The sequence below is a fragment of the Acomys russatus genome, chromosome 10 (genome assembly GCF_903995435.1).
Source record: "Acomys russatus chromosome 10, mAcoRus1.1, whole genome shotgun sequence".
NCBI classification, from domain to species: domain Eukaryota; kingdom Metazoa; phylum Chordata; class Mammalia; order Rodentia; family Muridae; genus Acomys; species Acomys russatus.
The window spans coordinates 69,946,793-70,090,971 of NC_067146.1; the positions used below are offsets into that span (position 1 = coordinate 69,946,793).

The window sequence follows — 144,179 nt, forward strand, 5'->3', positions numbered from 1 at the left end:
AAGGAATTGGGGGAGGGTGAGTGTCCTTGGAAGGATGGAAGAGAAAAGGGACAGGAGAGGGTGGCCAGGTAGCCCAGCCAAGTCATTTGGGTCATATTCCTTCTATTGGGAGAAGCCTGACTAGGCTGGAGTGGAAACATCATGGGCTGAAAGATGATGAACTTGGACTGGGCTGAGTGGTAGACACACAAAGATGGGTGGGGATGGGCTGATCCCTGTATGTCACATTTTTGAGGAGGCATTTGCTACTCAGCTTGTGGCTTGGATGATGTAGGGGCTGGTGAACATCAGGGGCAATTGGAATGGAGCTGGGTACTTCCACTAAATAATTGTACAGAAGGTGGTACCACTTGCTGGATGGGGGTGGAATTGAGAACTGTACCATAGCTAGACCATGCCTGAGATGCCCAGTACAAAGCCAGGTGGGATGTCAAAGAGACCGTTTCTAGCGGAAGATGCAGCTCCGGTGGATGAAGGATGGGAAAGTTTGTGAGTCGGTCATGGAAAAGAGGGGGATCACAGAAGAAGGTGCCAGAGCAGAAAGGTTGGCCTGGGAGGGAGGCTCCACAGTGTCATGGCAAGGGTGGAGAGGGAGTGAGAAGTGACCGCTGCACCTCGACTTTTCAATTATATGTGCACAGGCGTACCTGTGAGTACGCATGTCCCACAAACTCATACGTGTATACACACAGCCTGCCAGTGGACGTCGTTACAGAATCCAGTGCTTCTGGGCCTTGAAGCCCTTTTTAAAATTACATTTTACACATCAGTAGATTTCTAATTCAGGAACCGCTTTCTTGGGGTTATTTATATCCTGGGGTAACAGAAGGATTTGTCAGGAAATGCTATGAATGTTATTTATCTGGCTGCTCAGCTTTATTGACTGCTACATTTCACATCCTTCAGTTCTTTTTGGCAAAGGAGTAAATAACACTGCTATTAACCTCTAACATTGGTGTAAAAATAGGCAGTTATTAAGGGGTAAATATTACTTTGATGATTATTGCCCCAGTCTGCTTTCTCTGGGAGAGGTAATAAATAAGGCCTCTCGTGGGGTCCACAAAGTCCCCAGTTTTGTTGAGGGAGCTGGCAGTTCCCTGTAGTCATGGCTGTAATTTGGAGCCATGTGGAGCTGATAGAAAATGTTCTGTAAGCTGCCACTCATTTCTGGAGGAAATCAAGGCAGTGCAAATGCCTCATCCACGCCTGTGTGTGAGGACCCGGCTGTGGGAGCTTCCTAACAAGTGGGGGTGGGGAGTGAGGATCCAGGCTGCTGAACTGGGAGCTGAGCTGGGAGCAGATACATAGAAGTGATGGGGGGGGGGCAATTATTGTGGTCAAAATACCTGACAGAAAACCAACTTAAGAGAAGAAAGGGTTTGCTTTAGTTTATGGCCTCAGATGACAGCAGGCACTGTAAGACACATTTGAGGTGATGGAAGTGAGTGGCAGAGGCTTGCTCACGTGACAGGAAGCCGAGCACAGAATCAGAGGTAAGTGAGACCTCCATACTCTCCCATGGAGACCTACAACCAGGCCGTACCTCCTAAAACCTCCAGGATCTCCAAAATGGTACTGTAAGCCAGGGAACGGTGCCTAAAACATGAGCCTGAATGAGGCCATTTCAGATTTGAAGCGTAACAGTGTGCATGCCAGCTTGCTGGACTGTCCTGAATGATAAACCAAGAGCACTTCAGGTAGTCCCAACTCTCTTTGTGGAAGGCTCCTGAGCATATGTGCTCACATTCATAATAAACAGAGGTGGTTGATATCTTTTTAAGGTACCTGTAGTCAAGGGAGGATGCCACTAATGCGGCTAAGCCAGCCAGATAACTCCAACAGTTCTGGAGGTGTTGCTGGCGACCCGTGAGCCTCTGCCCAGGGATGACGTAATGGCTCTTCAGCCAGTGACCCTGATCCTATAGGGAACAGCAACAGCAGATGCTCTCAGGATGTCCCCCGCTGGATCTCAGCAAAAGCCAGGACTGCTGTCACATTGGGAGTTGCTTTGGGTACTCCCCAGACACACCACTCGTGTTCATAAATAAAAATAGAATCTTTTTTTTTTTTTTTTTTAAAAAGAACAGTTAAATTCAGACCTACTGGTTTTAAACAGTTGCGGGATGAAGGGATTCACACTGTCCGAAGTTTAACTCAATTGCTGCATGTGAAAACATCATGGGAAGCCATTAGTTAATGGAACGTTTATCAACACGAGGCTCCAGAACTAATTTAGCTTGCGTATTTGGGAGGTGTTTGCCATACGTTCACAGTGTGAGTGAGGTGACTCCCAGGACGGCACGCCTTTGCTTTTCTGTGACCAAGCTTCACTACCTAATTGGGTTCAAAGTTCATTGTGCCTACAGATTAAACCTCAGAGGATATGGACAACGCAGTGTCTCCATCCCACTTAGAAAACAGAAGATGTTTATTCAAGAGCGCTGTGCTTACGGAAGAGTAGAACCCCCCCCCCCCAAAGAGTGAGATACATAGGTGCAATCTCTGGGAAATCCTGACACCATTTAAACGTTTCCAGAACTTACTGTTTTATTATCAGTAAAGCTGATAGATCTTGGGCAGAAGAAGTTCTTGAAGGACATGAAAGTCATTTCCTGGTAGTGCCTCCGACAGCAGCATTTTGGCAAAGCAAAGACAGCTGCGTGTTTAACAGCAGCAGGGGGCCGTGGACACATGCCACACTTATGGATACACACATATGATGGGAAGGGGTGAATGGAGAGAAGATAAATTGAGCCTGGAAGATCAGGAAAGGGAGAGAGAGAGAGAGAGAGAGAGAGAGAGAGAGAGAGAGAGAGAGAGAGAGAGAGAGAGAGAGAGAGTTGTGGGGTAGGGGCATTTCTACATGTAGGTCCTGCTGCTGAAAACCCTGTCTCCACCCCATTGCTTCCTCATTACACAAGAGCCACTGGGAGCTCACCAAGAAGAATCTCAATCTTTGAATTCACACACAGCCAGGGATCCCAACCATCCATGTCTTGGAGGGTCAAAGGTCACTGGCAGTGTTCCCCACTGCCGTGGAAGCCATGACTCTGGCCCTCCACAGAGCTCTTCCTCCTGCCTCCATGCACTCCTTTTTTCCCTCCCTCAGACTGTGTCTGTTCTTATGGCTGTGTTTCCTGCTTGAAAATGAGTCAAGGTTCAGACATGACGGTCCCTCCGGTGAGGTGATCCCCTCGATGCCTTTTTGCTATGGCCTGTAGGGCCCTCCTGAGAGAGAGCTCACTGGGAAGATACTACAGAACTTCTCTGAGGGCGGACATCTTTTACCTAGAGTCATGCCCTAGCTGGACCTCCCACTGGGATCTCTGTGGGACCTGTAGCTGGGCAATTGGCTGGGTCTCAGTATAAACAGAAAAAGCTAGGCCAAAGATGAGCAGTACGTGGCCATGCAGTAACTAGAATGTTTTGTGAGTGCATGTGAGATGCCCTTAGAACCACCAAGACCACCGGACCCAGTCCTTTTTAGACGTGATACAACTTATGGCGATCTCTTTTCATGGGAGATGAGGTGGGGTGGGGGACTGAGAACTTGTCTAGAACTTCCCCAGGTGCCATTTCCTGTGACGTATGGATGGCCATATCAGTACCATCCAGAGCCTGTTAGAAATTCGGTCTCTGGGCCGAGAGGGATGGCTCAGCAGTTAAGAGAATCTACTGTTTTTCCAGATGATCTGTGTTCGGTTCCTATCACCCACATCAAGTGGTTCACAACCATTTGTAACTTCAACTTTAGGGGGGGTTGACACCTCCTCCTGGCCTCAGAGCGCAGCTGTGTCCATGTATGCATACCCCCCCACGGAGACAGATATATTCACATGTTTAAAACAAATAAAAACAAAATCTTTAAAAAAAAAAAAAAAAAGAAAGAAATGCAGAGTCTTGGGACCCACCTCTTGCATCAGAGGCTGCACTGAAGAAGACCCTCAGGGGAGGCCATGCGCACTGAAATTTGCAAAGTGTTGTTCCACGCCGTCAATATTCAACCTCAGTCTCACATCGGGATAACCTAGGGAGCTTCAACAATTCTAGTGCCTGAGTTAGTGCTGGGGGTTCCGGTGGGGCAGCCTGGGTGCTAGGTTTTGCTTTTTGTTTTCTTTAATTTCCCATTTGATTGTAATGGGAAGCCAGGCAAAAGAAAGATCTTAGGGTGAATACATGCAAATGGCCTTTTGCCAAGCACCTGCAGTGGGTACCTCTTGGCCGTTGGACACACGCTCCACTGCCTACTTGTTTATCTGTTTTCAGCATGTTGGATACATTTAAATGACAGGTTTGCACTTATGATCATAATGCCAGGTGTATCCTGGCTTATGCAGAAGAAATATTTCTGAAAAATAATCTACGGTGACACACATAGCTTGGTTGAATCATGTTTTCACATGGAGAAAAAGTCTATATTTTCTCTGTTCGTTTGTATTTTAATACTTCATTGGCATAAGACACACTTTAAGACTCTTTTTTGGTAGAGCACCTGCTTGCTCCTTACACTTCAGGGTATGAAACCTGTGGCCTTGCAAGTCCTAATTTGCAATAGAACCCCAGCTCTGCTTTCAATTTTTATTTGGAGAGAGACTCTAGCCCAGTTGCCTGTGGTAGCCTCAAACTTGCAGCCATTCTGCCTCAGTCTCCCCAGCAGGTGGGGTTAGAGGTATGTAGCACCACAGTCAGTCAAAGCACTGTAGCAACCCTGCCTAATTGTCTTTTGTGTACTGAATGTGTACGTTCATGTTAGTACGTGTGCACATTGAGTGCACGTGCACCCATGTACAGATGTATGGGCCAGAGTTCTACGAGTGTCTTCCTCTATAGTTTTCCACTTTATTTTTTGTTATATTTTGTTGTAGAAAGACAATTATCCCTTCTATATTAATCAATATAGTAAATTATTAAGGCAGTAGCTTTCGTTAACCAGCTAGTTCTCCAGTGGCTGACACAGAGAGACTATGATTTATTTTTAAGCTGTAAGCACTATGCTGGGCAGATTCTGAGCTACACTAATTCTAGTACCTTTAAAACCTACATAAAAGCCAATCATTTGCCAATCTGATGACTCCCGGGACGGCTTCTGTTCCATCAGTCTGTTCCTACAGCCATGTGCTCAGCACCATCTTCTTTCTGTTCCTCTCCACCTCTTCCTCTCCTCCTGCTCTCTGTTGCTTTCTCCTCTCCTCTCTCTCAAACCCAAGCCTGGGCACCTAAAACTCCACCTACCTCTCTTCTACCCAGTCATAGGCTTCAGCATCTTTTTCTTTCAATAACTTATTCAGATTACATCCCCACTGTTTTCCCCTCACTTGTATCTTCCTGTTCGCCCCTCCCTGTTTTGCCCTGTTTCCCTCCCCTAGACCTCTGACAGAAGGGGACCTCCTCCCCCCACCATATGCTCAGAGCCTACCAGTTCTCATCTGGATGGTTTGACTTCAGCATTTTTATTTAGCCAATCAGGGATAACTGGGGAACATCCCTTATCATCACATGGTTACAGGAGATAGCTCAACATTCCCATGGCAGGGTGGGAACCAGACCTCAAGGCAGTGAAATCAGCACTTAAAAACACAGTTGGACCTTCCTCCAACATTTACTTCTTCTCTGTGTGTGCGCATGTCAGCACGGCATATACGTGTGGGGCTGGAGGGAGGAGGGGCAGAAATCAAACTCAGGTGGTCTGGCTTGGTAGCAATTGCCTTTACCCACTAGGCCAGCACCATACTGGTCCTCCACCTTATTTTTTGAGACAGGATCTGGCACTTAACCTGGAGCTCACTAATTGACTGGGCTGCATAGCCAATGAGCTTAGAGGATGTGCCTCGCCTCCCCGACCCCACCCCAACACTGGGCCTATAGATATATCTAGCTTTTAACATCTCTACTGGAGACTAGCACTCATTTCTCATACTTGTGTGGTCAAACATCTTACCCACTGAGCCATCTTCTAATAGCCCCTCCTCCAAATTTTTCAGAGATAAATATTCATATATTAGGCCTGTTTGGAATAGTTATTCAGCACTTCACATGGGTCATACTAAAAACTTTGTCGTTGGTTGGGCATAGTGGCACACTCCTTTAATCCTAGCACTTGGGAGGCAGAGGCAGGTAGATCGCTCTGAGTTCGAGGCCAGCCTGGTCTTTAAAGCACTCCCAAGACAGCCAAGGCAACACAGAGAGACCCTGTCTGGATACACTAGACAGGATTTATGGCCATAAAAGTCTATGTGACCGAGATTTCCTCTGGCTTACTAAGCAGAACTGGGTCAGCACTCAGTAGCCACTTTAGGGCAGTGCTGGGATTGTGGTCAAAACTTTACACAAATCCAACATCAAGGTAAAGTTAGTACTTCCAATGCCACCAACAAAATTAGTTTCTGAGAGGAAGGAAAGAAGGAAGGGATTAGAAAAGTGAAGGCAGGAAGAAAGAAGACAGGAAGGATGGAGCGAGGAAGGAATTTTCTCTGACTCATAACCTCCATTTTTGCCCAGTGAAGCCAAGTGCTGAATTAGAAGGAAAAAAAAAAAAGTATAAAATAGTCTGAGGATGAAAACGGCATGGAAGGATGAGAAGAAGACTAGCTTTTTCTTCTTTCTAAATAGCTGATATAAAGTAAAATATCCACAAATGATGCTGTTTCCCACAAAGAATCTGCTTTTATTGGTCTGTGGAAAGGAGGGAGGAGGACAGGGTCATCCCAACCTTCTGGCTTGGCTGATGGAATTTCAGAACCAAGGGAAAGACGACTTTCCGCTGGGGAAATGCAAGCTGGGTTTGTGTTTTCCTTTAGCTTCACATTCTATCACTGGCCTTTCTCAACGGCAACTTTAAAAATGCACTTGATGTGGCTTTTTTTTTTTCCTTTCAAAGACTGTGCACATTTTCATACCTCAAACTTAGCTTTGACTCTGGATGAAGAAGGGACCTTGATGCCAAACAAGGCTCAGCTCTTCATCTGCAGAGGGGCTGCAGGGGTGGTCTCTTCAGGAAAGCAGAAGGTTGACCTGAGAATGAGCTGGAAGAAAAATCTAGAGGGCTTTCTAAGTGGCTACATTTATGCCTGATGACACACTCAACAGGATGGAATGTGGGGCCACAGGATGCCCTGGTACTTTCTTGGGAGCCAGGGACCAACAGGACCCACCGGTACTTCCTGGGGAGCCAGTTTCGCTCAGATTTGGGAGGGAACTGAAGCGAACCTCTCCTACCATGCTTACACCTTTCTCCAATCCGCTCTGAAACATGTCAGTCTCATCAACGTACAGATCTCGTGCCATCGTGCTCCTACTTAGGCCTGTGTGTTTTGTGGACCAGTCCTACACACACGGTCCCTTCCCTCCTCTAACTCTGGCCTCATCCTTGAAGAGCCTCCTTACCTGCGCTCCTGCCTCATTGGCCAGATCGCTGTTTCTCTCTCTCTCTCTCCCTCCTCCTCCCTCCCCTTAAGCTTTACTCCGTATCTACAGAGGTATTCAGTCCCCTGGTACTGGAATCACAGGCTGTGAACAACTCACTGTGGACACTGAAAACCAAACTCGGTCACTGTGCGCGAAGCCCTCTCTCCGGACTTCTGATCTGTTTTGTAGACACTCTTTTCTCCCTTGTCTCTGCCCCTCCTCCTAATGCTCCTTCAGTGAAGAATGTTGCAGTGTATGTTTGTGTATGATATATTTCATAAAATAAGCATGTGTTCGAGGTTCGATCCTTACTAGTGGATCTAACCATTGAGGTGTGACTACAACCCAAGGGTGCTAAAGTCATCGGTGCGTTCTGTGACATGTACTGAGTGGAATAGGAGGGAATTGGCCTCACTGGAGAAAGTGGGTCACAGGTCCAAGCCTGGTATTTGAAGGGTTTATTTTTCCCTGGCCTCTTCCTGCCCCCCCCCCCACCCCGCTTCCTGGCTGCTATGAGGTGACTGGCCTCTTCCATCGATATTCTCCAATGCCCCCTCGTCCCTCCTCCCATCATGTCATAAGTAACAGGACCAACAAGCACGAGCTGAAATATCTGAAATTGTGAATCAAAAAACCATCTCTTCTCCTTTAAGCTGCTTCATGTATTTTCCACAGTAGTGAGAAATCTGACCACGTAGACGTCTCTGTTCTATGAACACACACAGTCTTAAACGTCTTTGACCGGATGCTTACGATGCTTTAAGTGCACGGCTGAATTCCTCCCAGTGGCTTGTTTTATGTATATTTTTCTCACCAGACTGTAAGCTTCCTACTGATCCCAAGTCTCTTGTTCAACAACATAAACATAAACCTAGCACACGATGTAGCAGGTTCTCAGCAAATGTGGGTCTGCGGTTATTACGTGAGTGAGTGAACACAATGGCATTTAATCCAGTGCCACCCGTCAATGGAATTCCACCCATGTGAGCAGTGGTTCCTCTCCCGCAGACCTCAAAGGGCCCGACTTCATGTGCAGATGTAAAAGAAAAGAAATGACAACAACAAAGCCTTTCCCACCATCAACAACAAAACAGCGCAGTGAGGATTCACTGGACCGTCGGTGCAGGTTTCGGAGGCTACACATGGCTTTAGAAAGAACTGCGGACAGATAACAGCTTCGGGAAGAAACTTCTGAAGGGAAGGGTATACGAAAAACCAAGTGTGGAATATACAAGGGGCACAGCATGCCCGGTTCTGTGTTGAAGCTGAGCCTCCAAGTCACCCCTGGACAGGTAGAGGGCCCAATGTCTGACCAGCGGCGGAGAGACCCATGGGAGCCTTGTCCTGTGGCACAGTAAACCCATCCAGGTCAGCTTAGACAGAGCCCAAAGCCATGTTCAGACAACAGCTGCAGGAAAGGCCGGTCCCTGCTCGTGTGAGGGAAGGAGGGAGGGAATAGTGCAGGTACTTAACCTGCAAAGAAGGGACCGAGGACCAGAAATGAAACTAATTTATTTGGCTAAAAGGCCAAGCATGGCATAAATGTTAAGAGGCCATTTGCTTTTCCATCTCGCCAAAATGTGAGCCACTAAATTTGCAACGTGGACGCTTTATTGTAGTCTGAAAATTCTGAATTCCATAGGCTGCTCTCCTCCTGTTCCAAAAAAGCTATTCTAAGAGCTCACAGTAGAGTATTTTATAACTCTTTCATCCCTCCTGAACATCTGTGAACTGGAAAGAATATAGTGTATTACAGAAACAATCCATTTTAAGAAAAACAATTAAAATGAGAACTGCTTCCATTTCTCTGGCATAAAAAACTCTAACTCTCTCCCTTTGCAATTTTATTACCACCCTGACACGCCAAAGTCGCAGCTTCGCTTACACACGATGTTAATTTCACTCATGTTCTACTTAATCTTCAAAACATTGCAGAATAACAGTTTTCTTCGGTAATTTATCATTTACTCTGTTAAGGCAATGTGTTTAGAGGCTGTTTTTTTTTTTTAAGCTTGCATTTATCTCAATCCCGAAAATGTGCTCTGAATGCTATTAAAATATATCATTTATACACTTTCACATTTAACTGTATTAACTATACCTTAACTAGACATTTATTAAGAGCAGCATATTTATTCCCCATTCAGGACTGTTTAAATCTGTGGAGTCAGCGCTATGGAAATGAGCAGTTTTTGCCAGCCTTACACTATGTAATAGGTTCAACTGCGCAGAAACCCCAGTGTTCCATTGTAGTGGGGCACACACTTGCACAGCTTCTGTAAGGGGTTCTCAAACTGGTTCTTGGTGCAGGACTTGGGCTCCCTCAGGTTACCAATGACCTGTTCTGAGCTCTAAATAAGTGTGTGACATATCTCACCTACTCACTCATTCATTTATCAAACATGCTCTGTGCACAGAGATAAAAACATGAGCATGTCTGACCCCTGTAGCCTTCCTTTGGCATTAATGATGAAAGTGTAAATTCCCCTTGTTAATTTCTTTTTCTTAAACTTTATTATTTTTAAAACTTGAAAATAAATAAAAGCATCCCATTTCATTTTTATTATATAAAAATATAACACACACACACACAACTTAGAAAGTCAAGACTTACTGAGCTTATAATGGAAACCTGCACACTGCCCCATTTTGTACCCTTAGCCCTGCTTTCCAAAGGCTACCCCACCATCAACTTTTAGCCACTGTTTTCGTCTTTATTTCCGTAATTGGAAACAACGTTTATGAGCCCCACCCCCACCCCAAACCCACACTAAATAGGGATTGGAGCTAGAGGCTCAGACACTGTGTATTAGTTCAACTACAAATCATCTGATAGGACTATAGGATCTCCTTTCAGCATCTTCAAATGCATCAAAATGTGTTCACACTGCTATTGCTGCTTCATGACGTCAGTCAGTGCTGGACTCGGGTCTGGACCGGTTGCTCCCTAAATCTGTTAGCTATCTGCTGGCTGAGACTTCCTCTCTTCTTACTTGGAAAAAAAAAATTTTTTTACCACTCTGCTTCCTCAGTCCTGGGCCCCTTTCTCTTTTAATTTTTCCTCTGTTCTGCTGGAGGGTCTGTCAGATATCCCACATATCACATATTTGTTATAACTCATAATGAAAATAATTTTATGGTTGGAGGTCATCACAACATGCAAAACTATATTAAAAGGCCACAGCATTAGTAAGGCTGAGAACCATGGTGCTACACGGTGTCCTCTGACAGCTTCTCAGAAACTGTTTCTGAAGGGAACATAGATAAACACATAGGTTCTATTGACAATATTTAGTTTGAGGTACAATAATTTTTTTTATAAGGGATTTAGTCCTGTAAATAAATATGACTAGTTATTCTTCTGTTTCTACAACTAATATAGAGAGAACACCTACAACATGCCGGCTTCACTCGTTGTCCCAAGATTCAACACTGGACAGAATGACAGGACTTCCTATGCGTATCTCTCGAAGTTGGGGAAGACGCACAATAAATAGCAACTAACATATAAGTCGGGTCAGGCATGGGTAAGGTTGTGAGCAAGGTGTCCCCTTTTAATAATAGGCAGCCAGAGAAGGGATACTGAGTCTCTTCCTCGTGAAGCTTTCTCAACAGCATCATCATCAACGAAACACAAGCATCTTCGGCCAGAGGTCTCTCTAAAGACATCAGCATTCCTTTGCTCTTTGTTCGGAGTCTGTGAGGTTAGCTCCCTGTCGCACAGTTCCTCTCCAGGTTTCCATAACCCAGGGTTCCCAGTCACTCCTCGTCATCCCCGAGGTACTTAGCATACTCGTGGGTTCATCGACTGACTTACTTACTGTGTTGTGGGTTTTTGTTTCCCTCCAACATCCAGCTGCTCAAACCAGCAGACATACAAACAAACGGACATGATTTTGAACAAACTTTAGGAAGCTTGCTAATTACCTTAAGTTGAGTATTTTAGAAATATCTTTCTTCTTCTTTTTTAATTCTATTACTAATTTCATTTCATTGTACTTTTAATCACAATGCGACTGACATTTTAAATTTAAATGTTTAGGGTTAGTGCTTTGAACAGATTTTCAGTTGTATTTCCCACTGGCTGTGCTTTTTAATCTTTATTTCTTCTACTAATTATAACAAATTTTAGGCTGCAGACCTTGTTCACACATGGGACCCTCACTGTGGATTTGGGTTTGAAATCCTATTTACTTATTTTCTTCTTCCCTTTAAAAAATGTTAATTTTCTTTTCTTTTTTTTTTTAAGCTAAGGACTTACAACATTGCCCAGGCTCAGGCCATACTAATGATCTACTAATGATCTTCTTACCTCACCTTTCTTTCTTCTCTCTCTCTCTCTCTCTCTCTCTCTCTCTCTCTCTCTCTCTCTCTCTCTCTCTCTCTCTGGTTGGTTTTGGTTTTTGGTTTTCAAGACAGGGTTTCTCTGTGTAGCCTTGGTTATCCTAGACTTGCTTTGTAGATCAGATTGGCTTTGAACTCCCAGAAATTGGCCTGCCTCTGCCTCCCTGAGTGCTGGGACTACAGGCGTGTCCCATTGCGCCCAGCCCCTATTTCTTTCATGAGCAAAAGGCACGTTCTTTGGTTTGCTTGCTCAGTTTTCATCCTGTGCAACAGTTTTTGATACACCGCCACCTTGTCCAGTTCTAAAAGCTGAATTTCTTTGTGGGGAAGGAGGTGGGTGGGGAAACTTGCAGTGCTAATAGCACCTACTTATGGCTAGACTCGAATGAGGCGGGGAAGAAACGGCAGTAACAAGGAAATTTGGCCAGAGACTGACTAAGCTGTGGCGCCCTTACTGAAATGATGCTATGCTAAAGGGCTCGTGAAGACACAACGACTGACATAAAGCTCAAATTAAACTGAGGTAACCCAGTCAGTAAACAACGTGGAGCAACCAGCAGGGGCAGAGGAAGAAAACACCTACATGGAGCAAGGGAGAAAGAGGAGCTTCAGCCGCTAGTACTATGGCTCCCGAACAGGGAAGTGAACCGGTCTTCTCAGATGAGCCACTATTACTGGTCCAGCTGAAATCATTTTAGAAAGAGACTTAGAGGCAGGCGGTGGTGGTGCACGCCTTTAATCCCAGCATTCCGGAAACAGAGGCAGGCGGATCTCTGTGAGTTTGAGGCCAGCCTAGTCTACAGTTCCAAGACATCCAGGACTACACAAGAGAAACCCTGTCTCAAGCCCCTCCCCACAAAATGTTGTAAAAGCACCTAAATATTTATGTTTCTTTTCAAATAGATTTATTAAATATTATTTATGCATTTGGGTGTGTGACTGTTATGTGTGTGATTGTGTGTGTGTGTTTCTGTGTGTGTGTGTGCGCGCGCGCGTGCGCACCATAGTGCAAGAACAATTTTCTTTCTTTCTTTCTTTCTTTCTTTCTTTCTTTCTTTCTTTCTTTCTTTTGTTTTTCTTGAGACAGGGTTTCTCTGTGTAGCCTTGGCTGTCTTGGACTTGGTTTGTAGACCAGACTGGCCTCAAACTCACAGAGCTCTGCCTGCCTCTGCCTCCCCCCCCCCCCCCCCCCCGAGTACTGGGATTAAAGGTGTAAACCACCACACCCAGCAAGAGCAGTTTTTTAAAGTCACCTCATTCCAATTTGTGGACAGGTCCTGGAGATTGAACTAAAATCATCCGGTTTGTATGGCAAGTGCCTTTACCTGCTGAGCCATCTCATGAGCCCTCAATGTTTGTTTCTTATTGTATCACTCTATCTTTTCTCATTTTTTTTAGAAAGAGAAGCTTATAAATATGAGTTTAAAAGGTAAACTGAAGACCCGTGGACCAGGAGTCTATGTTTGTACAGCAAGGAAAAATCCCAAAGTCTATTACCCTGGCCAAGAATAATCCTGTCATCTTTTCTAGTTACTTACAGCTCTCACACTGCATGCACGTGCACGTGCGCGTGCACACACACACACACACACACACACACACACACACACACACACACACACACACACACAGAGCTCCAGAGTCCAGGTACCTCTTATGAGAGCTGCTCAACCACAAAGTTGACCAGCACTTCATAAAACGTGAAGTTTCCTCTTTGCTTATTGATGATTCTATTTTTTTCCCCCAAATCTGGTAACTGGACATCCATGTTTCTAAAAACCTAGTGAGTTATTTTTTAATACAAAGTTTTGAGAGCTGGCACAACTGACCCATCATCTCTCTAACCATACACTGTTTGTCCCAGACTTCCAGGCCAGTCTTTGACCTCTAATAACGTGTCACGGCCGTACTTGCATATAATACCACTGAAGTCTCTCACCATCTAACTTTCTAGCCGTCCAACACTACAGTACTGTCGAGCCATGCCTACAGGAAGTAAGGCTTGTCTGTATTAAGTAGCTTTCTCAGGTCATGGAGAAGTCCAGGTTCAAAGCAAGACTCTCCCTCACATCAGCAACCCTCTCACTGCCCCCATATATTTAAAGTAGAGACAATTCAGTCAGACTGAAAAAAATAATCAGGGCCAAGTAGCTGGCTGTGGGGTCAGGAGCAAGATTTACCGGCCCATGGTAGAGACCCATCCTTGAAACTTGTGTGATTGTGATCTGCACGAGGTTTTCTTGGCTGTCTCTCTGAACATATATATCACTATGTAATCCATACGGTGCTGTTTTAACGGACAGAGCTCTTACCTGTAATAATTCTCTTTGAACTCCTATGCTCTAAGAAATGCCAATAAACTCAGCTGAAGTAATTTCTCACCCACAGCACATGGGTTTGTACCAGAGAACCTTAGATCTTCTGAACAATTGAAGAGCACCCTGCAGAGTCCACACAGCGCAGTCATTACATGCAAAATGGACGCTGGAAAAAGAAAACATTTGACCCTTCTATTGATTGAACTTTCCTTCAAAGCGCTCTTCAGGGAGAAACGGAGCCGGTTGCCAGGAAACAGATTTCTTTCTGGAATCAATTCTTTGCCATCCTAAGTGACTGGGAGTTTGTCACTTATTAGAATCATGGTTCTCAACTCACAGTGACAGGTATTCGCCTTCGCAGGCTTCTTCCTCAATTAAGGTCCAGAAATTCAGAATACATCTATAATGTGTTGTGGGCACATGAAGTGATAATTCTTTTACATTGTAATGTATTAATAAAGCTATCAAAGCATCACACCCTTAAAAAAAAAAGGTATTGAGTGATAACAAGTAGATTCCCTGGAAAGTGTCCTTCGTATTGCTTCTCCAGGTGACCTTCTTTCGGTGCTAGAATGCAGGTCTGTTGTGGTGTGTGTTGAGGGGATCTGGGGTCTTAAAACAAGCCTAGGTGAAGGGAGGCAGGCTTGACCCCCTGGCTCTGTGATGGGGGGGGGGGGACGGGCAATGTGTTTGTCCTTTCACATCTTCACTTGCAAAATAAGCAACATAGGGGAGGCGATTGCAGAGGTCTTTGGAACACTTGCTCTTACTACGCAGTTGTGTCAGCTCTTTCTGGCTGTTCGAAGTCTGCAATAGTCTAGCAAGGGAACTGGGCACAAGCAAATAGGCCCATAAAGAAACAGCAGCTTCACACATGAAGTATAGTGAAGAGAGCCAAACTACGGTGGCGATGACCATTCACCACAGGGCGGTGGTGTGCTATGTGAAGAGGGCGAAAGGAGGATGTGAGGGGCTGACAGGGCATACGCGAACAGCAGAAAACTATGGGCCCAAGAAGTTCTGTTCGCTTAAATCTTTTTTTTTTCAGTGAGGTGCCAAACTATATTGTTTAAAATTGACAAGTCAAGAACTTTATACTTTACTAAAACTACTGGGCATGGTGGTACACACCTCTAATCCCAACATTTGGGAGGCAGAGGCAGGTGGATCTCTGTGAATTGGAGGTCAGCCTTGTCTACAAGGGGAGCCTAGGACAGCCAGGGCTACACAGAGAAACCCTGTCTCAAAAAACCAAACCCCAACCAATTAACCAAAACAAACCAAAAAACAAACCAAAACAACAACAACAAACAAATAAAAAACCCACCAAAAACCAAAACAAAATAAAACAAAACCAAAAACCAGAATCCAACCTTAGGAACTAGGGGTAAGTGTATTCCCTCAGCACAGTCTGTGAAGAAAGAAAGCTACATAGCACAAGATAAAAAAGAAGAAAAACCAAATGTGTAGCACAAAATGAGATAATACAACAAAGATAAAAAATAGTTCTTTAATAAATGCAAATGATAAAACTCTTATTTCACAGAAAAATACATTCATTGGGTAAAAATAATCATAAATGCAAAGCTGTGTGATGGTGGCTCATGTCCTTAAGGGAGGCAGATCTCTGAGTTCAAGGCCAGCCTGGTCTTCAGAGCCTGGTCTTCAGCCAAGGCTACACAAAAAAATCCTGTCTGAAAAAACCAAAACAAACAAACAAACAAACAAACCAAAAACAAAACAAAAAAGTGATGAAATAAGAAAATAAGCTTTTACAACTTGCATGGCAAGGAAAAAAAAAAAAAAAAAAAAGATGGTTCTGGCCTGAAAAAAAAAACAAAAAAACCTTATAGAACTATAGGGGAAAGATCAATCACCAGTAGAGAAATAGTTTTTTGGTTTGGTTTTGGTTTTTTGAGACAGGGTTTTTATATATAGTCTTGGCTGTCCTGGACTCACTTTGTAGACGAGGCTGGCCTTGAACTCACAGAGATCCACCTGTCTCTGCTTCCCTGAGTGCTGAGATTACAGGCGTGCACCATCATGTCAGGCTGAGAAATTGTTTTAAAGAATATTAAAAAAAAAAAAAACTGGGGCTCCTGAAACTCCCTCTGCTTTGTAGATGGTCTCTCTGTGTGTCTTGTTCTTTCTCTCCCTTCCTCCCTCCCTCTCCCTCCCTTCCCCCCCACACCCCCCTCTGTGTTTCCTCATTCCTAATTAAAACCTTCCTTCAGGACCTAAACTTCAGAGAAATGCAAACGGTATTATAAATATAAAACAGTGTTGAATGACACCCAAGACAGAGGATGAAATATAGATCCAAATCTGTGATGTCTTTTAGTTATTTGGCAAAACTTCCAAAGGTTGGCCACACACTGGAGGCTGACACATAGGGAAACACTGCACTCTGGGGTTTTGGGTTAAGACAACGGCTCACACCATAGCCCACGATGGCCTCAAACTCATGATCTCATTTTAGCCGCCACCCAGGCTAGGATCACAGGCGTGGGCTACCACACCCCACTCAACACTGGCATTCATGGACATCGTTGCAGGGATGAACATTGTTTCAACTTCTATAATGCAATTTGCCAAAAGTAGGAATATTCAAAATTTTGACCCAGCAATTCCAACTGAAAAAAAAAATCTTAAGAAAATTGCCAACATAGTCAAGACGCTCCCAACACTGTCCAGATGTGCAGAATTCTGCAGGCAGGAGGCTCCAGAGGGTCAGCTCAGTAATCTATGGGGTGTCCTTATAAATGATGCGCCAGCAAAAAAAAATTCTTTTAAGTGTGTGCATGTACACACACACACGTAGTATATGTACTGTACTAATATGCTTGGAGAATTTCCAGAAATATGTGGACATAATTGTTGGGGGTTAATAATAGGAAAGTAGCCCTGGACCTTTTCATGGAAAAGAGACTTGGTTTTTGGTTTGATTTGGCTTAATTGTGTGCTCTGTGTATAGGTGTGTGTCTGTGTATGTGTGTACCTATGTGCTCTATGTGTGTGTGTACCTATGTGCTCTATGTGTGTGTGTATCTATGTGCTCTATGTGTGTGTGTGTGTGTCTGTATATGTGTGTGTCTATGTGCTCTATGTGTGTGTGTCTATGTGCTCTGTGTGTGTGTGTCTGTGTATGTGTGTGTCTATGTGCTCTATGTGTGTGTGTCTATGTGCTCTGTGTGTGTGTGTCTGTGTATGTGTGTGTCTATGTGCTCTATGTGTGTGTGTCTATGTGCTCTGTGTGTGTGTGTGTCTGTATATGTATGTGTCTGTGTGCTCTATGTGTGTGTCTATGTGCTCTATGTGTGTGTGTGTATATGTGTGTGTCTATGTGCTCTATGTGTGTGTGTGTGTGCTCTATGTGTGTGTCTATGTGCTCTATGTGTGTGTGTGTATATGTGTGTGTCTATGTGCTCTATGTGTGTGTATGTGTGTCTGTGTATGTGTGTGTCTATGTGCTCTATGTGTGTGTGTGTCTGTATATGTATGTGTCTGTGTGCTCTATGTGTGTGTCTATGTGCTCTATGTGTGTGTGTGTATATGTGTGTGTCTATGTGCTCTATGTGTGTGTCTATGTGCTCTATGTGTGTGTGTGTATATGTGTGTGTCTATGTGCTCTATGTGTGTGTGTGTGTGCTCTATGTGTGTGTCTATGTGCTCTATGTGTGTGTGTGTGTGTATATGTGTGTGTCTATGTGCTCTATGTGTGTGTATGTGTGTCTGTGTATGTGTGTGTCTATGTGCTCTATGTGTGTGTGTGTCTGTATATGTATGTGTCTGTGTGCTCTATGTGTGTGTCTATGTGCTCTATGTGTGTGTGTGTATATGTGTGTGTCTATGTGCTCTATGTGTGTGTCTATGTGCTCTATGTGTGTGTGTGTATATGTGTGTGTCTATGTGCTCTATGTGTGTGTGTGTGTGCTCTATGTGTGTGTCTATGTGCTCTATGTGTGTGTCTATGTGCTCTATGTGTGTGTGTGTGTGTATATGTGTGTGTCTGTGTGCTCTATGTGTGTGTCTATGTGCTCTATGTGTGTGTGTATATGTGTGTGTCTATGTGCTCTATGTGTGTGTCTGTGTGCTCTATGTGTGTGTCTATGTGCTCTATGTGTGTGTTCCACTATGTTAGTTTCTAGTATTATTTCCAGGTTATACTCAGGTTTTTACAACTCATTTTCTATTTGTTGTGCGGTGCTGACGGTAGCATCCACATTCTAGGCAAGTGTCCTACCACTGACCTACATCCCAGTTCCTTAATTGTCTTTCCTTCCTTCCTCCCTCCCTCCCTCTCTTCCTCCCTCTCTCCCTCACTCTTCCTCCTCCTCCTCTAGCTGGTCCTGGTCTCACATTGATCCTCCTGCTTCAGCCTCTGGAGTGCTGGGATTACAGGGATGCGGTACCATGCCCAACTTTAAATGTTATTTTTCAAGTGTTGAAATAAAGAGGAGGGAAAAAAAAATCAAGAGTGATTTTTCTCTAAAAGATAAAATGTCTGAAGATCTGTCCTTCCCAGACAGTGGCTAGACATTCTCAGTTTCCACACAAGAGATCTTTTCAAAATGAAATGATATTTAACAGAAGGCGTTCATGCCAACAGGAAATCTTGTTAAGTCTGTAAGTAAGTGCCCAATAGCTACAAGTTCTTCAGAGCCACTACACCCTTGACCCTGTGAAGGGCTTTTCCCTATGATTTCCTTGTGTTCTGCTGTTGAACAGCTAGGGAAAAGAGGAGACCTATAGGACCTCACAGTTAACAGCCACATGAACGCTGGCTATGATAGCACATGCCTGTAACCTCAGCACTTAGACACTTTCAATCTGACGGAAGAAAGATCAATAGTTCAAGGCTAGCCTCAGCTACGTAGCAAGTTTGAGACCAACCTCAGCTACATGTGACCCTGATCGAAAAAAGAAAAGAATAGAAAAATAGGTTAACTTAAACAGGCACATAAACAAAATCGTGAGCTCTTGAAAGTTGATAACTCTCTCATATGGCGCGCTACCTGTGGGGTAAAAAAGGCCTCCCTCCATGACTCAGGACACTTAATAGTTCTGGGGAAGTTATTGAGAGTAAACAAGCTAGGACAGAGCAGGCAATGACCTATCAGAGTCTGCGGCACTGCTGTTTTCACTGCTGCAAAGCATCCTTCATCACTCATCTCGAGGTCAGTGTTGCTCAAAGTGTGGTCCCTAGGCCAGAAGCATCGGCATCACCTGGAAATTCATTAGCGATGCAAAGAGACTAGGCTCTGACAATGGGATCTAAGAGGTCACTCAGTGTTTAAGAGCACTCTCTGTTCTTGCCGGACTCTGGTTCCCAGGACCTACTTGATGGCTCATAATCATCTACAGGTTCAGGGGATCTGACCTCCAAAGGTACCAGATGTCCATGTCATAAACATATGTAAGTGCAGGCAAAATACTCACATGAATAAAATAAAATAAATCCACAAAGAAAAATAGAAAGAAAGGAAGGCAGGAAGGAAGAGAGGAAGAAGAAAAAAAAGGCCGACCAACCAGGCTGTGCTGTAGCATGGTGCGTGGACTAGGAATCTGTGTTTTCACAAGCTTCCACAGGAATTCCAAGAGGCTCAAAGTTTGAGGACCTTTGCTTTAGATTTCTAGAAGATGGCCACCAACAGGAGTAAACATTGGCTGGTCTATGCATCTGTCCTCTAAGGGAACCCAAGATGGCGTGACCTAACATCTCTGGACATGCTTTGCCTCTGGGCAGACAGCTTCAGTTCTGCCTGCTAATGTTAACACCTGCTTCCTCTCAGAGGCAATATTTGGTTACTTTTCTGAGCGTTCACTACCCCAGATTTACTCCCCAGTGTCCCACACGGTACTCTATCTGGATATTGGAAGTATTCCTGCCACACCAAACACATGCCAGCGAGTTGAAGGCATGAAAGCTCACAGTTGAAGACTAGAACTTTATGGGTCAAAACCCTCTTGTTAGGGTTTGAAACAAAATCCTGACGAGCAAGGCCCCTGACAGTTTGCAAATGCCTCTCTCCATCTGTAGCAGGCCAAAAAGGACAGAAGAGGGACCCTAACCCCGAGAGAGGCTGACCCACCACCCCGAGATGGAACTCCGAGAGAGGCTGACCCACCACCCCGAGATGGAACTCCGAGAGAGGCTGACCCACCACCCCGAGATGGAACCCTGACAGAGGCTGACCCACCAACCTGAGACTTCCTATTCTGGTCTTCAGCCCTTAGTGTTTAGAGCAACTTGACTATGGTGTTCTAGTGTTTGCCACCAAAACACCCTTCTGATCGAAGGAGAATAACTATCCTATCACTGGTGTATGTGGAGAAACTGAGGCATTTAGTGGCTTTGTAATAGTTGACAGAAGGCCGAGTGTATGTTCACCCAAGGCCTCTGGGAGCAAGTCACTGAAATTGTTTCCTGGATGTAGGCAGTGAGGGGCAGAGGTGAAAGGCAGCACCGAAGGAATTGGAGTTGCCCCCAAGCAAACTTGACTTTTATCACGATTCTAAGGTTGGCTGATTGAGAAGACTGGCAACAACACTAGAAAAAAGAAACAATGAGGAAGGGAGTTGATAATTATCCTAGAAAAATAAGAGTGACAATATGAAAACTACAGTGTGGTTTCTCAGCATCAGGACAAAATCTTGATACTCTGTGAAAGATTTTGGGTCCCTCACTTGTCTCTTTAAAAGTGTTTCTACTTAGCTAGGCATGGTGGCACACACCTTTAATCCCACCACTCGGGAGGCAGAAGCAGGCAGATCTCTGTGAGTTCGAGGCCAGCCTGATCTACTTAAGGGTACTCTCTCAGCCAAGATCTCTCCAAGCTAAATACTGTCCAGCCTTCTCACCTAAGTGACTTAAGATGGCCAAAGCAGAGCCCTTCCGGGGGCTAGTAAAACTCTTCAGAGCAGAGACCACATCTGATGGCTGACAATGTGCTGCTCAGAATCCACTGGGGGTCGTTGTTCCGGTTAGAGACAGGGGACCCCCCTCCTCACAACGGCTTCACCTTGGGTGGCATTAGCAAGGTCACAGGAAGAGCTCCACTCTGCTTGGTGAGAAACAAGCTCATTTTGAGACTGTGGAGCACCCCCCCCCACCATCACACACACACACACACACACACACACACACACACACACACACACACACACACACTCCATCACATGTAGCCAAGTTGCAAATCAGGTCTCTTGGTGGATAGCAAATCAAGTTTCAAGGTTATAGGCAGTGGAGAACTGAGCGGGAAATGGGAACTAATTTATTAACGTCACACTTAAAACAAAAACAACTAAAAGCTCAGGTGGCAGACCCAGCACAGTCTAAACCATATCCCCCACTGAGAGTGGCAGATTCTCAGGGTGCTGTGAGAATTAAATGCCATTTTCAGCAGTTTTGAGATGTGGGGTCAGATGTACCATAACTGTTCTCGGTGGCAAACTTCAATGCATTTTTTTCTTCTACTGTAAGAGACAGAAATATTCAGTTTCCAGTGTGAAGACTTCAGCCATTTGTGTGTGTGCATGGGGTGCGCTGACTCTGGCAATTTGTGTGTGGTGGGGGGTGAGGGTGTGGGGTGTAGGGGGCCACTGGCTATGGTTCTCCAGTGTGCACCTTTTAATTTTTCAATTTAGTATCTTTTAAATCAGGCGCCCATGTCTGGCTAACCAGGAAATTTGGTATTTGGGGTAGTTAGTTGTATATGGGAAGAGACACAAGAACAAGAAATCACACTGTGGGCTGGAGAGATGGCTCAGTGATTAAAGGCTCACACTTCTCTTGCAGAGGACCCAAGTGTGGCTCCCAGCACTCACATAAGGTGGCTCCCAGCCACCTATAACTCCAGTTCCATGGGGACCTGACACCTCTGACCTTCTTAGACACCTGGGCTAACATTCGCATGCCCACATGCCAGGCACGTACACATCATTCTAAAAAAAAAAAAATCTTAATAGAAAAAGAAAGAAAGAGATCACGTTGTGTGGTTGCAGAGATCGCATAGGAAGGCAACAAACACAATCTCAGGTCCTCCTGTGTGAAAGTTCTGTGCTAGCTGGCAGCCATCCCGCTTCCCCAGAGGTGAGCGAGCTCAGGCTCAGGCTAAGGGGTTGCTAAAGAATCGCGCAGCATGTTTCTGATTTGGGTGGCTCAATGGTTACAGGGCCATAACAAAGAGGGGTGTGTGGAGAAGCCCTTCTCTTCATCTCTGCCTTCCCCCACTTTGGCCACCATTAAAAACAGTTGGCCACACGGGGCTGATATGAACTTAGAAGGGACCAGCTACACAGTCCTGATTCTGTGCCACGTGCAAGGATGCTGGACAGCTCATTGCCCGTGTGCGGAGACAAGGGCACTTGTCCTCCAGCTCACTACTGGCTGGCCTGTGCCTTGCTGGTCCTCAGGGGCATCGGGACTGCTTCCCATCGTGGGACAGGTAGTTTGCCTTCCTCCTCCTCTTCCTCTTCCTCCTCCTCCTCCTTTTTGACTTTGTTTTTCAAGACAGGGTTTCCCTGTGTAGCCTTGGCTGTCCTGGACTTGCTCTGTAGACCAGGCTGGCCTTGAACTCACAGCAATCCACCTGCCTCTGCCTCCCGAGTGCTGGGATTAAAGGCATGCACCACCACTGCCAGGGCCTTTTTGACTTTTTGCGACAGGGTTTCTCTGTGTAGCCCTGGCTGCTCTGGAACTCACTCTGTAGTAGACCAGGCTGGCCTTGAACTCACAGAGATCCATCTGCCTCTGCCTCCCAAGTTCTGGGATTAAAGGCATTCACTGACCACACCCAGTTTCACCATGCTTCTTTAAAGGGTGTACCCTATCTCCCCATCTAAACACCCAGAGACACCTCACAGCTTGGTGTTAAACGATTCTGCACAATCCTCGGTCTGATCTTTGCCTTCACAAGTCTGTGACATTTTGTAACCTACACCAGCTCAAGGGCTCCTCCCGCGGCTGCAACTACAGCTCAGAGAGCACAGACAACAGCCGCCTGAGCTTTCAAGAAATGGAAAAACCGGGCATGGTGGCGCACGCCTTTAATCCCAGCACTCGGGAGGCAGAGGCAGGTGGATCACTGTGAGTTCGAGGCCAGCCTGGTCTACAAAGTGAGTCCAGGATGGCCAAGGCTACACAGAGAAAGCCTGTCTCAAAAAACCAAAAAAAAAAGAAAAAAAGAAAAAAAAGAAAAAAAAAAAAGAAATGGAAAAACTACTTCCCTTTCCCAGCTCAAGCAGAGGACTCTTCCCACCAGAACCCCCCAGCACCTTGTGCAGAGGTGTAAAGCAGCAGTTCCTCAGCAATCCTGTCAGAGCGAGTGGAGCTATCACACAGGGATGACTGTAGCAGATTCCACCCAGGCTCTTGGAGAATCAGTTCTGTAATCTGAAGATACCCGTGGTGGCAGTGATGCACGCAAACTCCCATTTGGGCTGAGTGACTGATTCTAAAATCCAAAGCAAAAGATGTTAGAACGTCTATTTTCTTCATCTGAATCTTTCTCACTGCTTTGCTACTCATTAGGGAAGCCTTTCCTCACCTTAGGCCTGTGGTTAGTACAGGCTGGTTTACAAACTGACTGTCCACCATTTGGGATGTCTAATGGATAACTGTGTACACAGAGAGCTCTGCAAAAATATGCTTTCTTCGCTGTTCAGAATTTATTATTATTTTTAGAGTCTTTGCTATATAGGCTGGACTGGCTCTGAACACAGCATCCTCCTGCCTCAGCCTCCTGATCACTAGGGTTACAGTCATAAGCTATTACATCCAGATGAGGGGAAAAGCCAATCGTTTTCCACTAACAGGGCCATGCCTGCTGGGTGGTACTTCACAACAGGGTGGAAGGGGATGTGGAGCTCACCCTGATGTTTCTTCTTCTACTCCCAGGCACTTTCACAGGCTCAAGCAGGCCTTGCCTGTGTACTCCTCCCTCCCTCCTCTTGGCAAATTGGGGTTGAAAGAGGTCAAAACAGCCCTGGGTATTTTCCTATCCCTATTCTCTGGCGTCCCTAGTCAGCCAGAGCCCCTGAAGGCTCTCATTAGGACTCAAAGTAGCTAAACAGACACAAGAGAAAAATGCTACCAAGACCAGGAACCTCTTTGTATGGGCACAGTTTGGGGGGGGGGGTCCCACAAACTCATTTACAATGCATCTGTTCTTCGTGTTTGGACAGAGTCGCCAGAGGCTTAATCAGAATGAAAAGTCTCCATGCCATCGTCAACTGCTCAGCCTCTGGTACTGGCTTTCGTGGGAAGTTAAGATGCCTTCCTATTCCATAAAAGTCACCTTGAAGACAGAAAAGCCTGTCACACAATTCAGTTGCAGCTCTTCCGGAGGGACGCCATACAGCGCTACAGGTAGCTGGCACCTGGAAACCTCTTGCTCCGCTCCAAGAGGATGAGCGGGAAAGCACGTTCTGAGGGTGTGGGGGGCGACACACATGCACAGTCCCCTCTGGCAGGTAATCAACTTAATGAGAGCCTAGAGTTGGGGTTGTCAGGGTGGCAGGTCTGTCCATCTGCATAAACCAAGTGTGGCCAGAGAGGCCAGCCAGGCTGCGGTTTTTATGAGCTGCACGAAACAAAAGACATCCCAAACCATTGCCGTATTCCTTGTCTAGGCCAGAGCCACAGTAACTTCATAATAAGGAACCCAAGGCAGAGAGGTTTCCAACCGCCTGTGGAATGTGCTGCCCCAGCCCTCTCAATTTAAAGGAGGCCTCCAGCTACTGAGCAGGCAGCTGTTACTCTGTGCGCTTACTGGAGAACAGTAAAACCATCAGCCCCCAGGCCCAGCTTAGCAGGGGGCAGGAAGCAGCCACCGGCTTGATCTCTGGGAAATTGTAGGGGGAAGAAAGGCCTGGCAGGAACCTGGCTGGGAAAGTGGGCTGGGCAGCACAACTCCTTTCCCTCTTCAGTTCTTTCCTAGCCAGCAGGCTCTGGAAACAGCAGCAGAGAAGGAGGTGGGGACTGGGGCGTGCTATGCCCCCACAGCATCCTCCGAGCTGCCAAGAACAGGGAGGGGTGCTCTGGGCTTTCTTTAAGAAGACTTCCTGATTTTTCAGGTTCCCCTTAACTAAAGAGAGAAGTCAGGGGAAAAAAATATGCTCCAATTATGTTCGCCAACAAGTAAAGCCGAGCCATCTCTTACAGGGATGGAAAAGTACACAAACAAGGCGGAAAGTGTCGACGCTCATAGGGCCCCATTCATTTTCTTACTCAATATTTATCAAATATCCACGAACCAGAGCCTTCGCCAGGAGGACTTGGGACGAAGAGCAAGCCAAGTGGGCGAATATAGGAAGTTCTCAAGGAGCTCTAGAGAGAAATGCTTCCTCTTCATTCATCTGGGGAGGAAAAACAATGCATTCATGACAGTTCATCTTATCAGCTCAGTTGGATGGAAAACTTCAGCAGACTAGTAGAGGATACTTCCGGGTGTCTGTGAGGCTCTTGCCTGGAGGGTTAGCTCAGAAGAGCTCGGAATCAATGACCTCACCCCATTGAGGGACCCAGACACAGGGTGGATACTCAAGAGGTAGAAGTGTGGAAGGGAGAGCCCGCCTGGAGGAAGTGGGTCACCGGGGGCGTGCCTTTGAAGGACATACTTCCCTCATCCCTTTCCTGTTACTTTCTCTTTTTCTCCGTCTGCCACAGTAGGCTGCTGCTGTTACCATAGTATTTTGCCTCCCTCCAAGCCCAACGCAATGGAGCTGGCCAGCCTGAAGCTGAAACCTCTCTGGAACCATGAGCCCAAAGAAATTCTATCCCCTCACCTTGCTTCCCTCAGGTATTCATCACACTGATGAAGAGTCTAACATAGCTTCCCAAAACGCCAGAGTAGGTCTCAGAATAGGCGAATAGGAGCCATCCTGAGTGAAAAGGAGCTCTGAAGAAGAGTGAGAGAGACCAAACAATGGCAGCTGCCTTATGCTAGAAACTGCCTGTCTCTGTTCCCCAATCTTATGCCTAAAATAGGGCAGCAACGGCATTTGTCTTAGCCCAAGCACTTGAGACAGGTTCTGTTGAGTGTGTAGATTTTAATTTGACATTTTTTACTTCAACTAGACCATGCAAATTAACCTAGAAAAGCTACAAAGCAATAGAAAGTCTCGTGTACTGATTACACTGGGAAAATTTCTAGCAAGTCCTAGAATAAAAGACACACTGAGTCTTTAACCTAAAAGGAACTGATTAGTGAAAACGCATTGCCTGGAGGGAGCGGGGAGCTTCCTGCTGCTCTTGCAGAAGTATAACCTGGAAAAGCATCCTGAGGGACAGTTACCCCCAAATTCGTCTCCGAGGATCTGTAGAGATGAAATACCCTGAAGCAAAAGAACAAAGCGACTCCTGGCCATGTTTACCACTGAAGAGCACCCAAGGGATCAGAACTAGAGAAAGGGATTGGGGGTAAAGTCAGGAGACTACAAGGCATCAGGGCTTTAGCTGGACCTCCTTGGAGAGAGATGAAAGAATTGCAGGACACAAAAGACAGAGAAGGGAAGTCGTTGAGACCTCCCATCTGGAGCCAAATCACCTGGTTTCAACCCATGACTTGTTGATTAACTATTTTATCCCTCTGCTTCCGTTTCTTCATCTTAAGCTAATTATTTAACATGTGGTACCTCAGTTTTTCTTATCTATAAGATGGGGCAACAGCAGTTCTTACCTGGTGGAGCCAGGCTGGGGAGTGAACTTTTTAAAAATGGACATGTAGGCATGCTGGAGCACAGCTCTGCTCAGTACATCCAATTCTTGTCATTGTCAACCTTCACATTTTCACATGCCTTCTCATTTTTCACCTCTGGCTACTTCATACGGACTCCCTAAGCAAGAGGCTCCTGAGCTGTCGTCTGCCTCGCAGCAGGGGCTGTGAGCTGCACAGCTGTTGGTGCCCCTCATCTCCCAGGCACACTCTGGAACTGGAGTGAAAACTGACACAGAGCACAGGGTGCATCAGGAATGGGCTTCTTCTACCCCCTAAACCTATATCCATTTGCCCCTAAGGTGCCATTGTGGCATCTTCCAGGCTAGATACCGACATCCACATATGTATAAGAACGTTGTCACTTTTCCAGAAGACTTGCAATAAATAAATTTCACATGTATCTGAACCTAATTTTATTAATAAAGTAAATTTCAAGAAAGGATTGTCTATTTCTTAACAGATTTGCAACTGTAGAAAATGTTTAGTTTATCTTCTAAATTAAGAACAAACAGTACTCAAGAAGGCAGAGGCAGGAGGATTGCTGTAAGTTGAAGGCCAGCTTGGTTTACGAAGCAAATCCAGGACAGCCAGGGTTACACAGAGAAACCCTGTCTCAAAAAAACAAAACAAAACAACAACAAAACCAACCAAACAAAAATTAATTAATTAATTACAACATGTTTCTTTGTGACTTGAGATCATTAATTAAAAGAAAGTCTGGGGAGGGCTATTTGTTTTTTATTTGTTTGTTGTTTGAGACAGGACTTCTTGGTATAGTCTGAGCTGTCTTTGAACTTACTCTGCAGACCAGGCTAGCCTAGAACTCAGGCTTGCCTCTGATTCCTGAGTACTAGGATTAAAGGCATATACCACCATCACCCAGTTTAAAAAAATAGTCTTAATCCACAGTTCATGTAGCTATTTCAAATTTTCAAAAACAAAATCCAAAATAGAGGAAAGCAAATCAAAAGAAGATCAGATTTCTCTTCTTAAAATTTCAAAAGGTCTCATTTGGAAGTTCTATACAATTTGATACTTTTTAATTTTGAGCCAGGGTCATACCACGGAGACCAGGCTGGCCTTGAACTCATGGACAACCACGTGCCCCTACGTCCAGAGTACTGCAATTAAAAGTGTGCATCTCTGTTGGAACTTGGTCCAAGACCGGAGTGGTGAGAAGAATATTCTGAATGCTTGAGAGAACACTCCAAGAATCCAAGACAAGATCTTGTGATCTCAGTGTCTTCAGCAATATGAAATTGCCTCCTGCTCTTGTGCTCCTCCCAAGTGTAGCGGATGGGACTGAGTTTACTTCAGATCACTCAGTACTTGCATTCTGACTCTTTCTTTATAATCCTCTATGGGAAAACGCGTTTGTGCCGAGTGCAGCTTGCCTTTGCGATTGGACACTTTCCTTGCTTGGGTGGCTCCTCTTAACTCTCAGAGTGGAAACTGCCTGACGCTCTGAGTAAAGCTGACGACTGCATGAGACTGTAGTTCGTCTCACTTACTGGCTCCATCCTCCTAGGTCCCATTCCTAACTAGAGTGGTAAACATACCACCACAGCTGATACCTTTAGGAAGGGTCTCGTGTACTTCAGGCTGCCTTCAAACCCCCAGTGTAACTGAGAATGACATTGAGTTTCTGACCCTCCTGCCTCCATTTCCTGAGCTCTGGAGGTTACAAGTATGCACAACCACACTGAGTTTAAACGATACTATTATCATCTAAGATGCTTTGTATGTTATTTCCTTATCAGAAGTACAGAATATAAGGGGAAAGGAGCTGGGCACAGAGGAACACACCTTTAAGCCCGGCACCAGGAGACTGACAAAGGAGTTCCGGGCTGGATAGGGTTACACAGTGAGACTGTATCTCAAAAAAGCTAAAGGGAATGTAATGATTGTTTACACTGTGATCCATATTGAAGTTGTTCAACTCTCGTCAATATTTCCCCCAAATATTGAAAATTTCCCCCATATGCTAATGCTAAGGAAAACTCTGAAAACATTGCCTTAATGAGGATGGCAGATTCCACTGGCAGCAACACCCCCACTGTCTTCCCTAAACTCACATCTGCTTTGGAATGCAGCAAGGCCTAAGCTTCAAAGCAGCCAAACCTCCCCTAGCTCCAAGCCAAGTATGTGCTTCCATTCTCCTTGCCAGTCGTAGGATTTAGAACAGGCACATGATATGGCCCTAGTCAATGGGCCATGTGAGGGAAAACTTTAGAGAAGGGCAGACAAAGAGACTTCTGGAAAAGTTCTCTTCCTCTTCAATAGAGGAGCCACAAAAAGGAGGCATTCATGTGTGTACCCTTTGAACATTGGAAAAACGAGTTTCTAATGCTTGGAGCTGCTGCAGCCGTGCTGTGACCACGAGGGTGACCCTAACACGTTAGAAATGGTGGAACAGAAAGGAAGCGTGATAGGACCCCAGTGCTCATAGAACCACTCAATTAGCGAGCTATAGCTCTTGCTTTCACTTCCAGACTCCCTTTCATGTGGGACAATGAGTCTCCACCTTCTAGAAGTCATTTTGTCTAGGTCTTCCATAACTTGCCTTTTCTCTTTCATAGTGGTTGTGGTGGTTAAACTTGCTGTTGTTAACTTGCCCTCCAGACAACAAACACTCTGCCAACACCACACTGGAAGAACTGGAATTTCCATGCTTCTCCAGACCAGCGTTAGGGTCGTCAATTTCTTGCAAATTTGATAGACAGCACAGACTTTAGGATGGACACAGGATACACATCTACCTAGGAGCTACCTAGGTCCACTGCTTTCAGCACAGCAGCTTCCAATTAGTTATCTCAACCCTATTTGTGGTCACCAAACTTGAATAGCAAGATGAAAGCGGATGAAGAGTAAACAACTAATGTTCCCTGCATCTGTGATGGGGTTGGAACAAGCTACCCCAATATATGGCTCCTGGGCATGTTACATAATTTGGAATGAACGTGCTTAAGAAGCAGCATGCTCAGACAGGGCCCCTGACAGGGACGGCAGTGATGCAGTGCTCGCTACTTGACATCACTTCCTCAGAAGGGACATAAAATAAGACCTCGGAAGTCCCAATATGCAGCACAGTCCCTGAACACAACTTACTGCTGAAGCAGGCTTGGTACCTACTTGACTGACAATAATGGTGTTCATTTGTTGAGCACTTACTGTGTGCCTATGATTCTGCTAACCATTCTATTTCATTTATTAGAAAGACTTTTTGTGCCTCTTTAAAATATATTTTTTGAGGGAGTGTCACACACACTACACAGTCCTAGCATGTCTAGAACTCGTTATGTAGACCAGACTGACCTCAAACTTGCAAAGATTAAGCTCCTTCGACCTCCGAAGTGCTGGGACTGAAGGCATGTGTGTTACCATGTCCAGCTATTGGTCCTGTTTTAAGCACACAAAATTAAGGTTCAGAAACTTTCATGTCCAGAGCCATACACAACCATGAGGCCATGTGGATGAAGCTTCAAGTCTAGCGGACCCAACACGTTGTTGTGGGAACCTCTGCCCGGCTATGTTTTACAGGTAGTCAACTACCAATCTTGATTACACAAAGACTAGAGGGGCAAAGGGCCTACACAGCTCATTTGTAACTTGTCAGACAATTAATTCAACATGTAACTTCAGTTCTGTTAAGTCATAGTGAACACAAATATTATGGACTTATTCTAATTATCACTAGGTCTTTGTTTTTATTGTTTGCTATAAAAGAGATAATAGGAGGTAAAATGGTCAGGATGAAAACTTTGGAAATTAAAAGGAATAGAATAAAACAAAAATCACCTTATCCTCCTCACATAGAAAAAATAATAGAAAAAAAGTTTGCACCAGGTGGTGGTGGGTGTAAGCCTTTAATCCCAGCACTTGGAGGCAGAGGCAAGCGGAGCTCTGTGAGTTCGAGGCCAGGCTGGTCTTCAGAGTGAGTTCTAGGACAGCCAAGGTTACACTGAGAAACACAAGACAAAAAGCGAAACCAAAAAATCCAAAAACAAACAAACAAACAAACAAACCCAAAACTTTTCCTGAAAATACCCATGGCTTCTCAGAAGAATACAGAATATAGAAGGTCGGGTTCCTGGAGCTGTTGCTGTAATTTGCAAGGAAGACAGGCTTGCCTAAAGCGACTACTATGGATGGTAATGTAGCCCTCTGTGCTCATGTTTGCTAAGTACTTCTCCATCTTTCCAGTACCATTCCATACTGTACATCCTTTATGGGTTTAGTTGTAAGAATATGTTATTGTAGGGGCTGGTTAGATGGTTCAGCAGGTAAAAGTGCCTGTTGCCAAGTCTGACGACTTGATTTTGATTCACAGGACCCACATGGTGAAAGAAAAGAACCAACTGAGTCCCTGAGTTATCCTCTGACCTCCGAACACACCGTGGCACATGTGCCCACACACATACACACATATAAATAAATAAATATGCAAATAAATAATAAATAAATGTAACAACAAATACCTATTGTCATAGAAACTACCTAATGTATATGACATATATTAATTAGGAGATTTAACAATGTAGGGGAACATGACTGAAAATGCAGCATGCAAGTTAAATTCCTCAATGATAAAATGCAAACATCCATGAGCTGCCAGCTCAGCGTCATACAAATACTCAGTAAACATAGAAACATATTCAATCCTGATACAAAGAAAATATTGCAGACATGACCATTTTGGGTCCATCAAGTTGTTGAAGATTTGCAAGTATGATAATACGTGGAGAGGATTTCAGCCACATCCATGGAGAGAAAGTGGCTCGATTCTCTTGAATGTAGAGAGCGGAGGAGTGGGCGTCCAGTAAGGTGTGGGTATCAAGAAGGCAGAGCAGCGGGCCTCAGCACACTTCCCCCTTGCTGAAGAGGGAATTCTCGGAGTGTGCATATGGAATCCATAGCAGTGCAGTTTTGAGTTAAAATTCTAAGAGGCAGGGAAAGAAACATTATGACACATCTCTTCCCAACACAGATTAAAGTGTCACATTTTGAAGAGGTGGTATTTACAGACAGAGGAGGAAGCAGAATATAAAACTGTAGATGAACTATTATGAGATTTACATAGGCAAGAAAGAAATTTTGTGGGAAAGATTGAAATGCTGAGTCCTTATTGCTGGCATGGTGGCTTGCTGCCTATGTATAATGCCAGCCCTGCGAGGACAGAGGAAGGCCGAGGGGCTCAGCCTCAAAAATATCTAGAAAGAGAGAAGAAATGTGTTATTACTTTGAATGAATAATTTTTTCTGCAATTATTTTCCTGGAATTTTCTAAAAACAAAAGGTATATTATCCCCCCAAAAAATAAATGAAGGAGTAAACACTTTAAAGTTTTCTTCTGCCATCTTGGCTCAGGAGAAGACAACTCCATCTGACAGCCCTAAGACATCCTTAACCGTAAGACAACATCCTTGGAGGAATCCCACTCTCAACCAACTCTGCTTTCTGGAAGTGTTAATAATCACAACTACTAATTATTTTAAGAAAAGCCCTCCTCTCCCTTTGAGGCTTCGGGGATTCACCTACAGCCACTTAGAAATCAAAGCTCAACCAAATCAAGACCGACTCCAGAGCAAAACCAACAGACACGGTTGTTTGTGCCTCTCAGCCTTTAGGCTCTGCTCCTTTGATGAAAACTGTGTGTGGAGTGGGGGGAGAGAGACAGACGCAGAGAGACAGAGACAGACAGAGAGACAGAGATAGAGAGAACACAGAGGCACAGGAGGTTACGGGGTGCCCTGCTCTGCCGTTTCCCATCCTATGCCTGTGAGACAAGGTCTCTCGGTGAATCTGAGCCTTGACTAGTGGCCAGCAAACTCCGTGGCTCCCTCTATCTTTTCCCTCCACATCTCTGGGAATAGTGGGCAGGTGTACAGCCACACCCAACTTTTCCCGTGAGTACTTGGATCCTAACTCAGATCCTCATGCTCCCATGGCCAGTGTTCTCTCTGAGCCATATCTCCAGCCCTCAAATAATTCTTAGTGTTGTAACAGCTTAGTTTTCTATATTTTGAGAGCTTTGGAAGAGAGATATTATTTTGAGGCAGAAACAGACAAAAGCAATAGAAAGGCTTGGCCAAGCTCTAGAGAGTGGCCATACTGTGCTCGCCTTCTCAAGTATGGGGGCCACGTGGTGCTTAAGGACTTTGTTCTGGTGTCTGTCTCCTAATTCTTACTCACTTTTCAAGAAGGAGTCCGTTTTTTGTGCAAGGCTTATAAATTCTATTACCAACACTGAAAGTCACACATGAATAACTAAGTCTCAAACCTCATTTAAGAGAGAGTGGTTGCTGGGTGTGGTGGCGCACGCCTTTAACCCCAGCACTTGGGAAGCAGAGGCAGGAGAATCTCTGTGAGTTTGAGGCCAGCCTGGTCTACAAAGTGAGTCTAAGACAGCCAAGGCTACACAGAGAAACCCTGTCTTGAAAAACTCACACACACACACACACACACACACACACACACGAGAGAGAGAGAGAGAGAGAGAGAGAGAGAGAGAGAGAGAGAGAGAGAGAGAGAGAGAGAGAGAGAGAGAGAGAGAGAGAGAGAAAGTCTGGAGTCATATTTTTGCTTTCCACTACCCACCCAGTCCTAATTCCTATAGAGAAGGCATTTTTCAATTGCCTGATTGAATCTACCATTAAAAATATGTGGTGGTTTGGAACGCGGCTGGGTATCTCCTCCCCATGGCCCCAGTAAGTGCCATTTTAACACTGTCCTCTAAGCACACCTTCCCCATATGGTCAGCCCTGTTTCCATGGTTGGTCCCACTATGTACTGTCAGGCCAGGTATAAGGGCCAATGTGTCACCTGCTGCAAGAAGGGGCTCATGTTGTTACAATACCATGGATGTTCCAGGTTTTAAAAGCTCCCTAGTACATCGCAGTGGGTAAGGTTGTGGGGGTGAGCAGGTAGAACCGTATTTATCTGCATATATGCTCCTACTCTTTCCAGTGAGGCAGTGGGGGTGGGGGCGGGAAAGTAAGTTAGGGTGCTAAGAAACATTTTACAGATAGATGAACCGTTAGCACACTTGTGAGTATTATGGACTGCCAACCCTCACTTCCAGGACACTGATGAGTGCTGGTCCTCCTTTCCTTTTGGTATTCCATCGCCTAGATGGCTCACTTCTGTGTCCTCTAACTTGACAAATGGAGTCTCATACTGAGTGAAGCTGGGCCTCTGGGAGAGCAAGTCCATCTCCCAAGGTTCTGGGTTTCCTGAGAGTGACACGCAGCAGTGATCTAGAAGAGGCCAGGTAGAAGCCGCACAGGCAAGCAGGGATAGCGCTGAAAAGCCCAGCAAGGCAATGCTCACTAGCTCCGGAAACACCCAGAATGTAGCTAGTTCCTCTAATTAAACTGAAAGTGTGTGGTTGTGTCTCTGTTCCATGACATATGACTTTTCTGGAATTCGTTGCTAGCAGAGCCGTGCAGGTAACTGCAGAGGGGTCTGTTCCTTGCCCGCACTCTCTCTGTCCATCTCTTTGACATCCCTCTTGTAGAAATCTTGATTTGTGCAGGGGCATTTTCTCCTTTTGATGGCCCATGTGGCACAAGATTGGGTTTGATTAGACCAGCCTAATTAAAGCAATCCCTTGGTCCCGGGCAGTTATTTATTTAGATTGTAGGTGTTCAAGTTCTGGAGAACCAAAAAGCTTGCTGGACGTTTCTTTAAAAAAAAAAAAAAAAAGTTTTATGAAAATCACAATGGGGAGAATCAGGTTCTCTGATCCAGCAGAGGTGAACTGAGGAATATTCTACGTCAGTTGCTTCTCTTTGCGTGTTTGTGGGTTTGGTTCGCTTCTTTGAAACAGGGCCTCTTGTGCCAGACTTCTCCCACACTCATGCAGCTGAGATCAGCCTTGAACTCATGAGCCTCCTACATCTACCTTTCCAGTGCTAGATCGTGGTCACGTGCCACCATGCCTCACTTCTCAGATGCTTTGATCTCCATTCGCTACGAGGAAAGCCAGTGTGGAGCCCAAATGTGCTTCTAGAAGGGCCTAGAGCGGAGAAGTACAGTCAAACCCAGCATCCACCTCTCCTCGCTCCCGTTCTTCATGCTGAGGCGCCGAGGTGTTTCCATAGTGTCAGCGTGATTGAGGTGGCTTTGCTATCTCCTGCAGAGAAAACACCAGGCTGACCCTCTTCTGCTAAAGTCAATCTGGGATTCCACGGACCCAGGCTCCCAGCTGCAGCCTAATTATAACACTTTGTGTGCAAATCCCAGCTTCCCCAAACCTCCGTTTTTTCTCATTAAGACTGTTACCAAGACTAGTCATTGTAATGCCTGTCCTATTTACGTTGTGGAAGATGAAAGGCACGCAATGTTCTGAAATGTGAGGGTAGTCGTTGTATGCATCTGAAACGCTGTAACTCTTTGGGTAAATAAATTGAAAGCCCACCCAAGCAATCTCCTTGTCGTCCTGACTGCCTGGCGACATGCACACAGATCTCATCGCCTGAATTTGAGCTCTCTGTGTCCCGTCTCCTTTCGCTTCCCTATCCTAGGCTGGCACAGATGTGTTGCAGATGACGACAGGGCATCTAAGATCATTTGTTTTCCTTCTCACTCAGCAGATTCCCAAAATAGCAGACAAAACGGAGCAGAAGAACAGCCCCTCATGGACCACACTTCATTCTGCACCCAGAGCAAGATCAGAGATGCGGTGCTTAGAGGGCTTTTTAGGGATGGGTAGAAAATTGTCTAATCCAGGAACCGACAAGTGTGGGTTACATTTATCCTCCTAAAAGGTAACCGAAATTGCCAAAAGTGTGTAATGGAGTGGCAGAATTTTAAACGGAAACCGTATGTTTTCAGAAATGCACTAACTGGTGATCATTCACTTGCAAAGAGAAATTAAACTCAAGTGAGAAAAAGAAAAAGCAAAGCCTGTGAGAGACACCAACGAAAAACGAGGACCATCGAGAATCGAGGACACCAACTGGCCAATTAAGTACCGCGTAAAGATTTCCAATTTTCTTGTAGTAAATTATTTATTTAGCTCTTCCATACCATCAATATATTTTACAAGTTTAATACCCAAATTATAGCTGGCCCACCCATTTATGGCCCCATAAATGAGCTTGGACTTACCAATGTGAATACTTGTTCCTGGCAGTGTCAGATTTAGATTGGATTTGGATCTATTGCTTTTATCTTTATCAGACATTTTGAGGCTGGTATTTTATTGCTATATTTAAAATGGAAAGTGCTTTCAAATAGACTTGGGAGGAGGCAGAACTTATTCTCACCCGATGTGCCATTTCCTGGCTTCGCATCCCCTGGGGGGTTGGAGGTGCACAGCCCCTCTCCCCTGAGGACCTCCCTCCACACAGGAGCTTGTCTCAGAGCAAAGCGGGTGATTATGGAAAGTCTTAAGAGCAGCCCTAGTGCTCCCCGGCAGTACTCCCCTGCAGTGCTCCCCCGCAGCGATGGGTGATTCCCATGTCTGTATACTGTAAGTTGAAGAAATAGTGGAGAGCATACATGAAAAAACATCCTGCTGTTTTGCATGTTTGGATGTGTGTAGGGAGCAAAATTGTCAGGCCCTCTTTTTCCAGGTCTGAATTTTGTAAAATACAAAGAATAAGGGTGGGGTGGTGGTGGCGCACACCTTTAATCCCAGCACTCGGGGGGCAGAGGCAATCAGATCTCTGTGAGTTTGAGGCCAGCCTGATCTATAAAGTGAGTCCAGGACAGGCAGGGCTATTATACAGAGAAACCTTGGAGGCGGGGGGTGGGGAGGTGGGGGGAGGGGGTGGAGGAGAGCCAATAAACTTACTACAGAAGACTAAAAAATAAAACCTAGGCAATTGTTTCCACTTACAGTTATAAAAATCATTGCAGAGGCTGGAAAAATGGCTCGGCAGTTAAAAGCACTGGCTACTCTGCCCCAGCACCCAGGTTTGAGTCCCAGCACCACATGTCTGTAGCTTCATTCCCAGGGGATCTGACACCTTCTTCTAAAGCTTCTGGCACCAGGCATAAATGTGGTACATGGTATACGTGAAGGCAAAAATACCCATATACATCAAATAAACAAACAAACAACAAATAAATGAATGACTCAAGGAAGGAAGGAATAAATAATTAAAGGGCCGGAGAGATGGTATTACTTCTGAGTCTTACAAGAGAAAAACCAGTTTCATCATTTTGATTCAAATTTGAAGCAAGCTTTAACTAAATGCTGACCAGGATCGACTTCAGTCAGGGCTACTCCCTGGAATTCCCAGTGAGGGGCTAGGGTGACATATATTGTAGGGGCTTTTAGGGATAAAGCCATTGGGCCACCGTATTTTCCCATGTGGCTATGTTACCTGTTAAGAACTACAGCTCCCAGCATTCCAGGAGGTTATATGGTTCATGGGTAGGTAGAGTTTACAGGGTAACTTTGGGCCATACCTTCGCCCTGTTGAGTTGTATCCTGGGTCAAATCCTTGATTCTGTGATGGGTACTTGTTTATACTGGGATCTAATAACCATCATCTTAATGGTACCCACGGAAGAATTATTTCAGTTAGTGAATCTACCAGTTGATAAATCTAGGCCCACTTTTCTAGCATGCCAGTGGGCCTTATAAGTAGCCATTTTGTCGCCTATGCCGGGGAGTTTGTTTTTGACTTAGCTTTTCGGCCTGTAGGGGATAGGAGACAACATATTCTGGTCTGTGACTGCTTCCAGCTGAAACTACAGCATCGGTGGCGTCGTTGACGTCAGCAGCGAGGGGGCCTTTGGCTCTCATGCTCCTACATATTGGTGCCTCAACTAGCTGGTAATTCCTCTGTGTTTACTGTTCAGTGTTCATAGCTATGGCCCTAATTTTTAGCCTTTTATTTATCTATTTATCAAGATCACATATTAATAAGGACAATCTAACAATAATCTTATAAATTTAAACTGTTCCATTGTCTTATAAATGTAAATATTTTTAAAAACTGTTCCTTAAAAAATCCAGTTTTTTTTTTTAATTTTCTGTGAAACTCCAAAATTTCCTCTTAAAGAAGTTTAAAGTCTCTCAACTATGTGTTACTGCAATATCAAAAAAAAAAAAAAAGTACCTTTTTTTTTCTTCAAGAGTGAAGACACAGGGCACAACCATAATCTGGGGTACAGCGTAAGCGTTTGAACCCTGCTGAGGGACACCCAAGTGCCGAGCCTCTGAACATATTGTCCCCGGTGTCACTAGAGTATTCTCAGAGAGAGCTAAAGAAAAAACCAAAACAAACCAAAATTTTAAAAACCTAGTGATTCTGGCTGGATGTCCCAATTAACCAGAATTAACCAGTGGGCCGTGGGCTGTCTCCTTTTCCCTGTTCCCAGATAGGGTGCCCCATAACCAGAATCCAGAAACCAAGCACAAAAATGTTAACTATGACATACTAAAGAAGGCCTCCACGAAAAATAAAAATAAAAAAGCTTGCCGACCCCACAATTCCCAGCGTCCCAGGAAGTTACCTGGTCCTCTGGCATGTAGTGCCTACAGGGTTACCTGTAGCCTCACAAGGGCTCAGTGGTGAAGAGTGCTCACTGACCTGGCAGAAGACCTGAGTTTGATTCCCAACATCCTCGCGGCAGCTCAAACCACCTGTATAACTCCACATGCATCTACACATAATTAAAAATAAATCTTTAGCATAAGTAAAAATAAAAGCATTTCAGCTCTGAGATTAGTGGGTCCCATAGATTTAAAATTAAAATGAAAGCAAGTGCAAAGTACAACTAATGACAGCAAAATGTAATATTTGATGGTGGTTTTTAAGTCTTAGGAAAAAGTCACAAAAAGCTCATTTTAAGTTTTATGATGATTTTTTACAATGTTTACATTTTATTTATTTACATGTATGTATACGTGTATGTGGGTATGCGCACATGCAGTGGGATGCATGCAGATGTCAGAAAACAACTTGTGGGACTTTGTTCTCACTTTTTACAGGTGGGCTCCTGCAATCACACTCAGGTTGTCAGGGTCTGCCACAAGTGCTGTACCCACTGAGCCTCTTGCCAGCCAGTATTTTAAACTTTTGGGTCACCATTTTGTCCTATTGTAGTTTTACTTCCGACGGGGACTTACGTATCCCAGGCCGGCCTTGACCTCACTCGCTGTGTAGCTGGGGACCTTGATCTTCTGATGCCCTAGCTTCCACCTCCCACGAGCTTAGCTAGGAAACCCCTTAGATGAAGTGAGCCTCCTTGGCACCTCTTTTTCCTCAAGATGCCTTCACATCCCAAGCCGACCCATCTCTTCCTGTCTTTTGGAGAGATGGAAGCACTGCCCTCGGATTCACGAGCAGACGAACAGGCTATTCCCACTTGCCTGAGCCTTTCTCCTCTTCTCTAGAAAGCGGTGCTTATGCCTCCTGCAATAAGCAAAGGTCAACGAATGTTCCCTGTTGCCGTGTTTGAAAAGCCAGATGACAGGGAGTAGAATTTTTATGTATTGTGTCATCTGGGCAGATGGGAGAAAGGTGAGCTATTGTTTTTAAGTTGTGGGTTAGAAGATTTTTAATTTTTATGTGCTCTGCAACCTTCTATGAATACAGATAAAGACTTTGCAAGGGAGAGAAATCACAGGCTTTGATTTAAAAAAAAAAAAAAAAAAAGCAAACCCATGTGCTCTCACATGCGATGCAATGCATGGCTTAGCCGAAGAGGCGGAGAATGCCTTCCCTCTGGCCCAGTACCGGCACTGGGGAGCCTGTGAAGGCCGTGTCCATGAGGTGGGACAGGGAATATTTGGGAAAATTTTGGCCAGTGAAAAATGATGCCTATAAGAAACAGGAAAAAGAAAAATTTTTTTTTGCCTGTTGTCGTTATTGTTTTCCTCATTTTCCTTCTCTCTTCCCAGACGGGCCCACCTGCTGTCCTTTCGTTTCCTGCACCTGTATAGAAATGATTTCAATTCACCTGTAAGAATTTAACTGTCCAGAGTAGGATGGGGGTTGGCTAGAAGAGTTTATGGAGCCGCAGCATGACTCCTAACCCCTGCCCCCAGCCAGCAGCATGACTCCTAACGATACCCCCACCCCCCAGCCAGCACTGCCCCCCTGAGACTTAAACTCAAAGGACCTCCCATCTCTAGTCCTACAGATTTCAGCAGCGACCCTTCGCTCCGCATCCTTTTCCCCAGCACTTACGCAATTGAGTGTGCTACTTGGAACACAGGGGCATCCTTCTCCAGAGGCTAGAAAACCCACACGCCGGAATCTACTGTACTGATAACTCAGTGGCCGGCAAGAGCATACCGCTCACTTTGTTCATAATCCCCTATAATTAGCCTTTAAGTATGGCCAAATTCCAAGTCAAACCGTTTGATTTGGCCATACTCCCACCTTTCCTGGAAGCCTAAATGGACTCCATTCTTCCCTGAGCTAGGGCTGCTCCGAGGCTGGCTGGTCCTGGTCTGCAGGTGGCTGTGTTTTGGGGGGAAAGGCAGCAAGAGGCCTGGGCAGATAAATATTAAATAACTAAAGCAACCTAGAGACCACAGAGATGTGCTGTTTTCCTTCACTCCCTTTGCAAGCCGAGTGCATAAAACACCCCCAGGGTAAGCTTGTTCACAGAGACAGAAGGACAGATTATTGTTGCTAGGAAGTAGAAGAAAGACTGGGTAGAAACTGCCTAACCAATGGATGGAGGGTGTTCTCTGAGTGTTTAAAACTTAGAAACTCGAGGGAGGGGGAGTGTGTAAGTGCATGAGAGATGGAGAGATATACATTGTACAAAATTGTAATTGCAACAAACACCTCAGAACCAGGGCCTTTAAAATGGTTGCTTGTGGACTGGGGGGGGGGGGTCTATAACATAGCTCAGGAGGATGAGCACGTGCACGCATTGTGGAACCCTGGGTCCCATGACGGCACTGCAAAAATATCCAATTAAAACAAAACAGAATGGATGAACAGGCCCATATATAAGATGCCTTGCTATTATGCGAGTCTCCCTTCCATCATGCATTCCTCCAACCTTTGTTTTATAGTCAGGCGTATCACTGAGACAGAGCTTCAGAGTTACAAGAAGAGAGAAAATTTCCTATCACCAAACTGGTGCACAGAGAGAGTTTATTGGGACAATGGGTCCATTTGATCTTTAGAGGAAAAAGTGGGCCTAAGTGAACTTTGTCTTCTTTCTTAAGTAAAGACTTGTGATGATATGGAGACAAAACCAAAAAACAAAACAAAACAAAACAAACAAACAAAAAAAAAAAAACCAACAACAACAAAAACCCCAAAACCCAAAAGACCTAAAAGCAGAAAAGGAATCATCAAGCATTGGGATGGGGGCTAGAGATGGATTAGGATTAAAATGAGCGGCCAGTATCAGGACACAATGTGTGCACGCTGTGTGAAAAGACCCTGAGCCTTGCTAAATTGTATTGTTGATGCATGTTAACAATTGTAATTTTTTTGGGTATTTGTGAACTTCTAAAAATGTTATAAAGTGAGAACTTTGAACTGGTGGGTTTTTGTTGCTGTTGTTGTTTTTACTTTTATTGAATGTCTATGATTTACACGTCATGCACCAAAATCCCTCTCCAACCCCCAGTAAAATAAAACAAACAGACAAACAAAAAAATCTTGCCACAGAAGCTGTAGTGAATCATGCAGTATAGCCTTTTGTCCACATATGTTTACTTTCACATGTTCATTGCTACAAGTCATGCGTCTGGTTGGAGACCTACACTATCGTTACCAGATTCTCGCTGGGACTGCTGTCGGATATCCCATTGTTGCTGTGTGTCAAGGAGATTCTTAATCTTTGAGTCTGCAGGTTCAGCCCCTTCATGTGTTCCAGCAGGTCATACAATTGTAATTTTTAAAAGGAGACATTTCTCTTTGTTTGAAATTTAATTCTTACCCAGCTAGACCACACATACTGAACTGGAAAAGAAGTGCATTGTGTTGGGCCACGAGTCTCCTTGCACATAGCTGGTGTGCAAACAGCTTTTGCTATTGAGGGAACACATTGACTAGAATGACACAGTCCAGTATGATGCCCAGTGCTCTTTGCCCCCGGTTTCCAACCCACCTGTTCGGCCCAACTTGAAAGGACCAGGCCAGAGACATAAGAGATGCCCTCGGTCCCTTCAGGTTGAAGTGTAGGCTCACTGGACAAACAGTGCTGGCTTGTCCTACAGGTGTTCATGAAGCAGTAATTAAAGCTATGCAGAAGTCACACAGGCCAGACTATGACACAAGCCAGCCCTGACGGGGCTTACCTGTACTCATTAATGAATGTTCCACTCTGGCACATGCATACAAAGCAGAACTGCTAGGCTGTGTGCTAATTGATTTGATCAATGTTCCTAGTTCTCTCTGAAATTTTATTAAAGGAAAAAAAAAAGAATAACCAAAGCATGCCTATATTTGAGAAGTGGATGTTCGGCAAGGACAGATGCTAACTCCAGCTGGCTCTGTGCCCCAATTGCATGAGCTTCTGAGTCTCCATAAACCCTTATTTACTAACTCTGGACTGTCCAGCTGTCCTCTCTAAGCTGCAACTTTGTCCTCTGTGTAATTAGTGCTGAATTGTTGGTTTGTTTTCCAGTAAGAACAGAGAACATACAATAAACTGTAGAAAACTTGTCAGCACTTTTAAAATATATATATATGTGTGTGTGTGTGTGTAAGTGTGTGTGTGTGTGTGTGTGTGTGTGTGTGTGTGTGTGTGTGTGTGTGTGTGTAGTCATAGACTCAGAGAGCCCAAGAGACTGTAGAGGGATTACTTTTATTCCAAATTAGAGATGGAGCTGAGTGGAAGGGGCATCTCCAAAGACTGACAATGGGTCACTTCAGGGTGTGACGGGAACCAGATTGCCCCTGCCACTGGATAAATGCCAGTGCACCACTGGTTTGGAGCCATCGCTTTGTCTGTCTTCACTTGAGAAGCTCCAAAGCCCAGGAATGGTGTAATTCCAGAAATACACCATGATATCACTTTGAAATTATTTTTCCACATGTTATAAAGAAAACAAAACCGAGCAGTACCTGCGGACTCTACATCACGTCTCACACATGTGTCTCCCCCCTCACACACACACACACCCCACACCCCCGACACTCAGCAAACCCGGCAAGCCTTGCTCTTGCTGGAACCTTAAAACAAACCAGGCCAATTCTGAGGTCTAGACAGGCCCCAGACAGGGCTTCCCACAGCTTCAAAATGCTGCTTTAGAACAGAGTAGTTTAGAGGCAATTTAACCCAGAAACCAAACGGACATTCCGAAATTTTATTTTGAAAACATTTTTTTAAACAGCTGTTCACCCTTTAAGACATGATTTGCTGTGTCTCACTGGCTGCCAACGAGGAAGGCTTAGAATCTCCAGCCCCTAAGACCCAAACCCAGACATGTGAGGTCCCCCTGGCTGAGAGTTTTTCACTCAAGGCCGCTTGGTCAAAGCGTATTCCTTACACCAGGTTTCTCTCTCACATTGCTCGTGCTGCCACGGACGGTTATGCTTGGAAGCAATGTTCACATGCCCCAGGATTCTGGAAACAACCCGACTGTGATTTTTATTTAATGCAGCATAATTACGCACTGGAGAAAAGCATGGCAGTGCAGATCTTGTTCTGGCAGGTGAGAGGTGCTTTCAGTTTTTCCTCTCAGTGAAAGCAAGTGAGTGCTTTTCAGATGGCCGTGTCCTATGCTCCCGGCTGCACCACGGTCTTCTGTTCTATAAAGCCACCAGGAGCCTCATTAGGACGCTAGGAACTCCATCACCCCCTTTCTCTCACCGCCTCATGACAAATGGAGTTTTCCAAGTTCATGAAGCCACAACTACTATTTCAGGCTCATTTTCCTCTGTGCACCCCGATATGCTGGAAGAATTCTTTTCCTGAGGAACGTCAATGTTGTATATGAAGATTTGGTCAGCAGTGTCTAAGGGACTCGGACCACGCTGCCTGTGTCACAGTGGTGACGACATGTGGTCCTTAAAACTTAGGTCTTGAGAAAGCACGGCTACTCTCTCAGCAATGTGTGGTTGAGAGAACTACTGTTAGTCACCTTCAGTGTAACAGGTAGAGAGCAGCATCCGGCTTCCCCGGCTCTGCAACCTCTCAGTTCCTTTTTTAAAACCCTTATCAGTCATTTCCAACTCAGCTTTTTAAAAGTCTTTGTCCAGTCGCCTTTAGGGAACAATAAAGTGTCAATTAGGTATGACAAAGGCATAGGATAGATACTGTTACTTACTGCCACAGAAAAAGAAAAAAAGATAGCTCTCTGAAGCTATTAAATCAATCTGTAAAGTGGAATGGGCCACCGGACCTTCGGAAAATGTGTCCAAATATTTGCAGAGTGTATTTTGGCTACCTCCCTGAAGAGATATTAAACCATTTTCTTTTACCAGAAAATTTATTACCGTTACATTTTATATTAATTTAATGACTTTGATCCAGCAATGATCATTTATTTGCCTAAATTACCAGTCCCTTAGTACTTCATCGGCAAAGGGAAATATTTCATAGAGCTTGGAGTGAAGCCCCTAATTACTATCAGAGTGTAATTTAAAGTAACTTCAACAGGTATTGTAATTTTGACCAATTGAGTTACTAATTTGGAGAATCAATTACCTCCAGGACCCTTTTAATCGCCTGCCTCATTTAATTGGCAGTGGTTGTCCAATTACACATCTGGCACAGTGGTGTTTGCATCAGCAAATCTCTAACCAATCAGGTGCTGAACCTGGATTCAAGCTCCTGCTGTTACAGGTTCAAAGACCTGGGCATGTTACACTTCTGCTTGTTTTTAGTTTGTAACACATTATCCATAAAAGCTTCCTATTTCATCATTCCATCTTGTAAAAAATTGTGTGTGTGTGTGTGTGTGTGTGTGTGTGTGTGTGTGTGAGAGAGAGAGAGAGAGAGAGAGAGAGAGAGAGAGAGAGAGAGAGAGAGAGAGAGAGAGAGAGAGAGATGGGGGAGAAAGTGGCCATGTCAAAGTCAGAGGACAGCTTTGTGGAGTCATCTGTCTCCATCTTTCCATCTAAATTTTTTTGTCGGTTTGAATGAGAAATGTTCTCCACAGGCTCCTGTTTCTGAACACTTAGTCTGCAGTTGGTGGTGCTATTTGGTGAGATTATGGAGCCTTTAAGAGGTTCGGCTTTGCTTTAGAAAGCACATCACCAAGGAGGAGGGGCTTTGAGAATTTATAAATTTATTCCACCTTTCTCCATTGCCTGCCCCTTCTCTCTCCTTTCTGTGTGTAAAGAAAGATATGGTCAGCCAGCTTCCCACTCCTGCCACCAAGCCATGCCGTGCTAGCCTCACCATTATGGACTCTACTCCTCTGGAGCCATAAAGCAAGTGAGCTCTTTAAGTTGATTTTGTATGTCATCACAGCAATGGAAAAGTATGTAATGCGCCAAGTTTGCTCCAGCAAGTACCTTCATTACATGAGTCACACTTTGAAAAATCAATGGAATGGAATGCATTGGTGATGCAGAAATAATGACAATTCCATGATGGTATAATAAGCAGAGTACACAATGGGCCAGCCAGAATCAGGTAAAGAGGACTGCCCATCCGGCTCCTACCAAAGGCAATGAATGCACTGGGTAGTCTAACAGCAAGGCTGTGTGCTATGGGAAGTACAGAGAAGGAGGGTACTGTGAAGAAAGCATGCAAAATTTGTACTCAAGGCTTCCAGAAGACAGAAAGGGTTGCAATGGAGAGGTTACAATTTTGCACCAAGGAAATGGCACACCTCACTTGGAAGCTATCAGGGGTTCTGTTTGGATGAATTATGATGCATTCACATGCAAAAGGGAGGGTACATCTAGAAGAAGAGCAGGTACTTTTGAAGAGCTAAAAGCTTGGAGATTTCTTTCTGGAAAAATTGAGAGAAGCAACACCACATACACACAGTGTGTGTGTGTGTGTGTGTGTGTGTGTGTGAGAGAGAGAGAGAGAGAGAGAGAGAGAGAGAGAGAGAGAGAGAGAGAGAGAGAGAGAGAGAATGGTTACATGCTACAATCAGAATGAGAGCAGGAGAAACGAAGTTGGACTTAGTCTCTGTCATCTGGTAACCTTGTATGCTTGGACAACCTTCTTCAACACTCTGAGTCTTGGTTTCTTCATCCATACAGTGATAGTAAGACCCATTTCTTATAGTGACTGGATGAATTAAAGATAGTATACATAACATACCCAGCACCTAGCAGGTGCCACTGAAACTGTATTTATTGTTATTATTAAGAATACTATTGTCGGGCTCAGTGGTGCACACCTATAATCCCAGCACTTGAGAGACAGAGTCCGGTGGATTGCTGTGAATTCAACATCAGCCTGGTCTACAAAGCAAGTCCAGGACAGTCAAAGGCTACACAGAGAAACACTGTCTCAAAAAGCAAAGAAGAAATAGAAAGAGGAGGAGGAGCAGCAGCAGCAGCAGAAGGAGGAGGAGGAGGAGGAGGAGGAGGAGGAGAAGAAGAAGAAGAAGAAGAAGAGTACACTCAAGGAGGAAAATTTGCCATTGGAATCATTTTAGTTCCTTCCTCTGCTAGACCACACAAAAATAAAGGAAGTTCAAAGAAAAATGACATTTGTAGCAAGTGGAAAGTTGAGGCAGTTAAAGACCACTGTGCTAGCTAATTTTATGCCAACTTGAAACAAGCTGGAGTCATCTGAGAGAAGGGAACTTCAGCTGAGAAAATGCTTCTGTAAGATCAGGCTGTTTGCAAGCCTGTAGGGCATTTTCTTATTTAGTGATTGATAGAGGAGGGCCTAGTGTAGTGTGAATGGGGCCATCCTGGGCCTGTGGTCCTGTGCTATAAGAAAGCAGGCCAAACAAGCCATCATGAGCAAGCCTGTAAGCAGCATCCCTCTATGGCCTATGCATCAGCTCCTGACTCCAGGTTTCTGCCCTGCCTTCCCTCAGCGTCAACATCTTGTTTTTTTTTTTTTCAAATTTGTTAAAACCTACAGCCTTGTGAATACATTACCTGCCCCAACCCCAAAAAAATATCACCTGGAAAGTCCTGTACATAAAGGCGTCCGAAAACTCCTGCTCTATCTGCCTACTGATAAATCTGCCTCCCTTGGCAACGACTGTGTCCAGCGAGTGGACAGAGGAAGAAGTAGGGCTTTGAGCTCAGTACAGAGGACAATTACAATGCCATTGAGATTAAAAAAAAAAAAACAAGATGAAAAGGCACTGGGCTGGGTGTGTTCCATTATGAGACGTTTCAGGCAGAATGTCGCATGTATGGCGGCTTTGAGATGTCTCTGGAATGTTATCCATGGTGAGGTGAGGCAGCTAAAATTACCTAGCGGGACCAATGCAAGATTCCCAGAAGAACTAAATCATTTCTCTGTGTTCCCTGTACCTGCAATCTTTACTCCTGTTATTGGCTTCTTGATTCCTGACTTGGCCGTTCTGTTTCACTGGCAAACGTTCTCACACTGATTGGTTCTTTTCTGAACAACAAAACCGTGGTCTAAGATGACTGTGCGGGAGCATTGGGGGAAGCATTTGGCATTAAGCTTCAGTAAGATGGCAGATTCCGGCTTTCCATTCTGTGTCTTAAATAATTCACACTGCCTTCAGTGTGTTAAAGGGGTCTGATGACACAGAGCCAGCAGGAATCGCCATTCACGGCTCTCCTCCTGCCAATTCTCCTAGCACAGGACAAAAATAAAAAAGAGATGACAGATTCGTCACTTACCATCTTGGTGTTCATTTAGGGCGTTTTGTCTGCGGTGAAAATGGAGCAATCAGAGGGTGATCAGCAACGAGAGCCTTCGTGACTACTGTACGAAACTGTAAATTCACACTCGTTGGGGCTGGCGTTGCTTGACAGACTATTTTTCATATATATTGCCTTTGCCATCTACTTGTGTCCTCCTCTGTCGATAGTTAATGCATCTTCTGTTATTGTTCCATGCAGCAATTGTGGTTATCTGCTCATAATACAATGATATAAGAAATTAAATATTAACAGGCAATTTATAAAGGGGCCAGATTTTTAACTCTGCCGTAGATAAAATTGAAAAATGGGACTTGTAAAAGGCTGTAAGAATTGGAAGGCATTGTCTCCCCGCATGTGTAAATCAGCAGTTCCCTGGATCCTTTTAGTGTTGCCTAAGGATTAGCAGAAGTTAAACCCTAAACACCTCCAGGTGACACTGAGCATCACCAGCCATCAGGGAAAAGACACGTGGAAGATAATGTTTGATTACTCTTTTGGGAGGAAAAAAAAAAAAAGACCCGAGCTACTGGACTAAAAAGACAAACAATAAAATTGGACAAAGGATTCATCCAAACCAACTGCAAAGGTGTCTGCTGTTTTCTTATCATTGTTTTGTCTCTGACTGAGGCATGTTCCTGGAATCCCCAGAGTTTTATTTGTCTGTTGCCACAGAGTGTTGACCTACCTAGACTTTAAAGTGCTAGCCTTGGCCACAAAACTCGCTGTCACGAGGTTGACTTTCATTCCTCCAAACATGCTGGGTAGGTTAAGGTGGTGCTGTAGGAAGGGAGGGAGATGAGGCACCCATCGTGATGTTACCGTATGCTTTGGAATTTAGGGGCTCCAACAATACTGATTGTACCATTCCTTTGGGTCAGAAATTTGAGGAGGATGTGGATGTATGGGCCTGTAGGCAGGTTATAGTGTAGTTGTAGTCTGCTGGTTGGCAGTGTAGTCTGCTGGTTGGCAGGTTATAGTCTAGTTGTAGTCTGCTGGTTGGCAGGTTATAGTCTCATTGTAGTCTGCTGGTTGGCAGGGTATAGTCTAGCTGTAGTCTGCTGGTTGGCAGGGTATAGTCTAGCTGTAGCCTGCTGGTTGGCAGGGTATAGTCTCGTTGTAGTCTGCTGGTTGACAGGGTATAGTCTAGTTGTAGTCTGCTGGTTGGCAGGTTATAGTCTCGTTGTAGTCTGCTGGTTGACAGGGTGTAGTCTAATTGTAGTCTGCTGGTTGGCAGGGAATAGTCTAGTTGTAGCTTGCTGGTTGGCAGGGAATAGTCTAGTTGTAGCTTGCTGGTTGACAGGTTATAGTCTAGTTGTAGTCTGCTGGTTGCTGGAGCTGAAATAGAAGAGGAAGCAGAGCAGCTTTGAGATGTAGACTCAGGGTCTGGGTCTGCAGCTCCTCCCCAGGGCCTACTTTGAGCTGCCTAACAACAAGATCTCATTGGTCAGAGATTTTAAACACAAGCAAGAAAACTGAATTATGGCATGCAGGTTTGCAAGTCACACAGTATCATCGTCACCAAGCTATATAAATCAAACAGTCGTGAAACCCATCTTCCAGTAGGGAAGGAGAAGGATTGTGTGGACATATTTCAAACCCACTGCAGTAAGGAGTTATAGTCAATAAGGTTAGTGGTTGGTCGGCTGTGGGAGAGAGGAAACGGAACAGATGATCTCCAAGTGAGAAAATGTATGCAGCTCAAGAAGAGATTTTTATGAGAAAGAGGTAGATTTAGGACACACCTAAGCAAAACCGACCAGCAAGGCAGTAGAAAGGTATGTGTAGACCCCAAGAAAAGGCTGACGATGACCACACTGTGAACTAGAGTCCCGGCTATATAGGAAAAGTTGGGCTTGGGTGGGATTTCCCAGGGAGAATTTACAGATCAAAAGTAGAATCAGTGGACAGAAAGAATGGCATTGAGGCCACTTATGAGTCCCCAGTCACTACATACACTCCAGGCAATGAAAATGCTGCAGAGAATCCATCCTTGGGGAGTGTGATGGTGTGAATGAGAATGGCCTCCCTGGGCTTATACGTGTGAATATTTGGTCCCCAGTAAGTGGGTGTGGCCTTGCCAGAGGAGGTTTTCACTTTGAGTAGACTTTGAGGTTTCAAAATAAAACCCACCAGGCCCAGTCTTTCTGTCTGTCTGTCTGTCTTTGTCTTTGTCTCTGTCTCTGTCTCTCTCTGTCTCTCTCTCTCTCTGTCTCTGTGTCTCTGTCTCTCTCTGTCTCTGTCTCTGTCTCTCTCTGTCTCTCTCTCTCTCTGTGCTACTCTCCAGCACCATGCCTGTTTGTTTCCTGCATTGATGATAATGGACTAACCTTCTAAACCTGTAAATAAGGCCCTAGTTCCTAGTTGAATGCTTTCTTTTGTAAGAGCTGCCTTGGTCATGGTGTCTCTTGACAGTAATAAAGCAGTAACTAAGACAGGCGAGTGGACATGGAGTAAGGCTGGAAGCCAGAGGCTGCATGACGGGCGTGGAGAAAAGCTACCCAGCTTATTTTACTTTCAGTCCTGGTCTTGAGAACCATAGCCTTTCCTCCTTGCTGCTTTTTGTTTGTTTGTTTGTTTGTTTTTTGTGCATAGGCATATCCAACACTCAGTACTCACTTACCACCTATCAGTGCCTGTTTTTGCACTTCTTTTTTAAAAATATACTTTATTAATTTATTCATATTACAAGGGATGGGATAACAATTGAGATGTAATATGTTTTTACGCTTCTAATTTTGTGGGTTTTCTTCAACTCTTTCTCCAAATCTTTATACTTTTCTTTTCTACTGTAAGTCCTAGACTTTTACCACTGCTAGCCATCTCTCTCTGTCTTCACTAAGTTTGCCATAAACTATAGCTGACCTGCAGAGCTCTGCATGCCTGATTAATGGATACAAAGGACTCCAACATCCTTGAATTTAAATTCCAAATCAGGTGGGAGTGGTGACATGCTCCTTTAAATCCCAGCACTTGAGAGGCAAAGGCAGGCACAGGTCTGTGAATTGGAGGTTTGCCTGGTCTACAAAGCAAGTTCCAGGCCAGCCAGGGCTACCTAGTAAGGCTCTGTCTCAAAAATTAATGAACTTACAAATTAGTTAAATCCTAAACCATTTCTACAGGCCAGCACAGCCCTTTGTAACCCTAATATCCAAGTCTCCTTCTTCCAGAAAAGAAAAGCCACTCCTAGACCTTTGGCCTTACATTGCTCTTTTTCTAACGATTGGGGTGAAACCATTTATACTCGCCTCAAACATGACTCTCCTAGATTATAAAATCACTTGCTATTTACTGGTGAACCCTATAAAAAGCTGTGCTGGGCTAGCAACGTGGCTCAGTAGGTGCTTGTATCGAACCTGATAGCCTGAGTTCAGACACATGAGCCTTCCTGATGAAGGGAGGAAGCTTGTTCTCTTGCACACACACACACACACACACACACACACACACACACACACACACACACACACACACACACACGGGGGGGGGGGCGATAATGTAAGAATTTGTTTTATTTGTTTCTGTTTTGTTTTGTTTTTCAAGACAGGATTTCTTGGCTGTCCTGGACTCCCTTTGCAGACCAGGCTGACCTCGAACTCACAGCAATCTGCCGGCCTCTGCTTACCGAGTGCTGAGCTTAATGGCATGCGCCACCATGCCCGGCTAATAATCATTTGTTTTTAAAAGCCATGTCATCTGCCCCTTTAATTTTAGTGGAAATGTGAAGACTGATTTGAAAACATAGGGTTCCTTTAAATAAATGTGGAGTCATTTGTCTGCTTGTGTAAATTTTTATTTTTGCAGGGCAGAGGCTCAAACCTAGGGCCGTAAACAGGTAAGTGCTCCATTACTGAGTCAGAACCATATATATATTCATACTGTGTGTGCCAGGGGAAGGGGGCTTGCATACCATGACACACACATGAAGGTCAGGGACGACCCTGTATGTCAGTCCAGAATTGTTTGAGACAGGGTCTCTCTGTGGTTCACTGCTGCAGATGCCAGGCTTGCTAGCTCAAGAGTGGCTCGTGCTTTTCCTGTCTCTGCCTCCCTTCTCCAGGTACAGGAGCCACCTAGATTACAGCTGAGTGCTCCTATGTGCTTTTATGCAGACTTGGGCAGCAAGTCCCTTAACAGATTAGCCTTCTCCCTAGACCAGCTGGGTGTGGCGCTTGTAATCCCAGTACCCTAGAGGCTGAGGCAGAAGAATCCAGTTCAAGGTCAACCTGGGCTACAGAGTGAGAACTTGTATTAATAAATCAAATCAAATCAAATCATCATCATCTTAGATAGAAAACGGGCAAAAGTGTTCTTGTTGTCTCTATTTCTGTTGATGAAGAAGTGGAAATTTGTACTATCCAAGTCACGAGCAAAAATAATGCACTGCCCGGTTCAGTCAGGGCTCTGCTTCTCAGGTCCTGTGACAGATGAGCTCCCTCACAGAGAAACATCTGGAATGATTTTAGGTGACAGAATTGCGTATAATGGAAATAGACATTCTGAAGAATCAATATTAAATCAAGAGGGTATCAGCTGGGTGGTGTTCCTGCTGAAGACTTTGGTAGGTTATTTATTGTTAGCGCATTTTTCATCTTGGGAACATCACAGACACCTTTATTTTAATAATTTTTTCCAGATGACTCTGCTTGGGGCATTTCTCTGGAACGGTGCCTTATTAATTACTTTCAGAGTCCTGGCTCTGTATGTGTCCAGACAGGGGTGAGGGGACCAGAACCCTCCTTCCAGATCCTCGTGTCCAACTTTTAATCCAGTTATTAAAATGTTGTTAAAAATAACTCCTTCCTGGAGCAGGTCCACGGAGGCCGAGAGTGAAGAGGAAGAACTTCCCAGATGCCCGGGGCCCTGCCTGGCTGGCTCTTATTTAAACACTAGCACTCGCTCACAACCTCCTTTGATTTACTCGGCCGTAGCCCAACTGTTTTGAAAAGCTGCTGTTGTGGAATCTTTAAGTCATCTGTGACCTAGGTCACCAAAGACAGGAGCAATTTAGTAAAAGTATTAATTGAAGCTCTCCTGACAAGCCCCACTCCTTCAGATAAAGTCACACATCAAACCCACACAGGCCGCCAGGCTATTCTGAGCTGCCTGAGATTTTCAATATCTCATAAACAGGCCCCTCAATCACTACAATCTAATAAGGCTATAATCATCATTGACACTATAATGATTAAAATGAATAAAACCCATTAAGAAAAGTCATGTTGAGTTATTAAAAGTTTCGCTCTGCGTGATATGTAATCTTTTATCCATTTTTTATGATGAAATCTGTAACCATCTATCCACAAAAGACCATTAATTTACTGCGCTGTGGATGTTACCATGCTCTTTAGTTTAACAGCTTATCATTGATTTCTTGAGGGAGATATTATATTTGGAGAAATACACATGGAACCAAAGCTCGAATGTTCTGTAAATTTCCCACTGACAGGATGATCAAAGTACTGGGGGCTGCTGGGCCACACAGGGCTGGCGAACAAGTTCTCCAGAGCAGAGAGAGCCCTCGGGCTACCAGGGAGCATCACAAGGCTTCTAAGGAAAGGTCATGAGTATGGCCGGGGTGGGGGTGGCCAGGAGAAACAATAAAACGTCCATTAACTGGAGCCTAGTTAACTGGCTTATTGGCATCTATTAGAAACAAATTGCAAACAAAAGTGATCCTATTATAAACTTCTCCTCATCCCCTTCTGCCAAGGGCAGCCCCTGATTGGTCCAGCAAAGGCCCCAGTAAATACAACGCAGTCAAATGGTTCCTTTATTGCAAAGAGATTGGGTTTCGGCCAGCAGCAGCCTCCAGCCCCAACTAGCAAGGAACTACAAAGTTGGGCGCCATCCACGGGGGGCCCCACGAACAGAAAGAGCCCTGGAAGGCCGACTAATGTACTCCTGCCACATTCTTGAGGTGGAGACCTAACCCCCCTAAGCAAACAGTAATAAAAAAATCTGAATGGAAAGATATGTACACAAAGTCCCGAGTTAAGTGGTGGGGAGCCCGTACTTCGTGTGTGCTTTTTCTCATAATAAACTCAGCTTCAATATCTTTACTGCTCATCTCCTATTTAATCTTATTAACAGTAAAACCTAAAAAGATTCTGTAAAGCCAAGGAGAGGATGTTGTCTTGAAAGCCACTCTTCATTTTCCTGAAATGATTAATAAATCCACTTGGCAGATGTCTCAGCCGGGCCCCTTAAGTGAACTGGCTTGCGGGTTCCCTAGCAGGTAAGGACGTGGTCTCTCTCAACCAGGTGAAAATGAGTGGCTATGTTTTTTTTTTTTTTTAATCAGAATTCCACATTTTCTAAATTTTCTCCCTTGTTGAAGTCCTGTTGGCTTTCCTCCCCCCGCCCCCATTCTATCTAAAAAACATTAGGTCATAAATGTCATTCAGTAACATACTGTCTCTTAGTGGAAGCCTGTCTTTACCAAAATAATCAAATATTCTTTATGACCAGCCTTTTAAAAAGAAAACAGCAAATTCCATTTATAAGGTTGAAGTGTAGTTCAAAGCACAGCTAACATATCAGTTTTTATCAATCTTTGGACAGTTAATTCAAGCCTACACATTTCATTATGTAAGACAAAGTGCTATCCAAATGAAATTAAAAGGCAGATTCACCAGGAATAAAAAGGAAATGGTTCTTCATATAATTTGTCATTAACCTGTGGAAATAATTGCTTCAGGGCACAATGGAGGCTAACAGCTTGCGGAGATGGGGGTGGGGCATGAATGATGTAATATGACACAGATAAGAACGACATCCACTCCACCCGATTGTCACATTTGTCACCTACACTCTTTGCAGCCAGGAGGGCTCCCAGCCATTTCCCTATTTATAATAATACAGGAAGGGAGAACCCGGATCTACTTCGGCTGCTCTCAGACCTTCACCTGATCTGAACTGCGTGGTATCAACTGCAGAGGAAGTGACAATGGGACTGGATGACCGACCTATTTATCCATTTCTGTGTCTTTATTCTCCCCCTCCCTTTGGAGGGAGCAATCAAAATGTAGATCAAGCTGCCCTGGCAAATCCCAGCAACTCCAGCACTCAAGAGGTGGAGGAGGCAGAAGAGGGATTTCAAAGCGGATGCTTGCTTGAGTTCTGTGAAAGACTTTGTACCAAGAAAGAAAACCAACATAGAATGCAAAACAAGTGGTCATCTGAGCCCGGCTAAACACTTTCAAAGGAATTACAAAAATCACTTAAGCAATCTGATTAAAAAAAAAAAAAAAAAACAATTAAGGAGGGGAGAAAGGAGAGAGAGAGAGAGAGAGAGAGAGAGAGAGAGAGAGAGAGAGAGAGAGCGAGAGCTATGAATGCATCTAATAGAAGCCAGAGCTGTGGGTCAGGAAATAGGGAAGAAATCACTTTAGCACATCAAAGAAGTCTTCTTTTAGTATATCTTTAGAGAAAGTGAAATTGACTGTTAAAATACCTATAAAAATTTTAGAGGCATTCATGAATTTTAATTTATCATGATGGTATTAAAAATACAGCCCTTTCTAACCGTGGAGGCACTGAGAATTTTGTAACATGAAAGTTTCCTGGTGTTAATTTGAACCTTTAATTAATTATAACCTTTTAGAAAGAGGCTATTTAACTGCTTTTAAAAAAAAAAAGCTGCATAGAAAAGATGAAAAACAAGACTCACTTGCTCGTGTGCAGTGAAGCCGCGCACTGGTGAGCAAACCTCCCCCTCCCGCCCCCCCCCCCCCCGTGATGAGTCAGCACTTCTGTGATTACAGGTGGAGGGAGCAATAAAATCTTGCTGAGTTTAGTCACTGAAATTATATGGTTTCATAAATAGTATAATGTTGTTCTCAGCAGGTAAATGTGATATTTTAATGACATCCATATTACAACACACACAAATTCTCAAGGTCAACAGAACTCTTTTCAGCATGGGCATCTGGAGCCCTGCACTGAGGCTGGAGATGAATAATTCAGGCTCCAAAGAGATGAGAGGGTAGGTCACAGCACCTGACTAATTAGGATACGATCGGTTTTCGGGTAGGCCATGTGGAGGTCTAGGACACGTGCGTGTTTAAGCAAAATAGAGCTCGCGTAGGTGACCAAGACTTCAAATTCAATCAGACCCAGTAAAAACCTTGTCATAACACAGAAAGCTGCCCTGCGGAGAGACGAAGAGCTTTGATTTCCAGCTGTGTTAACATACAAGTCAACAGGCCAGCTGGGCGCTGTGGCGCACGCCTGTCATCCTAGCAGTTGGGTGGAAGTGGAAGGGTTACAAGTTCAAGGCCACCCTGGCCTTGTAGCAAATTCTAGACCAGATTGAGCTACATAGTAAGACTATGTTTCAAAATATAAATCAAAACAACAACAGCAACAACAACAAAGCAACATACAAGTCAACACATGCCTTACCAGCATAGAAGTTGAGAGAAAAGGCAATAAAACATTATACAATGCCCTCTCCTAAACATGCTAACACACCATTTGGAGAGATTAAGCTTCTTAGAGTTGTTAATAAATCAGCTTTATTACATTGAAAACATAGTCCTTAGCAATATTCGTCCCAGCTGTTTTCCCTAAGCACCTCTGCCACTCCTTGGCCAAGACTAGTGTGAAGATTTTCCTTGTATAAATGGCACATTGTTGTTCTTTTGGAGAAAAAAAAAATGTCTTCTTGGGCGCAGCAGTTAAGAGCACTGGCTGCTCTTTGAGGTGATCTGGGCTCAGTTCCCAGCATCTACAATGGCAACTAACAACTCTCTACAATTCCAGCTCCAGAGGATCCAATGCCCTCTCCTGGCCCCCATAGGCACTGCACATGGGTGTTGGACAGACAGAGGCAGGCAAAACACCATCCACATAAAATACTTTTTAAAAAATGTTTTCTTATAACATGATAAGTGCTATTAATAATGATAAGTACTGCAAACTTAAAATTTATTAACAGAACAGGTTTTAAATGTTCTTCACACAAATACACAAAATAGGTATGTATATGTCTATCCAAACATCTGCAGCACCTCATAAATACAACTTGTTAATTAAAAATTAATTCACTAAAATTTCCCATACACAGGCCACTTAATAGTTTATAATTCCTTGGATCAGTTTGGTTAAAATTTTTTTATTGCTGGTTATATCACTTTGAATTATTTTGTTTAGGCCATTTTGTTCTGTTTTTTGTTTGTTTGTTTTTTGTTTTTTGTTTTGAGATAAGGTCTCTTTATGCAGACCAGGCCTGCCTAGACCTCAGAAAGGTCTCCAAGCCTTTGCTTCCAGAATGCTGAGGTTAAAGGCACGAGTCACCATGCCCTGTCCTTTTGAGACTGGGTCTGATTGTCAGACTTTTCATGTAGACTGGCTGGTCACGAATTCAAAATCTTGCTATTTCAGACTCCAGAATGCTGTGAATATACCCCAAACATGATTAAGTTCATCTAGTCTGGAGGGAGGTCCCAGGTGGTAAAGTGCTTGCTTTGTGGGCATAAGAACCTGAATTCTATTCCCCAGAGTCCGTTGTGCTTGGTGGTGCATACATCTAATCCCAAAGATAGGTAGATAGAAGCAGGCAGACACTGGCAGGCCAACCTAGTGTACTTTGCAAGCTCCAAGCCAATGTATTCCTGTATACACATGAACATCAGACACACACACACACACACACACACACACACACACACACACACACACACACACACATGCACGAAATCATAGCATACTTTGATCTATATCTTAGAGAAATCTCTATTTTACAGGTTATTTCAAACTAAAAGAATTCATTTACTACATAAGATTGTCTAAATCAGGGGAACCACCAAATCTCTTCCTTTCTTTACAGCGAACTCCATGTTTGGAGTCTGAAAGATGACCTTCTGATGCTCAGTTGCCATCTTCGTGTGACAGCATGGTCGAACCTTGTTGCTGGTCCTTTAATAGCATTTCTTTACTGAAATGGCTATTAGAGAGGAAAGTTCTCTGAGAACTTTGCGTAGGCCATCCCAAAACAAATAGGACGGAGGGTGGTAGCAGACCTGAGGGTTGACCAGCCAAAAGTTAGCCCTACTATCTGTCCTTGCTGAGAACTCTGAGTTTGGCTCTGGACTACCCTTTCTCTATGCAGTTCATTGTAAAATTGGAGTAGATTAAGCCATCAAAAGGCAATGACATGTCAAGCCTGCGGTGTGTTTAGGAAGAAGCATGTGACACCATTCTGCCCAGTGAACTTAAGGGAAGGTCGACAGAGACTTTCTCAGGATCGCTTGGTTTACAGAAGCACACAAGAGAAAAAAAAAAATAATCTCTTCCTTTCTTCCATCTTCTGAGGAAGCCTCAGGAAGAAACCAACAAAACCAACACACTGAAGGCGACAGAGAGATGCAGGGTGCTACTGCGAGTGAACCCACTAGCCAATCCTGCAGTGAGCAATCTCAGAACTTCTCGCTTTGATGTGTATGAGAATAAAATTCCCTTAGTATTCAAGACAGTTGGGTTGGGGTTTCCTGGGTAAGTATCTCAATGGACCAGCCTTGAAAATCATGTTGCAACTAGTTGGACATATCTTATGCTGCCAACACTGTTAGGATTATATTTGTGAGGCATTACAAATTCCTTAAAAATATGCTTTATTTTCTCATCAATCTAATTCTCTAACTATCTTAAGAACTCAATATAAAATCACCTCAGAGTCAGGTGCAGTGGCACCTTTAATTGCAGTAATTAAAGGCAGAGGCAGGCGGTTCAGGGCCAGCTTGGGCTACACAGTGGGTTTGAAGACAGCCAGAGCTACAGGGTAAGATTCTATACTGAAAAACAAAACAAAAAGTCACCTCAGTATTTGAAAACCAGCATGTGATTGACAAATGTAGATCCATTTGTTTAAAATTTTGGAAAATCATCTCGGAAAACCTTTATAATTCTAAGTCACATGGTGGGAAACTTTTTCCTATAATGATGGACAAAGTGGTGGTGTCTGTGAGTGTCACAGTGCGTATATGCAGTAGCTTGTAGAATCCTCAAACTGACACCTAAGGCTGTAAACACAGTCAGGACTTACAATCATACTGAGAAAAAAAAAATGTTCTCCTGTGTCTTTCTTGTGAGATGTAACAATATAAAAGAATGCAATATAAACCATATTTCAGGAAGAGAGTAACAAAGAGGTAAAATAAAAATGGAATGGTTACACAGCCAAGATTTAAATATTTTCATATACAACCCACGAAGAGATAAAGAATGCTCACACTATATTTTTTTTTTCACTATCAACAAATCTTGGGAAATTCAATTTCTCTGCGGCACAGGTCATTTCCCTTAGCTTCTGGGTACCTTAGATCAATATTTCTAGGGACGTATTAGATGCTAATATATATGTTGTCTTACCAGAAGTAAAAAAGGAAATTTTGGTTTGGGTTCTCCTACAGCAGGCCTTGAGTCGAGAGCTGCACACCCAGGGAACACCATCAACAACTAGGGGACCAGCACAGAGTGCATTATCAAGCCCGCTACCACAGAGGAAGAGGGAAATCAGGGGAGTACCAAGAACTGTACCCTAGTTCCCTAACTAAGAAGCCACAAGGAACGCATCTGCCATCTCCTCTACAGCTGCTTGACTCCTGCCTTGGGAGGCATTAAGTTGCTCATTTTTAGAGTTCGCCTGTTATCAGATCCAGCTCATTCCCATAGCCCACCATGACCTCCACCCCGACTCCCACCCCCAGCACCCCACCCCCCACACACACATGTAGCCTTGGATCAAAGAAATATGGGTGTACAGAGAAAGCCATCCTCAAATTGCAAAATGTGCTGGGGCTACAGTATGCGGAAGCCAGCCTGTGCCGCACTAAGGAAAGCATACTCTTTGTCCTCCTATTGGCCATTCAAGATGTGCTTTATTATATCAAAAGCTCCAAAAGGACCTCCTTCCAAGACTTACAGAGATTGCACTAGCACCCCCAAAAACTTATCCAAGAGAGCTATTGACCAGCAGATTCCATGTAAGAAAAGGCTGTTCCAGATAGATCAATATTATTCACAAAAACTAGGTCGGTTATGATCCCCACACCTTTCTAAATGGAAGTGGTGGCTCGCTTGGTGACGATCTAACCCATATTTCTATTCCAGTCCTTATCATGGGTCATGGCCATGTTGAATTGTGTCTCCACCTTGATCTGGTGGGAGGGACCTTGTAGACAAGGAAGATTCACATTGTCCCACAGGTCAGGATCTGAGACAGTTCCCTGGGGGTTTTATTTGGGAAACATGAATTCATAGGGGTAGTGAGCACAAGAAGGGCAGTGTTCTGGTGCATAAAGAGAAACCACGTGGCAGATGAGAGAGAGGCTGAGGCGGGATTCCAAGACTGAGACCAGCCAGGACTGCACAGCGAAATCTTGGCTCAGAAGGCCAAACTCAAGGGTGTGTGTGTGTGTGTGTGTGTGTGTGTGTGTGTGTGTGTGTGTGTAGGGAGGTTGTGTTAAAGTTAAGAGTTAAACTATGACTAAGCAAAAGTAAACAAAAACTACCAACGTGCTTAAAGGGTAAGTAGAGGAAGCCAATGATCAGCATATTGATCCGTTACAGCTGGCATAAAGAAGAGCCGATCCCGACTGCAGCTGGAACTCTAGGATAGGGGCCCGTTATGGCCATGTTAGACCAGCAACGTCTATTGGCTCTGAAACTTGTGAGGTCTGGCCCACTTTACCTCTAGTCTGGAAGTTCCACGGAGTTTGATGGTGATCCTTACACAAGATACTGACCCCCCCCCCCCCCGAAGTCTGTCTGAGGACGTTGCTGCGGTTTGCAAGGCATGCCACGTGACTCTCCTGCTGAATATTTAGGAAATGGTAACTTCCACCCTGTTTCTGGATAAAAGCAAAGGTACTCGGTGTCTCTAAGAAATTACAAGGGATGGAATAACAGTTGAGATGCAATCTGAATAAATTAATTAAATAAAAAAATGCAGTAAAAAATAAAAGAAAACAGTAAAACAAAAAAATTTTTTACTCTAGCTCTCGTCCTCAATTTCCTTTCCTCCCAACAGCCTGAGCTTCAACTCCCAAGTACAAAATGCTCTCATTTCAAAAACTAAGATGAGACTGAGCCAGCAAATAAATGCACGCGGGACTTGGTTGGTGAGTGGGGAAGGTCCTGAGGACGTCTCGCCATATGCATGTTTTCTTGATTGTGTGTTTCCCTATATGGTAAGGAATTTTCCAATAGGAACGCACTGGCAGAATGGTCGAACGTGATGCTTTGGCTTTGGCATTGTATACATTCAAGCCCCGCCCCCCCCCCCACTACTGTTTCCCATGTAAGACGTGAAGAGCAAATACTCCATATGCGGTGGGTCCCAGTTCCCGCAATTTTTGGAGTGAAAAGAATAATATATAGTCTAAAGTGTTTGGATGCAATGCTTGAAACACAATACATTATAAAGATCTATTCTCCTTAGAAAAAGAAGGGGCGTCACGGCAGCCAGAGCTTCCCACGCCCCACTAACTGAGCTCCATCGATTCTCAACTCAGCTCCGATGGAGGGGGACTAGAAATTCGGACTTTTATGCAGTTGGTTTCCTTGTATAGTAGACAGTGCACAGAGCTCCCTAGAGCCACAGACTCCTCTGAAACTGCTCCATCAGGCCCCATCCCTTACTTTACAGGTGAAGAGCCAGGAGATAAGGGAGTGTCTATGACTTAAAACTGGAGTTTCTCCAACTAGCTGATGGTAGAGGCAGAAAGAGAGCCCGTGTTCCCACACTTCCTGTTGGGTATTTGTCCCACCAGAACCTTCTGGGAGTTTTAAAGGCCCAGATCAAGTTCTGTGTTCAAAATAAAAATCCATTTCCCCAGAATGCCTTAGTTTCTCTTTTTCTTTCCATGATAATCTAACAGCATTTGCCTTACAGGCACAGTGCTGTGGCTTCTGGCAGAGGCAGCGCTGTCTGCTCTCTTGGCCAGCCTCCTTCAGTTGTGGGTTAAAGGTCACCTCCTTGGTTTTGCACCCTCCAGTGACTGCACTCCCTGAAGGCCGCTGAGACTCCTGTTCCTCCAGCAGACGTTGGTTGGATGGATTTTCAAATGCGGGGACGCTAAAATAGAAAGTCACTGAGATAGAGGGAATGTTGAGGAACATGAGGTGTCCCTTTGTAGGCGATGGCTTCTTTACTGCTGATGGGTACGTTGCAGGTCAGTACATTGATGGTCTGTGAAAATCAATAGTCCAGGCGACCCAGAGTGCAGAAAATTAGGACAGAGTAAAAAGCCACAGATCTACGAGGTGAGGGAACCAGAAAATCGCTTCCCGGATAATCACCTTGGCTTTCCCATCCATGAAGGTGCACTGAGGGGGATTCACTTTAACGTTCTTGAATACAGTCCATACCCTGAGCACATGTAATTTAAGCACAATTCCACCACACATCGAAAGACCTCACTGTGGCTTTCAGATCAGGTCACATGAAAAACGATTCACCCAGATTAATAAATAATATGCTTTCTTACAGATGCCACTGTAAAACACCAATCACAAAAACAACTTTAATATATCTGAGGGGAAAAATACACATCATATAGATTTTGCAATACATCAATATACAAGTCTTTGAGAGGTGTGTGTGTGTGTGTGTGTGTGTGTGTGTGTGTGTGTGTTCATTTCTGTGTCCCCTGTATCCCATTCACATTTCTTAACAGAGGCCAGGACAGCATTTGATCACCCCCCACACTCCAGACCAAGACAGCTGATAAACTGGTCAGTGATATGGGCACATCCTTTCACCAAAGAGAAAAAAATGACTTCGGAAAGTACGAGAATCCCGATTCATTGATACTTCTTCCATGGCAGTTAGTGCTTTCTGGAGTAGGGAGAAAATGCTAACTATACTGAACCAATATTTTGGCTTCAAGAATTTGAAAATACAATGATATACGACAGACAGACAGCAACCTCCAGCAAGCCAATCTGCCTCGAGGATGAAAGGAGAGTTATCTTTTCAAAATTATTTGCAAAGATGGACAGCAACAATAGAACTATAAATAAAAACAGAACTTTTTATTAAATATTTTTATTTTTTACATGTACATTTATGTTATTACATATATATAAAATAAACTACCTATAGCAAGAACAGCCATGACACAATCAAGAATTATATAAATGTTACATTCTTAGTGTTTTGGCTATTTGTATTTGGCAGCCTTGAAGGGAACATCTTTCCTATCTTGGTGTGTCTAAAATTCTGAGTGTAAATCAATATCTATCATATCTTGTAATTATCAACTTAAAACATCTATCTAGACCTAAACACATCTTAACCCCTAAATAACTAAGCTTAATTGTAAAACTAAACTATCTGGTCTTCAATCCCATCAGAGACTTGAGAAAGAATAAAATTGATTATCTGAGTATACTGGGAGTGCAGGTTAGTAGCTTCCCAAAGGAGAAGATGACAGGGACAGTTTGCTACTTGAGTAGTCACCCAAAACCCTCTATAATGTTGGAGCATCCTCTTCATCCTTCTGGCCCAAAATTACGAGGCAGACATATTTGCGAGGAAGGAACTATCGAGGACTTGCTTACCCTGTCTTGGCAGAGTTTGGCTGTTGACTCTGTCTGCATCCAAGCTTGCCCTTTTTTAGGCAGAATTCTGTCTATTTTCGACAGAACTGTTAACAAGACACAGCAGTGTCTGTAAATAGCAGAAAAATGCCCTCAATTTTTCCTTTATTGTTTCGAAGTGTACTCTTAAGTCAGGTAGGAGAGTAAAAATCAAACCAGAAATTTTTTAAACAATGTAGTTAATGAGTGAGGTCATAAGCTGTTGGGAGCTTACAAAATGGGAGAGTTTCTATATACTAATGAACTATAAAGCAATTAACGAGTGAGGAAAAACTTTAAATAGAGGGGGAAAGTGTGACAGGATATTCATTTCTCTAGGGCAGAGCTTGGGAATTGATTAAACTGAAACTCTGAGAAGAGCCACTTAACAAGGGTGGAGCTATCGACGGGCCATCGGTGCTTGTCTGGAAGAGTCCCTGTCCTCTGCAATAGCCTTAAAGGTTGATCTGTCCCTGGAGGCTCAGATCTGGTGGAAGTTAAAGTAGAAAACCCTGGTAAACCTTGGACAAATGAAAACGGCAATGGTGGCAGCCTGCCTTAGCCTTGGCTCGTACTGTACTGACTGTTGTATGTAATTTTATGTCTGTGTCTTTGTCTTACGCTGTGTTAATCATTAAGGTGAAGAAGATTCAGTCTGCTGTCCTGGGCACCCACTGCTTGTGCATGCGTGAGAACAAGAAGGATTATCAGAGACAGAATCTCAGGGTAGAAAGATGGAAACGCAAGGGCTGGCAAGGCAGCTTAGTGCTTAAGAGATGAGTTAGTGGTTGTCCAGGACATCAGATGGCATGCAGCCATCTATAAGTCCCCTCCAGGGGACTCCAAAGCCTTTGACCTCCCTGTGCACTCACACACACACACACACACACACACACACACACACACACACACACACTTAGAGATAACCACTCTTTAAATGTAAGCGTTTACTTGAAAATTCACATCACAGCCTTAAACGAATGTGAAAGTCTGTACCTACTTGAACAGAAAAATCAGACACAAAAACAATCTCAAAGTGCAGCAAGAGAACAAACTAGGCTCTGATATGGAGTCAGAACACTGCTCCCGCAAGGCAGGCAGCACAGAGAAGACGGGGCAACATCTTCACCATCTGCGGCCTCAGAGGTGTGTTAAGTCACATCAATGTACCCTTGTCTTCTCCAGACTGTCTGGCTAGTTGGGTCAGAGGAGGTGCATGATAATAGAACAAAGGCTCTTTGGGAAGAATCATCTAGAAGAAGGAGAAGAGGAACAGGCCTCTCTGTGGAATTGGTAGAGCTTCTGCCTGCTTACTGGGAGTCCACAGTGGAGACGAGTCATTGAAGCAGTTCTAAGAGGCCAGATGTGGCTGGGCCTTTGTATATGTCGTGCCCAGCCACTGGCTGGAGCCACTTTCTAGTCCTCAGGAGTCGAAGTAGATCTGGATGTACTAACGGCAGAGCCATCCGACAGCCCTGTGTACTCCCTATGGTACGACAGTGAGGCCGTCCCTGAAGAGCGTTTGAGTGACATGTGGATCCACAGCATGCACGAGGTGGGTTGTGGGTATGTCTTGCTTACTGATAGCGTAACACACAAATGTCTTACATTTTCAATAAAATGTGTTGGCTAAGAAAGAGAATGTGGGTTACACTGAGGCACTTTGGCATCTACCCACACAGAGCGCCCTCCTCCCTGCCCCGCACTGAATCATTGAAAAATAGAAAAACAAGGTTTTGGCATTTTTACAGAACAGAAAGTTAATATATAATCCTCTGTTTGTAATCTTGTAATTTTTCCTTAAATCTCTTTATGTTACTACATAGGTCCATGAGAATGAGATAAAGCCTGATTTAGCACAAAATTTTGTTTTATTCAATCACTTCGCCATGCAAGTCTACCCTGGCATCTAGGTGCCCTAACACACAAGTCTGAATGAAAAAGGACGCCAGAGCGGTACGGCACCCACAGATTGATGCTGCAGTCGCCAGCCACAGGAAAATGCTCAGCCTGACTTCAAAGTTCACCCTGTGTCATGGAGTTAATGTCTCCCCTGTGTGTTGAGTCCAGTACAATATCAGCCCCATCTTGCTAGGCTCTCTACCTAGGCCCCAAGGCTTAACACACTAATGTGCTTGCTTAGTCTCAGTTTAGGGTCATCTGCTACCAAAAACCTAAACCTAGAAATTAATTATACCCTCGGGTTTCCAACACACACACACACACACACACACACACACACTCCACATTTTTCATCTATCCCTTCTGAACCTTCCCCCTCATAACCTCTTACTCTCACACCATGTACTCTGCCCAACCCATTGGTTGGCCTGGTTCCCAGAGCAGAGGCCCCCAAGCTTGCCCTGTATTGTAACCGCCCTAGTATTAAAACTGGACAGAGTCTAGCTAATGTCTCAGGGAAGTTCTGAGTCTGGCATGAAACAGCAAACCCTTGAGGGGTCTCTCACTAGAAGCAGCTTAGCATGCAATGGACAGAGAGCAGCAACCATCTACCCACCACTCCATGGGTAATGAAACCTTAACACTAAAGCAGTCTGATACACATCTTCTTGGATTCCCACAGCAAGAGAAACTTGTTCAGTTGTACAGCTCACAGCCCTTGTTTGGAAAGAGCAGCCCTGTTCTCTTTGAGAGATTTATCTTCCTGCCACAGCAATCAGCCTTGATGGGACGGTCATCCAAGGCGTCTTTGCACTCCCAAGCTACAGCAAGAATGTTTAGTCCAAGCTGGACCAACCAAGCGCATAGTTGGAATCATTAGCACAGGAATAGAGGAACGGAAAAAATCGCTGATTAATCAATTAATTTATTTGTTTTGGCAACATTGTTAAAAGATTTCTTAGTCCTCAGAACCCGCTGCTCTCTCTTGACCATGCTTTTCAAGGAATAGAACAATTTCCAGTTACAATCACTTAATAAACTCCTATCAAGGGGTAGGGAGCAGGCTGTTAAGCAACAGATTCCATCAAAATTAGAACCACATTTCATTTACACTTTCATCTACAAATTCTTAAAATGACTGAAAAATAGCTGGAGAGATGGCTGAGTTGTTAAGACTATTTATTGTTCTTCCAAAGGACCTGAGTTCAGTTCCCAGCACCCATGTTAAGCAGCTTGCAACTGGTCATATACTCACATGGACAGACCCGCCCCGCCCCGCCCCGCCCCGCCCCCAACACAAACACACATAACTAAAAGAATACAATTTGAAAAATACTGAGAATTATAATCTGTTGTGGCCATGACCGTGTAACAGGTATCTGTTCGGCTCTATGCCTGAGTAACAATAACAACAAAGACAAAATACAAGGTGGAGCAATGGTTTTCAAGACACAAGACCCAAGTCAACGAAGAGCAGTGACCCCCAAAAGGAAAACATGCAAGACGAGCCTCACAGTTATCTTGGTCTACTCCCTGGAGAGCCTACCTCACGCAAAATGCTCTCCCAGAGTTGGGAAGAGCTGGGCTTCCTGAGTGGCCAGTTGTCAGAACACCACAGAGGAGACAGCCGCACAGAGAACTGAACAGACACACTGATGAGTCACTCCCCGGGGGGGTTTTTTGTTTGCATTTAGTGGTGGTGTTTTTGTATGTGGCGCAGGATAGCCTCAAATTCGTCATCCTTTTGTCTCAGCCTCCTGAACCTTGGGATTGAATGTATGTGCCACCACATCTGGCACCCTCAGTCTTTATCTGAGCCCTGGTCCGTGCACATGTGTGAGGAAGCTACTTGAGGCTAGGGTTTCAGGAGGCTGAGACAAAAGGATGGTTGATTTGAGGCTATCCTGCACCACATACAAAACACCACCACCAAACCCAAACATGTGAACCTACCACTATTATTTTTTTTAAATGGATATAGGAACAAACTTCACTCTGAATTCATGTCTCTGTATCTGAGGTCTAGAGCGCTCAGATGTCATCAGAGAAGTTTCTCTCTGGTGTGTGTGTGTGTGTGTGTGTGTGTGTGTGTGTGTGTGTGTGTGTGTGTGTGTGTGTGTGTGTGTGTGTGTGTGTGTGTGTGTTTAGGGGAGGTATAGAAACTCACAACTGGCCAGAGTGCAGAGACTAAGAGCTTGGAGCATTCAGCCATAAAAGGGACATCTGTATCGCACTGGTCATCTCAAGGCTTGGGAAATATGGAGGAAGAGGGGGCAGAAAGATTGTAAGAGCGAGACAAAACCACGGCATTGAAAGTTGATGGTTTCTGGGGGAGGGAGAGTCCCTTTCCCTTAAGAATGTGGCTCCTGGGAATAGGTACGCTGTGTTCTAGAGGGTGGGTCCACACCCATGAGTTTATAAGCAGCACAAATTAGACTCTGCATATTATTAAAATGAAAGAGATGGGCTGGAGAGATGACTCAGAGGTTAAGAACACTGATTGTTCTTCCAGAGGTCTTGAGTTCAATTCCCAGCAACCACATAATGGCTCAATATTGTCTTTAATGGGATCTGATGCCCTCTTCTGGCCTGCAGGTGTATATGTGGGCAGAGCAATGTATACATAATAATAAAGAAAGAAATCTTTTTTAAAATAAAATTAAATTAAAGAAAGGACATGGAGTTGGGAAAGAAAAGGAGGTAATGGGTGGATATGGAGGAATTGTGGAAAGAGTGAGAAATATGTAAGATCAAAATAGATTGTATTTATTTCCCAAATTCTCAATGATCAATACAGTTCTGTCTTGAAAGACCAAGCTGTCCAGATATATGCTTCTACCAAAGGCATTTCAAGTGTGAACAGCATTTTATGTTAACACATCTGGGTGTTCAGTGCAGAGTGACTGCCTGATGACAGAGGTGGGGCATGCTCTCTGTCACTGTCTGCTGAGGTTACAGATGAACAAAAGCCTGGACTCTCAGCCTCCCACTTCTCCTTCCCTCCTTTTGTTTGTTTGTTTGTTTGTTTTTAATCAATTCTCCTCCACCTCAAACAGCTTGAAGCAAGAGGTCCCCTTTGGTACCCTAACCACTCATCTTCCCTCAACAGTTAGCGACTCTGCTGCCGGGTAGTTCAATCACACGGCATTTAGCTGGGGATAAATATATCAAGAAACTTTTACCATAGAAATGGCCATGAGGAATAGAGTCTTTAAAATGTCTCCTCCTCTGCAGGCGGGGGATGGCTTTACTCTTTAGTGTACCCTCCTGCTTATACTCCGGCGTTTTTATCCTGAGAGAGAAGTATTATGAGAGATCATAAACTTTTAATATTGGGGATGGCTAGGTTGCACATCAGGTAGTGGCATCTTTCTCTTCTATTTTTAATATATCCTAAGCTCAGCTATATTTAATGCTTCCAATTCCAGCTAGTCCCCAAGCTGGAAAAACATAACAAAAACAAAAACTTAAAAAACATTTGTAAAACTCTAGACAGCTTGAACTTAAAGAAACTGTTTTGTTCCAACATCCAGTCAGAACATAAGTCCTTTTTATTACCTTCTTTATTAAAGACTTCATTTATCAATTCATTAGTTGTGTGTGTGTGTGTGTATGCGCGCGCAGGCATATATGTTCCACAGTGTACATGGGGATGTCAAAAGACGACGCTCTGGCATTGGTTCTGTTCTTCAACCATGTGATTGAACTAAGGTCACCCTGGCTTAGCACCAGGCATCTTTATCTGCTAAGCTATCTTACTAGCCCAAAATATTATTTTGTATATATCTATGTGTATAGCCGCATGCAAGTATGTGCATGCGTATGCAGGTGCCAGCAGATACCAGAGGTGCTGGATTCCCAGAAGCTGGAGTTACAGGCACCTGGCATGGTTGCTGGGAACTGAAATCAGGTCCTCTGCAAGGACAGTAAGTGGTCTTAACCGCTGAGCCATCTGTCCAGCCCTCTCACTGTGTCCTGAAGGGACAGAGGAGCAAGACTACACCTAAGACACTGGCAGGAGCCAGACCTTTGTAATGTCATTTTGCTAACTCACTAACCACACAGATATATTCTGGAGAGCACCCCATAGGCAACCCGAACAAATGTAATGGCAACTCGAAGCAAAAGTAAAGCAGACGCTAAAACTGTAGCAAGGAGGCAGAATATGTGACCAGAAATCCAAAGGACAGCTGAACTAAGAGTCAAGAATAAAATTTGGAATTCAGATGGTAAATACAGACAACCACAATACGAAATAACGTTTCCTTACCCTAATCAGTCATGCTTTCCCTGTATTTGCTTAGTATATATATATTTTTTTGAGACAGGGTTTCTCTGTGTAGCCTTGGCTGTCCTGAACTAACTTGTAGACCAGGCTGGCCTAGAACTCACAGCAATCTGCCTGCCTCTGCCTTCCAAGTGCTGGGATTAAAGGCATACGCCACATCCGCCTGGCTAGCTTAGTACAATTTTTATGATCCTTGTTCTCATCTCTGTGGTCCTCTATGTCAATACCATTTCTTCCTGCTCCCTCTTAGTGCCCTCAGTGGAGTCTCTGCTGAAGCATCCAATACTTTGGGCTTCTGATACCAGAACTTACATGTCTCAGCTTGTTCATCTTGCTGTGACAAAATACTGCAGACTGGGAAGTTTACAAACAATAGAAAGTTATGTCTGTCTTTTCTGTAGGCTGGGAAGTCCAGCATCAAGGAGCTGGCAGTTTGCATCTAGTGATGATCCAGTCTCTGCTTCTAAGATGGCAGTTCAAATGCTACTTCTTCTATAAAGAAGTGACACTGTATCCTCATATGGCACAACAGATGAAGGGCAAAAGACCTGGCTATTCAGTGGTGGATGGTGATGCGCAGGCCACTGGGGAAGAAAATGATCTCTGGTCTCACCCAGCAGTGGACTTGCATGCTATTAAATAAACCTGCCAGGCAAGATGTGTCCACTGATGAGATACTGGCATGACTGTTACGGAGGTAAACAAACACTTTCTGATTGGATTTGAGTCCTGTTCCAAAGGAGAGAATTGATGACTGGTACTTTAAGCCTGGTCAACAGCCCGTGACTAGCTGGTCAAACGCTTCTGGTGGGAAACCTACTATTCTTAGGGGTTTTGTTGTTTGGCTTTGTTTTGTTTTGTTTGCTAAGTGGTTGTATGCAAGGGCCACAGTAAAGAAACTGCTGATGTGACTGCTCTGTTGAGGGGAAGAGGGTTTTGTTTGTTTGTTTGTTTGTTTTTGTTTTGTTTTGTTTTGTTTTTTATTGTGGGTAAGAGAGAGAAAAGGGAGCAGACTGGGTGTGGCCGGGGATAAGGAAGCAGGAGATCCGGGGAAAGTAGTGGAGCTAGTGAGAGATAGAACACAGCAAGGGCAGCAAGGGGTGGGAAATCCTGAGGGTTATGAGGAGTATCTGGGGAGACGGGAGCTTTGGAGCTAACAGTGATAATCCCATCAAACTACTGCCTAGATATTTACGCTTATACCTGTACACTGGTGCTACTCTCAACGTTGCTCAGAAAAGCTTCTTTTTCACAGGGGAAGCTATTCATGCAGAGATTGCGTAACTGATTGAATTGCTGAGAGTAACTGACTGCTCAACGTCTAGTTCTAAAGGAGACCTCTATAGCAACGCGCACAAGCAAGGCTCAGGAAATGTTTCAGAAAGGTTCAGAAAGAACATTAAGAGCCGGAGGACGACGGGTATGTGCTATGAAATACTGTCTTCTGGACATGACATGACCACTGCAATCATGAACTCACAGCATCTTTGGTTGCCTGCACAAAAGCAAGCCAATCAACATTTCAGCATAGCTGGGGGAGGGTCCATGAGGTATCGCTCCTACTTGAGGAGCCATTGGCTGTTAACACTGCTGGGGGAGGGTCCATGAGGCATCGCTCCTACTTGAAGAGCCATTGGCTGTTGACACTGCTGGGAGAGGAAAGTCTTTTTTCTGCTGGTAAATTGATCTTCCTCCTTCTGTAAAAGCCCTGCACCCGTATGCACGAGGGCACCACTAATTGGACCCAATGAGCTATTTAAAAACAAGTGTTTGGGATAATGACTCAACAGGTAAAGTCGTTGGCTATCAAGCCTGCTATCCTGAGTTCACTCCTTGGAAACTTGCAGTGGAAGGAGAGAACCAATTCCAGGATATTGTCCTCTGACCTCCATACATGTGCTGCAGCAGGCATGACACCTACACTCAAAACAAATAAATGTTAAGAAAACCAAAAAGTCTAGAGTGAATGTTGTCTGACATCTTGCTGATCTTTTGTTCTTCTATGGAACCAGTGTTCATCAAATCCCTCAGAATCTTAAGCAATCATCTCAGGCAATAGAACTCCTTCCTATCCTTATTACAACCCCTTGTTCCCTATGTGCTTATCCTGAATACTGTTTCTCTGTCAATAGAACCCATTCTTGTGAATGTCACAGATATTTTGTTGTAAAGATGTATTTTACAGAGGAGTTTCTATGTAGCCATGCCTAAAGTTTTGTTGTGACAATTGTCATTTGGGAACTTCTTTTGAAAGTTTTACTGTGTTTAAATTTGTAAGAAAAATAATCTGATTGGTTAGACTCTAAAAGAAGAAGAAGAAAAAAAGAAAACCAAAAAGTTTAAGGAGAGAGGAATTCAGGAGGTAGAGGCAGGAGGGTCTCTGAGCTTGAGGCAAGCCTGAACTACATAGCAAGCTCTCTGCAACAAAGCGAGACCTAGTCTCAAAGACAAATTAATTAATTAGTTAATTAATTAATTAAAACAGTAAAGGAGAGAGGGCATGAAGGTGGGATGGAGTGTGCTGGGAAGAAGTCTTTGGGTAATATGAAGAGAAAGAGAAAGTATACAAGATACATTGTATACATATAAGAAATTGTCTAAGAATAAATAAAAACATTCTTTAAAAAAAAAGTAAAAAGAGCTAGCTAAGTCCTCCAGCCCTCCCATAGGCTCACTCCTCCTGCTTGTGAGGCTCCACCCTCATGACTGACTCCACTCCTAGAAAGTCTCGCCTCTTACTGTTATGCCTCCGACTGAGTTTCAAGATGAAATCTGAAGGAGGCACAAGTGTTACAACCCTCTTAGTGGCCGTGCAAGGGGGAAAGGTAGTCACACGATCCTAAGTGTAGGAATTCCCTCAAGGGAGTTGATGGGGCGATAACAAAACAACACAGATGCTAAGCAGCATATTGTTCAGGTAGCGTATGCTGTGGTTGTGCTGTACAGCATCAGACAGTATATGGTGAGAGGTCTGATGGGCCCACGGATAACTCAGCCAGCTACAGATGAGGAGATCCTGTAATTACCACAGGGATCAAACATCGATGATACTCATAAATGTTTAAGATAGGGCAGTAAGTTTAGAAACATAGTTATGAAACAGCATGGCTATTTTTTTTTTGAAAGCTCTAAAAATTCTATCCATGTACCAGAAAGAACACTTAAGCAAAAACACTCCAAAATACAGTAACACTTCTGAATTGATGAATTTTAATAACCTTTATTATCAAATTAGTTTTTTCCAATTACAAAATCAATACGAGTCATCATTATATAAAAGTAGGCTGGGGGGAGCCCAAAGAAGAAATGCAAAGTTTTTCATAATAGTTTTTCATGATTAGGCAGAGGAAAAAAACTTGACATTTTGGAGCATATCTTTCAGAACTTTTAAAATATCTAAAACAATTTCATTGCAAATATATTTATTAAGTGTTAAAATGTTTGAAAATAGAAAGCAGATGAAAACATTTACTGAATGATACTTTTGCTTTTAAAAATATTTTATGTATGAATGTAGAGTGTATGTGTATGTTTGTGTTTGTGTTTGTGTGTGTGTGTGTGTGTGTGTGTGTGTGTGTGTGAGAGAGAGAGAGAGATGCATGCAGGAGTATATGTGCATTCATGAGAAAGCCAGGGGTTGTCACTGTCCCCTTGGATCACTACCTACCTTCTCTTTTCAAACAGGGCCAATCACTGAACCCAGCACTCACTGATTAGCTAGACTGGACCACAGTTAAAGCAAGTGCACAATCCATACCCTCGCTCACGAAGCTAGGCAGCAGGATCTGGTAATACTATGGGTCTTGAAGTCATATGTGCCCTCAGATCACTACCCTTCATCTACCATGCGCTATTAATAATTGGTATGACTTTGAGCAAGTTCCTCAACTCTGCTGAGTCTCAATTTCCTGTTCTGCAAAAGAAAAATACTCATCCCAGAATATCCTTATAAGACATACATGAGCTAGTATGTGTAAAGCATTGGCAGCTCAGTGAGTTGTCAAAGGTTTTCCAAAGACAGCCAGAATGGAACACCCGGTGAGAACTATGGAATCTCCTGCTTACAGGGCAGCTGGAGAAGGCGCATGCCCTGTCAGGTGCAGTAACAGAACAGCCGTGATAGCATAGAGACAGACGTTCCAGCTCGTGGTTTGGAGGTTTTGTTTCATGGATGGCTGGCCTCATTGCTTTGGGGCCAATATGACAAAACAAAACAAAAAAACAAACAAACAAGCAAGCAAGCAAACAAACAAAAAAAACCCTCACTCACTGGGAAGCAAAGGAAATAGGAAGAGATTAGAAGTCCCAAATCCCCTTCCAAGGCTTATGTCCAATCACCTAAAATATTCCTTTGGTTCCAACCAATTAAAAAAAAAACATGCATATAGTGTATTTTGATTATATTCACCTCTAGTTGTCGGTTTTGAACTTTTACAAACCTACTGTATTTGGGGTTCTTTAACACCTATACCTCCCTTCCAACCCACCTACCCTAGATGGGAGAGAAAAGAAGCTAATGGGAACAGGAGAAGTAGACCTTTTTAGATTCAGCTCCTTCAATGGATTCCACTCTTTGTAGTCAGGATTCCAGCAGACCCATTAAACAGCAAACCGGAGATTCAGCAAAAGTGACTGCAGCTGCAGCAGCTGGAACCAGGAGCAGCAGCTGCTCCCTGTGGTGTCCTGTATCAGGGGTCACATCAAAAAAACAAAAACAAAGCAAAACAACAACAACCCAATTCTGTCTCCCCCAGAAGCCACCATCTGTCACTGGTTCCTCAGCTAAGAGCAGGCGTTTGTGAGCTGTTTGTCTTCCACGCTGGGATGCTGCCTGGCCTGTTCTTGTTCAGGCCTTGTGCAGGTATCCACACCTGCTGTGAGTCTGTGAGTGCAGAGGCCCTGTCACGTCCCCAGAAGCAATGGGCCAGTCATTCATCAAGAAAAACCTCTCAAACCATGAACCAAAACCTTTTCTCTTTTTATAATATTATGGGCATTCTGTTATTGTAATAGAAAAACAGATATAGACACGCTCTCTCCAGCTGTCCCTGGACAGTGCTGCTGGGCTGTGCTTCTCCTGACCTCTGCCTCTTACATCCATCCTACCTCCTTTTCACAAGATGGTCTCTGGGATTTCAGGTGACAGGGTGTGACATGGATGTCACAAGCATTTTCTGCACTTTGACCATATATGCACTCCTGTGTTTACCATGGTCCACTGCACAGAGTAATTTTCCTGATGGCGTCTGAGTACTACATTAATCCAAGGGTCTACAGATATGAATTTAGAGGGTAGTTATTCACTCCCAGGTCTATGATCTCCATGGCCATGGGGTTGAGCCAGGTTTACAGTAACAGGAATGTGCTTCCTCCTGTGGAGTGAGCCTTCAGCCCGATCAGAGGAGCCAAAGATTTAGCCCAGTGGGTAAAAGCATTTTTTTCTTTCGTAATGGACGTGGGTTCTGTTCCCAGCACCCACATACTGGCTCACAACCACTCATAACTTCATTCCTACGGGATCTGACACTGTTTTGTGGCCCTATCACACACCAGCCACACATGTAGTACACATTCACAACTGTAGGCAAAACATTCATAAACGTAAATAAATATATATTTTTTAAACTCCACTCCAAGTTGTTGGTTACCCCCACAGTGTTGTGCAACTATTGAGTTAAGAGCATGTCTCATCGCGTTGGTTTTTACTGTAGGTCACGGAGCTAAACAACCAGGCAAGGCTGTTGGCAAGCCTGCATAGCAATTTCCAGTGCTATAAAAGCTAGCTGCAGGAAGGAAGGTTGGTGGTCAGTACCAACCTGATTTCTCCATTGTCCTGTGGCCAAAGTATGTGGTCTTTTCCACAATAGTATCTTACTATCAAGTTCTGGTTGGCAAACAAAGTAACGGCAATGGCCTGTATTGGGCTAGGGTGCCTCCAACTCCTGAAGTCTCCCCAGCACCAACAGCACCACTCTGAGGACAGCTGCTTAACAGATGTGGCTTGGCCTAGCACTATAGCTTAAAGGTAGAATATGATTGCTTGCGAGTGAAAAAATCCTAGGTTCAATTCATAGCACCCTGGAGTAGGGGCTAGCCATGGCCAAGACAGGCCCTTACGTATAGGTCTAGAGGAAGAGTAGGGGCCAAGGCTCTCTGTCAGACAGTGTCCTTGTGCGGGATGAAGTCACTGTGGTCGTGAAGTTCTTTGGTGTGGACTGGCATCCTTAGATGCCAGCCAGGGTGAAACGGATTGGATCTCCTGGAGACTTTGGAGGTTTTCAGTGGTTGGAGATGAAAATGAATTCTGAAGTTCTCTGGGTAGATTTCACGAAGTATATCTGGTAAATTACCAATAAAACTTAACTGAGTTCATCTCATGTCTGGGGACCCTTAAAGCTGCTATCATAAAACTCCACTGATGAAAGACTTTCTTATTGATTGCAATCATTATTGGCTCAGCCTGCCCAGCAGAAAGCAAATATGCATTATGCCCCCTTGAGAAAACACATTTCAGAACCTCACCAGTTTTATGGGACAGGTCTAAGAGATGAAAGCATCCATTCAATCTCTTTGTGATTTTTTTTTTCAGGAGGCTGCTGCACTGGGAGTGTCCCCGCTTTCCAGAAAACTCCAGAGCACAGCCTGCTCTGACTCACACAACCTGGCAGCAGCCACGCGATCCGACCAGAACGATGTTCCCAAGCCCCAGCGGCTTAATTTGCTGTGTTATACTGTATTAAAAATTCCGCTTCTATTAACTCAGCACACCAACTATTGATCTGAAAATAAAATTAATTCTTGCTTTCCCATAACAAAGAAGAATCGCAGTTTATAATGAAGTAAACGCTTGTACTCAACTGCATCATAGAAATCATTATGTTTCCTTATTGCAAAGGTGCCTAATTAGCAAAGATTTTTGTTCCTCCTGATGTCATGGGCGGGGAGGTGGGTGATCACTGTTCTAAGCACACAGCTGTCCCTTAGGTGCATCAGAATTTGCCTTGTGCAACCCCTTTGAGACAAAGCCTCGGGATGAGGCAGAATATAGATTGGGTGTGAGGTTTTGAGGGGGTGAATGGTGGAACCGTCTGTGAAGTACCCACTGTGATCTTCAGGAGGTAACCCAGGGATTCTTCAGCTTCCCTGAGGCTCCTCAACAATTCTTCACTCTGCTGTGCAAAAATCATTCCTCTGAGTATGCCACACAACATGTAAGTGTTTCGCCTTTCCCCTCACCACTCTGGAGGGGATCTGTGGCACATGAAACTTTAAGATACACCAAATACAATGCCGGAGGTTATGGCATAGCTAAATTTATAAATAAAAAATGTTAATCAGGTGACAGCATCTCGTGCTAACAAAGGTGTGGTGGCTTTTAATGAAATTTTAATACCGTGTAAACATCAGATTCAGCTGTTTAGGCTTGGTAGGTGCTAAACACAAAAGTGTGTATTGGGCTGCAGAGATGGCTCAGTGGTTAAAAGCGCTGTCTGGCCAGGTGTGGTGGCACTTGCCTTTAATCCCAGCACTTGGGAGGCAGAGGCAGGCGGATCCCTGTGAGTTCGAGGCCAGCCCTGTCTACAAAGCAAGTCTAAGGCAGCCAAGGCTACACAGAGAAACCCTGTCTCAAAAAACCAAAAGAAGAAAAAAAAAGAGCGCTGTAAGACCTGAGTCCAGTTCCCTGCAACACAAGCGTGTGCATCACCTTCACAAATGTTTGGTCCTTTTCTGCAGGATAATGCTATCCCGTTTATCATCACAACAAGAGGAAGGATGAGGGAGGATACTCTTTGAGGTATCTACTTATGGAAGCAAACACTACAGGTTAAAAACAAAACAAAAGCAAAACAAAACCAATACAAAACCAATACAAAAACAAACAAACAAACAAAACCCCCAGATGCTTGCCAGGCAGCCCTTGAAAAATGTCATGGAGAAGCCAATCTCTCCCTTATGATAGGCAAAAAGACCACCAATTTGGCTCTAAAGAGGTGTATGCAAACATTTCCTACCTAAATACAAGAGAGGAGGCGCGCATGGTGGCACACACTGCAGCCTCAGCGCTTAGGAGAAGAAAGCAAGAGCATCCAGATTTCAAGAGCAGCCTCGGCTCCATGAGATGGTCTCAAAAACCAAATATGACAGGAGAAATGAGGGAGGGAGGGAAAAAGAGCAAAAGAGAGCAGCATATCCCTAGATGTGTTAGGAGACATAAGCCTTGCTGTATCAACACTTACATTAAAGTTAATAAGTGAGTGGTACATTAAAAAGCCTGTTACATACATCAAATTTATACAACAACAACATAAAAAAACAAAAACAAAACAAACAAACAAACAAAAAAAAACACGGAGATGGCGGCCAAGGCTTTGCTCACACTGGGACCACATGCTCTACCACTGAACTCCCTCTCCAGCCCAGACTTGACTTCTTTTTTCCCCTATTTTATTTATTTTTATGTTATGTGTACGAGTGCTTTGCCTGAGTGTATATATCTTATCACAGGCCAAGAGGAACATTCCATAATGATTTAGGGACCAAGTCACCAGAAAGGCATACAAAGTCTTAATTTCTATGTGCCCATTAGCATAAATTTATAAGTATACTCACCAAAATTGATGAAACTGAAGAAGGACTAATAAATAACTCCACAATTACTGATGGATAACAGTCTTGGAATCATGACTTATCACCAGTAGCTGAGCTTACAGTCATCTCTGATGTGGCTGGCAATTCAGCCCAGGAGGAAAGGTTACAGGTCATGTCCTCTTTGATCCTAAACAAAAGCAAAAGACGTGCCTGAGGTTGACATGGGAAGTTGATGGGATCAGGGCAAGAGAATAGCTCTAGGGGTATGTAAGGAGAAAGGAAGACAAAAAAGAACAGGAAGCAGTGTGGGCTGCTGGGAAATTTTGAATGATCTAGGACATAGTCTTCCAACACTGAAGAATCCTGGAAAAGTCCCTCAGCTCCCTCATCCTAAATTTAATGAGGATGTACCAACAGTACACTTTTTCTTTCTTTCTTTCTTTTTAGAAAGGTTCTCTTTTGTATCCCTGGCTGCCCTGGAACTCACTAGGTAGATTAAGCTGGTTTCAAACTCACAGACTAATGTCACATACCTTCACACCCTTCCTGTTATGCTTTTCATGTGAATTTATTCCCTTCATTTTCTCAACCTAAAAATAGACCTGGCTATTCTCTTTCAATGGATAAAGAAACAGGGGCTTAGCTGAGCCAGAAACCTGGGCTTTGAGCGTAGGCATAGCTGCCTTTCCAAACCATGATGCCACAGATGGAGGCAATACACCCTGAACCCAGCTTGAAGCAGGTGGAGACTATTCGTGTGTGTGTGTGTGTGTGTGTGTGTTTGTTTGTTTGGAGACACGGTTTCTCTGTTACATAGAGCTCTGGCTGTCCTGGTCTCTTTGTAGACCAGGCTGGCCTTGAACTCACAGAGATCTACATGCCTCTGCCTCCTGAGTACTGAGATTAGAGGCATGCACTGGCCTGCAGCATAGGTTCTTAACCACTATGCTAAGCTGTTTCTCCAGCCTTTTTTTTTTTTTAAAGATGTACTGGAGATCAAACCAAGAGCCTCATTTTTTTGTGATGCAATCGTTCTACCACTGAGCTACCGTCTAAGTCCTAACTATGCTCTCTGCCACTGGTTGGTCTAAACTGTAACTTTCCCTTCATAAGTTCTATGAAGGCGTGAAACGCCCTTTGCTTCTGAAGGAGGGTTGGGGGTGTGGACACCACCTGCCAATGGAGACCCAGGGACATCACATGGGAGCTTGAGCAACGTAGACCAACTTGACAATGTCATCTAAGGGCAAGTAAATGTAATGAAAACCTAAAGAATGAGGCCAGCTTAGGCCACAGGAGCACCTGCCATCAGGCCTAACAATCCTTAGGCCTTACACACACCATTATATACATAAGTAAATGTGTAAAAAAAAAAAAAAAAGACTTTTTAACAAAAGGAACAAGGAAAAGCTATATAATGGCTAAGGGAACAACACAGAGGTATATATCATCAGGTCTCTTCAGGGTGTCTCTGCCTAAAAGAATCAGTAACTGACATCTTTGTCTTACAGGATCCATTGGAGGTTCAAATGTTACTAAGGGATGTCTCTTTGGCTGACCAGACTTGGGTCATAGGACCAACCCCTCAACTAGGAGAGTCCTCCCACTAAAAAAAAAAAAAAAAAAAAAAAAAGCCTACACTACTGAAGAAAGAGTCCTCCAAGGTTCTGTTACCAGAAAAGAGAGAAATGAATGCTGGGTAAGCAGCCCCGCCCCTGCCCCGCCCCTGTCCCGCCCCTGTCCCGCCCCTTAGGGGCAGTGCCTGATGAAGGTTCCCTGCCATGAAGGACTGATCAGTTGAAGCTCATCTCTCCTTCCTGCTCCCGCAGTGCTGGATTTAGTTATAACCATATGTTACGGCATCATTAGGCGAGGAGCACTGGAAATCCACTAGGAACATTTCATGGTAAACTTTGCTGATTTTTCAAATTTTCTCTGCCCTCTTGGAAATGATTTCTTTCCCTACTTTTATCCCTCCTCCGGTAAACTGCCATCACGCATGATGTTTGCCCATTAGACATGAAATAAGCATTATTTATTGTCATATTGAGGCTTGCGGTGCATTAAAAAAAAAATAGGAAAGAATATTCCCAAAGCCTTGCAAGTTGAGTTGGGTTTGTCAGGTTTTCGCTTTCTTCATGTCCCGGGTGCTGAGGTAAAGCTTGTGGAAGGCTGAGGGGTCTCTTGGTCAAAGAATTACACGAAACTGATCAGATATTTTCTAGATTCTGTTAGAGTGGGGCCATGGTTGAATTTATCCCTTTTTGACATGTTGAATCGGGGAGGCTCTCATGTCTCGGTTTTAACCTAGGGAGGATAGATGGAACAGCCATGGCAAACTAGGATGCAGAATAACCCAAAATAGAGACTAGATGGCAGGTGGCTATGAAAAGACTGGACTACATTAAGTGCAACAGTGTCTCGGCATGAAAAGCAGGCATTGATGGCCATGTACAGCTCCTCCCCCTCCTTCCAGATTGGCCACATCTTCCTCTCTATACTGACAAAAATGTCTCAAGGGTGTTTAGAAGAAAGTCACACTGAAACCGAGGTGAAGGGCAGGCAAGATGCACAGTAGGTACAGGTTCTTACCTACAAGGCTGACGACCTGAATTTCATCCCTAAGACCCACGTGGGTGAGGGAGATAAATAACTCCTACGAACCTTCCTCGGATCTCTGTATATGCCCTGCGGCACAGCCACACACAATTAACAAATTAATAAAAAAAAATGTAAGAAGTTAAGGAGGGGACTTCAAAGGCAGAGGCAGGTGGTCTCTGTAAGTGTCAGGCCAGGTTGGTCTACATAGCAAGTTTCAGGCCATCCAGGGGTATAATGTAAGACCCTATCTCAAAAGAAAAGAGAGAGTCAAAAGGATTGAGGTGAGAACACATAATAATAATAATAATAATAATAATAATAATAATAATAATAATAATAATAATAGCTAGGAGGAAAGAGAAGCTTACTTTAGGCTCCCAGACAATGGAGTTGCTTTAAGATTGGCGTCAACATTGAGCAAATGGCCACGTCATTAAAAAAAAAAAGTCTCAAACAATGAATATTTGGTTAACTTCATTTTCTACTGCACATTTTCAGTTCAATAAGCTTCAGAAGTGACAGTTAGCTTGGGTGATTTAACATTGAGTTCGGAACTTTTTAAAGGTCTGGATTATTTCCTCTGATCGGAGCTGGATTTAACTGGTCATCGTGAAGATGGAGACTGCAGATGCTGCTGCCGCCATTGGCAGATATGGCTCCCGTGGTCTGGTGGCAGAGGGAGCCGCAGAAGAATGGCGCAGTGAAGGCCGCAGCAGCAATATCTAAAGCATCCCTCCTTTTCACCTCAGTGGTCCACGATGCTGGCCAGGCCTCTGCCCAACTCCCACAGATACATCTCTTCACCAAGTCATGCAGTGGGTCCCCCTGCAGAGTGGTGGGACTTCCTCAGGCCAGGACACTTGGTACAAACAGATTTCCCTTTGTCTTTGATCTAGAAAGTATGGCTAACTGTTCGGCATCTGTTAGTTAAGGATTTAGGGTTAGGGATTTGGCTCCGTGCTAGAGCACTTACCTAGCAAAGGCAAGGCCTGGGCTTGCTCCTTAGTGCCAAACATAAAGGGAAGCAGGAACTTTACAATCATTGTAACTGTCTCCTCACTATAATACAAAAAAAAAGGAAGGAAGGAAGGAAAAGAAAAGAACGACTGACAAAAGCAACTTCAGAGTTCGTTTTGGCTTTCAGTTTCAGAGGGACAGAGTCCATCACAATGTGGAGGACATGACAGCAGGCAGGCTAAGGATAACAAAAGCAGAGGACTGGCTGGTCACATTACAGTCATACTGATGAGCAGCGAGGAAACAAAAGTGGTGACAGAAAGCCTCAAGCCCTCCGCCACCTCCAGTGACCACTTCCTCTGGCCAAGTACCATGTCTGAAGGCTCCAAGACCTTCCCAGACGGTGCCACCAGCTGGGAACCAAGTATTTCAACATGTGAGTCTTTGGCAGACATCTTACATCCAAACCACAATTACAACACCACGTCATATAATTAGGAAACATAAATTCAGAAATCCCAAAGCGGCTAGTCAAGAAAGCAAAACCGTACACTGTCTCTGTCGCCAAGAAGACTCAGGAGCTATGGAGACAGCATGCGGTCTCTGTCCGGTAAAGCACGAGGACCTGAGCCGAGTCTCCCGTGCCCACGTTGACAAGCAGGGTATGTCAGCATCCTCAACACTGGGAAGCAGGAACAGAAGATGGGTGTGGCTCCTGGGATACCAAGGCCAAATCAGTGAGCTCCAGGTTCATGGAGAAGCTGTGTCCTGCAAGGTGAATAGCAATTGAGAAAGACAGCTGCCCGTGTTCTCTGACCTCCACATCTCACACACATGCACGCACGCACGCACGCACGCATATACAAGGACATACACGTGCCCCCCCCCAAAAAAAAAAAGCCCAAGTTAAAATAATAATATCGAACACTGGCTAAGAATAGTGAACTCATGGCCTGAGCAGAAAGTGCTATAAAGAGTTCCATAGTGGGCATGTGCTTCCCACAGAAAAAGATCCAAAGGAGCTGTTGACAGACCTGAAGACTAGGCAAATGCACATCCAGCAAACTTTACATAGTCAGGCAAATTAATTTGAAAATTAATTTTAAGAGCCTCCCAAATAAATGCTGACAATGTTTAGGATGATTTAAGAAGATGAAAAAAAGTGAATAAATGTCGCAGAAATAATTAAATACTGCTAGTGAGAAAATTCTTTTTCTTGTTTTTTAAGATAAGGTTAACTCTAGTTATCTTGGAACTCACTATGTAGACACGGCTAGCCTTGAACTCAGTATGTAGACAAGGCTAGCCTTGAGCACACAGAAATCTGCCTGCCTCCGCCTCCTAAGTGACTGAATTGGAAGCGTGTGCCACCATGTCCAGCTATCATTGAACATTTTAAAATTCTCACCATGCAAGTTGAACAACAAATTAAACACAGCTAAATAAAGAAGTAGAGAATTAAAAGATAACCAAGAAGTTACTTGGAAGCAAAAGACAAATAGCTAAAGATGGGAAAACATGAAAAAGAGCTTCTACAACATGGAAAATGAAATTTTAAATTCTTAAAGAACAAAGAAGGGCAGAAACTCAGTACATCAACACATTGTGGTTTGGGGTTTTCTGGGTGTTTTGTTTTGTTTTGTTTTAAGAGTACATTAAATTCTCAGCAAACCATGTAAAAATGAATTACATGGAAGCAAAAATATGGAAATAGTAACTTATATTTGGGACATATACAAAGTCAATACATTGAATAGTCAATGTTCTCCCTGAAAAGAATGCAAAGATCTATTCTACAATAACTGAGCTAAGTGAAAGAGGCCAAAAGGCCACAAATTACATGGTTCTATATATGCTAAGTGTTCAGAACAGCAAGTCTACAGAGGTAGAGAGTAGATTAGTGGCTGCCACACATTGAGAGTGTAGGGAAATGGGGAAAATCTAATCATCATCAACAACAGAAGGAAAAAAAATCACCATTAAACAAGCTATGAATTTCTTGTGGACATTAGACATTAAAGGGAACTGTAATAGCCGGCTGTGGTGGTGCACGCCTTTAATCCTAGGACTCGGGAGACAGAGGCAAGCAGATCTCTGTGAGTTCAAGGCCAGTCTGGTGTACAGAGTGAATCCAGGAGAGCCAAAGCTACACAGAGAAACCCTGTCGTGAAAAAAAAAAAACCAAAATAAACAAAAACAAACCTCAAAAACTACACCTTCCCATCCTACAGTGGCCGCTTCCAGTTCAGCCCCCGTATTTGTGGTGTAAATCTGAATTTATGAAATAAATTTGAAAATTTGGAAAAACAACATGGCCGAGATGAGTCTCTAAGCAGCTGTCACTACTCACAACTGTGCAGATGAACACACTTTCCAGCTCCCCTTGGAACGCTGTGATTTCTACCAACACAGTGGACAAGAAATGGTGTGTGTCTTGTCTAGATTTGTCAGGAAAAAAATGAAACACACACACACACACACACACACACACAATACTCTTTCTTTCTTTCTTTCTTTTTTTTTTTTTTTTTTTGAGACAGGGTTTCTCTGTGTAGTCCTGGCTGTCCTGGACTCGTTTTGTAGACCAGGCTGGCCTCGAACTCACAGCAATCCGCCTGCCACTGCCTCCTGAGTGCTGGGTTTAAAGGTGTGCGCCACCACACCCAGCAAGCAACACTCTCTCTTAAAAGGATTCAAGTATGGCCAAGTTACAAAGTCAGAAGAGGCAAGGATGTGACAGTAGCGGTAAGGGGGAGAAAATGACAGGGAGTCGGCACAAATAGTCATTCTGCAACCTGGTCTGAATCTGAGACCATATCAAGGGAGGACATAAGATGTGACCAGCCCTTCTCTGAAAAAATTACTAGTAAATATAGTTCAACAAAAGGAAATGGATCAACGGAACGATTGAGAAGCCAGTAGCAATAGAAACAGAGAGAAAAGGCCCTGCTATTATGATACCAGATTTAAATTTTAATTTATAATAACAAAGTATAAATAAAAACATTATTTTAAATATAGAAAATTAGAGGTGGGCATACAGAAAGAAGCAAGGCACAATGAGTTCCTCATATTATTTAAAATATAGATTAAAAATAAAGATTACTGCTGGGCGGGGCAGTGAGGGTGCACGCCTTTATTCCCAGCACTCAGGAGGCAGAGGCAGGCAGATAGATCTCTGGGAGTCTGAAGTCGGCTTGGCCTACATAGTGAGTTCCAGGACAGCCAGGGCTACACGAAGAGAAACTTAGTATTTTAGTGTTTAGCTCCAAGAAAATACAAGGTGAGATACAGGCCAATATGTGCTCCGAAGTCCCAGGTGCCCTCACAAGCACTGTCTAGTTTCCTTTGGATGTAATCATAAGCCTCAGTGAACACTGGTGAGAAGATAGAGCAATTAGAAAGGGCATGGGGAGGGGAACAAAGAAAGCAGACTAATAGAGAAACCTAGAGAATGTGTGCCAACTTCCTGAGAAAGGGTTTTGTGCGTCACTTGTAAATACAACTGTGATCCAACAGTTTCAAATGCCTAAAGTTGATTTGAATAAAAATGGCTCTTATAGGCTCAGGGGGCGTGGCACTGATAGGAGGTGTGGCCTTGTTGGAGGAGGTGTGGCCTTGTTGGAGGAGGTGTGGCCTTTTTGGAGGAGGTGTAGCCTTGTTGGAGGTGTAGCCTTGTTGGAGGAGGTGTGGCCTTGTTGGAGGAGGTGTGGCCTTGTTGGAGGAGGTGTGTCACTGGGGGTGAGCTCTGAGGTCTCAGATGCTCAAGCCAGGCCCAGTCACTCTCTCTTCCTACTGCCTGCTGATAACAATGTAGCTTGGCTCCTTCTCCAGCACCATGTCTGCCTGCACACTGCCATGCTTCCCGCCATGATGATGATGGACTAAACCTCTGAACCGGTAAGCCAGTCCCAATCAAATGCTTTCCTCTATAAAAGTTGCTGTGGCCGTGGTTTCTTCTCACAGCAATAGAAACTCTAACAAAGAAACATAGTTATCACTCGTTAAAAACCACCGAGTAATTTGGCAGTTTCTCCAAATATTAAGCATGAAGTTGTGATGTGGCCCAGTCACATCCCAAAGACATGAGAGTATGCAATCGCATAAAAGCTGGCACGCAACTATTTACAGCAACGTTTCCCAAATAGCCATAAAGAATAAACAGCCTTGACTGATTTATCGACAAATATGGTATATCCATATTCTATTACACAGCCATAAAAAGTAACAAAGTATTGAGCCATCTTACAATAGGATGAACCTTGAAAATGCTATATTTAAGTGGAAGGAGCCAGATAAAAGATCAGGTGCTACCTGATCCTATTTATGCTAACTATCAAGAGATAGAAGGTGGATCAGTGGCTGGCACATAGTGAAGGAGTGGGGAGGTGGGAAGTAGCTGGCTGCTGGTGGCTATTGCTTCCCTTTAGGGTGACGATGACTATACAGCTCTGAGAGCATGCTAAGAGCCGTTGCCATGTACACTCCAAGCAGACGAATTACACGAGCTATGAATCATACTTCAAAAGGTTACTTTTTCCAAATTTCCTACACCTCCCCATATATGCACCCAAAAATATTACAAATAAAACAGTTGGGGAAATCTTTCAAAAATAATTAGAATATTGGGACAGGAAAATGGCTCAGCAGATAAAGGCACTTGGTGCTAAAGCTGACAAGCTGAATTTGGTCCTCAGGACTCACATGGCAGAAGGCTAGACCTAACTCCTCCAGGTCGCCCTCTGACCTTCATATGCATTCCATGACATGCTCACGCACACGCACACACACACACATATAAATGGATTGTAATAAAGCGTTTTTTTTTTTTAAGGGAGTGTTGGTTGCAGCTAGCAATTTTTCAGTTAGAGGCTTCTTTCAAGGGTCAGGACATGAAGTCTCTGATCTTGAAAGGAGACCGTGGCTCTAGTGAGCTCCCAACCTGCTGTCTACCGTGTGAAACCCAAAAGGCTGGGCCCAGGCTGCCAACTAGTCCAGCCTCCATATATCACAACAGTTAAAAACTCACGCCGTAAAGCTGCATTTCCATATATTCCAGACAAAAAATAAACACAGACTATCACTTCTAATCCTGCTGTGCTCTGGCAGCCCGGCATGGATTGCACACTCTACGACAGGGTGGGTTCACCCTTCTCTGGAGGGCTCCCTGTGCTGAAGGGCACAAGTTCTTCTTATCTGAAAGATGCATGATCCAGCTGTTCCCTCTCCCTACTGAAGCGTCTCCGCCAGCCTCTGTGGAACGAAGGAGAGAAAGACAAGGTTTAATGGTTGTGACCTGAGCATTCTCCTCCCAGTGAGGACAGGGTCTTTTGTACATATGCTCAAGAAAATAACATCTTTTAACCATTAGGGATCTGTCATTCTATGTCTCTGTTTATAATTTCGGAGGCATTTTATCTTTCAGGTTCTTTTTTTTTTTAATGTCATATATTGAGGGCTGATAAGCTGAGAGCTAAATGTTTTAAGACCCCCTAAAGTAATAATCAGTAAGTGCTTAATTTCAAAACACACACCCGTTCATTTTCTCCCTCAGGATGAAGTATCCATCACAGATTCCTGCCTGGGCACCAGGCCAGATAGTTCTTCTTGGGCCTTTTGTGCATTTGGACTCCTGTGGCACCTAACTCACACTGGGCCTCCTAGATCTGTCCACCAAAAAGCCCTTTCCTTCTGTATGCAAAGCTGGAGAGCCCATCTCACAATGGATTCAAGCCCAGGCTGTGAAAAGTACTTCTGCCAGGTCCCCTGATGGAAATGCCCCCTGGAGAGCCTCGGAGGACTCTTGTCAAAAGCCCATTTGAACTCTTTCTGAGCGCACAAGGATCCCCGTGCCATAGGCTGGCTGATATCTGGGGAGTACCAGTGTTTAGTCCTGTCCTAGTGGAGACTTAATTTACATTAAGACAGAAGAGGTGCTGGACACGCCTTTAATCCCAGCACTTAGAAGGAGGGTGCAGGGGATTCTCTGTTAGCGCAAAACCTGCCTGATCTACATAACAAGTCCCAGGCCAGCTAGGTCTACGTAGTGAGATGCTGACAAAACAAGAAAGAAAGAGAGTGCAGAGAGAAGGCGAGAAAGAAGGAAGTTTGTCACATAATCTAAAATAATCTAATGGCATATGAGTTTCAGCTAATGGGTCCGTCTCCTGTAGGAACAAAGCAGGCAAACCTGCTGATGGCCACAGACTGCCTGGGCTCTGCCTGGAGAGGGAAGTCAAGTTTGACTGGTGCTTTTCTTTCCGGTATAGAACAGAACAGGAAAGTCAGGCCAGCATTCATAGGTGAGAAACGTAAAAGCAGAGAGACAAAGTTTTCCTAGACAGAACTACTGCCTCATGTTCATAAGTCCATGTCGGCAAGAAAGCATCACACTGGAGATTGAAACTGGGTAAGAAGTGCACACACCTGAGTGTTCGCTTTGATGTAAAGACATTCTGACACTTCTCGCTACATGCCTTTTTCAGATCTATTTTCAGTGTTTTTAAGCCATTCTGTCTTACCTAGGGTTTCTATTGCTGTGACAAAACATCACGACCAAAGCAAGTAGAGGAGGAAAGAGTTCATTTGCCATGTAAAAAAAAAAAAAAAAAAAAAAAGTCTTTAAAAGATAGAAAAGAAGTAATTCCAGCTCTTAGGATGCAGAGGCAAGTGGATCTCTGTGAGTTCGAGGCCAGCCTGGTCTAGTCTACAAAGTGAGTTCCAGCACAGACAAAAGCTACCTAGAGAAACCATGCCTGGGGAGTGGGGCACAGGAGAGAAAGGAAGAAGAAAGAAAAGAGGGATCAGGAAAGAAGGGGTGGGGAAAGGAATGGTTTCTTGAACTAAATATGATGGTGGGAACAGGCTCACGACAGTTAGGTCCACAGAGACTGCAGGAGGGAGGGGCGAAATGCACAAGTTTGGGACAGGACGACAGCAGGGGAGCAGCTACAGCTTTTCAGTCAAGGATGGTGGAGCTCCCCAAAGGACATCGAGCAATGTCTGTAGAGAGCTTCAATTGTCACAACTGTAGGAGATGTGATTGGCACCTAGAAAAGAGAGGTCAGGGAGGCTGCTAACATCTTATAGTGGTCCAAAGAAGTGGTCACTAGGTACCACTGAAGAGTCCCAAAGCTGGAGCAAAGCCCCGAAGAAGGAGGGTGCTGATTGGGTTGACGTTCCAAGAAAACCTAAGAGGCAGAATCCTGCTTCTCTGTCTTCCTAGGAGTCTTCAACAAGCTGCAGTTGATTTGCTCTCTGTCTCTCTCTGTCTCTGTCTCTGTCTGTCTCTCTGTCTCTGTCTCTGTCTCTGTCTGTCTCTGTCTGTCTGTCTGTCTGTCTGTCTGTCTGTCTGTCTGTCTGTCTGTCTCTCTCTCTCTCTCTCTCTCTCTCTCTCTCTCTCTCTCTCTCTCTCTTCAAGGAGCAGTAGGCTAGGGATATCATCCAGTGGAAGAAGACACACACAAGATGCTGCTGGGAGAAAAAATTCTTGGGGATGAAGCCTTAGCTTGAGCGGAGGATTCAAAGCAGCAAGTCGCCCATGTCTGTTGGACTGGCCCACAGGCAGAGTCTAGAAACCGTCTGGCATGTCCATCTCTTGCCATCTTCTCATGGCCATCTTCACTTTCGTGGCTGCACAGTAAATGTTCTGTAAGTGTTTGCTGAACTACACTGTTGAAAAACAGAGCTGTCTGAGGCAGGGCTTTGCTCCAGACTTCAAGCCCAAAGTATATAAATGCCAGGAGGTAGGAGAATGTGTGCTGTAGTTGAGTAAGTGCGAATGACTCAATTTAACTGGGACATCACTCAAGTGCGGGAGAACCATGAGCAATGAAGTAAGTTGAGGTGATCGCATAATATTTAATAGCAAGGACTGTTATAAAAATTAACATATAAGTCCACATATATCCGACAGTTAAACAGCAGCCCTTCACAACCACCAAGCACATTAGATGGAATTTGTGTGTGGAGTGACTGGTGGACATTGTGGTAAGGCCTCAGTGTCACACCAGTCTGGGTTTGAACCTGGCTACGCTAGTGTTCCCAGACCGAGACCTTCGGCAAGGCATGTGACTGCCCCAAGTCCAGTGCCTAGAGCTGCAAAACGAGGGTGCTGACCTCAATGTCCCCCCAACACCACCAACCCCATAGCATTGCTGAACTCAACAAGGGCAGGTATCGCTGATGTCAGCTGATGACAGTGAATTCCCCGGGTATAACCCGATACTGTGATTACCAACACCTGCCTTTATGTCAGTTACTTCTGTGAGGTCCTTCTGTCTGGGTGACTTTGGCCTTTGTCTGAAAGACTTGATCAGAGAGTTTGAGTGTCTCAAGGGAAGAGAAATAAAAGTTAGCATTCCGGCCAGACAAGACTGGGCAATGGAAATGTTTTATTTTCATACAATTAAGTCACACAATTAAAATAAATATGGTGGGGGATTTGTTTTGTTTTGTTTTTTGGTATGGTTTGGTTTTTGTTTTCTTCAAGGTGGAGCCTCACAATGTAGCCCTGGCTGTTCTGGACCAGGCTGGCCTTGAACTCAGAGGTCCTTGGGCTCCTGAGTGCTGGGATTAAAGAGCCACTATACCCGGCTCTCTTGCCTTCGTCTTTTGAAAGCAGGGTTTCATGTATTCCAGGCTGTCCTCAAACTTGCTATACATCTTGAGGATGGCCTTGAACTCTTGATCCATTTGCCTCCACCTCCCAAAGGATTTCAAGTGGGTACCACCACACATAGTTAAAGTAAACCTTTTGGGTACTCGGAGCTTGGCTCCTGTGGTACCTACCGGCGATCCCAGCAGTGATGCCAGCTGCCATCTGAACACAGACTCTGCCAGCCAAGGTATCAACCTAAATTCTCCTAACAGAGGTGTGCTTCTCGATTTTGTGATTGAGATCCCTATTGACCCAGGTGTGGCCCACCGGACTCCATCTGTAGAGGGCCTCACACAGGTGGAGGAAGAAGAGCTTCCAGCTGAGCCTGCCAAGGTGGAAGAAGACGTTGTCACTCTGCCCCTGGTCCTGGCAGCCAATGAGAGACACTATAGAGAGCTGAAGAGGAGGCTGGGCCTCCCCACGTTAGGGATGCTGAAGCAGAACCTCTCTAGGATGTGCAGGTAGGTCTCTGCTGCCTATGGGAAAACGTCCAAGAAAGTGATGACCTCTACAAGAAGACTCAAGAAACATCTTCACAGGCAGGACAGAAAACATATGCTGCCCTGTGCACCGTGTGATCGGACGTCAGCGGGAAGCCTGGAGACGTGAGGAGCTCTGCAACCTTCAAGTCATCTGAAGACCAAGTGGGGACCATAAAGTCTAAGGTTGTGGGTGGCGGAGAGAATGGCAGCAACACCTTCCCTCCTCACCTGGAAGTGGTGACCAGCCGTTGCCGGGTCATGCCCCTTTCTAAGCCTGTCACCACCGCTCACCAGGCACAGAACACAGAAGCACACCCTCATCGTCCCAGCTGCAACTCCGCTTGGCAGAGCAACCAGCCAGGGCCAGGAAAGAGCTGGTTTTGAAGTCATTCATATCTGCCCACACGCAGATGTGGCTGCTGCCTTGGCATGAGTTAAACAGCAGTCCTGTACATGAGTACTTCACACTCAAGTTCATAGATGGAGCAAAACAACAACAGCAACAACACCTTTTGTTTGTTTCAGTAGCGCGGAGCTCAAACCCAGGGCTTTGTATATGCTAGGCAAACGTTCTACCGCTGAGCTACAACTCAGCCCTGGAAACAGATTTCTAAATTATCTGTTAAAAATAAACTATTAAGCAATGGCAGGAAGGGGGTGTTGAGAGATGGCTCAGTGGTTAGTTCTAGCTTGTTATTCTTCTCAGGGACCTGAGTGAGTAACAGTTTCTGCTGCTCTTCCAGAGGATCTGAGTTCGGTTCCCAGTGTCGACTTCAGGGCAGCTCACGATCACTTGTAACTCTAGCTCCAGTGGTCCTCTGCCCTATTCTAAGCTTCATGGGTACTTGCACATACGTGGTATACACTCACAGAGACACAAACACACACGATGGAAACAAATCTATTAAAAAAAAAAAAAAAACCAACCAAGGGGTGGCACACTCACCTTTAATCCCAGCACTTGGGAAGCAGAGGCATGTGGATCTCTGTGAGCTCGAGGCCAGCCTGGTCTACAAAGCGAGTTCGAGGACAGCCAGGGCTATACAGAGAAACCCTGTCTCAAAAAAAACGATAAATAATAAGTATATAAATTATAAAATAGCAGAGCTTGGGAGATGGCTCGGTGGTTAAGAGTGCGTGCTATTCTTGTGGTGGACCCAAGTTTAGTTTCTGGCACCCACGTTGGGTGCTCACAGCTGCCTGTAACTCTAGCTCCAGGGAATCTGACCATTGTAGCCTCCTCAGGCACTGCATTCATATGTATATGCTCCCCCATAAGTTAAAATAATAAAAATAAATCTTAATAATAATGATGATGATAAAATATTAGGGCCTAAAATGATTCCTTGGGTAAAGACATTTGCCACTCAAGCCTGGCTACCAGAGCTTAATGCCCAGAACCACCTACAAAGGTAGAAAAAGACAATCAACTTTACAGTGTTGACCTCCACATGTAAGCTTACACACCTATATTATACACACATATACATATACGCACACACACACACACACACACACTGATAATAACTAAATATCAATATTGAGTTGAAGCTAGGCATGGTGGTGTACACCTGTAAAGCCATCAACAGGCACAGCTGAGGCAGGAGGATCATTTGAGCCAAGCGTTTAAAGTAACCCAGGTGACGCACAGGGCCCTTATTTCAAACAGAACAGAACAAAACAACAAAATAATATTGAAACGATCTCCAAGCCCCTTTGGTTGAATAGAAAAGGCAAAGCAGAGAGTCACACAGATAGGACCACCATGTATATATTACTGTCTCTTACATGTGTCCATTTCTACACATGTTGTCACATGTGCTTGTCAGGAAACAGAGTGTCCCAGGAAGGGAGCATAAGTAACAATTTCCATTCTCTTTAGGAAGGAAAACTGAGGAGTGGCGTCAGGAACCGAGAGAGTTCTCACTCTTTGTCGTATGTGCTTTTCTGCTCTGAAATTCTCTTCATGCCCTACACTACTCACTTATCAAATGTAATGTTAAAAGTGGGAGGCAGGGGCAGGCGGATCGCTGTGAGTTCGAGGCCAGCCTGGTCTACAAAGTGAGTCCAGGATGGTCAAGGCTACACAGAGAAACCCTGTCTCAAAAAACCAAAAAAAAAAAAAAAAAAAAAAAAAAAAAAAAAAAAAGTTGTAAGCAAAAAGAGGTTTCATGAAGGAAAAGCTTGGTGGACATAGTTGAAACACACATTGTAGAGGCCTCGGGACAGCAGGCGTGGGCAGGGCTGTGGAGGCCTCTGGACAGCAGGCGTGGGCAGGGCTGTGGAGGTCTCGGGACAGCAGACATAGGCAGGGCTGTGGAGGCCTTGGGACAGCAGGCGTGGGCAGGGCTGTGGAGGCCTCGGGACAGCAGGCATGGGCAGGGCTGTAGAGGCCTCGGGACAGCAGGCATGGGCAGGGCTGTGGAAGCCTCGGGACAGCAGGTATGGGCAGGGCTGTAGAGGCCTTGGGACAGCACGCATGGGCAAGATGGTGGAGGCCTCGGGACAGCAGACATGGGCAAGGTGGTGGAGAGGACAGCCTCCTCCTCCTCTTTCCCGGTGGGAGTGTAAGCTGGTGTCTCATTTTGAAGAATAACCAGGCCATGTCTAGTAAAGCTAATATGTGCCTACCTTACAGCTTCTCTCTTAGGTAAATTACCCCCAAATTATGTATCCAAAAAGAGATAAACAAACGCTCACAGCAATCTTATCAGCAAGGGACATAAAAACATAACCTACAATGTAGTTATCATACCTTATAGTAGCTAAGTGGGATTGGGCCACATTTTTTTATATGTTGATGTGAGTAAAACAAAAATTGGTTGGAATTTTAAGATGGCAAAACCAGCTCCTTCAATATATGATTCATGTACTTACAGTCAACATAATTCTATGTGTTATATGTAGGTTTAGACCTGAAACACAGAAACATACAAGGGGAAAGTAGACCCCAAGCCCCATGATAGAGGCTTCCTAAGGTTAGGTGGGCAGGGAAGGTATTGGTTGTGGGGAGGTGGGAGTCCATAGCTTCTCTTAATTGTCTGTGATCCATCCTCAAGCAGGGTCCAGAAGACTGGGCTGTTGAGGACAAATACCTGGCTAGTTTGTCCACCAGTCATTCCATGATCCACTGATGTGGCTATGATCCGCTGCAGGGCACAGCTCTGGGCATCACAGGCTGGGACACCAGAGATAGTGCGATGACTTTAGGGAAGCTTTGCAACCTCTGGAGCCCCACTTTCCTCCTCAGCAAAATGGAATTAGCCCCCAACTTGTAGGCCTCTATGAAGATGTAAGTCCATGTAAAATGCTTAACTCAAAGCTGATACAGTCAGTCAGCAGGGAGCTATGCCTCGGGTACCTTCCTCCTTCAGGAGGAGAGCGCTGCACACATTCCAAGAAAGGTCTCCCTGGGCCTCCCAGGGTATCAGAAGGTGTGTGTGTGTGTGTGTGTGTGTGTGTGTGTGTGTGTGTGTGTGTGTGTGTGTGTGTGAAAGCCCAGCCTCTTCCATATCAGTACCACCACCAACAAGGGAGGCACTTTCTCAGAAAGGTGTTGCAGGAAGGGAAGTCAGAGCACGACACGTGTGACAAAGGGCCAACTGCGCCAACCATCTCCAGCAAGTCACCAGACACAGGGCACCCAAGCAAGTCCCTGTGTTTAAATGGGAGGCTGTCGAATAAGAAAAGCAGTGTCTCTGCTTTTAAAATGCAGCCCACGTGTCACCGGTGGTGGCAGGGACCTAAGACAGGCGCCTCATGCTGGATTCACTCTGCTGTGACTATTTGGGAAGAGAAGACGATGCTGCCTCTGATCCTGTCCCTGCGTCTCCATCAGGAAGCAGCTTCTATGGCTCACATTTGGGTCTAGGGTGGGTCACTTAAGGACAGACCTGGGTACAATAAAAAGGGACCTCCAGGAACCCATGATCTCACCACTAATTGCAACCACAACTCCATCTACACCAGTTATGCTAAGTACTGATACATAAATGACTGCTGGCAATCCCTGCCAGGACGCAGAGGCAAAGAACAGTTAGGGGTGATGCCTGAGGCCTAAGAGTAAGTGTGCCGGCCTTACAACAGCAGCTTCCAGCCTGCTGTGTGCCCTCAGGCTGCTCACTTCTCCTCTCTGGTCACTTTGCCTCAGCACTTAGATGTTGGGTTTCTGCCAATTAAATCACAGCTTCAGTCAAGCGTTTGATAACGCAGGTTGCCTCAAAATCGACAGTAATACTGAAGAAAAGTTTCAGCGTTCTCTCCACTCCAAGCTCAAAGAACCCTGCAGAAGAGGAAGCAGAAAGAGTGGAAGAGCCAGGGGGGATGGAGGACACCAAGCGAACAAGGCCGTCTACGCCAACAGGACTGACCAACATATGAACAGCCTCACAGAGACTGAGGCAGCACACACAGGGCCTGCGTGGTCTGACTAGATGGGGCCCAAGAGCTGACAGGAGAAGTGGGCGCATGCCTCCATCCCTAAGCCAGAGGCTATCTCCAATTGATAACCACTTGCAAATGAAAATTTAGTTTTCTCCAAGGGAGTGTGACAGGGGAAACAAAATGAGTCTGCAGGGTAGGACGCATGCCCAGCAGCAGATGCCAACAGAAAATGCTTAAGGACATCTTTGGAGGTTCCTTATCTCATAATGTTCTGTAAGGCCTTTTTTCTTTTTGGTTTTTTGAGACGGGGTTTCTCTGTGTAGCCTTGGCTGTCTTGGACTCACAGCGATCCACTTGCCTCTGCCTCCCCAGTACTGGGATTAAAGGCGTGAGCCACCATGCCAGCTTTTGTTTTTTTTAAACTTACTTTTATTTTTTTATTTATATACTTAAATTTTTTCTACCTTTTTAAATCTTTTTATTTTTATTTTATTTATATACTTTTAAATTTTTTCTCCCCCCCCCCTTACCCTATAGGTTATATGGCTTACAGTTTAGTGTTTTTTATGGGATTCCTAAGTGTACAAAGAAGTTGATCTATAGGTTTCTTGTGTCTTTTCTTAGGCTCTTTTCCTTCTACCTATTTGGTTTTTTCTATCCCAATGTGTTAGTTTTTGTTTCGTCTTATCTCATTATTCTTTGAAGCCTGTTTGTTTTCTGGCGAGAGAAAGAGGGTAGATGCAAATGGGAGGGGAGGAGGGGAAGAACGGGGAGGAGACCCCACACCAGGAGATAGCAAATGAGGAAACAAAAGTCTGTTTTCAATAAAAGGGGGAAAAAAGGAAAAAATGGTGAAATTGAGAAGAGAAATGGAATTTATCCCAAACTATACATGGAAACGTTCCATTTGAACATAATGTATGGAATTGGAGAACATGAGGGGTGATGGAGGGCGGAGGTTTCAGTTTTATCATTAGCACTTAAGGGCTATGCAGCCGGCCACATGAGGGGCTTGTGTCCTGGTTGCTTGGGGGAACAGAGGCGGCGCGAGGTGCGTGAGAAAAGTCACAAAGTATCCCGACTAAACCAGGACCCCTGAAAACAGCCTTGTGACCTTCTCTGGGAATAGTAAATAAGCCTCCAAGGTCTTAAGAAATATGGGACTTACAAATAAGGCCAAACATTTCACCCCGATTCTGATGAAAGGTTTATGAGCCCCAGAATAGTCTGAGCAGAACACGTCTGGATTGAATATTCGGCGCGCACTTAACACCACTGGGTTTCAGAGGCTTTCGCGGTTCACAAGCAAACACTGCCAGAGCTGTGAGAGTTACGTGATACCCGGGGTAGGGGACATTCTCTCATTCTTGGTGCCATAAATAGTGCAGGCTCCTGTCTGTGGCACATGCAAGCTAATTAGACTCACGAAGCTCCAGGCATTGCTAGCGTCACTGTCCCCTGACTTTGTACCCATAGAAAACAAGGATAAGAAGACAATGACATGTGGCAGACCAAGATCTGACAGGGAAGATGGTGGTCAGGAGGAAGATTCTGGCAAATGAAATGGAAGCTCTGGGGAGATGCTGAGGTGGCAGGGCAGATTTCAAAGATGAGGCCCTTTCAGTGCGCGATGCTACCCGAGCCTTGTCCCGAGCTAGAATGTGGATAAGTCCAGAAATCAAACCCTCTGAACCTCAGAGAAGAGCCATCTCTATGCAGATATGCAAGCGAGTCTCTCTCTCTCTCTCTCTCTCTCTCTCTCTCTCTCTCTCTCTCTCTCTCTCTCTCTCTCTCTCTCTCTCTCTCTCTCTCTCTCTCTCACACACACACACACACACACACACACACACACACACACACACAGATCTGTTAGAAAGTCACACGGGTCTGGGATATTACAAAACCTCAGGTAGGAGGTAAAGGCAGGGAGCACGAAGGCCTTGAGGATGCGCGCGCAGGGCTTCACAGTTCACACATCACTTTCTCACGACGCCCCGCCCTTAGGGAGAGACAAGAATAGCGTCTCTTTTTCGGTGTTCTGTTGGTACTTAAGATAAAGGAATACAGAAACAGCCGAGACAGTACAGCCTTAGGGGTACGGTAAGGGGGACCGGCAGATGGGAGGGAAGGAACAGGAAGAGAAAGGCCTGGTCCTTAGTCTGTGAGACCACTAAGAAGGCTCAGCATCCATTCTCAAAGGAGAAGGGAGATGGCAGGAAAGTGTATGTGCAAGAAGGCTGGGTGACAGTGGGAGCAAGCAGGGAACGGAGAGAGAAAGAATGCAGCTGTACCACGGCTGAGCAGACACAGAAGGGGTGGGCAGGCGGGGAACACAGTGGGGGAAGATGATTAAGAACGGTATGCATGTCAGGCGTGGTGGCGCACGCCTTTAATCCCAGCACTTGGGAGGCAGAGGCAGGTGGATCACTGTGAGTTCGAGGCCAGCCTGGTCTACAAAGCGAGTCCGGGATGGCCAAGGCTACACAGAGAGAAACCCTGTCTCGAAAAAAAAAAGAAAAAGAAAAAAGAATGGTATGCACATAGGGGTTGGCGGTATTTAAAAGATGCCCTTTGGGCTGGAGAGATGGCTCAGAGGTTAAGAGCACTGTCTGCTCTTCCAGAGGTCCTGAGTTCAATTCCCAGCAACCACAGGGTGGTTCACAACCATCTGTAATGCTATCTGATGCCCTCTTCTGGCCTGTAGGTGTACATGCAGGCAGAGCACTGTTTACATCATAATATATAAAAAAAATTTTTTTAAATGCCCTTTTGAGTCCATGAAGACATGTTTTAAGGGTCTTCTTCTGCCCTGTCCTCTCCCATCTCAAGAAACTGGGTGCTTTGATTTCTTGCTCTTACAATGGACCGGGGTTCAGTTCCCAGTACCTACAGAGAGGCTCACAATCATCCTTCACTTCAGTTCCGGGGGATCTCAGGCTCCTTTCTGACCTCTTCAGGTAGCAGGCATGCGCAGAGTACACATACATACAAGCAGGCAGGACACTCATATGTATAAAACAAATCTTACGAAATTAGGAACTCAAAACATGTCTCAGAAGCCAAAAGCTGCACAGATGATTTATTTAAGAGCTGAGTATTATGTTCAGAAAACAAAAAGCTGAACGGAAGAAAGAGGCGAGGTCAGCATTCGGTTTGAAAACTGGTTGGGTGGATCCCAGCTCTGCCTTAGCTCCCTGTGTGCCCCACCCTACCCCCCACCCCCGTGCCGTGCCGTGCCGTGCTGATAAACAGCTCTGTCACTGAAGTCAAGGAAAGCACTCCACACAGGAAGCCTGGCACCTTCCCCCAACCTCCTAAGTAATAGAAATGAGGGACTCCAGTGAGAGGAGGTATGGTCTTCTCTGCCAGGACCCCATATGAGCCTCAACTGGCTCCAGTCATTGAACCAGGGATGATGTGCTGGGTAGAGTGTGCAGAAGCAAGCTGAGCTATGTATCAAATTCTGCCAGCCGCCGACTCTTTCCATATAAGCCCCTTTTCCTCTCCAGCACTCTCCTTCATCCAGTAGCTCCCAGGCCTCTGACAATAAATCCCGGTGGGCTAGCAGGGCAGGGCAGGAAAATCTCCCTGAAGCCTTGTGGCAGCATTCAGAAGCACCATAGGCTTGGCCCACAGTCCTGAGGTAGAATTCTAACCCACCTTGTTTCATTCAGACAGCATCGTGGTTCCAAACTTTAGAACAGTAGTTGGCAATCTATGGCCCGAGTTATGGACTGAATGGTGTGAGCCAACTGGTCCTGCAAATACTGCTTCATATGAACACATGCCTGCCTGTCCAGCCAGGTACTGCTCGTGGCTGCATTTACAGGCCAGAGCTGGGCAGTTACAACAGCGACCAAGTGGCCCAGAAAGCCTGAACTACACACTGTCCAGCTTGTTCCATTTAAAAACAAAAAACAAAAAAACAAAAACAAAAAACTTGCCAACTTTTGTTTTGAAGCATCATTGTTACAGTTTTAGAAACTGAGATGCTCTACCACACACCGGCCACAGACTGCTCAAGCACCTCTCAAAGAAAGGGAGGGCGACATTTATTAGCTCTGTGGCTTTGAAAACAGTCCTTCCGAGCTCCAGGGTCTTCATCAGCCAGAGGCGCACAACACTGTGCCGCCTTGTCCTGCTCTGCTCAGTCAGCTTAAGCAGAAAGAATTTGAAAAATGATCTAATCTGTCTGTTGTTTGTTGTATTCTTTTGAAACAAACTCCCTGTATGTAACATAGAATTGGAGCCTGGCCTCCAACAGAGCACCCTGCCCCGGCCTTCTGAGTTACTTTGCAGGTGTGTGCTGGCATAATTTAATACTGTTCGGCTTATTGTGGTCCTGGGAACCTCCTCCTAGCAGCACTAGGAGCTGTAAGTCTGAGGTGAGGGTACCAGCCACGCCAGGCTCTAGTGAAGGCCCTCTTTCAGAGTGTGGATGGCTGACTGTCTTCTGACTGCTCCCTCCCTGTGGACAGGCAGGGAGTGAGAACCGGCCTAAGGGCCCACTCATATACCATCATTTAGCCATAAGCCCCTCCTACAGACCCCACCTACGTTCAGTCTGGGCATCAGAATAATAATGTATAAGGAGCACAATATTTGAAGGCAGAGGGCTTTCTCAGTTCATCTTGAGCCAGTGTCTCAGCCACTCTGGCTTCTGTCTCCTAATCTCTGAGATAGAATGTTCTAGAAAATCCAAGTAGTAGTCTCCCCTCCCCCCTTTTTTTAATTTTTTTATTTTTGGTAGGGTCTTACATAGCCCTACGCTGACCTGAAGCTTACTTTGTAGCTAAGGACGAAGACTTTGAACTCTTGATCGTCCTGCCTCCAGAGAGAGGCACCATGTGGAGGCTATACAGTGCCAGGACTCGAACCCAGGCCTTCCTGCACGACAGCACACTCTCTACCAACTGAGCTGCCTCCCCAGTCCCACAGTACCTTGAATACATGTGATTCATTGTTTCATTTCCTCTTAGCTTTCTTCTTCTTCTTTTTTTTTTAAACATGGCCTCTATACACTCATCCTACCTCAGCTTCTTCCATGCTAAATTACAGGTTTGTGCAACTATTCCTGGATCCTTGTTTTATTGTCTTTTATCAGCTTTTACCCTTTTGCTTATCTTATGATTACAAGCTGACTGCCATCCCTCCAGCCATCGCATGGATGTGACACACAAGACAGAAGTAGAAGTAAAGACAAGACTCTGGTTAGCTAAGTTTGCCTTTTTTTTTTTTTTTTTTTTAACCAGAAACAAAAACTTTTCAAAAAAAAAGTCCAACAGACAATTTCTCATGTCTCAGTCAAAGTAACGGTGTTGATGGCTACCTCTAATAATCCAGAAGGCTTTGTGACCATGTATGTCATAAAGTTGAAGGCTTTTTCTTATTAATTAGTCAATATCCGTATACTCCTGTCACTGCAGTATCCACAAAGAAAAAAAAAAAAAAAAGGCAGGCTTATTGCGGAGGCATGGAGAGTGTCGCTTCATCCTGTGTGGTCACTGGCAGCCTTCACCAAGATCATCCTGACTCACCAAAGGTACCAAGAATGACTTGGGGAAAATGAGACACACACACACACACACACACACACACACACGCATCTAAAAGGCAACGCAGATTCTAAGGCATGATCAGTAGACAGAGGCCAGTTCCTCTTGTGGGGAGTGTGGTGGCTGTGCTCTGCTCAACTCCCTCCCACTTTCATTAGAGGGTTGAGGTGGAAACATGACCCACCCCGCCCCTAGGCTTTCATCCCCCAGCAAAGCCACAATGAGAAACCCTGAGCCCCAAGCCTGATCTGATGCTTGGTTCTGCCCCAAATGCTCACAGCCCTTTTTTAATGAGGCAAGCAGGTGACCAGCTCTCAGCTAGAGTCCTCATTCCCCACAAAGGAAGATCAAGGTCACAGAAGGCAGAGTAAGCATTATTTAAAGCCCGGGATCTAAGCAGAGTGGAGAATTCTCATGCTGGCGGGGACGCAAAGTGCCTAAATAGTGGTGTGTACATTCCAGAAAGTGTTCAGGTCCAGGGCAAGAGAGCAGTGGCTGACTCGATGGCTTCCCACTCGCTTCCGTGGTCCTCACCGTGAGAAAGATCACTGAGCATGCAAACGAGCTTTGTTTACTCCAGGACATTCACTGCAAATATTTTGAAATTCAGATTTTTGTCAGGCTGGTGTAACTAGGAAAGCCTAGTTGGAGGAATATGCTAATAAGTCATTAAAGCCATGCTCATCTCCTGCCATATGGTACACTTGAAACATAAAACACCGGGCTCTAGTCTGTGGCCAGGGATGGTTGATAGAAGAGAGAGAGCCCTGGGGAGAAGATTGCTGCCCCGACCACCGCACTTTATATGCTAACTCTTGTTCCAGGGCCCTGTTGTCTCACCCAGGCTTGGCAGCTCTCTGTAAACGGGACTCCGTGGAAGACAAGCACTGCACACAATGGGAGTGTAAAATCCAAGCCGGCATAAATATGGTGGCATGGAGTCGCTTTCCAGGGTGGAGTTTTGTTCTTGGAGTTCGCAGTCAGTTTTTTACTAATTATAATCTAAGTTCTCTATTTATGATCCTCTCTTTAAAACAATGAAAGAGAAGATCACCCCGGAAGGGGTGCCCGTGACAGGTAAACAGATTATGGATTGACAGCATGTGCCCGTGGATGTCTTTAATATGCAAGTCAGGCCCAGAGCGTCTCTGAATTCAGAAACTAAACTTGGCGGGTTTGTGCTCTAATTGCATTGTGGCCTGTGGATCACATTTGAGGAAATATGCAGATACATGCAGAAGCCCTCTAATCACTCCCGGGCTGCAGCAGAGCTCCAAACCCACCCCATAGCCCGAATGCAGGGAACAAGCCAACCTCACAGTCGGAAACAATCTTCCTCTCAGCTCTGGGCTATGATGGGAAATATATATATGAACCTCAGGCAGACTCTGCCTTTTGTTTTTGTTTAAAAAGAATTCACTTCAAGTTCTGAGCATGCAGCTTATGATTACTAAGACAAATGCCTTTATTACACATCTCTCCATTACATATACAGCACAGCTTGGGTCCTGGAAACCTGACTGGGGCACTGAGAGAATAAAAAAACTGACAAACATAGCCAGGTGTGGTGGTGCACACCTGTAATCCCAGCACTTGGGAGACAGAGGCAGGTGGATCTCTGTGAATTCGAGGCCAGCCTGGTCTACAAAGCAAATCTGGGGCAGCTAAGGTCTCCAAAAAACCTGGTCGCAAAAAACAAAAGACAGACATAAGCAAAAGTACTGAAAAGCTGGCCTTTGGGGGGCTGTGCTCACTCTGCCAGAGTGACAACAACCCTTCAACAACCTGAAGCCTCAGCACAGTTATTATGTACAGCACAGGGGACAAGAGTTAGCTAGTAGTGGGTAGCAGGTCTCTGTAGGCACCAGTCTGAGGCTGTGGACATCTGAGAGCTGGAAGTTGCTAGTTTTTGCAGCCATTGCTAAGATTCAAACTTCAACCAGAAGATGGCTTGGCCATTCCCTTGGCTGTGAGGCACTTGACGTAACTATACCCATGTGTCAAACAATGCATATTCACTCTCAGTTTCCTTAACTCTCTCCACAACATTCTATACTTTTAAAATTTGAAAGCAAGAGAAAAATGGGAGAGGAGGAGGAGAAGGAGAGAGAAGGACGGGAAGAAAGGGAGGGAGGAGAAGGAGGAAGGTGCCTGAAGAAGGGAGGGAAAGGGAGGGAGGGAGACCGCTGCTAGCTCTATGTCCAAGGTAAGAATGTGTTCACTGAGCCTCCCACAAGAGCGCACACACCTTTAATCTCAACACTCGAAGAAGGAAGAGACAGCTAGATCTCTAGAAGTTTGAGGCCAGCCAGGGTTACATGGTGAGACCCTATCTCAAAAACAAACAAACAAAACAAACACCCTGAAAAGTCCATGAGGTCAATCACACTCAGGCAATGGCTCAGGAGGATGAGCTTCATACAAGATTACGTCTCAGTTCCTTGGGCTTCTCAGAACTAAGTCCCAAGCAAACTGTTAGCAGTGACAAAAGAGGCCTGGAGAGTCGGAGGTTAAAAGCACTGCCTGCTCCTCCAGAGGTCCTGAGTTGATTCCCAGCAACCACAAGGTGGCTCACAACCATCTATAATGTGATCCGGTGCCCTCTTCTGGCCTGCAGGTGTACATGCAGGCAGAGCACTCTATACATAATAATAAAAAATAAATATTTTAAAAAGTGACAAAAGATATAATCTTACACTGAGTAGCTAATAAGAGGTGAGTTTTACTTTCTTACCACCATCATGACAGTTTCTAAGCAGTGCCTGCTCTAGTTTAATGCCCATTATAAATAAATAATTAATCATTCTACCTCCCAAGACACATTGTTAAAGAGAAAGGTGAATGTCAAAGCCAAGGCTAGTATAGTGCTATTTTACTTAAATTATTTTTAATCTCATTTATATTGAGTTTTTGTTTTGTGTTGTTTTTGTCTGTGTTCTAGCTTAGCTTTTTTCCCATATTGCTAATAGAGAGCATTGCTCAAACAAACCCAATCTCCAAACAGGTGAATGCTAGATATGCCTGGCTCCAGGCTGGCCTCTTCTCCCACCACTGTCAGCTATCTGGAACTAACAGGACAGACTTGCTTTCAGACTTTTATCTCTGTCAGATAGAATCTCTTTCAGACATTTCTAACGTGGAAGGTGTTCACTGGTGCATGTGTGCATGCTCATTTTAACAAATATAATACTGTTATCTGAAAAAATAGTTAATTCAAAAAGCAGGAAAAAAATCCCTCTTGTAACTTTTGGTCAGGGCAACCACATAAGTGAGCTTTTAATTCATCAGAACAATTTAGCAGTTCTGGGTAATTTCTAGTTTCTCTGTTAATCCCAAGGGTTTAGCAGTAGATTCAAAGGTCACCAAAGCCAGGGTTCTGTAAACAAGGGGCCCTGATAAAACTGCAGGAGCCAAAGCGTTACCAGGTCTGTGGTTAGAACTTTCTGTTAGAGCCTTCTTGGTCTCTTGTGCCATGGCCACAAGCAGTGGCTGGCATACCAATGCTCTCAGGAGATAGTTTCATTTCCCAGTGGCCTTCTGGCAATTCCTTCCATATTTCACCACCAGGTTACTATCTGAAGGCAGTGAAGAGATGCTCAGGATATGTTTGTGGAATCAAACACCGGGGTTAGCACTAACACCTTCCTCTTTCCTGGCTGCAAAGTGAGCTACATGAAATGAGCTGCAAAAATGAACCAAGATATGGAACGATGGGCAGTGGGATGATAGGGAGGAAAAGGAGGGATTGTAAACAGGGTACAATGATGTATGTGTGAGGTCGCTAATAAAATACATTATTTTGTAAACTAACAAAGTGACTTAAGAGAGAAGTATGGCACCCACTGCCTCCTCTTAGAAGTACACACTACCATGCTGGGCGTGGTGGCGCACGCCTTTAATCCCAGCACTTGGGAGGCAGAGGCAACCGGATCACTGTGAGTTCGAAGCTAACCTGGTCTACAAAGTGAGTTCCAGGACAGCCAGGATTATTACACAGAGAAACCCCATCTCAAAAACAAAAACAAAACAAAGTACACACTACCACCAGTGTGGCTTCCTGCCCAAAATGCATCTAGGAGTCTAGTCAAGCTCGGCATTGTGATTCAGGTCAAGAACAAAAAGGGTCACGTCACACAAGAAGGGGGGACAAACCCGGAAGGTTCTGAATGTAAAAACAGGAAAAGCTAGACCTAGTTTCTTCAACAAATAAATTCCAAGGAAACTACAAAGATGCAGAGGGAAGGTTTTGGTGGAAAGAGGAGTAAGAAAGAGAGCAACACAATCCACGTCCAGATCATACTTGGATTGCAGCTAGAACAAAAGAAACAGCTGGGTCGGTGGCGCAGGCCTTAACTCCAGCACTCAGAAAGCAGAAGCAGGAGGGCCTCTGTGAGTTCAAGGCCAGCCTGCTCTACATAGTGATTTCCAAGATAGCCAGGGCTACACAGGGAAACCCTGTCTCAATACGAATTAAAAGAAAGAACTAGAAAGCAGAAATGATTAGTTTGCCATTAATATCGAGGGATTATTATTAATCTAGGTAGAACGAGGGTGTCAGGCTGTTTTCAGAGTATTTTAAAGGCAGGCATGGAAATGTTTGTGGGTGAGGCGACAGGACAGCCACGGGTTTGGGAAATGGAGGGCTTTATGATCTGAAAACTGCAGATGGGTGGAAGAAGCCTAAGAGACTGTTTTGTTTATTTTGTATGCTTGAGGTTTTCTAAGTGCCTCCAGATAAGCTGTGCCTTAAGCCCTGTAGTACCTACGTTCTGGCTTTACTGTTGGCATCCCCATGTACTGTTTAGCATGCTCAGGTGTGCTCGAATGTGCTGTCAGTAACCAGAAGTGTCTAGAGACTCAACCCTGTAGAAGTTTTATTCGAGGCAAGGAAATATTTTATTTTTATGCTCCTATCAGGAGATGCATAATGCCATCAATAAAAAGGTTTTAAAAGTTAGTTTTCCCCCACTGAAAAATGGAAATGTTTCCTGGATAGGTAATGTTCAGGATGAATTATTTACTGAAGTAAAGGACCAGGCACAGAGCCTCATGGATGTCATTTTTCCTGTAATCCCTCAACAACTTTGCCAATAAGTCCCATTATTTGTTGGCTCAGTTTTTAAACACTGTGTGTGTGTGTGTGTGTGTGTGTGTGTGTGTGTGTGTGTGTTGCATGCAGGTGTACATGCATACCCAGTCTCTGGACCCTACCTGCCTCCATCAGCAGCCCTCCCAAAGGGTGTAGAGCGGAAGCCAGGAGCATATAGTCAGTCCCTCCCTTGAGAAAGCTCACAAGCAACGTTTTATCCATTATAGCTTGTATGTTTTGGAAACTCACAGCAAGCCTACCTCTTTCCACTTAGGAAGAGAGAAATACCTCTAACTCACAAAATTCCAAAGCTCCATCACGCTCCTTGAGAGAGCTTGTCATGTTTCTGGCTCTTCTGCTAACTTAGCCGTTCACCAGCAGGCAAGAACTGCTGTAGACATGATTGGTCAGCTCCAGTAGCCTTTATCAGAATGCACACTCCTAGGGGACCATGCATGCCGCCTTATAAGGAGAACCCATACCATGTAACGGAAAATGTTGAGTAGAGACCTAACAGATTGCAAAGCCCCACCAGCAAGGCTGGGAAGAGTCATTCTGATTTGGGAGTGTGTTCCAAGGGAGCAGATGAGGGGCCCTCCCTGGCTACATCTCTCTCTGTGCTGGGTCCCTTGCACCCTTGGACAGTCTAGGAGTATGTGACAGGCATGCTCAGTCGTGAACAGTAAGAGAAACAGGGTACAATTCCCCCAAGCCGTTTGCTACTGTGTCAAATTCTTCATCATCGCAGTGATCCCTTACCTGTAGCCATGTTTCCACCGCAGTTCCAAGACAGAACTACCATCCCGTTCCCCTTTCTGCCGGCCAGACACAGTTGATCATTTTTCTAATTGCCGTTACACATGTTTCAGTCTCTCCTGCTACTTAATGACATCGCCAGGTAATCCATAACAGCAATTACACATCAGAGCTGCCAGGGACTATTGGACAAATGCATAATGGGGCATTTTAAAAGTGCTTAAAATGTAATGCTAATTAGGAAGGGTACCAGATACGACACTTACCACAATAGGGAGTATGTCGGAATTTCTGTTGTAAAAAGAAAAACAACGGTGTTTGTTAGGACTTACAGCCTGTGTGTGAAAGGAGAAAGCCTGAGGATGTGTGTGGGGACCACTTGGTGCAGATATAATGTACAATTCTCATTGGTCGTCTGCCCGTTTGATGAGTCATCATCCACCAACTATTGCATTTTCCCAACTATTTCTCAAGAATATGCTAACACCAAAAGGGCAAGGAAAAGCGAGCTTCGTGTTCCTGCCCTTGGGAGCCCTGGAGACACACAGAGAGAAACAGACCCCCCCCCCTCGAGATCCACAAATCAACTGCAATCATGATTGCCATTGTCCAAAGTGTCCGCCAGCCCCTGCCACATCCACAGCACCCAGGAGGCAGCACAAGGGGGACTCCTGCAAGAGAAGAGACCAGAAGGGAGCAGAGGCTTACCAAAGAGAGCGCAGTAGGGCAACACAACTGAGACTCTGCCTAGGAAGGGGCACTGGGCTCCGAATCATGGAATTTGGGCTCAAGCCCAGACTATGCCTTCTCCTAGCTTTTTGATCTTGGGCAAGATGACCTCCATAATTCTTCCTTTTTACATCTCATTCTGCTTGGTTGTAATGACCACACTAGTGAAAACATAATGGCTCGGGAAACAGTGGGCACAGAAAGCCCACAGCCACTCTAAAACAGACAGGAACAGAGTTGCAAACGATGTGTATTTGGATACAGGTAAGCTCCTGAGCTGTTTAAGCAGAAGAGGTTCAGCTGGAAAAACAATGCCTTGAATATGAGGCAGGATCTTTCTGGGCTGTTTGAAGCAACTGTCAGGCAGCATTGCTGGTTTTTGAGTAGGGTGTGAGGAGGGAATCTGGTTATTGTCCTGACAGGGGGCTCAGTAGAGAAAGGGTCGGCTTCAGCCTGGGAACCAAAAGGCTCTCAGAATATTTAGACATTAGAAAATAACCCAACCAACCATGGTAGCACACACCTTTCCAGCAGAGACAGATGAAAAGCTCCAAATCCAAGAAAGCCAGAGATACATAGTGAGACACTGTTTCAAAAGGGGTGAGGGAATCCTTTCATCTCCTTTAGTTGTCTTATTGCTCTGGCTAGAACTTCAAGTACTATATTGAAGAGATATGGAGAGAGCAAGCAGCCTTGTCTTGTCCCTGACTTAGTGGAAATTCTTTAAGTTTCTCTCTATTTATTTTGATGTTGGCTATAGGCTTGCTATATATCTCTTTTATTATGTTTAGGTGTGGGCCAACAGGGGCTCACAGAGACTGAACCACCAACTAAAGAGCATGCGTAGATCCTAGACCCCTATCTATACATATGTAGCAGACGCACGGCTTGGTCATCATGTGGGTCCCCGCTGTCCTGACTCTGTTACCTGTCTCTGGTTCACTTTCCCCTTGGTGGGGAAAGATGTGCTTAGTCCTGCTGTGACTTGAGATGCCAATCAGTACCACTTTGGGCCATCCCCTTCTCTGGGAGGAAGGAGAGGAAGGAATGGGAGGATGGAGGTGTGGGTGAAGACTGGGAGACGAAGAGGGAGAGGGCTGGGATCAGGATATAAAGTGATAAGAAAGAAAGAGCAAAGGGGTAGGGGAGAAAAGGAGAGAGAGAAGTAAATGGGGGTTGCCAATCAAAAAAGAAAAAGGAAGATAGCTCAGGCAATAAAGTGCTTTTTTAAAAAAAGGAAATTTGTGGTGGTGTGCACTTGTGATCCCAACACTAAAGACTAGGGGCAAAGCGCGCGCGCGCGCACACACACACACACACACACACATACACATACACACACACATTAAAAAAATTTTAAGTGGAGAGCTCCTGAGGAATGACACATGGTGTTGACCTCGGGCCTTTACATGGGCACACATGCACACACATGCATGTCCACACAAATACACACATGCATACACACATACACACATGCATACACACCTGAACACCCACACATGCACATATTAGGGACACACATATGTACACACACACATGCACACCCACATAAACACACACATACACATTTACACACATGCATGCACACACACACACATGCATGTCCACATGAACACACACACACACACACACACACACACACACACACACACACATCCAGTCCCTGTTTGAGGATGATTTCTCTATGGTTTCACCCAGATACTCTCTCTAAGCAGGTGGCACCTCCTCAGGGAAGCCTTCTCAGAGTACATTCTATCAGGAACTCAGGAACTCAGACTTCATCCACTTCCTTAATTTGCTTTCCATTGCTGTGACAAACACTGTGACCAAAAACAACTTGGAGAGAGAAGGGTAGATTTGAGGGAACCTGAAGGGAAAACGGAAGCAGAGACCATAGAGGGGTGCTGCTTATTGGGTTAATGCTAACAGTTTGCTCAGTCTACTTTCTTATACATACTGGGACCAGGCTACACAGAGAAACCTGGTGTTGTGAAATGGTTGTTGATTATTTTTATTTTGTTTTTGTTGTCTTCCTACTACAGTGTGAGCTATAGCAAGAAGGATGTTACTTTTTGACATTTTTGAGACAGGGTTTCACTATGTAGCTCTGGCTGGCCTAGAACTCACTCACTATGTAGACCAGTCTGACCTTGAACTCATAGAGATCTGCCTGACTTTGCCTCCTGAATCCTAGGATTAATGGCATATACCACCATGACAGCACGTTTGACCTTCTCAAAGACGTATATATTTATTTTCATTATGTATACAGTGTTCTGCTTACAAGGCAGAAGAGGGCACCATATCTCATTATAGATGGTTGTGATCCACCATGTGGTTGCAGGGAATTGAACTCAGGACCTCTGGAAGAGTAGCCAGTGCTCTTAACCTCTGAGCCATCTTTCCAGCACCAGCATGCTCGACCTTTTGTACATCCATAAGAAGTAGACAAAAGCTAGGCTTGATGATGTGCATACCTTTGATCCCAGCACTTGGGAGGCAAAGCCGCTGGATCTCTGTGAGTTTGAGTCCAGCCTGGTCTAAATAGTGAGTTCCAAGACAGCCAAGGCTGTGTAGAGAGACCCTGCCTAAAAGAAACAAAAGTAAGAAATAATAGTTTAATATCTCAATTCTTCATCTGTATCACAGTGGGATACCCTGAATATCAATTATCAAGCATAAAATGATTTAAGCAATCAGAACACTAACACACACACACACACACACACACACACACACACACACACAGTGGATGTGGGAATAGAAAAGAAGCCCCAGCAAGGATACTTTTTCTCCACCGTGGGAATACTCAGGCCCTTTGGCCGCACAGCGTCCTCACAGAACACTGATACAATTTTCATATGCAATTATTCATGGTGGCTGTAGAAAAGACACATAAGCTAGTGTTAAGGAAGAAAATTTTGGTAGAAATTAGCTTGGAAATGTTAATCTTTTTGTGTTTACCTGTCACAAGTCATGGTTCAGGTCATAAGGTAGTGGAAGAAGAGATAATTCCGAGTCATGTTAGAGTGAGGTTTGGTGACAGTCCAGCAGGAGCCAGGAGAGGAAGTCTCAGAGCACAAAGTCAGGCGACTCACACATTTTCACTGCAGTCCACAAACTCTCAGGTGTCGTCCTACATGCTGCTAGAAATAAGGATGAAAAGGAATACTCTACCTTCAGCATTTCTTCATATTAGAATTTATTTGGGGCTGGAGAGATGGCTCAGTGGTGAACAGCATTGCTGTTCTTCCAGAGGACCCAGGTTCAAATCCCAGCACCCACATAGCAGCTCACAACTGACACCCTCACACAGAAATGCATGTAGCTAAAACACCAGTGCACATGAAATACAAATAAATTATAGCTGGGTGGTGGTGGTGCATGCCTTTAATCCCAGCACTTGGGAAGCAGAGGCACACAGATCTCTGTGAGTTCGAGGCCAGCCTGGTCTACAAAGAGAGTCCAGGACAGTCAAGGCTACACAGAGGAAGCCTGTCTCAAAAAACCCAAAAAATATAAATTAATTAATTAATTAAAGCATTTATTTGGACAGCCTCAGTGTGCCTCATGAATAGTCTAGCAGAGAGGAAGAAAGGGGAAGCTGCAAATGAAGGCTCCAATCTTTCGGGACATCATTCACCAGCCATGGTGAAAAGATGGAATGTAGAGACGTGGAAAGACTCAAAGATTCCAGATCTCTCTTGGACCCATTCACAGTCTAAACCTAAGATTACTGAATCTGTCTGTCTAACCTGGTACCTGAGACAAGAGGGATGAGAAACAAAAGACACAACAGCTTTTATTAGAAGGACAAAGGGGATACATGGGCAGTCTCTGAAAATTTTCATTTTTGAAGCTGAAGTGACCCAAACCTACAAGAATAAGGGTCCTTGGCAAGGTGTCAAGTAGGATGAAGGGAGACAAGAAATAAGGATGGAAGCAATAGCGAAGATCAGGAGGTCTTGCATAGGCTGATGACTTATGCCGAGCAAGTTTATTAATATAGACAGCATCAAGCACTCAGGAGGCAGAGGCAGGCAGATCTCTGAGTTCAAGACCAGCCTGGTCTATAGAGTGAGCTCCAGGGCAGCCAGCACTACACAGAGAAACCCTGCCTCAAAAAACCAAAATGAAGACGAGAAGAAGAAGGAGGAGGAGGGGGAGGAAACAGAGAGGAAGGGAGAGAGGTAGGGGAGGGGAGGGAGAGAGGACAGAGAGGGAGGGAGGGAGGAGAGGGAGAGGGAAGGGAGGGGAGGGGAGGGAGAGAGAGAGAGGGAGGGGAGGGAGAAGAAGAGGAGAAAGAGGAAGAGGAGGAGGAGGGGAGGAAAATCATAATAATATTTGCAGTGGAGAAAGTCAAGGTCAGCAGAGAGCTAAGTCAGACAATGTGGTGGGCAAAGGGGGCGCAGATTATTACTTCAAAGACATCTTCCTTAGGACTAATAACCATAGCCCAGGAGAGAAGAGTCAGGCCCCAGAAACCACAACCTTGACTCCTCCAAGGCACTGGCTCCAGCCCTAGACAGGCCTTGCCAAGTCCACTCCTGGACAAGGACACAGAACTAAAGTTCCCTTTGTCCTCTCATTAAAGGTCTCTGAGAAAGTGTTGGGCCTGCCTGGCTTTTTCACAGCGAAGTCCACAGTGAGTGCAGTAAACTGAGCCTCTAGTGGCCGAGTAGGCGTCTCACTTCAGAATCATAGAAATACTTAACATGTGATTACAGGTATGCCAGGAAAAGACAGTGCCCCCTAAGGATGACAATCCCATGTGCTTCTACCTTGCTCATGAATAAGTACAATAAAAAGTATTTAAAAGATACCACTTTCAAGCCTGGCATGGTGGTGCACACCTTTAATCCCAGCACTCAGGAAGCAGAAGCAGGTGGATTGATGTGAGTTCGAGGCCAACCTGGTCTACAAAGTAAGTACAGGACAGGCAAGGCCAACACAGATAAACCCTGTTTCAAAAACCAAAAAAATACATAAATAAATAAATAAAAATAAATAAAAAATACCACTCTCACCTATCAGATGGGTAAAGGATAAGGACTGCGGACATAGCTCAATGATAGAGTGCTTACCTAGCATGCTTGAGACCATAGGTTCAATCCCCAGCATCACACACATGCACACACACATACATGGAGAAAGAGAGAGGAGAGAGTGGCGGGAGGTGGGGGGGAAGAACAGTATGACCATACACGGTGTGATTGCCTGACTACTGGCATTTGGATGCCTGGGTACATGCTGCAAGTCTGCAATCAGAGCACTACTGTGGAGAGATGGGAGGTGGAGACAAGAGCATCCCACGCCTGCACCTCCCCACTCTGCCTGAAGCTTGCAGGCCAGCTAACCTGCAACAAACAAGGGAGACCTCAAACAAGACAGAAGGCGAAGACTGACACCCCAGGTTTGTCGTCTGAGCTCCATACATGTGCCATGTGCAGTCACATGCCCATGCACACATACACATATTTATAAAAATAAATAAATATTTTAAAAATAATAATAATAAGGTAGAGAGCAACATCAATGTTAACCTCTGGCTTTCATGTGCTCATGCACAAGTGCATGCGCGCGCGTGCGCGCGCGCACACACACACACACACACACACACACACACATACACACACTATGTCAACTTGAAACAAACAAGAGTCATCTGAGAGGAGGAATCTTCAACTGAGAAAATGCTTCCATAAGATCAGACTGGAAGCTAGGCGTGATGGTGCATGCCTGTAATCCCAGCACTCAGGGAGGCAGAAGCAGGCAGTTGCTGTGAGTTCTAGGCCAGCCTGGTTTACAAAGTGAGTCCAAGACAGCCAAGGTTACACAGAAAAACCCTGTCTGGGAAAGAAAGAAAGAAAGAAAGAAAGAAAGAAAGAAAGACCAAAAAGAAGAAGAGGAGGAGGAGGAAAGATCAGACTGTAGGCAGGCCTGTAGAGCATTTCCTTAATAGGTGACTAATAGGAGAGGGCCCAGGCCATCGTGCGTGGGGTCATCCTTGGACAGGTGGTCCTGGGTTCTATAAGAAAGCAGGCCGGGCAGTGGTAGCGCACATCTTTAAGCCCAGCACTCAGGAGACAGAGGCAGGAGGATCTCTGTGAGTTCGAGACCAGCCTGGTCTACAAAGTGAGTCTAGAACAATCAAGGCTACACAGAGAAACCCTGTCTCAAAAAAACAAAAAACCAACCAAACAAACAAACAAACCATCAGGTCTTAATGACACATACTTTTAATTGTCTCAGCACTCAACAGACAAAGGCTAGCAAATCTCTATGAGTTTGAGACCACCCTAGTCTACATATGGAGTTTCCAGTCATCAAGGGCTCCATGGTGCAACCCTTTTCACAGAGAGAGAGGAGTGAGGGTGGGGGAAGAAGGAGGAAAAAAACTAGATACCCTCTCTCTTAGTTAGGGTTCTATTGCTGTGAAGAGACACCATGGCCACGGTACCTCCAATAAAGGAAATCATGTCATTGGGGTTGGCCTACAGCTCAGAGGTTTAGTCCATTGTCATCATGGCGGGAAGCGTGGCAGCATGCAGGTAGACTTGGTGCTGGAGAAGCCAAGAGTTTTACATCTTGATCCACAGGCAACAGAAAGAGACTGTGAGCCCCATTGGGCGTAGCTTGAGCATATATAAGACCTCAAAGCCCGCCCCCAACAGTGACACACTTTCTCTAATGAGGCCACACCTCCTAAGAGTGCCACTCCTTATAGGCTAAGCATTCAAACACACGAGTCTATGGGGTGTGGGGAGGCACGAGGAGGCCACACCTATGTAAACCACAACACCATCAAATTTCCCCACTAAGAAACTGGTTGAGTCAATTTAGGTATATTTTCACAGTGGCATATAAAATGGTTACCAAGAAGAATGGAAGCGAACTATAAATACAGAAGTAGAGCAAGCTTAAGATATTAATTATTTACAAAATAATGTTACAATCGCATTTATAGGGCCTTTTAAAGGACACATACACACTAGGCAGAGAAATTTGGTGGCAGGAAGCTTTAACCTGTTTATCTCTAATCAGTAGAAATAAAACTTAAGAAGGAAGAAAATAGACTTATTCTTCCAATCTGTATCTGTCTTTCATGCTAATTTTTCATCTGTTAACATATATCATTTTTGTAATTTAAAAATCATTTGACTTCTAGAAGTATAATAAACATGTGTTTACATGTCTAAATAGACCAACACACATATGAATTTGATATTTAAATTATAAAATGGGGGTTGAAGGTGTAGGCTGATGGTAGAAACCTGGCTGGATACCTGTCCCTACCACCACACACAGGCATGTGTTCATACGTTCACATGCTTACTTGCACATGCACACACATCAAATGGCATGAAACATTAAAATGCAGATTACGAAAATATGCCATCCTGTGGTTTCCTTGTTAAATAATTTGCTGCTAATTGTCAAGCATCTTTACCTTGGCATTTGGGACACCTTGAACCTTATGGCACTAATTATTCAATACCAACTGTTTCTCTAGGAAAATGTATGGCCCCACTGGGAGGCCTGATTGCTGAGTACATGTACCATGCTGGATAAAGTCCCTGCCTTCCAAAATCTTCAATATTCTGCAAAGCATTTGAGAAACATTTAAAGTGTAATATCTAAAAATGAGAAAATCAATTTAATGTGTGATGTGTAAAAGTAGAGCAGTTTGAAAATCTGTTGCTAAGCACTTTCATCAATTGTATTGATGTAAATCAAATCTTTGAATAATAAGGATAATTGTAAAATCCCCTTGGGTCTGTTACAAGCACACTTTTATTTAAAAGGTGAGCATCTGCTAATAAAGTGATGTCACACACATTTGAAATTTAAATTCTTAGTACCTCCTATTATATACTGCTTGCCACAGCTCTCCTCGGCAGGTCTGCTAGATTTTACTTTGCTCATGTATCTACATGGAACACTTACATTGCACGGCGAGTAGCAAATGTCCTTAGTATTAGTGGGGTGTGTTCTAGGCACAGAAACAGAAAGCCTCTAAAGCAGTGTATAAAGCACAGCGCTCAGAACAGAGACGCGCTTTTAGAACACTGGGTTCAAGGAATGGGTCTACAGCACGGATAGTGCATTAGCACCCTTCTTCCTCCTGGCTTCGGCACTGACGTTTTGTTCTTCTGAGAAGCTAACGATCAAACCATCTACTAGCGAGTTTTATAGGACACCACCAAGGGCCTTCAGCAATCAACTGGCCACTCGGAAACCTTCCTGATGGAAACTTCTCCCCAAAGGCAGCTGCGAACAGCAATGATTTAACAAAAAGCCTGGTGAGCTGGGAACAAGCGTCAGATTCCTTATTTTCTGCTGCTGAGAATTAAATAAATAATAAATAGGTTCACAGGGGTGTTTCTGAGCACCCCTTTCCTCGCTTGCCAAAGAGAAATGACAACGACATCTATTTCTCCCAAAAACCATTTAGTGCCTATTTGTGGATGCTACAGAAGGGAGATTAGGAGGAGCAGACCAAGCAGTGCTGTTGCAGGCATACCCTAGGGGGACACAATGTAGGTGCTTGAGGGCCCCCCTGACAGCAAAGGCAATAGAGTGCAAGCCATTACCAGCAGCGGATTGCCAGCATCCCAGCACAAGCCCCACCTCTTACAGTCTCCATCCTCAGGCATCTTCCCGGGGAAAAGAAGAGAAAAAATCTGTTGTGGGTGCTGTTACCTGTGCAGAGAGTTGAGTGAGATGAGGCAGATATAATGCATTCTGTACAGGGTCTGGCACTTGGAAGTACTCCTATCTGGACAGGAGTTTTGTTTTGCATTGCGAACGTTAGCGCTGGGCTTGAGCCCACAGTCTCGTCCATGCTAAGTTGGCCCTCTACCACCATGATCCACTCCAGCACCACTATTTGTTATCGTTAGTGACCAAATCGCATCAACGTTAAATCATGACCTGTGACCCCTACCTACACAGATTAGACCTTCTCTTTTCGGGATCTGGAATTGCGGCTGGTTTTTCAGGCCCCTTATTTGGTCTCCCTAAACAGTGACACATCCAGCTCCTCCCCTTATATATACTCAACAGAAACGTGGAAAGGGAAACGGTGCATGTCAGGCTGGAGCAGGACTAGCACCCAGGTTAGGTGGCTCACAGCCACAAATCTAGCTCCAGAAGATCTGACCCCTCCTAGCACGTATGTGATGTGTAGAGGTCAGAAGACAACATGTGGTGGGTTGGTGTTCTCCTCCCACCTGTGGGTCCCAGGGATACAGGTCAAGGCGTTAGCCTTGGTGGCAGACATCTTTACCCTCTGAGTCATATCACCAACCCTTTCGTGTAGCTCAGGCTAGCCTTGAACTCCCGGTCCTTCTGCCTCTGCCTCCCATGAAAAGGTTAAATCTTGGAATGCCCCTGCAAAATGTTGAAGATCTCACTTTCTTTTTGTCAGTTTACATTGCTTCCCTGGATGAATTTATGTTACTTTTATAAGGACTTTTTTTTAAATTTAAAGACATGAATATTTATTTACACGGTACTTTAAGTAACGGGGGCTTAACTTGTAACCTAAATTGGAACTGGATTCAAAACTCAAAATCCAGGAAGGCCTGGTGATGCAGGCCTATAATCCCTGCTGTTCCAGAAACCGAAGCAAAATGATTGCATGTTCAAAACCTGGGTAAGTCCAAGGCTAGCTTGTGAAAAACGTCTATCTCAAAATAAAAACGTGGGAGAAAAAGAGCATTTACCCAGCATGCATTAGAGCCTAGGTTCAATGGCTAGTACTTAAAAAAGAAACTGCTGCTTGGTATTTGAAATCAATAACTGAGGAGCTGGAGAGATGGTTCTGCGGTTACGAGCACTGGTTGCTATTCCAGAGGACCCAGGTTCAATTCCAGCACCCACGTGGCAGCTCACAACTGTCTGTAGCTCTATTTGCAGAGGAATCCAACACTCTCACAAAGACATACATGCAAGCAAAACACCAATGTTGATAAAAAATAAAAATAAATAAATAGAAATCCGTACGTGACTCTGTTGACTTGCAGGGTGAGATTCAAAAGAAGATAGAGCTCAGAACTTTTGGAAGAGATGATATTTGGGTCTTGAGAACAGGAGTCCCTGGATACTCTGTACATGCAGAGAGTAACTGTCTTAATTGGGATTTTATTGCTGTGATGGAGAACTCTCTGGTCACACCCCATCACTGAGGGCAGTAAGGACAGGAATTTGAGCAGGGCGACGGCCCCTGGGTAGGAACCGAAACAGAAGCCATGGAGAAATGCTACTATCTTCCTTATTTTTCTACTGCTATGATCTAACACGGGACCACGGCAACTTTCAAAAGAAAGTGGGGCCACAGTGCCATTTGCCTTTAATCCCAGCACCCAGGAGGCAGAAACAAGGGGATCTCTGTGAATTTGAGGCCAGCCTGGTCTACATAGTGAGTTCCAAGGTAGCCAGAGCCACATAGTGAGACCCTGTCTCAAAAAAAAAAAAAAAAAAAAAAAAAAGAAAAGAAAAGAAAGAAAGAAAGAAAGAAAGAAGGGAGGGAGGGAGGGAAGGAGAGAGAGAGAGACAGAGACAGAGAGAGAGAGAAGGAGAAGGAGAAGAAGGAGTGTCTAATTAGACTTACCATTTCAGAGACTTGGAGTCCATGATGGTGGATCATGTCTTGATCCACAAGCATGGCGAGAGAACACTCTGGGAATGTCTTGAGTCTCCTGCAACTTCAAAGCCCACCCCCAGTAACACATGTCCTCCAACAAGGCCACACCTCTTGTGGGGCCCAGACAGTTCCATCAACTAGGGACTAATATTCAAACACTTGAGCCTAAGGAGGCCATCCCCCTTCAAAGCACCACATTCCACTCTCCAGCCGGCAAGTCTGCAGCCACATAGTGGTGTAAAATGTCATCTAACCTCAAAAGTCCCCATAACCTTTCAGTCTCAACACTGTCCAAAGTTCCAAGCCTCTCCTGAGACTCAAGGCAATCTCTTAGTTGTAACCCAGTGTAAAGTCAAAAAAAAATTGACAAACTTCCGCATACAATGGTACAGAATATACATTACTATCCCAAAAGGGAGGAATGGGAGCATAGTGAAGAAATACTGGGCCAAAGCAAGACTTCTAGAAACCTTGCAGGGAAACCTTCAAATCCTGTAGCTCTGAGTCTGGTAGGGTTTAAGGGGCTCTGTCCTGTGAGATACATCTCTCTCAAGTGTTTACACTCCCTGGGTGCCATCATTCTCGCTCAAACCACCACAGCTGCCTACTTGCTTGTTCCTCATGGCTTGCTAATACCATCCTATACCATCCAGGACCACCTACTCAGGGGTGACACCGCCCACAGTGGGTTTGAGTCTTTCTACATCAATAATGAATCAAGAAAATGCTCCACTGGCTTAACTGCAAGCTGTTGCAATGAAGCCAGTTCCTCACTTGGGAGTCCCTCTTCCTTGATATATCAAGTTGACAAACACCAACCAGGAAATAATCATAACAACAGAGCCTGTCTGTTGGCACGGTCACTCCTGAACTGGTCACTGGGAAAATCCATGCAGAAAATAAAGAACACAGTGCTGACTCACTCTGAGAACCAAGGGCCTGAGACTGAACGAGGCTGAGAGCTAGAGTCAGTCAGAAAGACAAGGATGGGGTGGGGCAGTGAGGTACTCTCTCTCTCTCTCTCTCTCTCTCTCTCTCTCTCTCTCTCTCTCTCTCTCTCTCTCTCTCTCTCTCTCCTCTCCCCCACCCACACACACACATCTCCCTCTCTCCTCTCCCCTCTCATCCTCCTCTCTCTCTCTCTCCCCCACCCACACACACACACACACACACACACACATCCCCAGAACCACATTGAGTCTCAATGCTTACTACCTGTAAGAGACTAGCCCAGGTAGAATGTCAGTTTGTTGTAGGTTAAGCTGGGGTGAAGGATAGCCATCGAAAGTTTGAGCAAGTAGGTAACTAAAATGAAGGTAGATGGTGTTTGTCCTGGTTTTTTTGTTTGTTTATTTGTTTGTTTGTTTGTTTTTTAAGATTTATTTATTGCATATACAGTATTCTGCCTGCATGCACATCTATACACCTGAAGAGGGCACCAGATCTCATTATAGATGGTTATAAGCCACAATGTGGTTGCTGGGAATTGAACTTCAGGACCTCTAGAAGAGCAGTCCGCGCTATTAACCACTGACCCGTCTCTCCAGCCCCCTGTCCTGGGTTTTGTAACAAAACTTTTTCACAGGTGATACTTGAGAGCCTTGTTGATCATTTGGTCCTAATTTCAGTCCTAGCTAGCAGCAGAATGCATGGCAAGTCTCACTCTCTCCCCATCACTGTTGCTGCTGGTGGAGCCTGAACTTTGATCCATGAAGATCTGAGGAAGGAGCTCAACAACACTCCAGCAGAAGCGCCAAGTCTCTTTGAAGCCCGGGTATTACTGAAGTTGATTCAAAAAGCGTGCGCCTTTCCTTCCCTAGCAATAGTGGGTCTGGTTGTTCATTGGAAACCATTATTCCTACATTTTCTTGTCTTTTCTTTTATCACCCCTTTCTTGTTTTGTCTTGTGACAAGGTCTCACTATGTAGTTCAGGCTTGAACCCGCAGGCCTGCCTCAGCCCTTGCATACTGAGCTTACAAACACGTGTACCACACCCAGCTATTCCTAAATGTCCTAACAAGGTGAACACAGTTGGACTGTTTCTTCCTCCCCAAGACTAAAGAGACAGGCTTTGTTCTTCCTCTGTTTTACAAATATGTGCTGCAGAGCTATCTCTCTGGAAGGCTGAGTCTGGACACATACCTCATTTCAAATTGGCACCATTCTTTCTGTGAATGCTTGTATCAGATGAGAAGAAGGCAGAGGAATGAAAAGGCAAAAGGCTTTGTGATGGAAGGTTCATAGTAACAGGATGGGATGGCAGGACAGGGATTTCTTGAAAATGTTTGAGGAAGAAAGGAACTAGTAACCAGCCAATTACGTGAACATTTCAAAACGTCAGCTGCTCAGCTTCCCCACTCGTAAAATGGAGACAACAACATCTGCTCCTCAGGGATGCTGCCCACAGAAGACCCTCAGCCTGGTCCATCCTGAGCATCACAGAAAGGCATCAGTGACCCCCGGCGTGGACATCTCTGTATCTCAAGTGCCTTCATTTTGGACATTTCCTAAGGCAAAGGTATCACTCTTCCTACCCCTCTTCCTTCCTCTTCCTTATGCTTGGAAGATCCCATTCTCGGTCCTGCCGAGTTCTCCGTTCAGTCCCTGGACCCATATTTATCCAGGTAGGCCTCCAAAGTGCTCCCTAGCACCTCCCCACTCCTGGCCTACTCTGTTAATAAACTGCTTGCTGTGGTGGTAGTGTGGATTTTTGTTTTGGCAGTGTGGTTGTTTTGAGGCAGGGTTTCCCTGTGAAGACCTGGCCTGCCTGGAATTGGCTTTGTAAACCAGGCTGGCTTTGAACTCATAGAGATCCTCCTGCCTCTGCTTCAGAGTGCCTGGCTGTTAATAAATTCAGAAGGGTCTACCTGTTAGACAAATCTTGGATCATCTCTCTATGCCTTTCTCACTCCTCTCCCAGTTCCTGGGTTTCACCACTTTTCTGCGGTTGATTAATTGTCCTAAGATGACCTCATCGCCTGCAGAAGAGCCTCTTATGTTACCTTCTGCAAAAATACAAATTTTCTTCACAATATGTCCCAATGTCCCTTCTCTACTCTTCAAATTCTGCAGATGGAGACACACACAGGCCCACACCCATTACAGCCTGGGCCTATAGCCCATTTGAACATTTCTTCTAAAACTTCTAGTCTTTTTTTCTTTTAGTGTTGTTGTGAAATTCCTATTCATCCTTTAAAATCAGCTGAAGGTCACTCTTTGAGAAGGTTTTTCAGCCTTAACTGGCTCATCAACTAAGGCCCCTAACTGGTCTCTCTTCATAGTCACTACTACCCCACCCAAGTCGGCTTCCCAAAGACTCCAGAGTATTCTTTTCCACTATAAATCTGGCCCTGTTGGATTCTCTGAGTTTGAGACCAGCCTAATCTGCAGAGAGAGAGAGAGAGAGTGTTCCAGGACAGCCAGGGATGCACAGGAAACTTCATCTTGAAAAACAAAACAAAACAACAATAACAAAAGTATGAACTTATGTCTGCTGAAACAACTTCACTTTACTAAGGCCAAGGCCTTACCTCAATCTACAGAATCTACCTGCACACTCAGGACCTGCGCCTCTGTGGTACCAGATTGCTAGCCAACCACATGGCCTTCTATTTCCTCAAGTGCACCACAAGGTACTAGAAAAGGTATCTTCCTTCCTACTGAACCTTTTGCTGGTTAACACTTCTTCTTTACGATTCAGCTCAACTTACTTAGCATCAACATGTAAGCGCAGATCATGTAGTATGTCCCCTGGCTCTTTGCACTTAACGTAGTGTTCTCTGATTTGCTGCAAGCTATGGAACCTTGATTTTCTTTGCAGAAGAATAGTGTTCTATTGTGTATCTAGTTCATTTTTGTTATCCCTCCATTCACACGTCACTACCTGCAGGAAGCCTTCAGGAAGAGAAATATTTAGTGGATATTTTCTTATATCTCTCTCCTATTCATATCCTTGGCCCTTAACACACTGAAGTAAAATTTATATTCTCTGTACTCTTGAGATTCTAGAAAGATGTCTCTCTTTCTTTCTTCTTTATTTTATCTTTTTTCCTCAGTATCCTCTTAATTAAAGAAATGCTCACTAGCCAGGCATGGTGGCACATGCCTTTAATCCCAGCACTTGGGAGGCAGAGGCAGCATGTGGATCGCTGTGAGTTTCAAGGCCAGTCTGGTCTACAAAGCGAGTCCAGGACAGCCAAGGATACACAGAGAGACCCTGTCTTGAAAAAACAAAAAAACAAAAAACAAAAAATAAAAAGAAAGAAAGAAATGTTCACTAAAACAATTGGCTCTACCAACAACATAGCATATCGGGCTAACTGAGGGTCTACCTCACAAACTGTGCCATGGGTCAGGACTCACTAATAAAGGACAAAATATCCCATCTCATTTCCCAAAGAAGGAGGACAAGGATGTCCCCATCTCTGCTGTGCTCAGCCACACCGTTCCCACAATACCCTGCAAATATGCTTGTTTCCCCACCGGAAGCATTATGACAGACACTGTCCAGTCCTATTTATGTGCCTTCTCTGGGGTAGTCAAAACTATAGAAACCTAAAGTCATCAAACTCCTGGGCATTGTGACACACATCTGTAATCCCAGCACTTGGGAGGCGGAAATAGTAGGCTAATAAGTCGGAAAGGCCAGCCCAGGGTCTGAGACAGGTCAGGGGAATAGGGAGCATCAATTTAGTGAAATGAAAGGCTTCTAGAGATGTACCACACACCCATGTGCACACCGTTGACATGGCTGAACACAGAAAAATAGTTACTGGAATAAATTTTCTGTTTGTTGTTTTGACACAGTGTCTCAAGTGGCCTTGGTTGACCTCAAACTTACTTTGGAACACTGTTCCATAGAGTGGCAATCTGATTACAGGAATGCCCCCTTGACACCTGGTTTATTGTTGTGCTTTATTTAGTTTGTTTTTACTTTTATTAATGGTGTCTTAACACATACGCCATTTCCAGGCCCCACCCTGGCTCGAGAGACACTGGAGACAAACCTGGAGCTTTCATATTAATCAATTTCCCCCAGTGGTTTTTAAAACATACTCAACTATGAAAAGCCTTGGTCTGGGACATAGTTCCAAGTCCCTGCTCTAGCTTCCAGTCATGTGGAGGGGCAGGGGACATGCCCAGTGCCTCTCCCACAGTATCTAGTTCATATCTATGGAAACACTGGCCTTGAATACACTCCCTTCAACCCTAGCCTTTTAGCATAGCCAAGCCAAGCATTCAACAGCTGAGGGGAGTGGAGACAGCCCACCCAGGTAAATTCAACATCTGCTACAAAGTACTATCTGAACGCTGGGCTCTAATGCAAAGGTGAGCACTGCTTTTCTTTCTTTTAAGGTGAGCACTGCTTTTCTTTTACTCTCTGCCTTAAAACCATTTTAAACTCGCCCCCTGGCCTGTTAACTCTTTCAGTCATTCCAGCTGTCATTGCCATCAGCTGTGTTGGAGGAAAGAGCTGGGAAATCTAGTTTAGAACCATTGACAACCCACAAAACTATAGTCAGTAAATTTAAAAGGAAACAAACCCTCACCTGCCTGATCAAGTTTGAGTCAGTCTTTGGGGTTCAAGGCCTGTACAGCATGGGCAAAATGGGTGACTGGGGCTAGAGGGGGTATGGAAGACTCTGTCCTGCAGAGTTGGAATCCTCTCTGAAGTTCTCACGTTGGTGATAACAACTCCTTTAAGGCTGGTGCTTTTCATACAGTGAGTGAAGAAATCTAGTGGGTTACACCATCTATAGAACAGAATGGGAAAGAGACCAGCAGAACCCGTGAGAAAATGTAAATATTGTCTTAGCAAATACTTGTTTCAGAGGAGTGTGTGTGTTTGTGTGTGTGTGTGTGTGTGTGTGTGTGTGTGTGTGTGTGCGCGCTGGGTCATATAAGAGCTTCTATTCAAGAGCTTATCCATTGTAAGAAGCTTGTTATTGTAAGAGATTTTTAAGAGTTTGAAAAATGCTGGGGCAGAAGAGATAGATGGCTGGGTAGTTAAGAGCTCTGGCTACTCATCCAGAGGACCAGGTTTGATTCCCAGCACTCACTGGTTGGCTCACAACCATTACAACTCTAGTTCCGGGAGGTCTGACGCCCTCTTCTGGCCTCCAGAGGTACCAGGCATGCATACAGTGCACAAGCCAAACAGCACACACATTACACTTTCATAGCTTTTAAAAATAGTTTTGTTTTGTTTTTAATCTTAAAGAGTCTGAAAACCGCTAATTAAGAATATTTGGGGGGCTGGAGAGATGGCTCATTGGTTAAGAGCACTGGCTGCTCTTCCAGGGGTCCTGAGTTCAATTCCCAGCAACTGCATGGGGGCTCCCAACCATCTATACTGGGGTCTGATGCCATCTTCTGGCCTGCAAGTGTACATGCAGACAGAGCACAAATAAATAATATTTGGAGGGAGACCTGTCTTTCTAGATCAGAAATAGCCATAAGAAAATGTGAGCACAAAGCTGGATTGGTACGTTCCCCATGGTCCAAATCCCCAGCTAGACTCTCTGAAAGTCAACTCCGAATGCTTCAGAAAAAGAAAGTGAGGAAGAAAGGCTTCTCATGGTCCTGAGCATCACTGAGCTCCCGAAACTGGCCTTTGTAGGCTACTTAGCTTTCTGTAAGTGACCAAGCAGAAGTCTAGACCCCAGCCACTGTCTCCCGGGGGGGGGGGGGTGGCCTTGGTATTTCCCAAGATTCCAAACACCCCAAACAGGATTTTATCAACATCATTTGCAATTCCCATTGCGAACTCCAACTCCTCAGCAGGAGAGGGGATCCCTGCAGACAGAGTCTGCACTTCAAAGCGCCCACCTTATCTGCAAGTCTGGAGCTTCTTGCGGGGGTGGGAGGGGTGGAGGGGGTGTCGGGGGATCATTCGGCCTTTGGAGGAAGGCAGGAAATCTGAGCGCTGCTATCAGTTTTGAATTGGTCTCTACTCTAGAGCTGGCCAGGAATTCTTCCTCAGAAAGGTCCTGGAGTTTAGGAGGTTAATTTTCACATACAGCTAATAAATGATAAGAGGGGATTTGAACTCAGGCTTGCCTGATTTCAAAGTCTAACCTCTTTTCATGAGCCGGCTGCCTTTTTATTCCTTAGAAAGTAACCTTGCCTTTTACAAATCTGGGCTGACTTCACTTCAGCTATTTTAAAGCTTTCACGCTGCTCTCTTGATAAAAGATCTCAAATTATCTTCTGCAGCAATAGCAAAACCCACTGTTTTCAATCCCTCAGAATTTACAACGATCTTGGGCTAGGGGTGAGTGTTTTAAATGATGTTTTAAATCATATGGGATGACTTTTTTTTCCAATTTAGCAGCTGCTTTGAAGAAGAAGGTTGGAAAAATAAATGTACAAAGACCAATTATACAAGACATTGTTTGACATGAATATTGGAATTCTAAAGCTGCAATGTATATTAGATCAAAAACACACCAAATCAGTGGATGTTGGTAGCACTTGCCTTTAATCCCAGACTTTGGGAGGCAACGGGCAGGTGGATTGCTGTGATTTGAGTCCAACCTGGTCTACAGGACAGCCAGAGCCACACACAGAGAAACTCTGTCTCTGGACAAATAAACAAACAAAAAACAATCACCAAATTATAACAGACTTATTAGCAGGGTGCGCTAATTCCTTTCACTGAAGCTACCAAGTACTAAAATTAAATCAGCTCATATTAACCTTATTCTTTGAAAGCTACTTAACACCCTCACAACATTAATATTCAGTTTAATTTGGATAATTTTGGCTCCTGAGATAAAGCAGACTAAAGACACTTGCATTTTCATCCTTTGAAAAAAAAGAAAGAAAGAAAGAAACAGATAATAGTACCTGGAAATACAACTTTAGAAATCAATTCTTCTCCCCTGGCCCATACAGCACTGCCAGGTCTCTGTGCGATTTGCTACATATTTTTTAAATCCAATGTGATAGGAATTAGGGCACAGCCTGAAAAATGGGATTAAAGACAGAGGGCTTGCAACAAACAAAAATGAAGCTATTCCAGATACCCCTTCCCTCAAGAATGTATTGCTTTGTCCTGAAACTGGAGTAATTGACTTTGAAGGATGGGAGGAACAGGTGCAGAACGTGCTGCAAGCCACGTGCATTAGCCAATAACCAAAGCAACCTCCTTTAAGCAACAAGACTGTCCATCAAGGGTAACACTGCACAAGCTTCCAAACACTATCTGTGTCGAGGCAATTTCTTAAGCATAATTTGTCCAAAAATTACACTGTAGGGGGGGAAAAAGGGGAGGCCAAACTAACTCTTCATGTCACTGGGACTTAACACAACAGGTAAGGAAATCACCAAGTCCATAGTTTCTCATTGAAGACAGGAATAAAACACCACCATCAATAGACAACCCTGTAACACACATCCGAAGGTATATTATGAGGCTTGGGATTATAACCCAATGAAGAGCACATGCATGCATACAGATGGGCACCAAAAATCTGTGTGTGTGCGTGTGTGTGTGTGTGTGTGAGTATGTATATGTGTATGCATGTGTGTGTGCGCACACGCCTGTGTGTGTGTGCTTGCACGCGGTGTGTGTGTGTGTGTGTGTGTGTGTGTGTGTGTGTGTTTGTGTGTGCAGTTAAATTCACAGTAACCACTTCAACTGGGAAACATGACAGCATCTACTTGTAACCCAGGTCTCAGGTGAAGATCTTGAGATCAAGACCAGCCTGGGATACACAGCAAAATTTTCTTTCAAAAAAAAAAGAAAGAAAACTAAAAGCCTATACATTCAACTCTACATCAGCTGAAACACTGCAAAGGACTCTAAAAACCTTAAAGTTTTATACAGCAAAGACTCTGGCTTGAAACACGTCCTTTGTGGTATTAAAAAGGAGGTATATAGAAAAAGGACCCAAGTCTCACTTGACTCCAAGAAGAGGAATATAAAGTTTAGAAACTCAAAATCTAACGTGTAAGTGACATATATTCATACAAACATACAGTAATCCGGGGGCTGGAGAGATGGCTCAAAGGTTAAGAGCACTGGCTGCTCTTCTAGAGGTCCTCAGTTCAATTCCCAGCAAGCACATATTGGCTCAGAACCACCTATAATGAGGTCTGGTGCCCTCTTCTGGTGGGCAGGCACACGTGCAGGCAGGACATTATATAACTAATAAATAATAAACTTTTTTTAAAAAAAAAACATACAATAACTCAGGAAAACAGCCCAACATTTCAGAATTTGCCCTGCCCCTTTGTGGATGCCCTGAGCCTCTACAAGAAGCTTTTCAAAATAAAGAGGAAGTTGTCCCAAGGTGGTGGCCAAGCACACCTTTAATCCCAGCTCTTGGGAGGCTGAGGGAGGCAGCTCTCTGTGAGCCTAGGCAAGCCTAGTCTACAGAGGGAGTTCCAGGAAAGCCAGGAGCTTCACAGAGAAACGCTGTCTCAAAACAAAACAAAACAAAACAAAGGGGCTGTAGAGATGGGTCAGCAGTTAAGGGCACTGCTCTCCCAGAGGACCTGGGTTCAAATCCCAGTACCCATATGGCAGCACACAACTGTCTGTAACTCTAAGACCTGACACTCTCATGTAGACATACATGCAGGCAAACAATCAATGCACATAAAATAAAGGTAAATAAGTTTTAAAAAACAAAACAAGGGCTAGAGAAATGGCTCAGTGCTTAAGGGCAGTGCTTGCTCTTCCAGAGGTCCTGAGTTCAATTCCCAGCAACCACATGGTGGCTCACAACCATCTAAAATGTTATCTGATGCCCTCTTCTGCAGATAAAGCACTCATATACAATAAATATAATAAATAAATCTACAAAACAAAACACAAGGAAGAAACATTGTGTAATGCACAGCGTGTACCCCATATCACACCACGCCCATCTCCGAGATTACTGAGTCTCACGTGCGTATCACATCATAAAACTGAGCTCTTATTTCACAGAAGAGATAAACACCAAATTGAAATGAATGAAAGATCTGAAGGAGAACGTACTGAGGAAGCTGCCTGACATCGACCTTGATGGTGATCTTTTGGATACCTTACAAAAACCCTCAAAAAAAAAAAAAAAAAAAAAAAAGACTGTTAAGCAAAGGAAACAATCAACAAAATTAAAAGAAAAAAATCAATGTATGGATAGGGGAAAGTAGATGCAATCAACTTCTCTGATAAGGGGTTAATATCCAAATGTATTAGGTCTTATAGCAGAAAGAGAGAGAGAGAGAGAGAGAGAGAGAGAGAGAGAGAGAGAGACCATAAAGAGCTAAAGAGATGACTCATTAATTAAGAGCACTGGCTAATCCTGAGGACCCAGGTTTGATTCCTAGCACACACATGGTAGCTGGAAACTCTGTAACTCTAGGCATTGAAGGCAGAACACCCATACACAGAAAATAAATTAGAAGAAGAATAAGAAGAAGAAGGAGAAGGAGAAAAAGAAGAAGAGCTAAGAATCTGACTAGATATTTCCTCCAAAGATACTCATCAAAATGACCAACAACACGTATCTGAAAAGCGCCCATATCACTTATCATCAGGAAAGAGCAAACTAAAAGCAGCAGGAGATATTGCTGCACACCCTTGGATGGCTAGTATCAAATTAGGGGAAGGGAAAATAGAGGGAAAGAAAAAAAAAAAGTTTTAATTGCATGTAAGAGACCAAAAAGCGAAAGTTTCTATGTGATGGCTAGTGTGTTTGAACTGAAGGTATCCAGGAGAAAAGAAAGTGGTGTTCATATCACCCTTTGGTTGTGAACATACTGACAACAAAAGCTGGGGTGCTGGGGTGCGGGAGTATGGCAGCGGCAGCGGAGGGGGGAGGCGGATGTGGAATCCTAGCTACTTAGATTAGAGGTCCGGGGCAGCAACACTGAAATTTCAGGGCCTACCTAAACAAGCAAGTTCCAGGCCACACAAAAAAAGCAGCTGCCTATGAAGATGTAGTAAAGAGGAAAGCCCTCCTGTACTGTGAATAAATATAAAGATTGGTACAGCCTTATAAAAGACAGCATGAAGCTTCCCAACAAAAACTGGAAATGAACTTTCATTCAGCCTAGCTATCCATCTTTTGGGTGAACTCTGAACTCCAAGAAGGTGAGATCACCACCTGCTAAAGATATGAGCATCCCATTTACTGCAACAATCCCGTTTACTGCAACAATGTTCACAAACGGCAAGATTTGGAAACAGTCTAAGAGTCTATTAATGGGCAAATGGATAAGTGACGTGGGGAATCACAGTGACGCCATCTGAGAACCCCTTGCTATAGTAAAGCCCAAAATTAATCTGTAAGCCCCACCTGCCCAGGAACCAGGTAACTTCTTGGAATGCTGGGAATTGTAGTTCTTGGGAAATAACAAAGCCTCATGGGAAAGTCCTGTGGCATAGACGTTGTCCTTATAAACCTCTGCAACATGTGGCACATGGCCAGTCTCAGATGGGAAATTCTGGGAATGGTTCTGACCAAAGTCCATCTCTTGGTCGGTATTTAATATTTATTAGAGCTTTCTTCAAATTTGGCCCCAAATAATGGAATTGGTTTTTCTGGCAAATCTCAGTGGCCACATGCCTGTAATCCCAGAGGCATGTGGAACTCTGTGAGTTGAAGGCCAGCATGGTCTACAGTTCAGGACAGCCAAGGTTACACAGAGAAACCCTGTCTCAAAAAAGCACCCCCCCCCCCAAAGAGAACCACTACAACTCATTAAAACCCTGTTATAGTGGCTGGAGAGATGGCTCAGATGTTAAGAGCACTGTCTGCTCTTCCAGAGGTCCTGAGTTCAATTCCCAGCAACCACATGGTGGCTCACAACCATCTATAATGAGATCTGGTGCCCTCTTCTGGTGTGCAGGCAGAACACTGTATACATAATAAATAAATCTTTTTTAAAAAATCACTATGCTTAAAAAAAAAACCCTGTTATAGGTAAAAATAAGAGTAGAATCTCAAAAACAAAGAATAGAATCTCATCAAGTAATTATAATTTATCTAAAATTCCTCAGAAACGAGGCACAGCTTCAGCTTAGTCTAATGACCAATGGCTGCCCCTAGATCACCTCCAAGTAGCTGAGAACGCATGTGCTGTACACCAAGAGCTCAGCTACAAATGTAGCCCTTCAGGAGCAAGGGCCACAGCCTGTTTCACAGAGGCAGCCTGTGGCTGGAGTGGCTAGCTGAGATAGCCTCTTTCTTCTGCTGTTTCCTTTAACCTGATACAGTTATTCCAGCAAACACAAGTCTCCAGCGTTGGCTTCAGGAAGAATGCATCCTTAACAAATCCTATCTGAACTGCATTTGGACTAAATCAATTTTAACACAAATATGTAAGTAGCCATGTTTCTTGCAGGGAAAAAAATATTTTATGCAGAAAAATCACAATATTGCAGAAGCCAACCTAGTCTGGTTGCTAGCTCTGATAGTATTTTCCTGGGGGTTGGGAAGTTTTCTGTAGACTGGCAGGATATTTTTTATACCTACTTCTTCCACAGTCACTCCCACTCCACCCACCCCCCACCCCCAACCTAGCTCTGATCTTAAACAATGTTAATTCCAAAAGGCACCTGGCCAGTTCTGGTCATTTAGATAACAGAAGGGGGTTGGATTCCCAGACCCCCCCTCCCCCCTCTCTGCAGAGCACTTGAGTCAACACAGAGCTTATCTTCCAGAGTCTGGGATTCAGGCTTCAGCCTGTCAGTCCTCTTCTGCACTTCCTTCCTGGTGGTTTAGGAGGGCAACATGTAGGTGAAAGTATGCCAGATTGCCTTGGTTTGGTTTGGTGTGTCCTGTTGTCATTGTCCTGTCCACCCCACCCTACCCCCACCACAGCCCTCGCTTTTCACTAGGTTCACGGAGTTCAGCTCCAGAGATGTTCAACTGGAGTGCCCTGTTCCTAGAGCGGCCATTGAGAGACACAGATTTAGCCTTTAAATCTGGACATGTTATGTTGGCCCAAGTGAAATATGACAGGCACCCGACCTTGGTAAATAGCATATTTCTTGGCCTCGTGATTTTCTTGGAAAGCTTGGAAAAACTACAGCCATCCAGCTTGTCAATGGTGAGGGTCACATCCAGCTAAGTTAGGGCATGGCCTGGTGTACAGTCCCTGCAGGCGACTCTAAGATGCCGCAGCTTGGATCTTTCCACAGCTAACGCAGCAGCAGCAGCAGCAGCAGCAGCAGCAGCAGCAGCCTGCCCCAACTCAGTGAGAAATCTAATGGGCAGAGTCTGCAAACAGTGTCCTCTGCTTTCCCTGACCCCAGACAGTGAGACGTGCAGTTAAATCTCCATCCAAAGGGTCATGGGAGGATTAGGGATAAAGGGTTAGGAAAAGAACAAAAAGGGATGACCAGGAAAGTTCTCTGTGCTTGCCTCCTCATTTGGTCACAGCCTCCCCCTCAGGAGAAGACCAACGCTCTAGAGAGCATAGGAGAGTAAACAGCTGCTGCTCTCACAGCCACAACAAGCAGGAACTGAAACAGGCCTCTCTCCCAGAACCCTGCCTCTGGCCAAGCTGTCTCACCCCATTGTAAATTCAGAGCTGGGTGTAGTGACTCACACTCATAATCCAGACTGGCTGAAGCCAGAAGATTCTGAGTTCAAGGCCAGCCTGCACTACATAGTAAGATCCTGTCTCAAAAACTGAAACGGGGACGGCAGGATAAAATCTCTTGATCACCAGAACCAGAACAGAAACAGACAGCCAACTCTCTTGAAAGTCTTCCTCTGACCTGCACCCTCTACCTGAGTACCATGAAACACCTGTACCTGCACTCACAAACACGCCATATACATTGATGATGATGATGATGAGAAAGGACTAGGGAGATAGTTCAGTTTGGGGTTTTTTTTAATTTGATTTTTGGGTGGGTGGGTGGGATTTGTTTTGTTTTGTTTTGTTTCAAGACAAAGTTTCTCTGTGTAACCATGGCTGTCCTGGACTTGCTCTATAGTCCAGGCTGGCCTTGAACTCACAGAGATCTGGCTGTCTCTGCCTCCCCGGTGCTGGGATTAAAGCATATCCTGCCACCACCACCTGGTGATAGTGCAGTTTGGTAAAATGCTTGCCTTGCAAGCAGGAGGACCTATGTCTCTTGCCTAGAACTTACTGGGGAAGCAGAATTGGGCTGATCCCTGAGGCTCGCTGACCGCTAAGGCTTGCCCAATTGTCAAGCTATAGGCCAGTGGAAGACCCTTCCTCAAAAACAGGATGAATGGAGCCCACAGTTGGGGTAGGGGAATCTTTATGAAGATTCATGAGGACCTGGGGGTTCCATCGGATCAGTGGGAGATAGTGGCAGTCAGAGGGGCTGTCCTAACTCTCTGTAACTATAAAGCCATGCCGTGCTTGCAGCAACCCAGTAAGACAAGTCTGCAGGGGCAGCCTCGAAGATAACACCCGAAGATTCCTGCCTCCTAGATTGGATGCCCTGTGCACCTGACCCTGGAACATGAGCTGGACCATGCTCACTTCTAACGACTATGATATAGCCCAAGTCATGGTGTTATCACTTCCACGGTTAGCTGACAAAAGAATGGTGGTTTCTGTTGGGCTCCACATGCCCCACCCCTCGCATACTCACTCTGAAAGGAGACAACTGTCCTATAGGAGTTACTCCAGGTGTAGGCTCACATGGCAGAGAGGGGGAACTGAGGCCTTCAGCCAAATCAATGAAGGTTAATTCTGCCGGAATCCGCATGGGTGAGCCTGGAGCCCTCTCCTCCTTCCTTGACCCTCTGGTAGATAGACTTCAGCTCCAGGGGTCTAGCACGCGTCAAGGTTCCTGGCCTGCAGAGACTCAGATTATGACTAGTTAAATGGTTAAGCTCTAAACAACCACCACCAGCCCATTGTAAGCCTCTCCATCAAGAAGATGAGAAAACGGAGGGCTGGGTGTGGAAACGTCCAAGTTTACACCACTTTTAAGGAGCAGAGTGGAAGTTTAAGCCCTGATTTCTAGAATGTGTGTTTCTGTGTGGTTCAAATTATTTATGTTTCAGTCAGTAGGTGTAAACACACTTGCATTTTATATATTTTGTAAAACATTACGCTTCCAATGCTAAAGAAACGGAGGGTCTAAATCAAACAGCAAATGAGTTGAGGTATCTTCCTGCCAAAGCTAGTGTGCCTCCCACTGTAAGAGCATCCTGACCACAGCTGACACCACTAATGAGTTATTTTCAAGCAAAGTACAAATTAACTGTGAGGGAAGGGGATCCTAAGAAAGCCATATCAGCACCATATTGAAGTGAAGACATTGTGCAGACTCTGGTCTGGTATCAGCCATGGAAAAGGTACTTTTAAAAAATGTTTATTGATTCATTTATTGGGTTGCATTGCTCACAGAACATTCACCGATAAAACACTGACTGTATTTTTAGAAGGCAAAAAGGAGTTATGTTCTTTAGAAGTAGAGATCTGCCAGGTAAGGTGATGGTACATGTCTGTAATGCCACCACATGGGAGGCAGAAGTGAGCAGATCTCTGTGAGTTTGAGGCCAGCCTGATCTGTACATTAAGTTGGCTACACACCTAGCCAGCCAAAGCTATATAGTGAGAACTTCTCTCAAAAAGCCTAATGATAATAATAATAATAATAATAATAATAATAATAATAATAATAATAGACATGTAAGACAGAGTGCTCACCTAGCATGCGTGTGGTTATGGGTTGGGTACCTAGCAGCAGGTACAAATGAGTGTTAGCCCATCCCACTCACACACTAGCTGCCTTTACCTAGAGCTGATTTTAGATCTTAGCAACTCTAGGAGAAACATGCTTTTCATCAGCTCTCAGCTGCCCCGGTACACCAGGAAGTCAGCTTTAGTGGAGTGATTGACAAGAGTTCTGGAGTCAGAATGAATCCTTGACTAAGTAACACAGATCCACAACAAGCCTGTTACGAGCTCCCTGTGTCTCAACTTCTGCAAAACAAGAATGAAGCCCGTGCTCAACTCAGAAGACTGTTTGTGAGAATCAAGGGAAGTGATCCCAGGCAAGCGTAAAGCAGAGGAGGGTACCAGCCCTGGCTCTGTCACTGCCCAGCACCATCCCTCTGGCCTCTGGACTTTCCAGCCTAAGGTAAACAAATGAGGAAGCCACCTTTCCTGCTATCTGTAGGAAAGGCCAATGGGAGCTCATCTACAACTTGCTTTGAGGGGAAAGGTTAGAGTACCAGCCTAGCGGCTGAGTTCTCTGGTTTAAAAAAACAAAAACAAACGAAAAACTGAAGGTGATTTCTTTTGAAATTAGGTAACAAGCATAATTCCAACTGTTGAGACAACGTGTAGATACACACATCCTTTCTTATCAAGTTCTGAGATCCTTTGCTCACTGTCACATCACCAGGGCTCCAGAAGGCCTTCTCCCTCTTTTCCTGTAAGCCCCTCAAGGAGCCACTGTGTGCTCGGTCTGTCCCCACTGACGTCCCCACTGCCTCTTCAAGTCCTTTACTGCTTTTAAGCAGGTCCATCACACCTCACCCAACAGCTTCTCTGTCCCACAAACACATCCCCCTTCTAGGCTCTCTTCTTCAAAACGTCCTCCCTTGACGTCCGTGATGACACGTATTTGGGAATGGTGAGCAGGGAAAATAGGAATTGCTAGTCTGCTTTTCAGTTTAAAAAACACACATCGCACTATGACTTAGCACATACTAGGTACAAAATATTTGCCAAATAGAATCCTCCTTGACTGAATTCTCCAAGGTTAAGTAGAGACCGACCATGCATAGGAAAAACTGCTCCTCTTTCTAATTCTGCAGGGGAAATGGAGAAAAGAAAGAAAAAAGATACATCATCTGCGTGAAGCCTTGTCTCCTGTCTATTTCGTACAATGGAAAAACTGCAGGGAGGCAGAGGCAGGCAGATTTCTGTGAGTTCGAGGCCAGGCTGGTCTACAAATCAACTCTACGACAGCCAAGGCTACACAGAGAAACCCTGTCTTGAAAAATGAAACAACAAAACAAACAAACAAACAAAGGAAAGAACGAAAAGAAATGGACTGCGGAAAATAATCGGATGCCACTCACACAGCTATGAAAGGACGGTGCTCAGCCAGGAGCCACATTTCCTGTGGCTATTGGGGTGCTAGACACATGGAATACCAACAGCCCTTACTTCTTAGGGGTGTAACTGGAACATGAGAGCCTGGAATTCAGGACTAGGAGTTGCTTTCTGATCCCTGAGAAGATTCCTCCACAGATCTGACAACCACCTCCTACTGGAGCTGCCTCTCGTTTTGGATTCTCTGCTTAGCAGGTGTGGGAGCTGAGCAAGGGCCTTAGACCGCCTTTTTTCCTCCACCTCAGTGCTCAGGGCAGCTCTTTACTCTCACCATCCTCCAGGCTCCAGCAAGCTAGCTGGCTGTGCTGCAGGTCTCAGCTCCAGGCGCCTTGATGAGCCGTGTTTAATCTTCCACCCGGATTATTTAACCTCCGCATCCTTGTTAACAAACAGCCATTATTAACGAGATGGGAGACCACATGGGGTTGGGCAGCTACAGACAATGCAAACTCCCTTGGCTTTTCTGCAAGGAAATTGATAATCCTCGGTGACTTAGCCACCCTAACTCCTCTGCACAGAAGTCTGAGCCGAACACGCGTATTCTAGACCCTTCCCTAGGACCCCGGAAATTGGAGGATGCACCCTCAGCAAGATGGAGTAGCCACCCTCCCTTCTCTGCCTCCCTGCTCCTTGCTCTCCCAAGGGGTTCCCACAGTGCATTATAAATTTTACCTTTCCAGTGTGCAGGAGAGTCGAGAGGAGGCTGCGTCCCAGCTCTCGGCCTGCGCGTCCCCGAGGACACCAATTAAAGGCACTAATTGGACAGCAATACATCAAAGTCGCTCCCAGGAGTGGGGTCCTCAGAGCGCCAGGAATCCGTTAGTTGGGCTTTTGTTTCAAATAGAAAAATACAGGAGAAGGAAAAACTGAAAAATAAAAAATAAACCCCCTCAAGGACAGACAGGGCTGGAGTGCAGCTCAGACTCCTGTGTTTCCCGGGATCCACTTGCTCTCCTGTCTTCCTCCAGGCTCTGAGCATGGAATGGTCGGGTCTTCCCTGCTCTTGCGTTCTGGGGCTGCCCCACTAACTTTCCCCAAGAGCGCCGCCTAGAAGGCCCTCTTTCCCGGGGACTGGCTCCTTAGCTGGCGGAGACGAGACGCGCTAACAGTTAGATCCCTAGCATGCTGATACCCACCCCAGAGAAGTCGACCCATCTCCCTGCCTGCTCCACGCGGGTCTTTCCTAAACAAGCCAGGGGTGGGGGTGTAGACACTCTGGGAAAGCACCTGTCACCTCAAAGTTGTAACAATCGCCCTAACTCCATGGGTCCTGGCAGAGGACTTCCTGACAAAGGAGGGGTGATGAAATGAGCCTGACCTGTGGGAAGAGGCTATTTCAAGATTTAGATTCAGGACGGAACACTTGAGGGTGGGCAGATCGGGCTCTGCTCTCCGGTGGGAAGGCGGCAGCCGGGTGTGGTGTGCAGCGGGGGGGGGGGGGGGGGGGCAAAAGCGAGGGGCGTAAGGAACCCAGGGCCCTTCTGCTTCTGCGGCCTTCAGGATGAGGAGGCTGAGTTTGCAGAGGTCAAACACCACCAGCAACCTCCCACTCTGCACGCCCAGGACGGTTTCCGCATCTCCACCTCAAAAAGGCCACCTGACTGTGGTGGCCTAAGGAAGACTCAAGTTTCCGCATAAGGGGAACTGAGACCCAGGCACAAACTGAGACCCTTGGGGTGTGTGTGTGTGTGAGGGGGGAGGTTCCTTAAGATGCTGGTCCCGAAAAACTGCAGGCTGCCTCCTGCACTAGCAACGAAGAACCTAAAGCAAGCAGGGGTTAGATTGCCGGGTTCGCTATGGCGACAGCGACAGCGCACGCGCCCTGGATTCTCGGCCTCACCTGGGCCCAGGAGAGGTCAGAATCCACCCCTCTTCCTGTGCGGCTGTGCCCGCTCCCTTCCCTTCAGCTGCCAGATTGGAATGGCTGCGTTTGATTCCATTTGTTACCAAGCCTGGCATTTGTTTTCCATTTTATAAACGTTTCCCTTTAAGTAATTGTCCCTGTTAACGGCGTCTACCTTTCAGCAGCCCTCACTGCGCTATAAATAATCTGGATGAAGATGTAAGGATATGACTTTCACAAGATTGGACAATTGATTCAATCTGTGACCCGCGATCGCGAATAATATTGGAAGGCTATTTAAACAGATGAAGGCCTAAATTGTCTTGCTTGTATCTGAATTAATTTCTCATTCATCATCATTATGAAGTGATTGGTCTATTCAGGCTCTTCAGCCTGCTGGAACCGAGCAGGATTTAAATGAGATTGTAACACAATTTAAATGCTTGCCGACTTTAACGAGGCCAATTGAGCAGTTGCAATAAATACAAATATTTTTCTAAACAGCCTTGTTTTAAATAATTACTTAATGCTTTCATGTTATTTTTAAGTGGCAATCTTTCTCCCTCCTGCTCAGAATATCACATGCTTCTTTGCTGAGAAGGCAATTTTAGAAATGACTTTGTGTTTCTGTTTGCTTTGTAGATAGTATGATGGGGTTTATAGTTAGGATTTGATGTTTTTTTCCTAGGGTCAACATTTCCGGGGTCCCATACATTGATCGGGCAAATGGTGAACTCGGCCTTAGTGTTTTCCCTATGGCACTCTGATGTGCTTGCCCATGCAGAACCTGGGAGGAGGGAAGTGGGGAAGGAATCTTACTATTACACCAATTCGCTTACTCAGACCTGTTTTAGCTGGGGACTGCAAACGAATCTGTGCGACTGCGCTTACAAATGACACCCTGAAGAGTGGGGTTGTTTCTGATTTGCCCTGATGACGGTCATCATCTTGAACAAGTCAGAATTACGGGCGTTTCCCAAAGGTGTTCCTAAGGAAGTTCAGTCTCCCAGGAGCTTGCTTGGCTTTAGGGCAGGTCCTAGAAAGTGAGTGGAGACAAGAAGAGGGTTTCTTTGTTGGGAGTGGGGCCCGTGGAAAGAACATGTTGCTGCAACTAATGGCTGGGAGTGGAGATTATCAGAAGATGCCCCCTCCCCTCCTTTTGCTGCAGTCTTTTTTCCCCTATCCCTCACTGTGCAGGGAAAGGATGCTTAATACAAAAAGCTCATCCCACTTGGAGCGTGCCATCCGTCTGGGCATCGTCACAACTGTCCACTGTGACACCCATGCTCTTCGGAGGACATATGGCAGCGGGTGTCTCCTCGTTTGGAGAAGAATAGGAGCAACGGAGCAGGAGAGGCCTGGAGAACAAAAGGATCTTTTCAACTTTCATGAAAAGCATTTTGGGTTGGAGGAGACATACTGTGGGGGACCCAAGGCTCCCATTTTGGGTGACTGTCTAGGACTGTGTCCTGTGGGTGATGGGATGCAAGATGGGTTTCCTTTCTTCCTGCTGCCTGGAGTGTATGGGGAGGGGGACTCCATGTCAGGTGATTTCTGACAGGTTTAGAGCCTAGGAAGGTGGGTCTGTTATGGTGACTAGAAAAACCATCAGTGGGACAGACCATGCAATCAAACTGCAAAGCTCCTCCCACTCCCCCCCCCAAAAAAAATAGTGGTAAGGGTGGAAGAACTAAGTGATTTGGTATGTAGCTGGGTAATTTAATGCCATAGTTAGGGGACTGCTGGCCGGAATCATTTCATCTTCGAGGCTCTGCCGAGCTCATCTGCTTTATCCTGTTGTTTAAGATGAGCATTATCCCAAACATATGCAATGCAATCAGTTTGGTCACACTTACAAGAACACGCTTTAATAAGGCAATCAATCACACGCTAACAAGCCAGCGATGGCCCGGGGCCTTGCGCACACTTGGGCTGCAGGACGGTTAGTCTTGCAGATCTAGGCAAAGCCCCAAGCTGAGCACCGGACCTTGTTTCCAGCCCTGCAGGTCCTGCCAGGACTCAGAAGCTGCAGGAGTAAATGAGGTGGAAGTGAAATGTTAAACTTTGTTGGAGTCAGAGCACCTGAAGCCCAGTGGGATGGAGGGGGAGGGGGTGGGAGGGTGGCAGTGGGGGGGGATGGGATGGAGGTGGGGGTAGGGTATAGATGGGAATCAAGCATCTGAAGCTCCAGGATACACCCTGGCCACTGTTGGCTTCGCACAGCTCAGAGTCTGGGGGAGGGGGGGTTCGTCAGGGTTCAGCTAAGACAAGATAATCAGAAGTTTAAAAAAGAAAACATTCCCACATTAGGCCTCTTGCCTGGCCTGTCCTACTCTTTCTGTAGGCTGAAATGGAAGCTAGAGATGGACAGCGTCTTCACAGTCAACTCCGCTCTCCCAACTGAAGTGGGGCGTGTCAAGCCAGATGGCATGGCCTGGTGCAGGCAAGCTAAGCTCTACGGGTGGAGCGGGGAGATGGGGGCATAGAGTGAGAAGTGGTGCCTACTGCCAAACCGCAAACCTTGGCAAAAGGGAAATTTCATTATGAAGTAATGAGTAATTCCTCCTGGCAAGATGTATTGTTATATCTTCCACTTCAATTTGGAGGAAGAGAGGCTCAATTACCCAGAAAATACAGTCAATTAAAGGCTGCTGATTGGACACGAGGCCGGATCATCGATCTTGTACTTTCCAATATCGCTGCAGACACCTCATTTTCCCTCCCTATTAACTGAAAATACGCCTGGCATTAAGGCAACCCGCAGCCCATTTACCTGTCGCAAGCAATCTCTGCCCGATGCGGAGCAACTGCAAAATTTGCTGGGATTTGGCACTGGGGAGCCTCTGGCTTCGGAGTGAACTTTGAGGGCCTGGGGGTGGGGTAGGGTAAGGAATACAGTTCCTGGGTATGGTAGAAGGCCCCACACAGGGACCACTGCATAAGAAGGCAAAGGGCAGAGGGCATTTGTGGAGTCTCCACCTGCCCAGCAGAGATCCCTTTCTGCTATGCAATCCAAGGCTTCCTAGGCTCCTAGAAAGTTCTTGAGCCAGGATTCCAAAATGAGGCACTCTTGAGTAGGTGGAGGAACTGCTAAGCGCCACCTGAAGTCCTAGAATTCCATTCTCCAGGAAGGGTTTCTAGCATGTGGGTGGGTCACACCAAGATCACTCCAACCCTCACCCAGCTACTTCCTCCTGTGCTTGTATGGAGGCCCAACTCCACCAGGAAGCACTGCTCTCTGCAGTGGTCCAGCACCTGTCACTGCCCACTTAGCTCCAGGGGTTGAGCTGGAGGAGGTCTTAAGGAGACCGCATCCCTGGAGAGCCCTATTGGAGCAACGGAAGAATCCATCCATTAGAGGCATGAGCCCTAGGCTGACTCAACGCTTTAGGGGGCCAATCTACTTATTGTAAGTCACAGATATCCTAAGAACTAAGCAAACATACACCCAAGGCAACTGGAAGACAGCCTTTCATCTTCCTGAGATGTCTGTTTGGATCCTGCCAGTGCCAACAGGGACTTAGGAGACATCTCCCCCCCCCCTTTTTTTTTAAGTCTATCTCCTTTATTCTTTCCCTATAACATGCCCCATTGTAGGTAGATTCGCAATTCAAAAATCTGCTCCCTGGTGCCAAAAAAAAAAATTATGTTTAAATGCTAAAGTAAGAATTGTGTTCAGCTTTTATTGCAAGATGGTTAACAAATCATAACAGCAAATTCTTTGGACTGCAAAGAAAACCCCCAAACCAAACCAAATTCTTGTTCCCTACAGGTAGAACCACTCCCTCCCAGTGGGGTGAAGCTAGCTTGCACTGGTTGGTTTAAGTTGTCCTTTTCCTCAAACACTGGCTACAAGGATGAGTGCCAGAGTTCACAGGAGTGGCTCCCAAATAAACCCTGGTGAGGGTAGAGGCAGGGTTCTCCAGAGGTGCTGAAGGTTTCTACTGGCAGCTGAAAGCCAATGCAATTTGGGGAGACAATGGGAGAAGGATGTAAGAAGTCCCCGTTCCCTAAGCTCTTCCCAGGGCGCCTTGTTATCACAGCTCAGCTCAGGGCTTGGTGGGCCAGCCCAGTGGTGATAATTATTATACATACATTCAAACATTCAAAAGCCCTCCTCACACATCACTTGCTAATCAGGGTGTGTGCTGGGTTAAGGGAGAAGAGGCTCTCGCCCCCGCAGAAGCTGCCTAGGGACCCTGGAGCCCCTGCGGCTTCCCTGCCAATGTCAAACTGAAAGGGGGGAGGTTGGAGCTCCATGTTGAGAGATGTCACAAAGCCAGGAATAGGCAAAGAGGTCGGGGGGGGGGGCGGGGATGTGGAGACTAAATCCAAATGATGCCATGTGGCTGAGGCTCTAGGAAGGTGAGACAGGCCCCAGGTTCCTTGTCACGGGGCAAGAGTCTCGCTGGCAGTAAATCATCTCTTCCCTAAATGGCTGCTATGTTGCCATCAACAAGCCCCCTGCCATGCTACGGAAAAGCTGGTGAAGATTAATCTCTACCTGCTCTGCATACACAGCATTTTGATCTAAGAGACAGCAATTTCCCTTTTCAGCGCTTGCCCTTGACAGGAGAGTGGGGGGCCCAGGTGAAGGATATGAGGGGGGTGGGAGGGGGTTGTTGTTGCTGAATTTTGTTTAGCTGTTGAACCAAGGCCTCCACTTCTGACAAGGTTGAGGAGACTGACTACCCCAGAGGAAGCTTTCTCAACCTCTGCTTTCCCACCCTATTTCTGCTCCCAAGCAGCAACAGCCACTGTCACTTCTGGGGCTCCAGGATCCTCTAGGCCGAGTCCTTTGTGGTGTTGTTCCCCCCCCCCATTCCTTTTCCCCCTCTGCGTCTGGGAAGAAGGGTAGCAGATGAGACGCTGGCGGAATCCCGAAGGCCCCACCCAACCCCACCGCGTCCTGCAGCCGGCAGGCAGCCCGAGGGCGACCCCTTATCTGGTGAGGGGCACCTCCTCTCTCTGGTCCAATGCCACCGAGGAGGCCTTGCTGAGCACAGAGGGGGCGAACGTGAGGAAGGAGTCCGAGCGGGAAGTGGAGGCACAAGTGAAGTCCGAGGCTGCGGCGGCGGCCCGTGGTGCCAGCCCATTGGCCGGACCGCTGTGGCAGGCAAGGCAGGAGCAGGGGCCGCCCGCCGAGGCACCCAGTCCGTGCGCAGGGCCGGGGTAGAGAGGTGGGTGGCGGAAGGCGCACAGCAGTTCGGGTCGCGGGTAGGGCTGCGAGAGCACGCGGAACGTGTCGAGCGGGCGCAGCGGGCCACTGAAGGGCGAGGCGGCAGCCGAGGCGGCGGACGCTGCACCCAGGCCCACGGGCGAGTAGTAGGGCAACGGCAGGTGCGACGGGAAGGGATAGGGCAGGCCGCCCGCGGCCGCCGCGTGGCTCATCATGTACGTGTAAAAGGCGGGGTCGGCCGGGTGAGGCCACGTCATGGCCAGCCGCTGACGTTTGTCTTTCATGCGTCGGTTCTGAAACCACACCTGGGGAGAGGAATAGGAGGAGGGAGGTGTTGATGACTGCGCAAAGCCCGGGGACCAAGTCGGGGGGTGGCGGCGTGTGGGGGCAGTACCCACAGAGCAGGGAAGAACTAAAACCAACTCAAGCCGCACAAGGGCAGGCCACCCACCGCCATCCCAGATTGAAACCACTGGTCCTGCCCACCAGCCTCAGCATCACAACCTGGAGTGAGGATGCTAGTAGCAGGGCCTGCCTCCATTGGTCGGAGGGGGCAAAAGACATTTTTCCAAGATTTATGCCCGCTTCCGTCCCTGTTCTTTGGGATACTGTTATTCTTAGTCACCTGCCCCTGTAGTCTATTTGCCTAGGGGAAAAAAAATTGCCTCTTGGCGACAGTGGCTGCTTCATCGTTCTCCATTGTCAGAGGGCAATTCTGCGTACCAGATTGGAGAAGCCAGGTCCAGACTCCTCAGCGGGAATTCAGGAGATCGGCTGTTGGTACTTCCTTCCTTCTAACCTGGGTCCATGCCCGCCTCGAGCATCCTAGCCGAGCTTACCTTGATGGTTGTTTCTGGGAGGTTTAGGGCTGCTGCCAACTCGCATCTCCGTGGTCTTGAAACGTAGTTTTCCCTGTAGAACTCTTTCTCCAGCCGTGCAATCTGCTCCCGGGTAAAGGCGGTGCGGTATCGGCGCATCTGATCACTGGCGCTGCAGGCCAGGGTGCCTTGTGAGCCGCTGTTGCCGCTGCCACTGTTACTCTTGGGGACCTCGCTGCCACTGTTAGGACTGCCGCCCAGTGCATCGGAGCCTGGCCCTGCACAGGAGCCCAGAGCACACAGGTGCACAACAGAGACACAACACAAACAATGCTGACTTCAAGCTGGAGGAGGGGCATTAGAAGGAGAACCCCTTAGCTACCTCAGTCACTGATTCTGTTGGGGAGAAGGTCTTGGATGATTGGAACAGAACGGATTTGGGGCTGTTTTAGAGTGACTGTTTGGCATGCAGGGTCTAAAGGGGTCCGGACCTCCTTTCTCTCTCACCTGCCCCTGGGCGCAGCAAAGGGCATATCTCCTGAGCTCTCTGCTCTTGTTGGTAGGGATGGCAAAGGATGTGTTGGAACACTATGAACTCTTGAGGTTAATACGTTGTAGATTGTTGGGCATGCAGTGAGCTTCCCTGCTCTTGTGTGTATGCCAGAATGCCAGTATAGGTGTGGGAATGCGCTGGGCTGCATATATTGCAGGAGTGGCATATTTGAGCACAGGTTGTGAGGGCATGGTATAGTAGAGAGTCTGGGTTAAGCAGATGGTGTGATGGTAGGAGATGGAGGTGGGTACTCAAGACGGTGGTGTGGGCTGCCAGGCCTAGAAGTAGGTGCAAGCAAGCTTTTCCCACCCATCCCCATGGGTGGGGTGTATGTGCTGTGGGAGGGTGTTTTTTTTTTTCCCCCTTAGGATTGGATATTGTTGGTATAGAGGCTCCCTTTTGAGCTATCCACCCCCACTCCCATTAGCCCCTGGTGAGAAGGAGTTCTGTAGTTAAAGTACCAACCCTTAGACCCCACCCTAGAGAAGGGTGGGGCTCTAGCCCCCTGCAGTTGCTTTTCCTTTGGGTGGAGAAGTGAGTCTGAGGGAGAGGGGGGAGGGGGTGGGCCTAATCCCCGCCTTTTCAAATGCAACCGGAGACCAAAGGCAATTAGACCATTGGGACCATTTCCGACCTGGCGCCGCCAGCCCGGGAAGTCACTAGGTAATTTGGACCTCTGACCGACGTGCAAACTGGTCGGAGGGCTGCAGCACTCCGGAGACCAGAGTCCGCCGCGATTTTACGGTCCTTTATACACTCTTGGCTTCCGCGCCTCCATGTGCCTTGCACCCCTCCAGTCACAAAACTGCCCGGACTAGCGTTTGATCTTGCCCTACCCGAAGGAAGGGGTCTTCCAAGCTCAACTGAATCGTTCCCACAAAACTCTGGGGGGCTAGGGTGCATTTGGGATCTATCAAGCCTAGGACTTGTGTCAACGCTGACATTCGTCCCGGCACAGCTGTCACTCTCTCACTCCCACCAATGCGATAACACAAGAGACCCCACACACACCAAGGTGCTGAAA

The 144,179-nt window shown here is 45.2% G+C and overlaps 1 protein-coding gene and 1 pseudogene across 1 annotated transcript in view; one reads left to right on the plus strand and one right to left on the minus strand.

Moving 5' to 3' along the window:
* Positions 1-39,431: 39,431 nt before the first annotated feature.
* On the plus strand, positions 39,432-90,818 carry LOC127194170 (tumor protein D54-like; annotated as a pseudogene).
* A 50,728-nt stretch (positions 90,819-141,546) lies between these two features.
* The window catches only part of Evx1 (even-skipped homeobox 1), a 3,201-nt gene continuing 568 nt past the window's right edge, over positions 141,547-144,179 (minus strand). Inside the window, exons 2-3 of the mRNA XM_051151604.1 lie at positions 142,624-142,880; positions 141,547-142,089 (exon numbers count right to left, since the gene is read on the minus strand). Coding sequence (XP_051007561.1) covers positions 141,547-142,089; positions 142,624-142,880 — 800 coding nt within the window. The remainder of the gene's footprint in view (positions 142,090-142,623; positions 142,881-144,179) is intronic.